The sequence below is a fragment of the Scyliorhinus torazame genome, chromosome 17 (genome assembly GCF_047496885.1).
Source record: "Scyliorhinus torazame isolate Kashiwa2021f chromosome 17, sScyTor2.1, whole genome shotgun sequence".
Taxonomy (NCBI): Eukaryota; Metazoa; Chordata; class Chondrichthyes; order Carcharhiniformes; family Scyliorhinidae; genus Scyliorhinus; species Scyliorhinus torazame.
The window spans coordinates 17,948,306-18,067,001 of NC_092723.1; the positions used below are offsets into that span (position 1 = coordinate 17,948,306).

Below are 118,696 nucleotides of genomic sequence, written 5' to 3' on the forward strand. Positions count from 1 at the left end.
GGCTGTTAGCGGAGTGTGCAGCTGCATGGCTGACTTGCCGGCTGCGGCAATGGTGTTCCCGTGCCCGTCCACCCCGACCCCCACAGCCCACCTCCTGGCCACTCCCCACTACTCCCCCCGGCCCTGGCAGAAGCCTCCCGGCCAGCGGCATGAGTGTTAGCAAACTATGGCGATGTTGTAAACTTTCCATAACCCCGCCCTCTCCCTCAGCAGCCACCACGCTGGTTTCATGATTTTTAAAAGCACAAGTGAATCGCGCTGCCGGGAACTCGGCCCAGCGGAGGCGGAGAATCGCGGAGAACCCTGGAGAATACCGGGTCGGGCCCGCTAATGATATGCAAACGCTGTCTACTGTACGTGTGTTGATGCCGTTTTTGAGGTGACGGAGAATCGAGATTTGGCGTCAAATCAGCACCTGCTGCGATTCTGGCGTCGGAAGCTATTCTCCGGCCAACTGCATTTCCCAATTTCGCCGTCGGCTAACGAGAATCCCGCATGGTATCTCTGACAATGCCGCATTCGCTCAGTACTACCATGGAGCGTCAGCCTAGATTATGCGCTTTTGAGAGCCACACTTTAGGAGGGAATTCGAGCCCTTAGAGAATGTACTGAAAGGATTTACTCAATTGGCACCAGGATGGAGAACGTAATTAAAAGCAACGGCAAGATTTGTGTTCTAATTTAATGATAATAATCTTTATTAGCGTCACAAATAGGCTTAGATTAATTAACACTGCAATGAAGTTACTGTGAAAATCTCCTAGTCGTCACATTCTGGTGCCTATTCGGGTACACAGAGGGAGAATTCACCCAACAAGCATGTCTTTCGGGACCTTCCTCAGAGCAGGGAAGGTTAAGAGGGCCTTTAATAGAGGTTTACAAAATTCTGAAGAGTTTTGTTCAGAGCAAATAAGGAAAATCCTGGAGCTGGTGGGTCAGTAACCAGAGGACACGGATTTAGATCATCAGCCAAAGAAACAGAGGGGAGATGAAGAGAATTACATCTTTGCATGACTGGTCATTCTGATCTGGAACGCATGGTGGAAGTGAATTCAATAGTAACTTTCAAAACAGAATTGAATAGATACTTGAAAAGGAGAGAGAAAAGCACAGGGTCATGGCGAAAGAGCATGGGAAATAGGACTTTCAAAAAGCCAGAACAGGAGTAATGGACCGAATGGCCTCTTCCGATGCTCTATGTTTTTGTGATTTGATGAGCAGCCTGCCTCGAACCAGCCTGCCAGAGACACCGAGAGGAATTCTAACGGCAGACGGGGAGGGGAGCTTTATGTTAATTAGGGATGCAGAGTCTTTGGCACCACCCCCTCCTTCCCAGCCCTTCAACCTCCCCTTCCTAGCCCAGTTCAGGTTAGGGAAATCCCCCCTAGCTGGCTTGAGCTAGGAGCGCAAGGAGAGGAATTGGCTCTCAGTAGCAACAGTTCTCCTCCCCCTTCCTGATGCCCAACCCCCTGATTGTGCAGGCACTTAAGCGTCTTTGTTCAGGAGTCAGCCCAGAGGTGACAAGCGGCCCAGGTTTACCTGTCACGCACGCCACATAGCAATAGGTGCGTTCGCCCTACCTGTGCGGGGATAAGGCTTTTAAGTGGTCATTAATTGCATGGACAAGAGTCACCTGTCTGTGTGGCGAGAACAATCAGAATGATGCAAAAGCAATCCAGCTCAGGCCTGAGGAAAAGGGCATTTGTAATACAAACATAAACTGGCCGATTTGTTTTCTAGTTCTGAGAATGAGTTATGCCCAAAACATTAGGCCCTGCGCTCAGTTTTGATGATAGTTCCAGCTTGACATTCATCCTAAAGCCCAGAAATGGGCACAATGTCCCAAGCTGAGATCAAATCAGTGATTCAAAAACTTTCAGCATAACTTCCTTGTTTTTGTGTTGTGTCGAGGATGTGAAGGCATTAGAGTGGGTGAAGGAAGATTCACGGGAATGATTCTGGGCTGAAGACCTTCATTGACATGGATAGATTGGAGAAGTTGGGATTGTTTTCCTTGATGGGACTTGATGCTGTTGTGAATACTTCTGAGATGTGAAAACTCAAATCACACAGCTCTGTCAATCTGGGTGTGAATGAGTGTGGGTTTATGCACTTGTAAATAAGCAGCCTGGCTGTATGTGTGTATATGTGTGTGAACGTTTGGGTGTGAATGTTTGTGCATTTTTTATATTTATGTCTCATGTTGTATCTGTCTTTTTAAAATTTTTATTCCTTTTTCAGAGTTACCAAGCCAATGCACAATGTGGACGGAGCGAGCCCCTCATCCATCTCCTTGCTTGCCCCGATAACCAATTAAACTTCAAACTGAAACCAATTCATGGTCCCCACAAAAATGACCAGCTGACAAGAACAAGCGTTTACACCCCATCTCGTGCTTGATCCTACGCTTGATCTTAGCCAAAAGCCCAAGAAGCGACGTGTGTCTGTCTCTGTGTGTCTGCCTCTGTGTGTCTGTCTCTGTGTGTCTGTCTCTGTGTGTCTGGGTCTGTATCTCTGGGTCTGTATCTCTGGGTCTGTCTCTCCGCCAAAACCAACGCTGGTGCTTCTTTATCAACACATATATGGGGGCCAACATTGTCGACAAATTCAGGAGGAAACACCTTTAATAATTCATCATTCCTATGAAGGACTTCAGCTCAGATGGGTTTCTGGGGGCCGCGCCTCCTTTATTGCTCTAACCTTGTCTTCCATGGGGTGCAACCATGTGCACCGACCCGGTAACCCAAGAAAGCCACTTCATTGGCCTGAAAAATACATTTCTCCTTCTTGAGGCGAACCTCAGCCTCTTGAAATCTTCTTAGCATCTCTTCCAAGTTAGCTCGGTGATCGGATTCCGTCAATCCCGTTATCAATACATCATTCAGGTGGACCATTAAATATGGCAGCTCTTGTAACAAACTTTGCAACGTTCTCTTTAGTATGGCACAAGCCAAAAGGCAGGCGCGTATACAGAAACAAACCCTTGAGTGTGTTAATTGTAACATAACTTCAGGTAGCATCGTTCAACTCACGCTGCTGATAAGCATGGCTCATGTCTAACTTCGTATAAAATTGACCTCCAGCCAGCTTTGCATGCAAATCTTCTCTCTTTGGAATGGGGTACTTGTCTAGCTTGGCACACTGGTAAACTGTCAATTTGTAGTCCCTGAAGATGTGGACAGTCTTGTCTGGTTTTATCACAGGGGCAGTGGAGGCTGCCCATCCTGCAAACTGGACTGGCCGGTTAGTTCTTCTAACATTTTCAATTCTGTCTCCTCCTTTTCTAACAAGGCATAGGGCAGATTGTGGGGCTGCCTTTGGGTCTACGTGGACCCGCAGGCTCTTAGTTTTCCCTAGCTCATCGTGAAATAATAATAATCTTTATTATTGGCACAAGTAGGCTTACATTAACACTTCAATGAAGCTACTGTGAAAATCCCCTAGTCGCCACATTCCGGCGCCTGTTCGGGTGCACAGAGGGAGAATTCAGAATGTCCAATTCATTTAACAGCACGTCTTTCATGACCTGCGAGGGACGGCCGGACCTGCGAGGGGCGGCCGGGCCTGCGAGGGATGGCCGGACCTGCGAGGGACGGCCGGACCTGCGAGGGACGGCCGGACCTGCGAGGGACGGCCGGACCTGCGAGGGACGGCCGGACGTGCGAGGGGCGGCCGGACCTGCGAGGGGCGGCCGGACCTGCGAGGGGCGGCCGGACCTGCGAGGGGCGGCCGGGCCTGCGAGGGGCGGCCGGGCTTGCGAGGGACGGCCGGGCCTGCGAGGGACAGCCGGGCCTGCGAGGGACAGCCGGGCCTGCGAGGGACAGCCGGGCCTGCGAGGGACAGCCGGGTCTGCGAGGGACAGCCGGGCCTGCGAGGGACAGCCGGGCCTGCGAGGGACAGCCGGGCCTGCGAGGGACAGCCGGGTCTGCGAGGGACAGCCGGGCCTGCGAGGGACAGCCGGGCCTGCGAGGGACAGCCGGACCTGCGAGGGACAGCCGGGTCTGCGAGGGACAGCCGGGCCTGTGAGGGACAGCCGGACCTGCGAGGGACAGCCTTCTCGAGGCTCAGGAGCTGTTCAGGCAGCACGCTGAGTTTGAAAAAAGTTCAAGACTGACTTCACAGGGAAGTGGTAAGCTGATTGGTTTGTGAGTAACTGACATTAGGGACCATCGTTAAATAATTGAAACTTAAATAATGGAACATGATAACAGTTAGGGAATGAAGGAATAACAAAAAAATATATCTGAGAGCAGAACCAGGTGGCTAAAAAGACTATAAGAAAGCAGATTGCAAGTTTATATCTCCTAAGGGAAGCAAGACAGCTGATTGGGTGAGTACAGCTATACATTCTATTATATATTCTACAATAACAAGGAACAGAGAAGGAGGGCTCGAGTTAATATTAGTTAATATTAGGTAATATTATTTTATATTGAAGGATTAATTTAACTTAAAGGAGTAAGACATAGCAGGAGGGCTCTGTTGTCTGCTCTTCTTGCTCCACGTGGGAGACCAGGAACGTTCCCAGTTTCCAGGACAAGAACGTGCATGGGATGTGTCTCCAGCTGCAGGTCCTGGAAGCCTGGGTTTCGGAGCTAGAATGGCAATCGGGGGCACTGTGGGGCATCCACGAGGCGGAGAGTATCATAGAGAGCATGTATGGAAAGGTGGTCACACCGCAGTTTCAGACCCACAGACAGGAAGGACATGGGTGACCACCAGATGGAGCAAGAGGCCTAGGCAGGTAGTGTCGTAATCTCCTGTGGCTACTCCCCTGAAAAACAGATATACCGTTTTGGATACTGTTGGGCGGGGGTGGGGGGGGGCGCTCTCAGGGGAAAGCAGCAGCAGCCATGTCTGTGGCAACACAGTTGTCATTGCTGGACAGCAGGGGAGCAAAAGGACTGAGCAAGCTTTGGTGGTGGGCTTTCAACAGCGAGGAGAGCTGACAGGTATTTCTGTGGCAATGAGCACGACTCCAGAATGATATATTGCTTCCCTAATTGCCCCCTTTTTGTTACTAGGTTCTATCCATGTGAGCTGAGCAGCTACAGGGCATTCTGAAAGGGAAGGGTAATCAGCCAGAGGTGATGACTGAGGTAGAAAGGGGGATGAGGTCCTGCAACGTGAATTTAGAGAGTTAGGCAGGAGGTCATAAAACAGGACCTCTCATGTTGCGGATTCAGGATTACTTCCTCTGCCAAGGGTGAGTGAGTATCGAAATAGTAGGGTGGGTCAGATACACATGTGGTTATAGGGATGGTGTGGAAGGGGGAGGGGCTTTAGATACTTGGATCATTGGGATCGCTTCTGGGGCAGATGGGACCTATAGAAGTGGGATGGGTTGCACTGAATTGGAGAGGAGGTTTGTTCATGCTACTCGGCAGGGATTAAACTAATTTGGAAGGTTGGTGGGATCCAAAGTAACAGTACAGTGGCTGAGATAATGGAGTCAACTATACAGGATAAGCCAGGAACGTCCAGTGGGCAGGACGAACAGGGGTATGTTAAGGCACATGGGACGAGCTGCATTTATTTCAATGCAAGGAGTCTGATGGATAAGACTGATGAACTCAGATTGTTGATCAGCACGTGGAATTATGACATTATTGCAATCACAGAAACTTGGTTGAAAGAAGGGCAGGACTGGCAGCTGAACGTCCGAGGGCATAGAGGTTTCAGGCTTGATAGAGGGGGAGGAAAAAGAGGAGGAGGAATTGCATTATTGATTGAGGAGAACATCACAGCAATATTCAGGGATGATATCATAGAATTCATAGAATTTACAGTGCAGAAGGAGGCCATTTGGCCCATCGAGTCTGCACCGGCTCTTTGAAAGAGCGCCCTACCCAAGACCTCCACCCTATCCCCATAACCCAGTAATCCCACCCAACACTAAGGGCAATTTTGGACACTAAGGGCAATTTAGCATGGCCAGTCCACCTAACCTGCACATCTTTGGATTGTGGGAGTAAACCGGAGCACCCGGAGGAAACCCACGCACAAACGGGGAGAATGTGCAGACTCCGCACAGACAGTGACCCAAGCCGGGAATCGAACCTGGGACCCTGGAGCTGTGAAGCAATTGTGCTAACCACCATGCTACCGTGCTGCCCTTTCCCCAAATGAAAGTCACATGGATAGAACCTCGTAACAAAAAGGGGGCAATCACATTGCTCGGGGTATGTTATAGTCCTCAAACAGTCAGCAAGAGATAGAAGGACAGGTATTTAGGCAAATTTTTGAGAATTGTAAGAAAAATCAGATAATGACAATAGGGAATTTCACTTTCCCAAATATTAACTGGGATAGGGTGAAAGGTTTAGAGGTGGCGGAATTCTTAAAAAACATCCAGGAGAGCTTTTTATGCCAATACATAGAAAGTCCAACAAGGGAGGGGCAGAGTTGAATCTAGTTTCAGGGAATTAAGCCAGGCAAGTGGTTGAAGTTCCAATGGGAGAGCATTTTGGAAACAGCGACCATAACTCAGTAGAATTTAAGGTAGTTATGGAAAGGGACAAAGATAGACTGGAAAATAAAGTTCTGAATTGGGGGAGGGCCAATTTTAATAGAATAAGACAGGATCAGTCCAAAGTTAACTGGGAGTAGCTACCTGTAGGAAAATCTACATCAGTGTAGTGGGATTCATTCATGAAATAGGCAGAGTATAGTGTCAACATGTTCCCGGGATAGCTCAGGGTGGGAGAAATTAGTCCAGAGAACCCTGATGTCAAGGGATTTCCAGAGTCGGATAAGAAAAAAAAGGGAGGCTTATGGCAGACGCAGAGTGCTCAAAGTAGCGGAAGTCCCAGAGGAGTATAGAAAATGCAGGGGGTTACTTAAGAAAGAAATTAGGAGAGCAAAGAGAGAACATGAAAAATCATTGGCGGGTAAAATAAAGGAAAATCCAAAAGTGTTTAATAAGTATATTAAGGGTAGGAGGATGGCCAGGGTAAGGGTACGGCCCATTAAGGGCCAACGTGGTAATTTGTGTGTGGAACCAGAAGACATAGATGAGATTTTAAGTGGGTACTTTGCATCTGTGTTCACTCTGGAGAAGGGTATAGAAATCAGGGAGGTACATTGTGATTTACCTGAATGACGTACAATTGAGAGGGAGGAGGTATTCATAGTGTTAACAGCCAGGTGAGACATATCCCAGGTTGCTGTGGGAGGCATGGGAGGAGATTGCAGAGGCTCTGACAATGATTTTCAAATCTTCTCTGGCCGCAGCAAAGGTGCCAGAGGACAACTAATGTGGTGCCATTATTCAAGAAGGGAAGTAGGGACAAACCAGGAAATTACAGGCCAGTGAATCTAATTCAGTGGTAGGGAAACTGCTGGAAACAAATCTGAGGGGCAGACTTAATCCCCACTTGGAGAGGCCAGGATTAATCAGCATGCTTTTGTCAAAGGGAGATCATGGGCGTCATTCTCCGCCGGCGGGAGTCTCCGTTTTGCCGGCGCCCGGGGGTTTCCCGACAGCGTGGGGCTGCCCCACAATGGGAAACCCCATTGACCGGCCGGTGTTATGGAGACTCCCGCTGGCCGGTCGGGGCAGAAATGTGGCGGGGCGGGTAGGAGAATTTCGCCCCAAGTCTTACAAATTTGATTGCATTTTTTTGAGGTGGCGACGAGGTGTGTAGATGAGGGTAGTGCAGTTGATGTAGTCTACATGGACCTTAGTAAGGCTTTTGACAAGGTCCCACATGGGAGGCTAATGAGGAAGTTACGAGCCCATGGGATCTAGGGCAACTTTGCAAACTGGATGCAAAACTGGCTTAGTAGTAGGAGGCAGAGGGTGAGGGTTGAAGGTTATTTTTGTGACTGGAGACCTGTGCCTAGTGGTGTACGGCAGTGCTTGATGCTGGGTGCCTTGTTGTTTGTAATATACATTAATGATCTGGACATGAATGTAGGAGGCATGGTAAGTAAGTTCGCAGATGGCACAAAAATGGGTGGTGTGGTAAATAGTGAGGTTTCAAGGCTTTAGATTTCAGGATGATATGGATAGGCTGGTTAGATGGGCAGAAGACTTGCAAATGGATTTTAACCATGGAAAGTGTGAGGTAATGCATTTTGGGAGGACGAACAAGGAAAAGGAATTAACAATGAATGGTCGGAGCCGAGGAAGCACAAAGGATCATAGGGGCATTGGTGTGTATGTTCACCGATCTCCGAAGACAACAAGCAGATGGAGAAGGTCATTCAGGAGGCTTATAGGATTCTTGCCTTTATTAATCGAGGCGTTTAGTATAAGAGAAGGGAGGTTACCTTGTAGCTGTGTGCAGTTCTAGTCACCACACCATCGGAAGGAAGTGATTGCACTGGAGAGGGTGCAGAGGAGATTCACCAGGATGTTGCCTGGGCTGGAGCGTGCCAGCTAAGAGGGGAGGCTGGTTAGGCCGCGATGGTTTCCCTTGGAGCTGAAAAGGCTGCGAGGGGACCTGACTGAGGTGTATAAAATTATGAGGGACATGGATAGGGTAGATAGGAATGGCCTTTACCCTTTCTGGAGGGTCAATAACCCAGGGTTGTAGATATCAGGTAAGAGGTAGGATATTTGGAGGGGATGTGAGGAAAATCTTTTCGCCCAGAGGGTAGTGGGAATCTGGAACTCACTGCCTGAAAGGGTGGCAGAGGCGGGAACACTCACGACTTTTAAGAAGTATTTAGACGAGCACTTGAAATGCCCTAGCATAGAAGGTTAGGGGACAAGTACTGTGAAATGGGATTGGAATAGTTTTGTGCTTGATGCCCAGCACGGATGTCATGGGCCAAAGTGTCTCTGTCCATGATGCAAAAACTCTCGGACTCTATGACTTCTTTATTAATTCTAGCAGGTCGCCCTCTTTTATTTTATACATTTCTGGACAATTTAATTGCATTTCTTTGAGCCAGTCGCAGCCCAGTAGGCTCGGTCCTCAGCCTAATACAACTACTACTGGGAGTTGGGCAGATTGCTACCGATATCTCACTGGTACAGTGGTAGTACCCATGACCTATATGGCCTCTCCCGTATAGGTCACCAATTTTACTGATATATTCCTTAAATCCAAAGGCTGAACACCCTCTCGCACATATAGATATACTGGGCGGTATTCTTCCCCCTCCCCCCCCCCCACGCCGGGTGTGAGAATCGCCGGGGCGCTGCGCGAGTCGCGCCACGCAACCCCGACACCCGCACGCGATTCTCCCACCCCCCCCCCCCCCAAAACCGGCACCGCGAGAATCGCGCCGGGCCACTCGGAGAATCGCCGCAAACGGCGAGCGCCGATTCTCCGGCCCGGATGGGCCGAGCGGCCGGCGACAAAAATGACAGTCCCGCCGGTGCCGTTCACCCCTGGTCGCTGCCGGCGGGAACTGTGCGGGAACGCTGGGGGCGTGGCCTGTGGAGGGGGGTGGGGGGCTCCTTCACCGGGGGGGGGGCCTCCGATGGGGTCTTGCCTGCGATCGTGGACCACCGATCGGTGGCCCGGCCTCTCCCCCCCCCCCCCCCCCCGGCCTACCTCCTTCCGCGGCCCCGGCCCCAGAACCCCGGCGCCATGTTGGTGAGGGGCCGACGCGCATAAGAAGTTCCCCGCGCATGCGCAGGATGGCGCGGCCCAACTGCGCATGCGTGGGTTGGCGCGGCGTCCATTTGGTGCCGCGTAAGGAGGCTGGAGCGGCGTGAACCGCTCTAGCGCCGTGCTGGCCCCCACAGGTTGTGCCCGGGCCCTGTTCGTGCTGTCATGAAACACGACGGCGTTCATGACGGCGCTAGCACTTAGTCCCGGGAGCGGAGAATCCCGCCCACTGTAAGGGTCCTTCCTGTTTATTCCCTTATTTCCCCTTACTTTTATTTTTGCCATTACATTTTTTGTTCTTTGTATGATTGATGCATCTTTAAGGCAAGCCGACTGTGACTTTAATTCAAGCAAAATAATCCAGAAGCAGAGGAGATCACCGTGCTAGTCTGTGCTGGTTTAAACTGGAGTTGTCGACTGGCCTGTGGAGAAAGATGGCTGGTGGACAACTCAATGAATTGGCCCAAATGGCAGCGCTCTGTCGGGTAACAGGTGGTGATTGGATCTTATCCCACTGAAATGGTTCTCAGAGATCTGAAGGTTTCAGTTTGGGTTCTGGCAGCATGGAGGAAAAAGGTCCAGCTAATTCTCTCTAGAATGTTCCAGCTCTCTCCAGAAAAATCCAACTAACTGTATCCAGAAAGCTGCTGTGGGGGTGTGTGTGTCTCTCTCTCTCCAAAAAGCCTGTGGTGTTGGATTCCTGGAACGACAGGGGCCTGAAGACAAACCACGAACTGAAAGCAAGGTTTGATGAGAAAGACTCTGCCTCTCCAGAAAAGTTGTGAGTATGATATTTTTAGTTTACAGGAAAGACCAGTACAGGCTGCAAAACTAATACTTTAATAAGCAAGCTTACCGTGAAGAAAACATGCTAAGGTCCATCATCTGAAGTAAAGACTCTTTTCCCTTTCACTTATTTTTTTATACCCCTTTTCACCCCTCTGTGTTGGTCTGTCTTGTGAGTGTGTAGAGGGTAGGGAACAAGTTAAAAGGGGAATTAGGTATTGATTAATAGTTAACCAACTGTGCGTGTTTCCTTCTAGTTCTTGATATAAATAAACACTAATTGCATTTACATTTACAAACCTGGTGACTGTAATTATTGGACAGCCAAGAGCCAAAGACTTTGGCTATTTTTATAAAAATTATTGGTTAATTCACTGTGTTGTGACTCTGGGATGAGTGGGGCTGGAATTGACCACGTACGTGCCCAGGGTGTTGTATCAATGTGTGTTCCTCTATTACAGTAATGGATGCTCCCGTATCAGCTTCCATAGATAGATAGATAGAACTTACAGTGCAGAAGGAGGCCATTCGGCCCATCGAGTCTGCACCAGCTCTTGGAAAGAGCACCCTACCCAAGGTCAACACTTCCACCCTATCCCCATAACCCAGTAAACCCCACCCAACACTAAGGGCAATTTTGGACACTAAGGGCAATTTACCATGGCCAATCCACCTAACCTGCACATCTTTGGACTGTGGGAGGAAACCGGAGCACCCGGAGGAAACCCACGCAGACACGGGGAGGATGTGCAGACTCCGCACAGACAGAGACCCAAGCTGGAATCGAACCTGGGACCCTGGCGCTATGAAGCAATTGTGCTTTCCACAATGCTACCGTGCTGCCCTTCCATCTCTATAGGTTTACCATTATCCAAAAACATCACTGTGATGGGGCTACTTTGTCCACTTTCACGTTACTCAGTGAATGAACACTCAAGTCATTTGCAGAGAAATCTTCTACACTGTGCACTTGCGATGTGCTACTGCCGTTAGCAGCAAGCAGATATGGCTCGTTCTTACACACCTGCGTCAAGTGCCCCTTCCTGTGGCATGAATAGCATTGTGTGTTTGTGTGAATCTGTATACCTGTCAATGTATCTGTATGGCTGTCTGCATGTGTGTGTATCTGTGAGTCTGTGTGTTTCTGTGTGTGCGTATCTGTGTGCATCTGTGTGTGCATGTCTGTCCATGTGTGTGTCCACATTTCTGCATGTATCTGTTTGTCTGTGTGTCTGCATGTGTGTGTCTCTGTGTATGTGTGTGTGTGTATGTCTGTGTGTACCTATGAATCTGCTATGTGTGTGTATGTGTCGATATGTTTATTATGTTTGTGAATGTGCATGCCTGTGTGTGTCTGTGTATGTGTCTGTATGTCTATGTGTGTACCTATGAATCTGCTGTGTGTGTGTGTGTGTGTGCATGTCGGTATGTTTGTTATGTGTGTGAATGTCCATGTCTGTGTGTGTATGTGTGCATCTTTGTGTACATCTGTGTCTGTGTATGTGTTTATACATGCGTGTGTGTCTTTGTTTGCTTGTTTACGTGTGTGTACCCTCTTTTGGAGTTTAATAATATGCACATTCTCATTTAGCAGATGGAAGTTATCTGAAGCCTACGCCTCATCCCTTCTCAAGCTGTCATCTCAATCTTTCATGCTTCAGTTATCATAAAGTGAGTTTGTTCACCTGATTAATGTGAAATTCAGGTGTCACCCTCAGCTCCAAGGCGTGTTGCAATGTTTGGACGTATTTCAACATCCTCCCTAACGATGGTGCAATATTTTAATCCATTAACCTTGGACCACATCAACAATCATCGCATCAAGATCTTGAGTTCTGTTCAGTATAACTTGCTTCAGAAATATTAATAAAAATTGGAAGGAAATCACTCAGGAAGCTGGCACACAGTGTTGAATATACTCACTCTCAGCGTTTTGTAATGAACCAAACTTCTTAACAGAAGGCGTCTATGCATAGATAAGAAATCCTCTGGGAAATGTTCTCTCTGCTTTAATTTGTATTTAATGCTTTCATACCCAAAGGTACACACTGAGTGACAACCACAGTCAGAATTCCCCTTGTGTCAGATTACAGAAAAATTACAATTCCACCATTCAATTAAATCATGGCTTTAAATTGAATTTTAAGTCATCTCGACCTCAACTCTGTTTACCTTCGATAACCCTGATTGAAAACTTCAATTAAGCTCCTGTATTGTGGGGGAGATTTTCAGATTTCCACGACTATTTATGTGAAAAATGTTTCCTGATTTGTTTCAGGAACAGCCGAACTTTAGTTCTAAAGATTATACTCTCTTAGACCATAAGACCATAAGACATAGGAGCGGAAGTAAGGCTATTCGGCCCATCGAGTCCACTCCACCATTCAATCATGGCTGATTTCAACTCCATTTACCCCCTCTCTCTCCATAGCCCTTAATTCCTCGAGAAATCAAGAATTTATCAACTTCGGTCTTAAAGACACTCAACGTCCCGGCCTCCACCGCCCTCTGTGGCAATGAATTCCACAGACCCACCACTCTCTGGCTGAAGAAATGTCTCCTTATCTCTAAAGTGACTCCCTTTTATTCTAAGGCTGTGCCCCCGGGTCCTAGTCTCCCCTGCTAATGGAAACAACTTCCCTACGTCCACCCTATCTAAGCCATTCATTATCTTGTAAGTTTCTATTAGATCTCCCCTCAACCTCCTAAACTCCAATGAATATAATCCCAGGATCCTCAGACGTTCATTGTATGTTAGGCCTACCATTCCTGGGATCATCCGTGTGAATCTCCGCTGGACCCGCTCCAGCGCCAGTATGTCCTTCCTGAGGTGTGGGGCCCAAAATTGCTCACAGTATTCTAAATGGGGCCTAACTAATGCTTTATAAAGCTTCAGAAGTACATCCCTGCTTTTATATTCCAAACCTCTTGAGATAAATGACAACATTGCATTTGCTTTCTTAATTACGGACTCAACCTGCAAGTTTACCTTTAGAGAATCCTGGACTAGGACTCCCAAGTCCCTTTGCACTTCAGCATTATGAATTTTGTCACCGTTCTTGTTGTGTTTGGTCCTTTATACCTTACGAAGGAATCCACCAAACACTTTGACTTGCGCAAACCAGAATCTTTTATTGAGTCTCGTGTGGTAAGGTAGCAATCTGATACAGAGCACGTTATCATGCAGTCTGCTTATTGCTACTCTGGAACCTGTACCTGGCACCGACCAGTCACTTGTATGTCTTATTGCCCTCTCAATCTTCTTCTGAAGATGGCTGGATGTGTCTCCCCTTACATGGGAGTCACTGGTCACATGACCTCGGTCTAGAGACCGCATGGTGTGGCTGCACCGCCAGCTGCTGGTTGGAGGTCTCACACCATCCATCTATGATATAGCCCATAGGCATATCAACACCGTTCTCAAAGCTCCATTGAAGGAAATGGTTTCTCCGTATATACCCTAATGAATCCTTTTAATATTGAAATACCTCAAACAGATCATCCCTCAATCTCCCACACCCAAACAAGCACAGGCCAGGTTTGTGAAACCAGTCTTTATAATTTAACCCTCTAAGCCACAATGTGGAAAAGTGCCCGGATATGGCCTGTCTGCAAAAAAAGGCAGGACACAAATCCAACCCAGCCAATTACCGGCCCATTGTTCCACTCTTGGTCATCAGGGAAACTGATCAGGGAAGACATCGTTGACAGTGATATCAAACGGCACTTACACAGCAATAACCTGCTCACTGACATTCGGTGTGGGTTCTGCCAGGGTCACTCTGACTTCATTGCATCCTTGGTGCAAACACAAACAAAGGAGCTGAGCAGAAGAGCTGAGGGAGAGTGACTCAGAATCACGACACTCCCTTCATAACTGCACTCTGGGTGTAGCTACGTCACGTGGACCACAGCTGTTGAAGAATGCAGGTGACCACCACCTTTTCAAAAGCAATTGCGATGGACAATACATTTTGACCTCGCTAGTGAGGCCCATATGCCGTGAAAGACTAAAGTTTAAATAAATTAGTCTTGAATTACAGAAAACTCACATTGAGTAAATTTGATCAGTAAATAGATAGCGGTAGTGTGGGGGTATTGTTGCTAGCATTGGACTAATAATCCAATCACCCAGGGTCGTATTCTGAGGACCTGGGTTCAAATCCCACCATGCCAGATGGTGAAACTTAGAATAATCTGGAACTAAAGATCCAATGATGACCACAAAACAATTGTCAATTGCCATAAATACCCATCTGGTCATTAATTGTTTTTCCCAATTAAGGGGCAATTTAGCGTGGCCAATCCACCTACCCTGCCCATCTTTGGTTTGTGGGGGTGAGACCCACGCAGACACAGGATCTGGATCATTAATGTCCTTACTGTCACCCTTACCTGTCCGACCTACATGTGATTCCGGACCCACAGCAATGATTCTTTAAAAGGGCTATTAGGGATGGGAAATAAATGCTGGCCCATAGCCCATGAATGAATAAGAAAAAACTACCATCCAATGTACCTGTGAGACATGGACCACCTACTCCAGACATATGAAGCAGTTGGATAGCTTCCACTTGAGATGCACTGGGATCATCATGCTCAGATGGAATGTACATAAGACTATAAAGGCTGATGATAAAACCGCTAAGGTGGTCATGCATGCGCAACTTAACCTTGGACACTGCCTACAAGGTAGGCCAAGATTAATGTTCGAGATCTCGTTGCAGCAAAACCTAGGGAGAGAAAAGAAGCACCTGTGGAACAATCTCAAGTTTCACTTCATCCTCTCGAATGCAAATAATACCGGCAGCTAAAGACAAAAGGCAAACTGAAGGAAACTGGGCAGTGCCAACAAAATCAAACAACTCATCCTGGTCTGCATTGCGAAAAGCGATCCAGCTCTGCGATCACAACAGATCCAGTCGACACACACAAAAAACAGCCATTATCAGCAACGAAGAAAACACTGATAACAACACTCCCCACCCTACCTTCTCTTTCCATTGGCTAGAGGTTTAACTGGTAACCAACCTGCTGCTGTGTTATTTTAACCCAATCAGAAAATTCGTCAGAGAATTTTGGGGCAATGCGAGGGAGTCTGCTGAGCTGGGAAGGTGGCCCCGGACATAGTCACCTTTCTGCTGCCAAGCACGGGAACAGTGCTCAGAGGTAAGGGCCGGAAGTGTGGTATTGTTTACCAGGAACTGTTCCAGGAGCTAGAGCTACCTGAAAGTCACATCACCCTTGCACTCACTCAGCAGCTTTTCTCAGGCTGGAGTTATGTAATCCTGCAATTAGGCCCCCAAAACTTTTTCCACCACCCTTCAACCTTGCAATTTCCTCCTCACCCATCCATCACCCCACCTTGACACATCTCCCAGAGCCAAGAATCAAACTATCTTCACCGAGGTGATCAGCAATGCAGCTTTGATCCATAATCTCCATTTTGTGTGCCACAATGTGGATAGAAATTCACTCCACGGAGAAGGGATGTTTCAACTTAATTTGGTACCTTCCACATTGTTGTAACCTGCCTGCTTACCATTGGCTGGGGACTAATGACAATCCCATAATCCTGTGGGAGTATGAGCTTCCCCAATGAGGGGGGGCGGAGAAACCATTAGTAAGCTCCAAGTATAAATAAAGCTGGCCAGTTTCGAACCAGCAGGAGGGAGTGTGCAGCAAGGGAAGTTGCTGCTGCTGTTATATATATATGTTATTGTAAATAAATGTTATTACTTTGTATCCTTAAAACTCGTGCTGGATTCTTCGTGGCCCTCACAAAACACATGCTACACAGTCACAAAGTACAAAGACCAATGCAGCACAGGAACAGGCCCTACTGCCCTCCAAGCCTATACCAGTCATGATACCAACCTTGGCCAAAACCCTCAACACTTGGGCAGCACGGTAGCACACATGGATAGCACTGTGGCTTCACAGCGCCAGGGTCCCAGGTTCGATTCCCCGCTGGGTCACCGTCTGTGCGGAGTCTGCATGTTCTCCTCATGTCTGCGTGGGTTTCCTCCGGGTGCTCCGGTTTCCTCCCACAGTCCAAAGACGTGCAGATTAGGTGGATTGGCCATGATAAATTGCCCTTAGTGACCAAAAAGGTTAGGAGGGGTTATTAGGTTATGGGGATAGGGTGGAAGTGAGGGCTTAAGTGGGTCGGTGCAGACTCGATGGGCCGAAAGGCCTCCTTCTGCACTGTATGTTCTCTGTACTTCCTTGTGCTGGATCCCTCTATACTCATCCTAGCCATGTGTTTGTCGAGATGCCTTTTGAATGCTGTTAATGTATCTGCTTCCACAACCTCCCCTGGCAACGCGTTCCAGGCACTCACCACCCTCTGCGTAAAAAACCTGCCTGGCACATCTCCTCTAAACTTTGCCCCACGGACCTTAAACCTTTGTCTTCTGGTGACTGACCCCTCCACCCTGGGAAAGAGTGCCTGCCCATCCACTCTGTCCATGCCTCTCATAACCTTGTAGCTCTCTATCAGGTCACCCCTCAACCTCCGTCGTCTTAATGAAAACAGTCCGAGTCTGTTCAGCCTCTCCGCATAGTTAACACTCTCCAGACCAGGCAACATCCTGGTAAACCTCCTCTGCACCCTCTCCAAAGCCTCCACATCCTTCTGGTAGTGTGGCGACCAGAATTGTGCACAATATTCCAAGTGCGGCCTTACCAAGATTCTATACAACTGTAGCATGACTTGCCAGTTTTTATACTCGATGCCCCATCCAATGAAGGCCAGCATTCCGTAAGCTTTCTTGACTACCTTGTCCACTTGTGTTGCCACTTTCAAAGATATGTGGACCTGCGCGCCCAGGTCTCTCTGACTTTCTATATTCCTAAGAGTTTTGCCACTTACGGTATATTTCCCCTCTATGTTAGTCCTACCAAAATGCAGTACCTCTCATTTGTCTGGATTTAACTCAATTTTCCATTTCTCTGCCCAAGTCACCAACCTATCTATGTCCTGCTGTATCCTCTGACAATCCTCAACACTATCTGCCACTCCACCAACTTTGGGTGTCATCCGCGAACTTACTAATCAGACCGGCTACATTTTCCTCCAAATCGTTTATGTACACCACAAACAACAGAGACCCAAGCACCGATCCCTGTGGAACACCACTCGTCACAACCTTCCATTCAGAAAAACACCCTTCTACTGCTACCCTTTGCCTTCTGTGCCCGAGCCAGCTCTATAACTATCTTACCACCTCACCTCTGATCCCGTGTGACTTCACCTTTTCCACCAGTCTGCCATGAGGCACCTTGTCAAAGGCTTTACTGAAGTTCATGTAAACAACATCCACCACCCTCCCCTCAGCAATCATCTTTGTCACCTCCTCAAAAACCGTGGTAGTGAGGCACGACCTCCCTTTCATAAAACCATGCTGTCTATCGCTAATGAGTCCATTTGTTTCCAAATGGGTATAAATCGTGTGCCTGAGAATTCGCTCCAATAATTTACCTACCACCAACTTGAGGCTCACCGGCCTATAGTTTCCTGGATTATCCCTGCTACCTTTCTTAAACAGCAGTACCACATTAGCTATTCTCCAGTTCTCTGGGATCTCACCTGTCGCCAATGAGGATACAAAGACATCAGTCAAGGCCCCAGCAATTTCCTCCCTTGCTTCCCGCAGTATTCTGGGGTAAATCCCATCCGGCCCAGGAGACTCATCAACCATAATGTCTTTTAAAAGACCCAATAAATACCGCCTCCTTTTCGATGTCATCATGACCTAGGCTGTCCACGCACCCTACCCAAGAATCACCTTCCACAAAGTCTATAAAAAAAGATTATAAAAAAGTCCTTTTCTTTGGTGAACACTGGATGCAAAGTACTCATTTAGTACCTCGCCCATTTCCTCTGGCTCAACGCATAGATTCCCCCCACTGTCCTTAAGTGGTCCAATCCTTTCCCTGGCCACCCTCATGGTGAGCAAGTCAGCCAGTTCAAACTTGCACCATGCCTTTCAGCATGTCTTCTTCGCCTCATGGTAAGTGGGTAAATATACTTGCAATGGTCTGTTACTGAGCCATTCAGACTAAGTTTTTAAAAATAAATTTAGAGTATCTAATTCATTTTTTCCAATTAAGGGGCAATTTAGTGTGGCCAATCCACTAAATTGGATTTCGTGGATTGCACATCTTTGGGTTGTGGGGACGAAACTCATGGGGAGAATGTGCAAACTCCACACGCATAGTCACCCAGAACCGGGATCAAACCTGGGACTCGGCGCCATGAGGCAGCAATGCTAACCACTGCGCCAACATGCTGTCCTTCATTCAGACTAAGTTGATGCTGCTATTTATCCCTGACCGGTATCTATCAATAGTGTCCTAGCCGACCTCTGATCTGTAAAGGATTGACAGATGGGAGAAGCGAATGTATGACATAGATGATGATTTAACACTGACACTAGAGGGGTTGGGATCAAGTCTAAAGACTACGTGCTGATTCAACTGCCTGTTAAGAAGTGGTATTAATAAACATGTGTTAAACAGCTACCAGAGTATGTCTACAGTCTGTCAAAGGATCAAGTGCCACACCTACAGTCGACAGCAGAACCCATTCTCAGAACACCAGTCTACATCAACATCTTCAGGCAATTAAGCTAATCTAAAATATTCTGCTTGCATTCTAACCCACATCAATCATCCCTCTGTTCACTGCTCTGCTTTGGCTCCTGATCTGGTAATGGCTCGATTTTAACATTTTCATCCTTGTGTTCTGAATGCCCCTCCCGTGCTGTGCAACCTCCCCATAGTCTACAATCTATCAAGGCCGAAGATAAAAGCAAATTACTGCGGATGCTCGAATCTGAAACTAAAACATAAATTCTGGACTATCTCAGCAGGTCTGACAGCATCTATGGAGAGAAAAGGGAGTTAACATTTCGAGTCCAGTTCCTCCCGAAACCCCTTAACTCAGTGTTTTTCAAAGTCGGGGGCTCGACCCGCGGGTGGGTCGGGGGCGGGTGTCGGGAGGGTCGTGGAGCCGTGGTCCGCGGCGCTCCCGAACGTGCAAATCCCCGCGCTGCAGGCGGCTTTTCATAACGCCGGCTGCAAGCGGCCGCGAACATGAAAAATAAATTCGGCTGCACTGTGCATGCGCGCACAATGATCGGGCACGCATGCACAGTGCGGCCACTATTTTTTTAAACGGTTGCAGCTTTTTGTTTTACAAGTTCTGTAGTGGTTTTTATTCATTTATTTTATTCATTTAATTTTTATTTTTTTCATTTATTTTATTCATTTTATTTTTTTTACAAGTTTGGGGTTTTTTAATTAATTTTTTTCATTTATTTTACTCATTTTATTTATTTATTTTTTTACAAGTTCGGGGGTGGGGGGGGGGGGTTATTTGATAAAATTTTACAAGAAAAAAATGCAGAACTTTGGACAGATGGAGACTCCATACTTTCCGACACCAGAAGGCTTCACCTTCATCCAACAGGTTCCATTGGAGGAGCGTGTACGAGGGCCAAAGGGACCCAAAACCATTTCCTCCATTTTTGTCAGCAGCAAACAAGGTAAGAGAAAATGGTGGGTTGTGCAGGTCGCCCGGCGTGGGTCGTGAAGGTCGGCCGGGTTGGGTCCCGAAGGTCGGCCGGGTTGGGTCCCGAAGGTTGGCTGGTTGGTAAAAATGGGTCTCCGGAAAAAAAGCTTGAAGAACACTGTCTTAATTGATCACAACTTGACAAATGGCAATTGCACGAGAATAGATAGAGAAATTTCAACCAGACTTTATAGAAATAGCCCAAAGAGAAGGCAAGAACATTTATAGATATTGGATGAGGACTCAGCACTGAGGCCCTGCTGGTTGAATTAATTGCCCAGGTACAGATATTAAGTGAGCTTAGCCGGGCAGCACGGTGGCTCTGTGGTTAGCTCTACTGCCTCACAGCGCCAGGGACCCGAGTTCAATTCCGGCCTCCGTGACTGTCTGTGTGGAGTTTGCACTTTCTCCCCGTGTCTGCGTGGGTTTCCTCCGGGTGCTCCAGTTTCCTCCCACAGTCCAAAGATGTGCAGGTTAGATGCGATTGCGGGGATAGGGTGGGGGAGTGTGCCAAGATAGGGTGCTCTTTCATAGGGTCGGTGCAGACTCGATGGGCTGAATGGCCTCGATCAGCACTGCGGGAATTCTATGGTTTTAACTTGGGCTGAAAGGCACTTTGGGACGTCTTGGGGCCATGGGTGCCGCTAAATAAAAGCATCTGTCACTTCTTACCTTGTACATGGATCAAAACACCAACAACAACTTGAATTTATAGATTGCCATTTCTAGAAATATCTAAGGCACTCTGCCACTTAAAATCTTTTTTTAAATTTTATTTTTATAAATTTAGTGTACCCAATTAATTTTTTCCAATTAAGGGGCAATTTAGCATGGCCAATCCACCTACCCTGCACATCTTTGGGTTGTGGGGGCGAAACCCACGCAAACACGGGGAGAATGTGCAAACTCCACACGGACAGTGACCCAGAGCCGGGATCGAACCTGGGATCTCGGCGCCGTGAGGCAGCAGTGCTAACACTGCGCCACCGTGCTACCCCTGCAACTTAAAATTTGACACTGAGTCACGTAAGGACTTATTTATTGGAGCTGATGTCTGACAGCTCAGTCAAATAGGTAGAATTTGAAAAGTGTCTTAAAAGACGAAAGGGAGTGAAAGAGAGGCCAAAGAGGTTTTCGGGAGGGAGTCACAGATTTTAAGCCCTTGGCAGCTGAAGGCATGGCTGCCAATGGCAGCGTGATAAGTTGCAGAAATAGAAAGGGATGAAGCTATGTAGGTATTGGAAAATAAAGATGAGGGCCAGAATTTCCCAGTATTCCCTCCCCCCGTGGCGGGATTTCCCAATGCGGAGACGGATCGCTATTGACCGCCAGTGGAATCTTCTAGTCGTGCCAAAGTCAATGGCAATTTGCTTGGCTCACACCTCCCACCACTGGGGGACCCATGGCGGGCGCCAACTGCGGCGAGACCAGAAGATCCCACCACACAAGGAGGGCTGGAAAATGCCAGCCGATCATTTTGTAAATTGAGATATTGCTGGACCGGGAGACGGTGATGGTTATCGAGCGGGCAATGGGCAAGGTGGGTGGGTGGACTGGATTCTGTCTGTTAGGAGGCGAAGAGCAGAATTTGGGGTGAGCTGAAGTTTGCAGAGAGTGCGATGTGAGGAGTCAGCGAGGATAAAACTGTAATCGTTAACTCTAGAGGAAACAAAGGCATGGATAAGTCAACATCTTCGGAAGATAGGAGAAAGGATGATTAAAAGAAAAAAAAACAGGAAGCAGATCTAGAGTCGGCACACCGTCTTTTTTTAATATGAATTTAGAGTACGCAATTCTTCATTTTGAAATCGAGGGGAAATTTAGCGTGGCCAATCCATCTACCCTGGACATCTTTGGGTTTTGGGGGTGAGACCCACGTTTACACAGGAAGAATGTGCAAAATTCCCACAGACAGAGGGGCAGCATGGTAGCATAGTGGTTAGCACTGTTGCTTCACAGCGCCAGGGACCCAGGTTTGATTCCCGGCTTGGGTCACTGACTGTGCGGAGTCTACATGCTCTCCCCGTGACTGCGTGGGTTTCCTCCGGGCGCTCCGGTTTCCTCCCACAATTTCCCGAAAAACGTGCTGTTAGGTGAATTGGATATTCTGAATTCTCCCTCAGTGTACCTGAACAGGCGCCGGAATGTGGCGACAAGGGGATTTTCACAGTAACTTCATTGCAGTGTCAATGTCAGCCAATCTGTGACACTAATAAAGATTATATAGACTCGGGGCCGGGATCGAACCCGGATCCTCAGCGCCGTCAGCAGTGCTAACAACTGCACCGCCCAGATGGCACACAGTCTTTGACCTCTTAACCAATGTTCATATACTGACAGTGAGATTGGGAATCACGTGCTTCCCTTACTGAATTCTGCTTTCCCCAAGGTGTTCGAGCGATTGGCAGACATTCTAGGAACGAAGCAAAAAAGTTAGTTACTTGGTTCATCTACTATAAATAATGGCAGGTTCTCGGCATTGGCTCTGCGAGCCAGTTTATTGTTTATTCACAACGTTACAAGGAACCTGTCATTCCTCAGGACGACACTCCTGCGACATTGTTACAGAAATTACTTTTGCAATCCATTGAAAACGGGAATAAAGAATTAGAATTTTTCACCTTCAGTTGTAACTGAATGGAGTATGTTCGAGTTCACAGCGGATGTGTGACTATGGCTGATGTCAAGTTTATGGACCTGATCCTGGTCCAACTTCAATAAAGATTACCAATTCTAAACTCGGCACTGAAATAAAATAAACTTGGCCCAGTGCCAATGTAAAGGCCTCCCTCATTGTCTGTGTCTAATTTTTAATTCAGGAGCAACAACAACAGCGATGTGCATTGATATAGCTACAAATTAACATCGTTAAAATGCCCCAAGATGCTCCACAAGAGCATAACAAGACCAGGATTGACTTAGATCTACAGAAGGAAAGATTTGGTCAGGTGACCAAAAGTTTGGTCAGGGAGGCAGTTTTTAACGAGCGTCTTCAAGGAGGAGAGAGAGGTTAAAACAAGTTGAATGAGGGGATTCAAGAGCTTTTGAGGCATTGGCAGCTGAAAGCAAGGACAGGCCCCATTGTCAGGACAATTGAAATCCATTGAAAACGGGAATAAAGAATTAGAATTTTTCACCTTCAGTTCTAACTGAATGGATTGAAATTGACAATGTGCAATTGACCAGAATTGGAAGAGTGTAGATATATGACTATAAGACACCAAACACAGAGGAGCAAAAGTAGGCCATTCGGCCCATCTGTCTGCTCTGCCATTCAATGAGATCATGACAGATCTGATATGAGAATCCTCAACTCCACTTTCCTGCCTTAAACCCTTGATGCCTTTACTGATTAAGATCTATCTCTTCTTGAACATACTTAATGACGCAGCCTCTTTGCATTGAAGAATTCCACAGATTCACTACTCTCTGAGAGAAGAGAATCCTCCACACCTCTGCGATTATGCCCTCTGGTCCTTGACGCTCCCACGAGGGGAGAACAACTACTCTGCAAGGCCCCCTGAGAATCCGATATGTCTCAATAAGGTCGCCTCTCATTCTTCTGAATGCCAATGAGCACAGGCCCAACCTACTCAACCTCTCCTCACAAGAAAACACCTCCACACACCCAAATCAACCTAGTGAACTTACTTTGGACTGCCTCCAATGCCAGTCTATCTTTCCTCAGATAAGTGGTGTTCAGAGGGGTGCAAGACCAGAGGAGTTTACAGAGATAGGGAGGGGCTGAGGCCATGCAGGAATTGCAAACCGAGGATGAAGATTTTAAAATCAAGTTGATCACTTGACCACAAGCCAATGTGGGCCAGTGAACATAGAGATCTATTTAACTGTCTTCACAAAGCTATCAAAGTAATAAGAAAATCACATAGAGCAGATCTGTCAGCTTGCATCGGGCTGAATGGCCTGCTTTTGTTCCCACATCTTATGGTCGTCTTATATCTATGATCGTCCAATTCTGGTGGCAGGGCAGGAGACAACAACAACTTGTGTTTCTCTAGCACCTTTAATGTGGTAAAATAGGCTCTGGCGGAGTGTTATTAGGCAGCATTTAACACTGAGTCACATAAGGAGTTAAGAGGACTGGTTAAAGAGGTCGGTTTTAAGGAACTCTTTAAAGTTGGAGATTTGGGCAGTGGGGAGGGAGGAAGTAGGGAGGTTTTGGCTCGGAATTCAAGAATTTGGGGCCCAGGTAACCAAAGGTCCAGCCACCAATGGTGGAATGGTATACAGAGAGTGCAAGGGGCCAGAACTGGAGAAGTACACACTCCTTTGAGGGGTGCCAGGCTGGAGGGATTTACATTGTTAGGCAGGAGGCTTTGAGAGAGGTAGGTGAAGGAGGGAGGAACGGGGGCGCTTTAGGGCAGCATGATCTGTTCCACTGCTGGTAATTCCACGTAGGAATTCTTCACAAGCTGCATGGATAGTCTCAAATTGCTTATGGACTCCATCCCAAAATACAGTGAACAGGAATCTCCATCTTTGGAACAGAGCCATGCACCTAATATTTTGAACATGTAGCATATTTGAGGAAGCTATCTTTGTATGGGTAAATCAGGAGAAGGGAGTGTTCCAGTGCTGAAAAATGATCACCTGTCCAGCAATCCGAGATAAGCAAATACACAATGGCTGAATTCCAGCTGATAATCAGGTGGAAGAAGAGAGTGGCTTGAGGATCATTGAAGCAAGCCTGGATCCAATCTTCCTTAGTCGACAGTAATATGTAGGTGCTCAGATTTTCCAAATACTTAAATCTCAAATATATTTGTTAGTATAGTAGAACTCTTACATCCAGGTGTCCAGGGCAGTACTATAACACAAGTGGATAGCACTGTGGCTTCACAGCGCCAGGGTCCCAGGTTCGAGTCCTCACGGGGTCACTGTCTGTGCGGAGTCTGCACATTCTCCCCGTGTCTGCGTGGGTTTCCTCCGGGAGCTCCGGTTTCCTCCCACAGTCCAAAGATGTGCAGGTTAGGTGGATTGGCCATACAAAATTGCCCTTAGTGTCCAAAAAGGTTGGGAGGGGTTATTGGGTTACGGGGATAGGGGGGAAATGAGGACTTAAGTGGGTCGGTGCAGACTTGGTGGGCCGAATGGCCTCCTTCTGCACTGTATGTTCTATGTCTGTTTTGTTAAATCATCCTATCATAAATTGGAGTACCCACCTTTACAATGGAAACTTGCCACATTGCGAGTTGGACTGGAGGAGATTTGCAAATATAAACCTGGGACCCACAAATACCAGATAAAGCTGGATGTTACGCTCCCTCACAGATTGGTGCACCTGCTCCCTGCCAGCCCACTCCTCCTTTGAATAAATCAAATAACCAATTCAACTAAATCAAATAAACTGAGGGACAAATTAAAGGGGAAGTCCCTTAAAGGGATACTGCCTCACACAAAAAAGAAATCACAAGGGAAACTTAAAATGAGATTAAGAGGGTCAATAAGGTGGGACAGCATGGTGGCACAGTGGTTAGCACTGGGACTACGGCTCTGAGGACCTGAATGCCGGCCCTGGGTCACTGTCCGTGTGGAGTTTGTACGTTCTCCCAGTGTCTGCGTGGGTTTCACCCCCCCACAACCCAAAAACATGTGCAGGTTAGGTGGATTGGCCACACTAAATTGCCCCTTAATTGGGAAAAAAATAATTGGGTAATCTAAATTTTAAAAATAGAGGGTCAATAAGGCAGCCCAGTCCCCGAGGTGCCCGCTGGGCATGGAAGGCCTCGACGGTACAGGTAGACACTGCATGCTCCCTCTCTGGGGACACCCAGCTATGAATGCAGCTGCAGAAGAGGGGTAGACAGTCAGGTCGGATGACCTCCTCGGTCACCCGCTGCCTGGACCTGTTTATGGCAAGTTTGGCCTGGCCCCCGGAGCAGGTTCACAAGGAGGTCCTCCTCCTTCCCTGCCCTTCTCCACACAGGGTGCCCATAGATCAGGAGCGTTGTACTGAAGTGTAAACAAAAACTGCAGCAAAAGTGTTTTTAAGAGCCTGAAAAATGAGTCCACCCCTGGCCCCAATGCGATTAAGCAGGGGAATGGAGTGCCCATCAGTGGTTGGCCCACCCTTGAGCCTACTGAGGCTCTTAAATGCCCAATTATTGGCTACTTACACATCACATGCTGCCATGGTGATTATAATGTTCACGGCAGGGTGGTGGGTGAGGCACAAGTCAGCCAGAAAACCCAGCAGCTTTAGTGATGTCGGACAAAGTGGTGGGGAATTTCCTTTGTCGGCCCCTGGGCTCAGTGAAGGCCAACCCACAAACCCTTCTCCCCCCCCCCCCCCCCCCCCTCCGGCAATGTCATCATCCCAACCTTCTCCCAATAGCTTCTCAAACTCAACTCCCCCCCCCCCCCCGACCTCACTGGGGCCTGCCAACGTGCCCCCAGTGAGACTCCAGGCACATCTGTCAGTCTAGGCTGCTTGGCACAGCGGACAGCCTGCAGTTCCAGCAGTGCCCACTGCTCCTGGTGGCGCTGCTGGGGCAACAGAACTGCTATGCACCTGGCTGGCCTGCAGCCCTCTAAGGTGGGACTTCGGCACACAAGAGAAGGTAGACGCTCCGCCTCCAACCACATAATGCTGCTCTCCCAGGATCCTAGCGGGTTCCTCACCCCCCACCCCCACACCCTCACTTTTAGCTGGCGTGCAGGGATTATATTGCCCAGTTAAATCCAGCCCATAGTTACTAATACATCCAGCAGAGAAATAAGGAGAAATATCTTTCCATAGAGAGTGGTTAGAATATGAATCTGCTGAGGTGGTTGGGTTTGGTCAAGGGTGAAGCGTTCCAAGTTGGAGGTCACCCCTGGGCTGTAGGGGGTGGGGGGTGAGGGGGTTTTTGTCTGTGAGGTCTTCACGCCATCTTCAGTTAAAATGGAGCAACAGTGGCTGCTACCTATCTGACCTTCAAACACTCTTGGTTATATGCTGAAGGTCACTTTAACTCCCTTTGACTGTGAGCAGCCTCTAGCTTCACAGCTGAAGGTTATTGCTGGTAAGGAATTGGCCTTGTTAGTTGTGAGAGCACTTCATAGCTGCACGTTGTGTTTGCTGTTTTCTCCTGCTGGTGGCTGCAGATGCCTGCAGGCTCTGTTTCCTTCCTTTTCTGTAGCCGGAAAGAAGGACAATTTTTACTGAGATTTATTAGTCCTGAAACACCGGGTCCAGGGGGATGTATGAGTCCAGAAGGCAATCCGGTTTGAAGCAAGAAAATGCTTCGGGACCTGGTGTGTGACATTTTTCCTGATGGGCCACCTGATGACACCGTTGAAGAAATGCTTTTGCAGATTGCTGATGCTTTTGTTGCTGGTGTGGTGAGTGATGCAGGTAACTGGCACGTCACCGCGGGTTAAACATGCTGGAAATCAAGGATGTTCAACTGCACCTTGAGCGCCAGTGGAATATGCGGATGCCAGGATTTGGTTCCCGTGAGGTTGGGCCGTGTGGGAGGGGCCTGCAGAGCTGCGGCTCCTGGATGGAGAATGACACTGATACGTGGAACAAGTCACACATTGATGGACAGATCATTTCTGTGACAAAGTACAGGTTGTGATAACACATCCTGACGCTTATCCTCCTTTTCTGTTGATGAACCTGTGAGGGGTGATACCATTTTGTTTTTGTGAAAGTGAGCTGATATAGCTTTGTATTGGTACCAATATGGAATGGTGAATTTTCCTTGTTGTTCAATGGTTAGCGTGATATATGGAATGCTACGTAGCTGAGGCTGCAAATGCCTGGAGGCTGCTGTTGCTGTCTCCTTATTTTTCGGTAGCCTGGTGTAAGTAAAGGGAGGATGTGAGATGACCGGCTGCCAGACCTGGAGAAGGGGAAGGGGAGCTCTTTCTCTCTTCTGGTGTGCTGCGCGCCGCTGTGATTTCTCCCGCTGAGGAGTCCACTGCTGGGAACTGCAGGAGAGGGAGAGAAGGCGGCAGATTGATCCAAATGAGCAACTTGATGAAGGTGTCGAGGAAATGCTTTTGCAGAGTGCTGGTGATTTTATTGTAAGTGCGGTGAGTGCTGCGTGGCGACTAGCACGTCGCCACGAGTCAAACACGCCAGATGTTGAGGCTGTTTTCCTGCAGTTTGATGGCCAATGGAACATATGGATACTGAGCTTTGGTTCTGATTAACTTAGGCTGTATAAGAAGGACTGTACAACGGAGGATCATGGATGGAGACTGATACGTAAAATGAACAAACAGCAAGTATCCTCCATTTTGTTGAGGGCCTGTGAGCGGTGATACAGTGTATTTGGTTTTCTTTGTACAAGTGAACTGTTGTACCGATATTCTGTAGCTGAACGATACTTGTGTGTGTGTGGGGGGTACTGTGCCTTTTCCTTATTGCTTAATGGTTGGTGTGATATATGGACTGTGAAGTTTTTGGTTTCCATCTTTTTGTGTACAGGTGCTGTTCACCGATTAATAAACAAAATATTCTCAAGTGGATTCTCGTGGGTACACGTGCCATGTCTCAAGCGGTGATTATTGCATCGTACGTCGATCAACATTGGAAGCCTGCACAGTTTGCCAGCCTCCCGAAGTGTTAGCACCATAGAGGCAGCAGCCAGCAATCAAACACTCCAGAGCTAGGTTTCAGCACTGGGGGCTGTCCTCATGACCAACGGGTGAGTGTGTGGATCACGAGAGGGCACCTGAGCGTGGTCTCCCTAATGTTCCCGGCAGGGGTCTAGGGGCTCCTGATGTGGCCGGGGGTGAGTGTGCAGAGTGAAGTTCTCCAGCACAACTAGCTCGCTGGATGGCACTCTGAGAGAAGGCGGGACACGTAAGGTGGGGGAGGCTTTGGGGATTTGAGGGTCCCGGGGTAGAAGCCCTAACTGATTGTCGGTCTCTTTCCTTGTCCAAATCCTTGCAGATACCAAAATGGAAGGTGGTGTCGGTCCCACGGAGGATGCCCACTTGGTGCTGGTGGAAGCCCAGGCGAGCAGACGCTGGAGAAGGCAGCAGCGACGACACAGGCTAGAGGCAGCACCCCATGGGCAGGGACCGTCGCACACCCTGAAGACCCGGCCACCCATCAGCCTGAGGGGGAACCCAGAGTGGGATGCCAGCGATGGCCCAAGGTGTAGAGGCATTGGAATGACTTTTGAGTAGATGACAGACATGTGCCGCAGGAGACTCCGTCTCAGCAACGTCTCAGTCCCTGTTCCATGTCCTCGCAGATTTGGCACCTGGTGGAGGAGGCGGATATCCATTCCTGGTGACCGGGTCAAGGTTACCGTAGCCCTGAATTTCGATGCAGTCGGTTCATTCCGGGCTCAAACGGGGACTGTGCGGAATTTCTCAAGCTCCAGTCCACAAGTACATTCTGTGAGGTTATGGATGCCTGGTATGCTCGGGCAGCCGACTATATCAGATTGGAACAGGACCAAGCTCACCAAGATGCCCCGGGCTGCAGGGTTCTCCTCCATTGCCGGGATGCCCCATGTCCAGGGGGTAATTGATGACATGCATGTCACCTTGCGCGCACTGGGGCATCAGGGAGTGCCCTTTATTAACACTCCCTGAATGTTCAACTCATGTGTGATGTGTTATGTACTCTGGGATAACACAGGCTGCAACTGGATGCAGCTTTAACCAAAAGATACTCCAGACCTTGACGTTAGTTCAATCTGATTTATTGAACCAGTAGCACAGTTAGCACAGTTCTCTATGAGTTCGACTCTCTGCTAACCTAAGTGTGATTACTCTGTCTGACTGAACCAGACTAGCTCTTAGCCACGTGCTGGAGGTGTGATACTGTACATGCACCCTGACTCACTCTGTAGATGTTCATCAGTGGAAAGAGGCGGAGTGTGAGTGCCTCGTGCCTTTTATAGTGAGATACCACCCCTGAGTGGCTGCTGTTCTCTGTGCTCATTAGCTGCCTGTCTGTGTATCATTATCTGCATGTCTGCATATCATGACAGTGTGCAACCACCACCTCTGGATCATGCACATGTGTGCACGCTTCCTAGGAAGCATAGGCGTGTTGCAGCGGGTCTCCGTGTTGTTCTGTGGTCTCTGGAATGGCATCATCAGCCACAACCGGAACGGATAATCCCTGTCACCCAGGAGCCAAGCCCCCAGCCAGGGGTGCGCCTCAAATAGGCCAGGAATCGTCGAGAATGCTCAAATGAAGGCGCCGTGCACACTGATCGGGTATCGGACACAGACGTGTATGATGCACATCTGATGGTTACATATCACCTGCATGTTCATTGAGTACAACCCCTTTTGGTTTGTGTAGAGCGGCCTGTCACCTGCAGGTGCTCCTAGACAGATCATGCATCCTGTCGATTACCCCCTGGACCCAGGGCATGTGGGCGATGGCAGCGAATCCTGCTGCCGGGCAGCCTGGTGGACTCGGTCCACATTGAAGTGGATGTATTGCGCCGAATGGGCATATAGTGCCTCCGTGATGGCACAGATGCACCTGTGCACCGACGTGTGTGAGATCCCCCGGGCTGCTGTGTCTAGGAGGAAGGTCACCGTTGCTGGTTTATTCCAATTTCCATTGTCTGCAGGGGGTGAGAGGCCGACATGTTTGCAGAGCGCGTACCCCCCATGCCCAACCAGGTCCAATGGGCTACACAGTGGCCTCGGTTGGCAGTGCAGACTCTGCGCCCGGATGTCCCCCTACCCCCTGCTCTCTGCACCCCTTGCCCCGTTGGTGCCCGGCACCCTGGGGGCCTCTGGCCTTCCCTGCTAACAGGAGTTCCGTCGGCTGGCCCTGCCGTTGCCAGCGGTACACTCCGCATCCCCCCTTCTGCACCCCCTGTAAGGACTACAGTGGGCGTTGCCCTTGGGTGGTACACGTGATGTCCCGCCGGTGGGTGTCGGCCGGTTTTGGGGATCGGTTATGGCGGAGGGTGGGGTGTGGGGCTGGTGGGGCGGAGCCTGGGGGCTGGGGTGCAGGGGTGGGGGCACCCATTCACCCAGTGTCACTCTGTAGAACCAGAGGCTAAGGTGGGTGGTCAATAGGGTGCACAGCAAGGTGGCTGCCTTGCGGGCCGCGGCAATCACGGTCCATGCCTGGACACCCCAATCTCATAGGGTGTCACCTTGGCCCAATAGCCCTTCGCCCCTCCCCCCTTCCCCACACCACCAGCCCTGGCAGGCACCACCCCCCGCACCCCAGAAAGCCTGTCCAGTGTCAGGACTGGTAGCCCACGGTCGCACCATGTCCTACCTCTCTCTCCCTCCCTCATCAGCCACGGTGTCAGTGTCACAATTTATAAAAGCGCAAGTGGACGATTTTGGCATCAAAACTGATTCTCCGCCCAATCGGGTTTCCCGATTCCGGCATCAGCTGACAGAGAACCGCGCCCGATATTGTCACTTAAGCTTCATTGCCAAGCAACTTCAGTAGGGGCTTAAGGAAAACCGATTTTTTTTAAACATCAAAAATATTATCTGGGGTTTCAAATTTAGAAAAGGTTATGAAAAGAGAGAAAAAAAATCAGATTAACATCTATTTAAAATTCTTGGCAAGAATGTGTAGCTTTCCACAAAATATTTAGCATTGGGGAGATGCCTGTAAAATCTGGTACTACCAGGTGTAATCATAGAATGATATCAGATTTTAAGGACTAAATTGGAAGGACAGGTTGCACAGACTGGGTTTGTATATCATAAAGGACGGCGCGGTGGTGCAGTGGTTAGCACTGCTGCCTCACGGCGCCAAGGACCCAGGTTCAATCCTGGCTCTGGGTCACTGTCCGTGTGGAGTTTGCACATTCTCCCCGTGTTTGCGTGGGTTTCGCCCCCACACCTGCCCCCACAACACAAAGGTGTGCAGGGCAGGTGGATTTAACACGATAAATTGGTGGTGGGTGGCCTGAATGAGCTGCCAGAGGCAGTAGTAGAGACGGGTACAAGTTTGTCTTTTAAAAAGCACTTAGACAGTTATATGGGTAAGATGGGTACAGAGTGGTATGAGCCAAATGCGGGCAATTGGGACCAGCTTAGTGGTAAGAACTGGGCGGCATGGACAAGTTGGGCCGAAGGGCCTGTTTCCTTGCTGTAAACCTCTATGACTTCATGACTCTATCTTGAGATGAGGGCGGCACGGTAGCGCAGTGGTTAGCACTGCTGCCTCACGGCACCGAGGTCCCGGGTTCGATCCCGGCACATTCTCCCCGTGTCACGTGGGTCTCACCCCCACAACCCAAAGATGTGCAGGGTAGGAGAATTGGTCACGCCAAATTGCCCCTTAATTGGGAAAAAAACAATTGGGTACTCTAAATTTTAAAAAAAAATCTTGAGATGTATTGTCAGGGTTGATGTGGAGAGGACGCTTCCTCTTGTGGGAGAATCTAGAACTATGGGTCACTTTTAAGACAAGGATGAGAATTTATTTTTCTCAGCACATCATGGAGCCTCTCGAACTCTCTTCCTCAAAAGGCAGTGGAAGCAGAGCCTTTGAATAGTTTTACGGCAGAGCTGGAGAGATTTTTGATTAACAAGGGGGTGAAAGGTTATTGGGGTTAGGCAGGAATATGGAGTTGAAGTTACAATCAGATCAGACATGATCTTATTGAATGGTGGAGCAGGCTCGAGGGGCCGAGTGGCCTACTCCAGCTCCTAATTTGCACGTCTGTATGATTTGCATACATCCACTCTTCAAAAGTACTTCATTCGGCTCGAAGGTTTTCTTGAGGTTGTGAAAGAGGTTAGGACAGTGTTCTTCAAAGTCGGGGGCGCGACCAACGGGTGGGTGTCGGGAGGGCCGCGGAGCCGTTGTCCGCGGTGCTCCCGATCGCGCAAATCCCCGCGCAGTATCCAGCTTTTCATAACGCCGGCTGCAAGCGGCCGTGAACATGTTAAAAAAAAAAAATGTGGCCGCATTGCACATGCGCGCCGATAATCGGGCACGCATGCGCAGTGCGGCCGCTATTTTTTTTAAACGGTTGTAGCTTTTTGTTTTACAAGTTCTGTAGTGGTTTTCATTCATTTATTTTATTCATTTAATTTTTTTTTCCATTTATATTATTCATTTTATTTTTTTTACAAGTTCAGGGGGGTTTTATTCATTTTTTTCATTTATTTTATTCATTTTATTTATTTTTACAAGTTCGGAGGGGGGGGGGGTTTATTTTGATAAAATTTTACAGGAAAAAAATACAGAACTTTGGACAGGTGGAGACTCCATACTTTCTGACATCGGAAGGCTTCATCTTCATCCAACAGGTTCCATTGGAGGAGCGTGGACGAGGGCCAAAGGGACCCAAACCCATTTCCTCCAATTTTGTCAGCAGCAAACAAGGTAAGAGAAAATGGTGGGTTGTGCAGGTCGCCCGGCGTGGGTCGCGAAGGTTGGCCGGCGTGGGTCGCGAAGGTCGGCCGGCGTGGATCGCGAAGGTCGGCCGAGTTGGGTCCCGAAGGTTGGCCGGTTGGTAAAAATGGGTCCCCCGAAAAAAAGTTTGAAAAACACTGGGTTAGGATGGTCTTTTCTAACTGCCCTTACTTCACGGCCAGCAATGAATTACTGATTCAATTCTTCCCATTTTGTTTTGATAGATACTTAAGAGGTCACACAGGTTCAACTTTTAACTATCAACTACCCGTACGTACAGATGTGCTAATCTCTTTCCGGAATGATGCCCAAATGGAAAACTATCTAGCAAACTTTCTTATTGTTTCGGTAGGCAAATCACATGGTCATTGAGTCACGCAGTCCAGGAAAGTTCTCATGATTAATCTCTAATCCAGGCACAAATTTGCCTGTGCGGGGCCCAAACAAACACAGGAAATGAGCTACAATGCACATTACCTGCCTAAAAAGTAACACTCCTGCCAAATATTCTCCAGAAATGTCATACAGCAGCCTTAACACCTCAGAACATTCCAAAGTCCTCTACAGCCACTTAAGCACCTTTTGAAGTGTCGGCGCTATTACAGTGTAGGAAAATGAGACCGCCAATTTGCATGCAGAGCGTTCCCTCAAACAGCATTGGGATAAATGGCAAAGTATTGATCACTTAGAACAGGGCTGTTGAAGCCTTTTGCTATAACTCGATGTCAGCCATCAGTTCCAACTACATCACCTGACACCAGTGGTGGTAATAGCTCCCACCTAAGCACTCTGTGCATGCAGGAGAATTACTACAATTGCCAAAGCAATTGCATCCATACCTTGATCAGGTTCTTCCTGTATACAGCATAGCATTGTTTGAATTTTTTTCCCTATTTCCTGCTTGTTTTTGCAGTGTGTATTTACACCAAGCCTGAGATACAATGAACGAATTCTATTCTTCCGCACTGTTCCCATTGGAGAGGAAACAGGAAGTGCAGCAAAACAGCGAGGTGGCAGAATGATATTGTATTTACTATTTAATCAGGGGCAGAGTCAACACGGCATCCCAATGGTGATTATGACACTGTGTCTTCTAAATAGGTTTGAACATCAGGTGAGAATAAAATCGTTCTCGGCAGTGATGCCCTCCACAGTTGGATGTCCGACTTGTGCTCACAAAGTGAATCACAAATTGGTCCAGTCCATCGGGTCTGCATTAGTCTCAATCCCACTACCCCACCCATTCCACAATACTCCTTTTCAAGCATATTTCCACACTCAGTGTTGAATGATGGTTTGTGATCAAGGATTCCATCTGGCACATGGGCCGCTTCAGTGAGCCATTGGAGGCCGTCTATTTTCTTGTTGAAGCAGGCCCCAGTATGAAATTATCCGTCTCCGGGACCAGGGAATATAGGAGACTCTTGGGGGGGTTGAAGGAACCCAATTGTTACACATCAAAATGATAATTGATGTTGTTTGTGTTGTTAGCATACTATTTACAAAAAAACCTGGAGTTAAGTCCAGATGGGGGAGGATGGTATCTCAGGAAGGATGTGCTGGCCTTGGAAAGGGTCCAGAGGAGGTTCACAACAATGATCCCTGGAAAGAACAGCTTGTCGTATGAGGAACGGTTCAGGACTCTGGGCCTTTCCTCTTTGTAGTTTTGAAGGATGAGGGGGGATCTTATTGAAATTTACAAGATACTGCGAGGCCTGGATTGAGTGGACGTGGAGAGGATGTTTCCACTTGTAGGAAAAACTAGAACCAGAGGACACAATCTCAGACTAAAGGGACGATCCTTTAAAACAGAGATGAGGAGGAATTTCTTCAGCCAGAGGGTGGTGAATCTGTGGAACTCTTTACCGCAGAAGGCTGGGGAGGCCAATTCACTGAGTGTCTTTAAGACCGAGACAGATAGGTTCTTGACTAATAAGGGGATCAGGGGTTACGGGGAGAAGGCAGGAGAATGGGTATGAGAAAATATCAGCCATGATTGAATGGAGGAGCAGACTCGATGGGCCGAGTGGCCTAATTCTGCTCCTATATCTTATGGTCTTGTTAACTAATGTACAGCATCTGTAACATTCTATACTCCTCCACCGACAGGGATTTTAGGTTGGGGAGGGGGGGGGATTGTAGAATTGGAGGGACAGGACTCCCTCCTGCCCGCCCGATCACACAGTGATTTTACGTTGGGGTGGGCAAGGCCTCGGACAGGAAGCCCAATTATTGGCCACTTAAGGGCCATTTTCTACCCAGTCTCAATTTGTAGGGCAACAGACACATGGGAACACCACCACCTGCAAGCTTCCCTCCAAACCGCACATCATCCTGACTTGGAACCATAATCGTCGTTCCTTCACTGACGCTCCATGAAAATGCTGGAACACCTTTCGTCACAGCACTGCGGGTGTACCTAAACCTTGCAATGGTTCAAGAAGGGGCTCACCACCACTTTCACAAGGGCAATTAAGGAGGGCAATAAATTCTGGCCTAACCTGCGACGATGATGCCTGGATTTCCTGAATGAATGTAAAGACCATAATACCTGCGATTAGAAGTAGACCATTCGGCCCATCGAGTCTGCTCCGCCATTCAATGAGATCCTGACTGATCTGATATGATAATCCTCATTTCCACTTTCCCACCTTGTCCCCCTAACCCTGGATTCCATTACTGATTAAAAATCTATCTCAACCTTGAACATACTTAACGAACCCGCCTCCATGGTAAAGAATTCCACAGCTTCACTCAGCTCTGAGAGAAGAAATCCCTCCTCATCTCTGTCTCAAATGGGCGACCCCTTGCTCTGAGATTCTGCCCTCTGGTCCTAGATACTCCAACAAGGGGGAACAACCTCTCAGCATCGCAGGAACACCACTGTGGACAATAACGAGGTAACCTGTTCCGATTATGATGGTTGAGGGGGTGTATGTCGATCAGCATCCCCTTCTCGTCTTCAAACCACCCGTACCAGCCTCCCCGAACAGGCGCCGGAATGTGGCGACTAGGGGCTTTTCACAGTAACTTCATTTGAAGCCTACTTGTGACAACAAGCGATTTTCATTTCATTTCATTCATGGGATGTTTTAGGTGCGTTTGAGAGGAGAGAAGGGGACTGGGTGCCTGGTCTTATTGGACAGTGCAGCACTCCTTCAGTAGGATTATCAACCCTATTCTAGTGTTCAAATCACTGGAGTGGGATCTGGGTCCACAACCTTGTAACTCAGAACAGCACCGACTGCCCTTGAATGACCTTCATTATCAGTTGCTCCCCCCACCCACCCCCTTGACTCCACTCTCAATCTGGAGCCCCGAGGGATAAAAAAAAAGACCGCATTAAACCGTAGCGAGCTCGCAACATGGGGAAACATTAACTATTACAACTGCGTTTAACTGAACTCGCTCACAGTTTAATAACATTTTTGCGACACAACTTGACTGTGAAACCCCCGGTTGGCTAACTCCCTCCCTCTCCACCCCCACAGTGGGTGAACTATTAAAAATGTAGCATTTGCTGGCGGGGGGGTCAGATTACTTCTGGGTGCAAAGTTGAACAAATAGTTAATACCTGCCAGGGGGCAGAGTATATAAAGTAGAGGGCTGCTGTTCTCGGAACCTGCTTCTGTTTGGAGAGGTGGAGTCTGGCGTTTCTCAGCAAATCCAGTGCAGGGCAACCCGAGACAGCTGAACTTGTCCCAGACTCAGTCCGTGCCCAAAGCGGCCGTTCCGCAGTATTGACCTGTCCACTTGACTTGGGCAGAGCTGAGTTTAGGAGTTGACTTGGGTGGAAGTGTGATTTACCTGCCCTCTCTCTTTCTCTCTCTCCTTCTCTCCCTCTCTCCGCCTCGGGCTCCGAGATGTGGGACGATCGCCGCTGGGGACTCTTCAAACGCAACCTGCAACCCACCCTGACCCTGTGGAGCGCTTTCTGCTCCTTCGGGCTGTGCGTGGCTTTCCTGGGTCCCACCCTGCTCGACCTCCGCTGCCAGACGCACTCCAGCCTGCGGCAGATCACCTGGGTCTTCTTCGCGCAGAACTTCTGCGTCCTGCTGGGGACCATCATTGGCGGAGCCTTCAAGAAAACGTGAGAATGAACCGATTTCGCTTTGCCCGGTCACTTTACTCCTCCATCCCTCTCCCCTCCCCAGTGTTAATATCTCTCTCCCTGCATTCTCTCGCCTGCCTGTGCAACTGGCTTTTTGCCAATTTCACCGTATTAGTTTGCGAATAGTGTATTAGTTTACAAACATTTACAAGACTTTCCAAAACCAGCAGGAATGAAAGTTGTCCTTTATTTTGTATGGGATTCGGAGCTCCTTGCTTTTTTGCGAATGCACAGCATTCCTGGGCTGGGGACTCAATAAATCAGATACTGTTTGCAGATTTTTACTTTGCTCACACTTGGCAAATTGCACCCCTTCCTCCCCAAGTCTGTGAGAATAATGGGACCTGGGTTCCCAAAACCTCTGGAGGGATCTCCCAGGGGGAACGAGGCCAGTTGTAAAAAAAGGTGACACCAAACCCCAGGAGGAGGTGTTAGGACAACTGGACAGAGGTTTGCTCCATAAGAGCAAAGTCCTGGGAGACAGGGAGAGTGGAGAGGGTTGAAGGAGGGACTTGGAGCCATCGGCAGTTGACAGCACTGCTGCCAGAGGTGGAGCCGGTCAAACCTGGGGTGCTTTACAATTGGAGGACTGCAGAGATAACTGTGAAGGTTGTAAGACAAGGAGGAGATTCCACAGATAGGGAGGAGGGGCACCCCGACAGGTGAGAGGTGGCTAAATCTGTGTTAAAACTCGGTTACTGGACAGTCACCCCAGTTAGTAATATTGGTGGGAGGGGCACAAACATCTACAGAACTGAGAATTGTGCCTCTGGTGCCAATTTTAATTTTCAGTGACGGATTTTGACAGTGGCTGGTTTGTTTGTACTTGGGCAGGCACAGTACAGTCCAATTGCAGCTTCATTCATTTCATTGTCTGGAATTCCTCTTCGCTTTTCAATTTAAAATTATAGTTAACTCTACTCAGCAAGAGAGGGCAGAACATTTTAATCTGTAGGACTATGTGTGAAAAGCTGAATAGGTCAAGAACCTAAACCGTTTTCACCTTCATCTCCTTTTGCCAAGAAAATATAATCTTTCAACCTGAGTTTGCTGGTTTATTTCATTGGAGTGACTGTGCTTTTAACATGGGCTGCAAACGAGTGAGAGAACATTCTGGAAACAGTGCAGATGTCATTGGCACGTTCAGGTGTTGAGAGAACAGACGTTTGTATAAAGTTGACAGGCTCTTTTATCACAGAAAGAAACTAATCAGCCTGTCTCGGCTCTTTGAAGAATTATCCAAATCGCCCAACGCCTTTGCTCCAGAGTCCTGCAAATGAAGTATTTGTGAAACACAATGACTGTCGTATTGTAGAAAATGCAGCAGCCAAACTGCACACAAAAAGATCCCATGAACAGCAATGCTATAATGACCAGATACTCTGATTTGTCGTGACGCTGACTGAGGATTAGATATTGGCCATGGTACTCCGCTGCTGTTCCTCGAAATAGTGCAGTTGGTTATTTTATCAGCCTCTGAGAGTACAAATGAGGATTTGGTTCAATGTCTCATTCAAAGGACAGTAAGAAGTCTTACAACACCAGGTTAAAGTCCAACAGGTTTGTTTCAAACACTAGCTTTCGGAGCACTGCTCCTTCCTCAGGTGGACAACAAAGGACAACATCTCTGACAACGCAGCATGTCCTCAGTATCTCACTGGAGTAGAATAATAATAATCTTTATTGTCACAAGTAGGCTTACATTAACACTGCAATGCAATTAGTGTGATAAAGCTCCGTGTCGCCACATTCCGGCACCAGAGGGAGAATTCAGAATGTCCAAATTATCTCACAGCATGTCTTTCGGGACACTGTCCCACCCGTGCGATATGAAATCACCTGGAGGTAACCCATGCAGACACGGGGAGAAAGTGCAGACTCCACAAACCTATCAACCTAGGTTTTGTGCTCGGAATCCATACAGCGCAAAAGGAGGCCTTTTGGTCCATTGAGTCTGCACTGATCCTCTGAAAGTTCACCCTTGCCCCACTCCCCCACCCTATCCCCATAACCCCACCTGACCTGCACATCGTGCGACACTAAGGGGAAATTTTAGCATGGTCAATCCATCTAACCTATGGCGGCAAGTTAGCACAGTGGTTAGCACTGTTGCTTCACAGCGCCAGGGTCCCAGGTTCAATTCCCGCTTGGGTCACTGTTTGTGTGGAGTCTGCAGAGGTGGATTGGCCAAGCTAAATTGCCTTTCGTGCCCAAAAAAGGTTAGGTGGGGGTTACTGGGTTACGGGGATGGGGCGGAGGGGTGGGCTTAGGTAGGGTACCCTTTCCAAGGGCCGGTGCAGACTCGATGGGCCAAATGGCCTCCTTCTGCACTGTAAATTCTATGATTCTATGATCATTGGACAATGGGAGGAAACCGGAGCGTCCAGTGAAAACCCAGTCAGACCCGGGAGAAAATGCAAATTCCGCACAATGGCTGGAATTGAACCTAATCCCTGGTGCTAAGATGCAGTAGTGCTAACCACTGTGCCACCCGTGCGATATGAAATCACAATCTTCTGACTCAGAACTAAGAAGTGCGACCCACCGAGACACTCTACATATTTAGCATTGTTTAATGTGAAGACAAAGTTTCTGTTATCCATCCATAATTTAACCTTTACTTTTTTTAAATGCAGTAACAGGACGTGAGCATTTATTGCCCACCCTTAATTGCTCCTCAGAAGCTGACGGTGAGCTTCCTTCTTGACAACTTGTGGGTTGCATGACCTTTTCAGAGTCAGTCACGTTGTTGTGGGTCTGGAGTCTTACATTGGTCAGACCGGGTAAACTCAGGAAAGTTTCACTAAAGGACATTAGGGAATCGGATGAGTTTTTATGATAGTTACGTGAGGGGGCCTGTCAGTCTCCCAATTAAAGGCCTCCCCTGATTAAATTGGAGGCGGGAATGGGGTCATTGGAGAAATTCTATTGCTCACGGCGAGATGTAAATCAATGAGACAATTCATACCAATTATCTCTGAGCCCCCTTGAATTTAATGGTGGTTAAAGGATTTAATACGAGTGGAGTTGGGGTGGCACGGTGACGCAGTGGTTACCCCTGTTGCCTCACGGCTCCGAGGACCTGGGTTCAATCCCGACCCCGGGTCACCATCCGTGTCGAGTTTGCAGATTCTCCCTGTGTCTGTGTGGGTCTCAGCCCCACAGCCCAAAGATGTGCAGGGTAGGTGGATCGGCCACGCTAAATTGCCCCTTAATTGGAAAAAAATTAATTGGGCTCTTTAACTTTTAAAAATAAATAAAAAATATGAGTGGCCGAGCTACCTCATGAGGCCTGCAGACCTCTCCGGCTTGCCTTCGGCCTTTTGGGGTAGGGGGAGGGGAGCCTTTTGCAAAGGCTCACAGCGCCTGATTCAGAATCCCGGCTCTTGAACCCTGCCTCCTCTCTTTGAGGACCTCTCCTCCACGACCCCCATCCTCACTCATCTGCGGCCTAGGGTTCCGCGTTGATCCTGGGCCTCTAGTGAGTGCACTGCTGGCAATGGAAAGCTGTGGTCTCTGACTGTTTGGCAGCTCCTGTTGGATGGGATTTCTGCCTGGGGTCCGTAATCTTTGGGAAGGCCCAATGGCTGCCAATGAAGCCACCCAGACAGGGGCTCCCCACCAGTTCTCTAACCAGTCCACAAGACCCCCATGGGGCCCATTAAATACGCCCACACTCACTACTACTGAAACTAGCCTTTATTCTAGATGTGTTTGACTGACTGAATTTAAATTTCCCAGCTGCTGTGGCGGGACTTGAACTCACATCTCCAGATCATTAGTCCATGCTCTGGATTAGCATGACAAGAACACAAGACCAAACCAAGCACTAGATTTAATTTCTAGTTATCTAGAATTAATAAGTAGGGAAGTTAAGCCAAATATTTATTGAACCTTGCGAGCACTGCAAGTGATCCAAATCACTGCATCGTATAAAGAATGTAGAGGTACTGGAGAGAGTTCAGAAAAGATTTGCAAGGATGAAATGCTTGGGTTTGCGAATCAGGAAAGGATTGACAGGCTGGGGCTTCTTTTCTCTCGAAAGATAGAAGGCCAGGAGCCACCTCGTAGAGGTCTTGAGAATTCTGAAAGGTTTTGACAGAGTTGGTTACAGAGGCAATGCTTCCTCTTGTGGGGAAAAGGCGTAACCGGAGACCATCAACGTGAGATAGTCACCGAGAAATCCAATCAGGAATACAGAAGGAACATGTTTACCCAAAGCGTAATAGAATTTCATAGAATTTACAGTGCAGAAGGAGGCCATTCGGCCCATCGAGTCTGCAGCAGCTCTTGGAAAGAGCACCCTACCCAAGGTCAACACCTCCACCCTATCCCCATGACCCAGTAACCCCACCCAACACTAAAGGCAATTTTGGACACTAAGGGCAATTTAGCATGGCCAATCCACCTAACCTGCACATCTTTGGGCTGTGGGAGGAAACCGGAGCACCCGGAGGAAACCCACGCACACACGGGGAGAAAGTGCAGACTCCGCACAGACAGTGACCCAAGCCAGGAATCGAACCTGGGACCCTGGAGCTGTGAAGCAATTGTGCTATCCACAATGCTACCGTGCTGCCCCTTAATGAAAATATGGAACTCGCAGAGAGTGAGGGAAGTGAATAGTAAGCATGGTTAAGCTTATGTAGGAGAAGGGAATTGAGGGTCCCAAGGATAGATTAAATTGAGGAAAGATGGGAGGAGACTGGAATGGGCTGCTTGGGCCAAAAGGCCTGTTCCTATGTCCTATATCGTACAGAATAACCATTATGTTACCGTTCCCTTTACTAACCTACAACCCCTTGTCGGATGTAATTTATCATGTCCAATTCCATTGCAATGTTAGGTTATTCCAAACAATCATCGATAAGCCCACGCTTCTCCCATCTTCTGCTAAAATTGTTGATTCAACCTCTATTTTCAAGATGGAGATGTTGCCTTCATTTCCTGAGAATTTTCTTGCACTGAGAATGGTGACGGCTTGGGCATGTTGGGTGGGTTCAATAATCTGACAAGGTGAGAAATCAGTTGAAAGAAACCAAAACATTTAGTTACATTTAAAATTTTAAAATTACATTGTAGTTACATTGTATACCTTGTGTTGCCCTATTATGTATTTTCTTTTCTTCCTTTTCTTCCCATGCACTTAATGATCTGTTGAGCTGCTCGCAGAAAAATACTTTTCGCTGTACCTCGGTTCACGTGACAATAAACAAATCCAATCCAATCCACCATTTGACGATCAGTTTTAAACCCGGACTTGGCTGATGTACTTTCAAAACAGAGGGAGAGGGAAACTTATTCAAATGGGTTTTGGGACAATATTTGGACTGATCACTGAGGGAGCCTCATGATGTGCCTGCAGTGCTGTGGCCGAGCTTTTGGGCAATTAATTATTTCTCTCTTGAAACGCCGGCAGATTCTGGAATCATGAGATTTGCTTAGAAAATGTCACAATGTAATTGGAAGCCTATAGGAAAAAATAGAACTTCAAAGATTTTACACGGACAAAGGTGTAACCAGGAATGTTTCTGGAATCATAGACAATTGAAAAATTTGGGGATAAAAAGGCGCAATGACTTCTAGGTGTGGTATGGGATGGTAAAAACCATTAAAGAGACTAACTTTTACTTTGCAGAGTTGAATTGTATCTATTACCCCAGGCGAATAGGGACTGGAGGAGACTGTATTAACTCATGGGCCCACTCCATCATTTAGTTAGATCAGGCATTTTCAAAGTGTGGGTCGCAGGCGGGTGTCGGGATGGTCGCAGAGCCGTCCATCACGGCGCTCCCGATCGCGTGAATTCACGCGCAACAGCCGCAGCAGTCGGCTTTTAAGAATGCCGGTTGCGAGCGGCTTTGAAAATGACGGCAGCGACCATATAAAAAAATGTGGGCGTACCGCACATGCGTGCCCGCTCATTGGTGCACATGCGCGGAACCCAGTGAGGAGCACTGCCTCGTCCTGACGCCTGCGCGCTGATGCAGGAGAAGATTTTTTTAAAAATTCAAGGTAATCTTCCTGCCTGAGGCGAGGCAGAGAGCTGGTCACGTGTCCCGAAAGCTGCGTCACGTGCCTTGGGCGCGATTGTGATTCCTCCATTTTGTCAGCAGCAAACAAGTAAAATTTTAAATGTATCGTCTTGTTATAAGGGAGAGAGGGCCAGAGACACAAACAGGCCAGGATCTCACAACTAAACCTGCTGGAGAGAGTAGCCCAGGAGAATCCACAACAGGACAAAGCAGTGCTGGTGTGAGCTCCAGGGCCTCTGATCAACAGCCCATTAAGAAGAAACTGAAATTAGGCACAAAGCAGTATAATGATAATTTTTCACGGTATGGATTTATTAATTGTGCCAATGTTGGGCAGCAACAGTGGGTTAGCCCTGTTGCCTCACGGCGCCGAGGTCCCAGGTTCGAATCCCGGCCCTGGGTCACTACCCGTGTGGAGTTTGCACATTCTCCCCGTGTTTGCGTGGGTTTCTCCCCCACAACCCAAAGATGTGCAGGCTGGGTGGATTGGCCACGCTGAATTGCTCCTTAATTGGAAAAAATGAATTGGGTACTCTAAATTTAAAAACAAAATTGTGCCGATGTCGGCCGGCGTGGATCGCGAATGTCGTCCGGAATAGAATCATAGAATTTACAGTGCAGAAGGAGGCCATTCGGCCCAACGAGTCTGCACCGGCCCTTGGAAAGAGCACCCTACCCAAGCCCACACCCCCACCCTATCCCCATAACCCAGTAACCCCACCCAACCGTAAGGGAAATTTTGGACACTAAGAGCAATTTAGCATGGCCAATCCACCTAACCTGCACATCTTTGGACTGTGGGAGGAAACCGGAGCACCCGGAAGAAACCCACACTCACACGGGGAGAACGTGCAGAGTCTGCACAGACAGTGACCCAAGCCAGGAATCGAACCTGGGACCCTGGAGCTGTGAAGCAATTGAATTAACCACTATGCTACCGTGCTGGGTCGTGAAGGTTGGCCAGCGTGGGTCGCGAAGGTTGACAAAAATGGGTCCCTGGAAAAAAAGTTTGAAAAATACTGAGTTAGATCATGGTTGATCTGTATCTCAATTTCATGTGCCCACCTTTGCTCTCCATTCCTTGCTACCCTCCCCAACCAAACTTTATCAGCCTGTCTTGAAGGCTCTTCTTTTTGTGGGGGAAGAGAGTTCCAGATTTCCATGACTCGTTGCTCTACTGTTGTTTGCCGTGCTTTCAGCTCCCTGTGGCCTAGTCACTGCTCCCACTCCAAACCTCTCTGCTTCGCAATTCCATTCTTTCATCCTTTAAAAAGTTCCTTAAAATCTACTTTGATCAAGGGTTTGGTCACTTGTCCTAATATCTTCTTATGTAGCTCGGCGTCCAATTTTGTATGATAATGCTCTGGCAAAAACCTTTAGGATGATTTATTGCATTAGAGGCACAAGATTATTGCTAACTTTTAGAAATTTGCTCAGGAAGTTGGGTTGTATTCAAATGTTGTCTTTTGCAGAATGGTGACGTTTATCACATGCATCTTTTGACTCCTGGTTACAACTGCAGTATTAAGAAGGCTTGGCTAGTGATCCCAGGAACAGGATTGCACATTTAATTGACATGTAGAATGATGCTTTAAGGGGTGGCGCAGCAGCACAGTGGTTAGCACTGTTGTTTCACAGCTCCTGGGTCCCAAGTTCGATTCCCGGCTTGGGTCACTGTCTGTCTGTGCGGAGTCTGCGTGGGTTTCCTCCGGATGCTCCGGTTTCCTCCCACAGTCCGAAGATGTGTAGGTTAGGTGGATTGGCTACGCTAAATTGCCCTTAGTGTCTAAAAAACCAAGGTTAGGTGGGGTTACTGGTTTACAGGGGTAGGTTGGAGGTGTGGGCTTGGATTGGGCTGCTCTTTACAGGGGCCGGTGTAGACTTGATAGGTAGAATGGCCTCCTTCTGCACTGTAAATTCTATGATGGTTCTGTGAAGCTCTATTATCCAGGGTTCACATATTTGCCCTGTAACCTTTGGGAGCATAAAGTGCTCATTTTAGAAATCCACTTGTGATGAAACCATTAATATTCAGTCCACGTCCTCAGTTTAAGTTTACAATCAAACCTGTTTTATTTAACATCAAGGCGGACACATATCTTGGCCCTAAGGCCAGATCATAAACGTACTGATTTTCTTTTTCCATCCCGGACATGGAAACCTGCAATGCCTTTGTTTTCAGCGAATTCACACTATTGCACGGAAACAATTATTTGTAAAGTTAAGTCACAAAACCAGTAAAGGAACTCAGTGATGTGTTAAGTCACATTTTAACTCGACTCAGTGAATCCTATGCCGCTGCTCGCTGTGTGGATCGCTGCGGGAGGGACGGACAATTTCACCCACCATTGAAAGGTCCTTGACCTAGGGTGGGAACTTCCTGCCCCGGGGTGGACAGCACTGGAATGTCCCATTCACGGAATGGAAGTGGTATGGAATGGTAATTTCCCCCTCTGTGTACTCGAACAGGCGCCGGAATGTGGCAACGAGGGGATTTTCACTTCATTGCAGTGTTAAATGTAAGCCTACTTGTGACACTAAAGATTATTAATTAATGGCACAGAAGAAGGCCATTCAGCCCATTGTCTCTGTGCTGCCTTAGTAAACGGCAAGGTGTTCACCACTTTCAGTTTGCACTTAAATAGACAGTTTAGGACTGGAAGTATAATTGTGACCCTGGAAACTGGAGCAGACATGATTCTGGAGCGACTGTGACCCTGGAGTATTTCTAAAATCCATGGCTTAGTTGGCAGCACCCTTGCCTCTGAACTACAATGTTCTGGGTGCAAGACCCACTCCAGCATTTCAGTCCAAAGGTCAGGCCGGACAGTCCAGTGGGAGTGCTGCACTGCAGGAGGTGCTGTCTTTCAGGTGAGATATCGAATATCGACTCACCTGTCTTCTCAGGTGGATGTTAACTATTTTGAAAACGAGTAGGGAAGTTAACCCCTGGTGTCCTGGCCAATATTTACACTCTCAATTAACATCATATAAAAACAAATGATCTTGTCAAGATCATATTGCTGTTTACGGGAGATTGCAGCGTTTCCTACGTTACAACAGCGATTACACATCACGGAGAACTTCATTGGCTGGGACGTCTGAAAAGTGCGACGTAAATGTAAACCTTTCTTTTCTGATGATACTTGTGCCAAAGGAACACTTTTTAATTGTGTGCGGAGCCGCAGTAGGGGATCTAGGACGAGGCTAAGGACGTTTTCAAAGGTGGAAGGAAGTCAAGAAGAGGAAGGTCGAGGAGGGCGTTGGAAGCGGGCAGGGCTGAGGCGACTGAGTGTTTCTCAGTGGTGGAGCAATAAGCGAGGGACGGATGCGGGAAGACTGATGGGCGTGGGAGGGATGGATACGCTGGGGGAAAGTGCAGAGGTAAAGAGGGGGGATTTCAGCATCAGGATGAAAAACTTTAATTCAAGGCAGTGCCAGTCAGGAGAGGTGATGGACGAATGGGATTTGTTGTGGGTTTGAATGGGGGCACCAGAGGTTTGGATGAGTTCCAGTTTACAGAGGGTAAGATGGGCAATTGACCAGGAAAGTATTGGAATAGACAAGTGTGCAGAATGGCTGAGCATTTGTCCAGCTAAAAGGCTGAGGTAGGCTTGGATGAAATATCACTGCTTTCACTGTTCCATCCTCTGTGTGAGCTGTACAGGAGACATAGGCCAAGAGCCACACAAATACTTCACTTTTGAAAGAGCTGTCCATTTTTGAAACCACGCCCTGCTCTTCGCCCAAGGCCGTATCAGTTTCACCTTTTCAAGAATTCATCCAATTCCGTTTTGGAAGTCCCATTGCAGAGATTGTGTATATAATCCAGGTTAACATCCCAGTGCAGTACTGGGGGCATGTTGCACTCTTGAAGGTGTCACCTTTCGAATGAGATGTTCAACTGAGACACAGATTGGGATTCTCCGTCGGTGGGATCCTCCGCTTCGCCAGCAGCGCACTTAGGCGCGTGGATTTCCCGATGGCTTGAGGGTGCCCACAATGGGAAACCCTGGGTGGGAGTCTCCAGTTGCCGATACCGTAATCGCGTCGGCGATCGGCTGGAGAATACCCAAATCCGACCAAATCCGGGGGGGGGGCGCGCTTTCACGATGCTCCGCCCCCTCCAAAGCGGCGAACCCGAAGAGTACGCCACGTGCCGTACCGACAGCCTCAGGACGTTACCTGAGGCCCTCCCTCCGATGCTCCGCCCCCGACCGGCCGAGTTCCCGACAGCGTCAGTTGCGTGTGCTATCATCCGTCGGGAACCCGGCGTGGCAGCTGCGGACTCAGTCCAGCGCCGGCTCAGTCAGGGGCTGAGGGCGCTGTTGGGGGTGGTCCGGGGGCTCACGAGCCGGCCAAATGGGGGGCACTATTTTGCAAGCCAGGCACGCGCGCAGCCGGCGCCATATTGCACGCCCCATGGCAGGACGCCGCCGTGCGCATGCGTGTCCACTAACCCGGCAATTCTCCGATCGGTATCGGCAGCTAACCTAGGTGCTCTACGCTGCTCGGCTGCTAGCTTCCAGCCAAACGGAGGATTGGTGGCTGTTTTGCGCGAATTTCCAGGCGTAAAACGCTGGCGTGAAGACATAGCCTCACAATCGGAGAATCCAGCCCGGCATTGGCCGGCTGCCGGGACGGATGATCCCGCTGCCGGCCTGGGATAGGCGCACCAGAAAGCGGGTACAGTGGGACAGAGAATCCCGCCCACTATCTGCCCTCTCAGGCAGACATAAACGATCCCAGAGCCATATTTTGAAGAAGAGTAATAGAATTCTGTCCGGTGTCCTGGTCAATACTTACCACAAAAACATATCGTTTGTGCCAGAACACTGGAAGCATAGGAATAGAAGGGGCCACTCTGCCCCTCAAATCTGTCACTATTCAATTACATCATGGTCAATCTATACTTTAACTCGACACATATCCATCTTCAACTCTCAGCTATTAGCCCTGTTGAACAAAATTCTATCAATCCCAGTTTTGAAATATTCAATTGACCTCCAGTCTCAACAGCTTTTTGAGACAAGAACATTCCAGATTTCCGACAAAGAGTTAGCTTTTCGGGAATGTATTTGTGTGAAGAAATGCGTCTTTATATCACCCCAAAATGACCTAACTATTTTAAAGGTTATGCTCCCTTGCCCTGAGTCTAGACTCCCACACCAGAAGAAGTAGCCTTGCATTATCTATTCGATTATTGAAAGTAAACATATCAATTCGATCACCCATTAACCTTTTCTACTTGAGGGAATACAAGCTTAGCCTGTATGACATCTATTAATATATTTTACCCTTTGAATCTGCACTGCACCCTCTCCAAGGCCAGTCTGTCTTTCCTCAGGTGTAGTGCCCAGAACTGAATGTAATCATCTAAATGGAGCCTGGAACTTTGAGAAGAACGCACTTAGACTGCAATATATTTTCAGATGGTAGCAAACTAGAAGCAGCTCAGAAACTGCACAACAAGTCACCCAAGATGTACAAAAGGGCAGAATAATGCAAGATCAAATTTTATGCTATTAAGTGTAAAGTGCCACATGTAGGACAGAAAAGTGGACAACATACCTGCGTGGCGTTGAGGTAGGTAAATTGAAAGAAAACTAGGAATGGTTGCTGGAATGGTAACTAACTTAGTGATCTGGAGAAACTGAGATGATTCTCCTTTGAATGGAGAAAGTGAAGAGGAGGTTTGATAGAGGTTGTCAAACGTATAAGAGTAGAGGAGCAGGAGTAGGCCATTCAGCCCCTCGAGCCTGTCCTACCATTCAATGAGATCATGACTGCTCTGTGGCCTGGCTCCATATACCAGCCTTTGGCCCTACCCCTTAATATCTTTCACTTAACAAGAATATATCTATCTCAGATCTAAAATTAACATCTGATCGAGCATCAATTGCCATTTGTGGGAGAGAGTTCCAAATCTCTACCACCCTATGCGAAGAAGTGCTTCCTAACATCTCTCCAGAATGGTCTGGCTCTAATTTTTAATTAGAGCCCCCTAGCTCCAACCAGCAGAAACAGGTTATCTTTATCGGCCCAGTCCTTTCCTGTTAATATCTTCAATACTTTGATTCGATCATCCCTTAACCTTCTAAATTCTGGAGAAAACAGGCCTAATTTGTATAATCTCTCCTCATAGTCCCTGTAGTTCAGGTATCATTTTTGTAAACTGATGTTGCACTCTCTCCCAGGCCAAAATACCCTTCCTCAGGTGTGGTGCCCAGATCTGCTTCCAGTGACTCCAAGTGGCGTTTACCCAGGATTTTGTAAAGCTGCGGCATAACTTCTGTGTCCTTGTGCTGCAGTCCTCTAGATATAACAGCCAGAATTCCGGGCGGTACGGCAGCACAGTGGTTAGCACTGCTGCCTCACGGTGCCGGTTTCAATTCTGGCCTCGGGTGACTGTGCGGAGTTTGCACTTTCTCCCCGTGTGTGCGTGGGTTTCCTCCGGGTGCTCCAGTTTCCTCCCACAGTCCAAAGATGTGTGTGTTAGGTGGAATGGCCATGCTAAATTGTCCTTAGTGTCCAGGAACATGCAATTTGGGGTAACAGAGACAGGGGGGGAGTGGGCATCGGAAGTTAGGTGGATTGGCCATGATAAATTGCCCTTAGTGACCAAAAAAGGTTAGAAGGGGTCAATGGGTTACGGGGATAGGGCTTAAGTGGGTCGGCGCAGGCTCGATGGGCCGAATGGCCTCCTTCTGCACTCTATGTTCTATGTTCTAAGAGTTCTCATTCGAAGGGTGCAGACCCGATGGGCCGAATGGCCTCCTGCTGCACTGCAGGGATTCTTTGATTCCATTCATCTTCTTGATTACTTTCTGCATTTTTTTGTGCCATTTTAAAGATCTGTGCACCTTTAGGTGGCTTTGAACATCCACTGAACTTAGTTTCATACCATTGAGAAAGTACCCTGATCTATAATTATTTGGTCTAAAATGGATAACCTCACGCTTGCTTCCTTTGAAATCCATCTGCCACAGCTTTGCCCATTCACCTAGTCTATCAATGTCCCTTGTGAAAAACCTTTGGTGGAGCAGATTGGGAGACAACTGTTTCTACTGACAGGAGTCAGTGAACTGAGAACACAGCTTTCAGATCCACAAAACAACCTGAGGGAGAGATGAAGATAATTTATTTTTGTGCAGTAAGTTGTCACGACCTGGAGTATACTGCCTGATCCAATAGCAACTTCCAAAAACGGAGTGGGATAATTGGATAATTCAGTCAAGGGGCCAGTAAAGACAGAATGGGCTGAATACCCTTCTTCCTGGATTCTGTGCATCCTGCTAAGCTCGACACTAAATGTATCCAATCAATATCGAATAGCAATCAAGAACAGAAATAGGATGTTGAACGACACTGCCAAAAGGAGTTAATTATATTATTAACGACATTATATTATAATTATATTGTAATTATATTATTAACGACATAGCCAGGAGGAGTTAATAATCAAACTTAATATTGCTCCAGTCAAATTGTATCTCAAATGGGCAACACAGTGGCATAGTGGTTAGCGCTGCTGCCTCATGGTGCCGATGACCCAGGTTCGCTCCCGGTCCCCGATCACTGTCCATGTCGGGTTTTCACACTCTCCCCGTGTGTGTGGGTCTCACGCCCACAACCCAAAGATGTGCAGGGTAGGTGGATTGGCCACGCTAAATTGCCCCTTAATTGGAAACATTTTTTAAAATTGCATCTCAATTATTACGTCTACTTTGAATCGCCAAGTAGCAAGAGCGACATTGAAATGCTCAAGATATTGCAGAGACGAGCCATAAACAGGCCATGGGCTAGTGTATGTTCCATGTTACAAGTGAAGAGTAGGATTTTCAATATTTATGGGAAATTATAAAGGATGTTTCTCTGGTGAGTGTGGGGATGAGTTAAGAGGTGCAGGCTTGATGTCTGAATGGCTTCCTTCAGCGTTCTAACCGTTCTATGATTCAATGATTCTTGCATATGAATGTTACACGGAACTCAAAGCCTCTGAACAGGTCACTTGGCCCAACCTGTCCATGCAGGCACTTATACGCCATACCTGCCTCCAGTCATTGAACTTCATCTCACCCCCTGTGCTTTTCTCTCGCACTTATTTGTTTAGCTTCTGCACTTATTTTGTTTGCTTTGATCAACCCGTCTGGCAACAATTTCCATACTCTCGCTCCTCTCTGGTTATAAAAGTTCCTCCTGAATTTTGTATTGGATTTATTAGTTGTTGTCTCATATTTATGACCACTCTATTTGATTGCTTACAAATGGAAACATCTATCTTGCACTGAATATATCCTAAGTGCAAATATGCTTTCTTCCTTTAAACACAAGAAGGCCGGATGAGAGCATGTTCGTCCAGCTATAGATTTTTCCTCGACATAGATTTCTGATCCAGGAGTACTGTGCCTACTGTTGTCTTGCATTTGATGCACATATTGTTAGGGTAAGAAAGTTGGGATAGTCAGGCCTTGATGCCAAACTGGTAGCAATAACTTCCAGGAAGCTTTCTGTGACAGATCGCTCTGCTATTGCCACACGTGGGTTAGGACTTGGTTTCTGTGTATCTCACCGAGGATAAACTCGGTCAATTTATACTGTTATCTTTTTGTGAACTTTGCTGCTCATCAAGGTGAGGGATGTCGGTGCTGGGGATAGAACTCTTTTTAATCTCAGTTACTTGTTGGGCAAAGGGATTGGAGGAGGCCATTTAGCCTCACTAAATTAATGGTTTCTTTGCGACCTAACTCCATATGCCTACCATTGTGCCATATTACTTAAAAGGTTTGGTGAATAAATACCATAGAATCATAGAATTTACAGTGCAGAAGGAGACCATTCAGCCCATTGAGTCTGCACCGGACCTTGGCAAGAGCACCCTACGTAAGCCCACGCCTCCACCCTATCCCCTGAACCAAGAAACTCCATCTAACCTTGTAGACACAAAGAGGCAATTTATCATGGCCAATCCACCTAACCCGCACATCTTTGGACTGTGGGAGGAAACCAGAGCACCCGGAGGAAACCCACGCAGACACGGGGACATAAGAACATAAGAACTAGGAACAGGAGTAGGCCATCTGGCCCCTCGAGCCTGCTCCACCATTTAATGAGATCATGGCTGATCTTTGTGGACTCAGCTCCACTCTCCGGCCCATACACCATATCCCCGAAGCCCTTTATTCTTTAGAAAGGTATCTATCTTTTTCTTAAAAACGTTTAAAGAAGGAGCCTCAACTGCTTCACTGGGCAAGGAATTCCAGAGATTCACAACCCTTTGGGTGAAGAAGTTCCTCCTACACTCCGTCCTAAATCTACTTCCACTTATTTTGAGGCTATGCCCCCTAGTTCTGCTTTCCCCGACCAGTGGAAACAACCTGCCCACATCTATCCTATCTATTCCCTTCATAATTTTATATGTTTCAATACGATCCCCCTGCATCCTTCTAAACTCCAATGAGTACAGTCCCAGTCTACTCAACGTCTCGTCATAATCTAATCCCCTCAACTCTGGGATCAACCTAGTGAATCTCCTCTGCACTCCCTCCAGTGCCAATATGTCTTTTCTCAGGTAAGGAGACCAAAACTGAACACAATACTCCAGATGCGGCCTCACCAACACCCTATACAATTGCAGCATAACCTCCCTAGTCTTGAACTCCATCCCTCTCGCAATGAAAGACAAAACTCGATTAGCCTTCTTAATCACCTGTTGCACCTGCACACCATCTTTTTGTGACTCGTGCACCAGCACACCCAGGTCCCTCTGCACAGCAGCATGTTTTAACATCTTACCGTTTAAATAATAATCCATTCTGCTGTTATTCCTACCAAAATGGATAGCCTCACACTTGGCAACATTGAATTCCATCTGCCAGACCCTAGCCCATTGACCTAACCTATCCAAATCCTTCTGCATACTTCCGGTATCCTCTGCACTTTTTGCTTTACCACTCATCTTAGTGTCGTCTGCAAACTTTGACACATTGCACTTGGTCCCCAACTCCAAATCGTCTATGTAAATTGTGAACAACTGCGGGCCCAACACTGATCCTTGAGGGACCCCACTAGTTACAGGTTGCCAACCAGAGAAACACCCATTTATCCCCACTCTCTGCTTTGTTAGTTAACCAATCCTCTACCCATGCTACCACTTTACCCTCAATGCCATGCATCTTTAGTTTATGCAGCAACCTTTTGTGTGGCACCTTGTCAAAAGCTTTCTGGAAATCCAGATATACCACATCCATTGGCTCCCCGTTATCTACTGCACTGGTAACGCCCTAAAAAAAATTCTACCAAATTAGTCAGACACGACCTACCCTTTGTGAACCCATGCTGTGTCTGCCCAATGGGACAATTTCCCTCCAGGTGCCCCGCTATTTCCTCCTTAATGATAGATTCCAGCATTTTCCCTACAACCGAAGTTAAGCTTACCGGCCTATAATTACCCGCTTTCTGCCGACCTCCTTTTTTAAACAGTGGTGTCACGTTTGCTACTTTCCAATCCTCTGGGACCACCCCAGAGTCTAGTGAATTTTGATAAATTATCACTAGTGCGTTTACAATTTCCCTAGCCATCTCTTTTAACACTCTGGGATGCATCCCATCAGGGCCAGGAGACTTGTCTACCTTTAGCCCCATTAGCTTGCCCAATACTGCCTCCTTAGTGATTACAATCATCTCAAGGTCCTCACCTATCATATCTTTATTTCCATCAGTCACTGGCATGTTATTTGTGTCCTCCACTGTGAAGACTGACCCAAAAAACCTGTTCAGCTCCTCAGCCATTTCCCCGTCTCCTATTATTAAATCTCCCTTCTCATCTTCCAAAGGACCAATATTTACCTTAGCCACTCTTTTTTGTCTTATATATTTGTAGAAGCTTTTACTATCTGCTTTTATGTTCTGAGCCAGTTTACTTTCATAGTCTACCTTACTCTTCTTTATAGCTTTTTTCGTAGCTTTCTGTTGTCCCCTAAAGACTTCCCAGTCCTCTAGTCTCCCACTAATTTTTGTCACTTTGTATGTTTTTTCCTTCAATTTGATACTCTCCCTCACCTCCTTAGATATCCACGGTCGATTTTTCCCCTTTCTACCGTCTTTCTTTTTTGTCGGTATGAACCTTTTCTGAACACTGTGAAAGATCGCTCGGAAGGTTCTCCACTGTTCCTCAACTGCTTCACCATGAAGTCTTTGCTCCCAGTCTACCTTAGCTAGTTCTTCTCTCATCCCATTGTAATCGCCTTTGTTTAAGCACAAAACACAAGTGTTTGATTTTACCTTGTCATCCTCCAACTGTATTTTAAATTACACCATATTGTGGTCGCTCCTTCCAAGAGGATCCCGAACTATAAGATCATTAATAAATCCTGCCTCATTACACAGGACCAGATCTAGGACCGCTTGTTCCCTTGTAGGTTCCATTACATACTGTTCCAGGAAATTATCCCGGGCACATTCTATAAACTCCTCCTCAAGGCTGCCTTTACCAACCTGGTTAAACCAATCGATATGCAGATTAAAATCTCCCATGATAACCGCTGTACCATTTCTACATGCATCCGTTATTTCTTTGCTCATTGCCTGCCCTACCATCCTGTCACTATTTGGTGGCCTATAGACTACTCCTATCAGTGACCTTTTCACCTTACTATTCCTGATTTCCACCCAAATTGATTCAACCTTGTCCTCCATAGCACCAATATCATCCCTTACTATTGCCCGGATGCCATCCTTAAACAACAAAGCTACACCACCGCCCTTACCGTCCATTCTATCCTTTTGTATAGTCTGAGACCCTTGGATATTTAACTCCCAGTCGTGACCATCTTTTAACCATATTTCAGTAATGGCCACTAAATCATAGTCATTCACGATGATTTGCGCCATCAACTCATTTACCTTATTTTGTATACTACGAGCATTCAGGTAAAGTACACTTATGCTGTTTTTTATGTCTTTGTTATGAATCCTAACACCTTGATCAGTAACTTTTCGCAATTTATTTTTCCTCTTACCCTTTTTCCTAATTTTCCTTGTCTTTGAACCCATATCTCTACATAATAACCTGTCACGTAACCTGCTGCCTTGATCTCCATTAACCATTATACTGTCCATAGCTTTACACTTCCCTTCCCCCAACTTGCTAGTTTAAAGTCCTTGTGACCAACCTATTTATCCTATTCGCTAGAACACTGGTCCCAGAATGGTTCAGGTGAAGACTGTCCCAACGGTACAGGTCCCTCCTGCCCCAGTACTGATGCCAATGCCCCATGAAATGGAATCCATCTTTCCCGCACCACTCCTTTAGCCACGTGTTAACTTCCCTAATTTTCTCAACCCTATGCCAATTGGCACGTGGCTCGGGTAGTAATCCAGAGATTATAACCCTGGAGGACCTGTTCTTTAATTTAGTCCCTAGCGTTTGATAATCCCCAAACAGGTCCTCTTTCCTAGTCTTACCTATGTTGTTTGTCCCAACGTGGACCACAACAACTGGATCCTCCCCCTCCGTCTCCAAAATCCTTTCAAGCCGATCAGAGATGTTCCTCACCCTGGCACCGGGCAGGCAACATACCATGCGGGACTCTCGATCTGGCTTACAAAGGATGCCATCAATCCCCCTAATTATAGAATCCCCTACAACTACCACTTGTCTTTTTGCTCCCCCCTCTTGAATGGCTTCCTGTACCACGGTGCAGTGGTCAGTCAACGCATCCTCCCTACAGCCCTGTTCCTCATCCACACAGGGGGCAAGTACCTCATACCTGTTGGACAAGGTCAAGGGCTGAGGCTCCTCAACTCCTAAACTCAGGATCCCCCTACCTGCCTCCCTTGCAGTCACACCACTCTGTCCCTGACCACTGTCCGAATTAACAGTACTTATTCTACTGGGTGTGACTGCCTTCTGAAACAAAGCGTCCAGGTAATTTTCCCCCTCCCTGATGTGCCGCAGTGTGTGCAGCTCGGTCTCCAGCTCATCAATTCTGAGCCGAAGTTCCTCGAGCAGCCAACACTTGCTGCAGATGTGGTCACTGACGGTCTCAATGGGATCCACCAGTTCCATCATCATACAGCAACAGCAAATTACCTGTCCAGCCATATTCAATTAGTTAATTAATTTAAATAATAATTTAAAAAAAAATTTCTTTATAGAACCTCAAGAATAAACCCGAACACCAACAAAAACACAGCCCTCTCTCGCCACTCACCCGAACTCAGTCACTCACCTAAACTCAGATGCACTCTGTTCCAATCAGCACTCCGTGTCTAAAGGCACTCCTGCCACACCTTTTGTGCACTCACCTCTCCCAGCACTGTCCCGGCTCTCTCTCCTCCCGCGCTTTTTAAATCTCCCGGCTCTCTCCTCCCGCGCTGTTTTCGCTGTCCCGGCTCTCTCTCCTCTCGCACTGTTTTCACTGTCCCGGCTCTCTCCCCCCGCGCTTTTAAAATCTCCCAGCTCTCTCCTCCCGCGCTGTTTTCGCTGTCCCGGCTCTCTCTCTTCCCGCGCTTTTTAAATCTCCCGGCTCTCTCCTCCCGCGCTGTTTTCGCTGTCCCGGCTCTCTCTCCTCTCGCACTGTTTTCACTGTCCCAGCTCTCTCCCCCCGCGCTTTTAAAATCTCCCGTCTCTCTCCTCCCGCGCTGTTTTCGCTGTCCCGGCTCTCTCTCCTCTCGCACTGTTTTCACTGTCCCAGCTCTCTCCCCCCGCGCTTTTAAAATCTCCCGGCTCTCTCCTCCCGCGCTGTTTTCGCTGTCCCGGCTCTCTCTCTTCCCGCGCTTTTTAAATCTCCCGGCTCTCTCCTCCCGCGCTGTTTTCGCTGTCCCGGCTCTCTCTCCTCTCGCACTGTTTTCACTGTCCCGGCTCTCTCCCCCCGCGCTTTTAAAATCTCCCGGCTCTCTCCTCCCGCGCTGTTTTCGCTGTCCCGGCTCTCTCTCTTCCCGCGCTTTTTAAATCTCCCGGCTCTCTCCTCCCGCACTGTTTTCGCTGTCCCGGCTCTCTCTCCTCTCGCACTGTTTTCGCTGAGAAACTGCGAACTCCACACAGACAGTCATCAAGGCCGGAATTGACCCTGAAGCTGTGAGGCAGCAGTGCTAACCACTGTGCCAAGTCCACCAATTCTAAATTAACAATTGGGGCGGGATTCTCCGCTAACCGTTGGGGCGGACCGTACCGGCGTGAAGGAGAGGCGTGAACCACTCTGCCGCGGGCTAGGCCGGCGCTGGAGGTGTTGGCGCCGTGCCAACCGGCGCCGAAGGACCTCCGCCGGCCGGCGCGAGCTGGCTCATGCGCAGGAGGGTTTCGTCTCCACGCCGGCCATGGTAGAGCTTTACAGCGGCCGGCGCAGAGGGAAAGAGTGCCCCCATGGCACAGGCCTGCCCGCAGATCGGTGGGCCCCGATTGCGGGCCAGGCTACCGTGGGGGTCCCCCCCGGGGCCAGATAACCCCCCCCCCCCCAAGGACTCCGCAGGCTGCCCACAGAGCCAGGTAAGGACCTTGTGTAATTTACGCCGGCGGGACTGGACGAAAACAGGCAGCCGTTCGGCCCATCGGGGAGCAGAAAATCGGCGGGGGGGGGGGGGCCTTTGGCAACGGCCCCGGACCAGCGCGGCGCGATTCCTGCACCCGCCCAAAAACTGCCGCCGGAGAATTCGGCAGCCGGCGTCAGGGTGGCGGGGCGGGTTTCACGTCGCCCCCCCCCCCCCCCCCCGGCGATTCTCCGGCCCGGCGGGGGGCCGGAGAATCCCGCCCATGATCTTTCGTTCATTACTGGTTGCTATAGAGAGTTCAAGACTTCTATCACCCATTGTGTGCAGAGATGTTTCCTAATTTCATTCCTGAATTATATCCCGTAGTCCCAGACTCTATTTGTTCCCCTTACTGTCTTGAAAAGTTTGATTAAATCTCCCCTTAGCCTTCTAATATATCCCAAATTTGTGTAATCTCTCTTGTAATTTAAATTAATTTGGTGTCAACGTCATACACTCCCCAAAAGTAAAATAATATCAAGACTTACATTTACCTTTCACGACCACACAACGCCCCAAAGAGCTTTACATTCAATGACTTCCTTTCGAAAATGCAGTCACTGTGATAACGGAGAAACTCATGGGATGGGGTTTTCTCGCCGTTCCCGCTACCGAGATCAGCTGGTCCCCTCGGCAGCGAGCCCACACCACGGGTTCCCTGGCGACGGCGGGTGCGGACCATGGGGAACCCCATTGAGAGTGGCGGGGCTGGAATATCCTGCTGCCAGATGATGACGGGCATCTCCGCTACTGCAAGTGGGAGGGGGCGATGGGGCGTGGGGGCGCGAACATCCCACTTATGGGATTGGGATCATGGTAAGGAGCCTCATCTCCTGCCCCAGAAATTTGCCCTGTGCCCAGCCTCAGCTAAAGGCTCCGTACTGTAATAGATATTATCTATTTCTTGCATCAGTCATCTCGCCAACTCTTGGAGCAAGATTACATCTTAGTCTGTGATTCTCCAGCCCCGTCATGGTGGAACCTGACACAGGCGATAGGGCAGGCCAGCCAAAAGTCCTTTGACATTCGGCAGAACTGGAATATCCCATCGGCGGGCAGGGCCGGAAAATCTCGGCCATAGTGCTGCATCAAACGCACTTTATTTTTGATTGTGGACTAAGTGCCGCTTTAGATGTGGCGACACTGGGATTCTTGCAGGCTGAGCTTGCTGAATTCAGTTTTCTTGTAGGATCGTTGGCTTTCCTGGGTAGGTGACGGGTGGCGCAATGTGAACGCTGATCCATGCCCGTCACTTGCCTCCCATCATGGAGTGTTGTCAAATAATGTTTGACGCTGAGCCACGTTAAGGCGATCTTAGAGCAGGTTTTGGTCAAAGGTTTTAAGTTGGACATTAAAGGTTTCAGAGTTTAGGGCCTATGCAGATGAAAGCAGCACTTCCAGCCGGGGGTCCGCGCACGTGCGCGGCGGCCTGCGTCAGCCCCGCGGCGGCCCCGCGCGACATGCCCGACCCACACCGTGGACCGGCCCCCAATAATATCGCGCGTCCGCCGATTGGTGGCCCCCGATCGCGACCCTGGCAGTCCCGGAGGCGCCCCCCGGCGAAGGATACCCCCCCCCCCCCCCCACCAGGGCGGCCGTGGACTGAGTCCGCAACCCCCACTCCAAGCTCCCGCCGGGTGGAACCATGAGTGAACCACGCCGGCGGGAACTCGGCCAGTTGCCGTCGGAGTATCGCCGCGGGGGGCCGGAGAATCGCGGGAGCGGCATCGGACCCGATCGCGCCGATTGCCAATATTTAAAAAAATTATTTTCAATATTTTTATATTTGGCAAAGAATGACAAGAAATGACAAAGAAAAGGAGCTTTTTTTTAAATGTCCTGAAGATTTTTCGCCAGGATTGTCCACAGCAGTGGAGATTGACCTTCAAATCCTGGAGACTCCAGCCCAATCTTCGAGAGGGTTGGCAACCCTACCCCTGCCCATCTTCTTAGACCTGAAGTGTTGATGTCATTCCAACCAGTTCAACACCCAGCACAGTTGGTGGGTGGAAGCTGGGTGCATTCTGGTTTGCATGCCTGGATTCTACAATTGCAGTTAGGCTGAGGAGTATCTTTATTTGTCATAGCAATACTCCACCCAAAGAAAGGCATTGACAACATGTTCTAGCTGCCCAGCTGTGCTCTGTAAGCAAAACTCGGAACATTATATTTAACCCGACCTGTCACCGTTTATTGCTGAGGTTTTTTCAACTGTAATTAACCATGGGTGGTGGAGCTGAAACATGTTGTTGATTGGGATTTTTGTTTATTGTCATGTGTGCCGAGGTACAGTGAAAAGTATTTTTCTGCGAGCAACTCAACAGATCATTAACTACATGGGAAGAAAATGAAATACATAATAGGGAATTTTAAAAGATTAGACGATTGTAAGATAAGTGAAAAGAGGATCTGTTAGGGAGAGCCCAGAGAGAGTCACCACGCTCCGACGCAATCTTTTGATGCAGGCACCTACATTAACTCTCTCCACGTCAGACACGATGAAAGTTAGAAGCAAAATCATCCCTACATTACCCCAACAAAAACTTGCATTTATATTGTGTTAAACATCCCAAATTGCTTCAGAAGAGTGCCTTCAAAAACAATGTTGACTATGAGTCACGCAAGGATATGTAATACTCAGACAGATAAGATGGGGTTTAAGGAAAGTTTTAAAGAAGGAGGGAAAAGTCGAGAAGTTGGGAGGTTTTTAAGGAAAAGCTGGTTCAAAACTGTCAGTAACACAGGCACCAGTATCACTGGAGTTCCATTTTAAGGTAGAAGTGGGTTGATGCACTATCAATTACGACGAGACGAGAGTAGAGAGTAATCGAGGCTTTATTAAGCAGAGATGTGTGGCCTCCTACAGCTGCTACCGAAATGGGAGCAGCTCGGTGTGCTCACACATTTATACTCCGCCTACAGGTGGAGTCAGCAGGCAGGGATCTACCCCCATACCTGTAGTACAGGAGCCTTACCGTATTACCTCTAATACAACTGTTGTACAAACAGTGGTGACTACCACATGGGTCAAATATCCTCTCAAGCTACACCAATCAATAAGATCATTGTTGATCTTCTGCTTTAACTTCCCTCCCCTGCCCTATCCTGTAAGCCTGATGTTGTGTCTCAAACATCCCACCAACAACATCCAATATAGGTTCCACATACAGAAGAACACTAATTATGGTGCCGGGGGTCAGTTAACTCAGTTGGCTGGTTGGCGATGCGGAGCGATGCCCACAGCGCAGATTCAATTCCCATACCAGCTGAGGTGATTCTCCAAGGCCCCGCTCTCTCGCTTGCCTCTTGCCTTGAGATGTGGTGATCCTCAGGTTAAATCACCACCAGTCAGCTCTCAAAGTGGACAGCAGCCTTTGGTCCACTAGGACTGTGGTGACAGCAATTAGGGTGCCAGTGTGTCAGTTCCAATTCCCTAACGAAGCTTGTGGCCTGTCAGTGACAATTTTGCTCAAATGGCTCCTGTTTTGTGGATAACTTTGTCCGGTGGATTCATGCTCACTGGAAACTCCATATATCACAGAGAAGTTAGAAAATAAAAAACAGATAATTTATCCCAAATTTGCTTGTCAGCATTCACCCTCCTTGCGCGCAAGTAGTTCGAAATGAACTACTTTCTGAATCCCTCCACCCCCCTTTTCCTTCACCAATCTAATCATCAATGTTAACGCAGTTTCTGCCCTCTGATGGTCAAATCCCGCCATGATCTCACCCCTGCTATTCTCTGTTAGCTCCTACAGCCCGACAACCTTCAGAGAACTCTCTGCTTCTCTATAACTGTGGCGTCTTGTGCATCGCCGACTTCCTTTCGTCCACCATTGGGGGCTTTGCCTGGGCCCAAAGCTCTGAAAATTTCCCTCTCCCTCCTCCATTATGATGTTCCTTCACACTTTCCACTTTGACCGTAAGCGTTTGGCCACCCGCCTTAGTGACTCCCTCTTTGGCTCTTAATTCATTTTTGTTTGACACCGTCCGAGGTCTCTTTGGATGTTTTTCCTATGGTAATGGTGCTTTATAAATGCAGGAGGTGGAAATCTCTGATCCCCCAGGCGTGTGTTCCCGGTGGCGCGCCATCCCCTGGCAGTGGGATTATCTCTTCCCGCCGCTTGTCAATGGGATTCCCCATTGAAGACACCCCACGCCACCGGAAAACCCAGGGGTGGTGTGGGCTGGCAGCGGGAAAAAGAATCCCAACAGCCGGAGAATTCCGGCCAGGGTGCTGTATTTAAGATCGACTCTCAGATCATGCAGCCTGTTAACTATTTGCACTCAATCTCTTATCTAACTGATCAGAATCCCACAGTGTGGCTCCTATTGCCAGCCAGCTGCATCCTGTAGCAAGTCGTTGTGCCTAGTTCCTCTCTTCTAAACAATACCAATGTCACATTGTGGCACAAAGTCCAGTTCTATACAAATACAAGACAAATTTAATCTGATTAGGGAACAGAATAGATGCAGATTCTGTTTGTTTGTCTCATTCATGGCCAGACTGATTCGCGTCTCCCCTTCCCACTCCAAACCCCCGCCATTCCTGCATAAAAACCCAACTAAATATAACATATCCTTCAATTGTCCTTCCAGTGATTTGTGTACAGTTCCCAGCTGATAATGGCTTGTTTTTGATTGTTGATTTTACTGCACATGACTTAACAAACAAAGCAATAATATGCTTTACATTGTATTACTGCTAACCAGTGCTACTATTAAAACTCGGAACGTACAAATATCACTTAAATCATGAATTCAGTTTTTTTTTAATACCTATCTGGGTAAATCACGTAGATTGAAGTCATTGTTTACTGTCGTGAGTCACTATTGTGGAATTTCAATACATGTTTTAACAATAGCAGGTTTTGAAACATTTCTGTACCTTGTGAATCCTTCCAACCCAATGATCCCTTGTGAACGTACAATTCAATACAGCTGCGCTTTTGTGAGAGATGGGAACAGTGGACGGACAGACAATAAAGAGTCAGAAGATTGTGCATTCACGTCTCACTCCAGAGAGTTGAGCACATACAGGAATCTCATTGTATGGCGCTCTGTGCCAGTATTGAGGGAGTGTTGCCACATCGGAGGTGCTGCCATTTGGGCGAGAGCACGGTAGCACAGTGGTTAGCACTGTCGCTTCACAGCACCAGGGTCCCAGGTTCAATTCCCGGCTTGGGTCACTGTCTGTGCGGAGTCTGCACATTCTCCCCGTGTCTGCGTGGGTTCCTCCCACAAGTCCTGAAAGACGTGCTGTTCGGTAATTTGGACATTCTGAATTCTCCCTCTGTGTACCCGAACAGGCGCCGGAATGTGGCGACTAGGGGCTTTCACAGTGACTTCATTGCAGTGTTAATGTAAGCCTACTTGTGACAATAAAGATTCGAAAAGAAATACTGATGTCCCCTCTGCCCCCTTAGGTGGACATAAAAGATTCCATGGCTCTAATTCGAAGAATTGCAGGGGATTCTCCTCAGGCGGCCAATATATATCTGCTAACAGTATTGCTGAAACAAAAGATGAACTGGTTATTTATCAGTTTGTGAGATTCTGCTGTGTGGACATTGCCTTTTTTGTTCATCTCATTTCAACATTGACCAAAATGCAATTTATTAGCTTCAAACAGACTTGCGATATTCCAAGGCCTTGAGGAAAAAAAATTTAGGTTTACATTTATCTGGCACTTTTCAAAATCACTGGGCACCTCAAGCTTGCAATCAAGTACTTTTGAAGTGTAGTCACCAATGCAATGTAGGGAGCTCGACAGCCATAGATAACCACAACAAACAGCAATGTGCTAATAACCAAATAACTTGTTTTTGTGATTTTAATTGATAGACAAATATTGACTGCAATATTTGAGGAAAGGGAGGTCTTGTGGCCCCGTGGGTAGCATCCCTGCCCCTGGGTCAGAATTTCCAGGTTCGAGTCCCGACCCAGGACTTGATGGACAAATTAATTTAAAAATTAAATTTAGAGTACCCAATTCATTTTTTCCCCAATTAAGGGGTAATTTAGCGTGGCCAATCCACCTACCCTGAACATCTTTGGACTGTGGGGCCGAGACCCACGCAGACACGCGGAGAATGTGCAAACTCCACACGGACAGTGACCCGGGGCCGGGATCCAACCCGGGCCCTCGTCACCGTGAAGCAGCAGTGCTATCCGTTGTACCACCGTGCCGCCCTGAAGGCACATTCATAACGCGGTCAAGTAGGTTGGGTATCAACCTGCAAAACCTTGCTGGTGGCAAGAGTGGGAGAGACACCTGGTCGGTTATGTTTGATGCGGAGTGACGTCCTTCAGGCTATCAGCCTCTGGTGCCAGACTAGCGACCTGTTCCAGGGAAAACCTCACTGTGGGAACAGGTGAAATTCTGCCTTGTGCAGGTGCAGGAAGAGCAACAAGGAGCCCAAGGAGAACTCCCTTTCTCATTACAACCACGAAAACAGGCAGAGCGGGTCATCTCCCCTCCTCAGTGCTGCACTGGGGTGTCATCCTTGAATTTGGTGCTCCACACCTGCAGTAGGACTTGAATCCAGAACCTTCTGGCTCAGAGGCTGAGAGCTACAACTGAGTCACAGGTGACTTTGGTGAAGTACAAGTTCCATCTTTTTGAAGCACGCTTGTGATCTGATTGTCCTATTTTGTCATTTTGCATGTCCCAATCGGCTGTCTGTCATTCCTCCAGAGATCACTGCTCACTGACATAATGCCAGGGGGTCAGGGGAAGCCGATGAAAATTCCCTCCTCACCCGCTGCCAGACCTGACCACCACACCCCCACCCGATCCCAATGCCCTGCCAGACCGCACCACCTTCCCTCACCCACCCTCCCCGCCACCCAACCATTCAGCCTCCCGCACACCCTACCCTATTGGCCCCACCCCCACCCAACTCCTCGCCGCCTCCCCCTCCCCCCACCAACCCCACAACACCCTGCCAAACCACACCACCTGACCCCATTGTCCCCACCCTCCCCTCTAGACCTCGCTGCCTCAATCCCACCGACCCCACCTTCTGCCAGACTACACCGCCTCCCCTCCCCCATCCTACTGCCTCCCATCCCCCCCACCTGACCCCGTCGACCTCGCCCTCCCCGCCAGACCTCACCATCTCGATCCCACCGACTTCAAAACCTTCAGAGTGAGAGAGGCAGATAGAGAACTCCGGAGCTCTGGACTGACCCAGCTGAAAGTACAGCCACCCGCCGCTGCGGGGGTTAAATTCGGAGATGCTCAAAAGGCCCGAATTGGAAGGTTGCAGACATTTTGGAGGGTTGTGGCGCATGGAGGAGGTTCGTGAGGAAGGGATGAGGCCACGGAGAGATGTTTTCAAATCGAGGTGTTGCCGAGCGGGAGCCGAAAGGACATTGTTGCCCCATCCCTTTCCTAACTTGCTGTGGCCAGCGTAATTATATTAGAATCGACAATAGTGAGCCCAACCTCTTTGTCAGCTTTACCTGTCTGTGCCTCAGATTTCCCAAACCATCATCCTGGGATACTAATCTCAAACCCTGAATTAAACAGGTATTTGGATGATAGAACCTGCTAGAGGCCCTAAAGGAGGTGGATGCTTTGAACAGAGACGGTTAAGGAGAGATTTGATCGGGGTGCTCAAAATTATGAGGTGTTTGTTGGAGCAGATAGGGAGAAACTGTTTCAACGGTCAGGGGTGCGGGTAATCGCGAGGCACAGACTTCAGGCAGTTGCCAAAAGAACCAGAGGGGAGATGAAGAAAATTGCTTTCTGCCCCCGGTTGTTATGATTGGGTCAATTGAAGACTCCAGACTGATAGATTTCCATTAGGCCAGGACGTTAAGGGTCAGGGACCCATGATCGCGATGATGTAATTGAACAGCGGAACAGGCTTGAGGGTTTTAATGGTCTATTCCTTTTGCTATCTACATGTAGGAAGAAATCTGTAATGCTCCTTGCGTCCTTTAATATTCAGGTATCAATTGAAATGCCCATATGGAATATGCATGACAAAAACCTCTCAGACGGTCTTCTTGACGAGTATCTTGTGGGGCTCCAATCTTTTTGTGTAGTCAATCAAAGGTGTATCTGAACATTTCTGGCTGAACCGCAGTTGTTCAGTCAAAGGAGTGCAAGAGTAGACCATTCGGCCCATTGAGTCTGCTCCATCATTCATTGAGATCATGGCTGATCTTTACCTAACCCCACACCCCTGACATTGGCCAACCAAAATCTATCTCTGTTTTACTACGAACATCCTCTGCATGAGCAGGTGGTTACCTAATTTCACTCTGGAAAAGTCTGGCTCTAAAACTTTGACTACGCCCTTTAATTCTAGCTTCTCTAACTAGTGGAGTGATCCAAATCTACCGTTTAATCTCACAGAATCACAATATTGGTAGGGCGCAAGAAGCCATTTGGCCCATCAGGTCTGCACTGACTCTTGTAGACTTCAATTGAATCGCCGCTTAACTTTCCAAACTCTAGGGAATACAACCTGGTTTGCTTCATCTCCCCTCATAGCTTAATCCTTGGGGTCCACGTGTCATTCAAGTAAATCTATGTTGCATTCATTCCAAGATTTCTCAGATGCAGGGGTGGATTCTCCGCTCCCCGATGCCGAAATCGCGTTCAGTGAGGGGGCGGGGAATACCTGATGATGCCAATATCGGGGGCGGTGCCGCTTTCGCGATGCTCCACCCCCTGAGAAGCGACGTACTCTAGGAGGACGCCACGCCACGTATCCACGGCCTCTGGCCATTGCCTGATGCCTGCCCCACGATGCTCCGTCCCCGACCAGCCGAGTTCTCGATGGCGTGGGACGCGTGTGGTCTCACCCGTCATGAACTTAGCGTGGCGGCTGCAGACTCAGTCCGGCGCTGCCACAGTCGGGGGAGGGCCGATCCGCGGGCACCGGGGGGGGGGGCTTCATTTGGGGCTGGAGCAACTGTGGGCGGGCGGTCCGGGCGGGCGAGCGGCCGAAAGGGGGTACACTATTTTTGCGGTCTTGAGTCCGCGGGCTGAGTCCGCCATGAAGCACGGCGCGGCCGCCGCCACGCGCATGCGTGGCCACGGACCCGGAAATGCTCAGGGCTGCGAGCTCTACACTGCCTCCCTGCTAGCCCCCAGCAAAACGGTGAATCGCTGGCCGTTTTGCGCCAGTTCCCCTGGCGTAAAACACCACAGTTTTCACGCCGGCGTGGGAACTTAGTCTCTCAAACGGAGAATCCAGCCCACAGTGTTTAGAACTGCTCATTCTAGTCCTGTGCTGAGGCATAGAACCAATGGTGAACTTTGACTCGTGGTTCTCCTAACACATTCTGAATGCCTTCCTATAATTTCAGCAGAGCCCAGTTATAGGCACTGCCTCTCAGGAAGGATTGACCTTAGAGGGAATGCCACGCAGATTCACCAGAGTACAAAGTCATCTAGACTCGAAACGTTAACTCCCTTCTCTCTCCCCAGATGCTGTCAGACCTGCTGAGATTGTTCGTTAATTTCTGTTTTTGTTTCAGATTCTAGCATCCGCAGTAATTTGCTTTTAGCAACAGAATGATACCTGGGCGAGGGCGGCACGGTGGTGCAGTGCTGCCTCACGGCGCTGAGGGCCCAGGTTCGATTCCGGCTCTGGGTCACTGTCCGTGTGCGAGTTTGCACATTCTCCCCGTGTTGCTATGGGTCTCACCCCCACAACCCAAAGATGTGCAGGGTAGGTGGACTGGCCACGCTAAATTGCCCCTTAATTGGAAACAAAAGAGAATTGGGTAGTCTAAGTTTATTTTTTAAAGTAGAATAATACCTGGGTTAAAAGGGTTACATTGTCAGAGCAGGATGCATAGACCTTGGTTTGGATTTCACACGATAAGAGAAGATTAATAGTTATCTAAATCAAGTGTAAAGGGCAATTAAGGATGGGCAATAATTGCTGGCAGCCACCATGCTGGTATCCCGACTGGCAAGACAATGTTAGATCCACGCCATCGGGACTTCGGCCGGTCAGGGGCAGGGAATGGCAGACGGACCTCCAGCAATGTCCGCAGGTCGGGGATATACGTGGCGCAATTACGCCGCTTTTCGGGGCCCGGAGAATCGGGGAACCGCCGGCAGTCCCAATTTCGTGCACCAAAATGGATTCTCCGCCCCGGGGCCGGCCGCTATTTCGGCGTCGGGGTGCAGAGAATCTAGCCCATGGTTCAGAAATGTTTTTAAACATTCATTTACGGGATGTGCCCACCACTTCCCTCTCATGTATGTCTGCATATCATGTCCATAACAGCCCAAGAGCCATACCCCATTATTTGAAAACCCATCCCTTCCCCATTATATTTCAATAATGATCTCATTTTGTTTACTAGGTTCTCTTGCTCTCTGGGTGCTCTGTTGGTCTCCACTCTACTGATATCAGCTGTGTTTTCCATCATTCCCTTCTGCAACAATGTGATCATCCTTGCCTTCGTCCTGGCTGTGGCTGGGCTGGCCATGGGCTGCATTGATACCATCGCTAACCTGCAACTAGTTCGCATCTACCAAAAGGACTCGCCCGTCTTCCTGCAGGTCAGTACACACTAGCCGGGTAGTGTCAGTCTTCAGGTGGTTCTAATTCCATATCCTCATTCTTCTGTCAGGCCACAAGAATCAGAATGGACAAAATACAAACAGGAGTTAGCTACAACCCTCAAGCCTAATCCATCGTTCAATAGATTCATGGACAATCCTCTAAGTCAAGCCCACTTTCCAACCCAATTCTACATCCCGTGATTCCCTGAGTAGCAGCTTTCAGTCTTGATTGTACTCAGCGAATCAGCAGCCACAGCTCTCTGGGATCGAGAATTCCAAAGACGCACAGCCCTCTGGGTGAAGAGACTTGTCGGCCGGAATTCTCCGGCTGTTGGGATTTTCTGTTCCCGCCGGCAGCGCGCTCCCGGCCCGCGGGTTTCCCAGCAGCGTGGGTAGGCTTCAATAGGCAATCCCATTGACAAGCGGCGGGAAGATAGAATCCCACCGCCAGTGTACGGCACCCCGCTGAGTAACACGCGGCTGGGAACCGAGGAATCCAGCCCCACGTCAAATGTCTCCATAAATAATGAACAACTTGATGTCTGCGATGGCTATTTTGAGCACAGCTGGATCACACAGCGAACAAGCAGTTAATCGGTCTTTAGTGCTGTTGATGGAGAGAGGGATATCGGCCAACAGACCTTAGAAAACCTGTGAACAATTGTTTTTGTTTGACCTTAATTACTCAGAACCGCACTGAGGTGTGTTTGACTTTCCAGATTGGGACCCTCTGACCTAAAGGCGAGAGTATTTATGTTTAGGGTCATGCCTGGCACAGTGCCAGCATTGGTGGTGGGAGGAGAGAAGAAAGTTGCTCAGTTGGCACAACAGCAAATATGGAAAAATATAGAAAGTAACGCCATGCGACAAAGAATAATACAGCACAGGAACAGGCCCTTCGGCCCTCCAAGCCTGTACCGGTCATGATACCAACCTTTGCCAAAGTGTTGAGTGAATTTTCCTGTCCTTGCTACATACAGCTCAATGTCCAGCAGAGCTGGATACCCCGTGTGTATATATAAGGGCTGTCACCATCGGAAAATGTTGCAGAAGGCAATATGGGCCAATGATGAACCATTGTATTTTTTTTATAAAACCCACCTGCTTCAACCATCAATGTTTGCCATCGAAGACCACGGTCCTTCAGGAATAGCTGAGCAATTCTGCTCCCTCCACGATGATGTCATATGACTCTAAGAATATTCCCGGTCATTGGAATAAGGGGCCGCCTATCCAACTCAATTACACTCTGCTCACGTATCTGAAACCCTCGTAAAGCATACAACAACTCTCATTCATAGGGGTTTCTCAGAAACATGCGACAGGGAGTGTTATCAATCAAAATTTGGCGCCGACACATATAAGGAGGTGTTATTACAGGTAAAACCTGGTCAAAGAGATAGTTTTTAAGGAACATGTTCAAGGCAGAGAGGGAGGAAGTTCCAGAGCTTAGAGCCGAGGTGACTGAAGGCACAGATAGCAAAGGTGGGACCATTAGAATCAGGGTGGGCAAGCGGTCAGTGTTGACAAAGTGCAGAGACCTCGGAGGGTTGTAGGGTTGGAGGTGATTACAGAGATAAAGACCGTGGGAGGAGGGGGCGGGGATTTTCCATGCCCTCCTGCGGTGTGTTTCTCAGAGGCTCCCCATTCACCGGCAACGGGATCTCCAGGTCTTGCTGCGGTCAGTGGAATTTCCCATTGAATCCGCATCCCACCGCTAGTAAACCCAGGGTGAGGGTTCGCCATCGGTGACACCAGAAGATCCCGTTGCCGAAATCCCGAAAAACCCCCACCCCGGCCAGCATGGATGCAGAAGGATTGGAACTCGAGAACGGGAATTGTCAATTTGAAGCGTTGCTGGGGGGGGGGGGGGTGGCTGAGTTGGCTCATGGGGCGGCAGGGAAACAGAAATTGAGGAGAATTAGGATACGGACAGTAAAGTTTCAGGTAAGCTGAGGGTTACGGAGGTGGGAGGTCGCACAGGTTGCGAGCAGGTGCTCATCAATCATTAAATCTGACCCCTTCCGACCTTGTGAAAGTCTTGACTTCTCAAACTAAACAATAAACACCGTCACGGTCCCTAAGCTCTGTGGAATGAGAGCTAAATCCCTCAGTGCTTTGTGCTTGGAGGAAAGAATGGCAATAAATTAGTTTGTTTACGAACCTAGGTCATTCTGGCTGGAGCTGGAGCAAGGTGTGTTTGATAGTCATTGCAGGCTTGAGACAACTTCAGAAACTAACCTAAACCTGCCTCTGTTACTTATCAAATCCTTTAGGGCTGACATTTTATTTTGAAGTAAAAATAGTGATTTGAATAGGCCATTTCGTCTGTGGTGAGTAATGTCATAGAACATACAGTGCAGAAGAAGGCCATTCGGCCCATCGAGTCTGCACCGACCCACTTAAGCCCTCACTTCCACCCTATCTCCCTAACCCAATAATCCCTCCTAACGGTTTTGGACACTAAGGGCAATTTAGCATGGCCAATCCACCTAACCAGCACATCTTTGGACTGTGGGAGGAAACCGGAGCACCCGGAGGAAACCCACGCAGACACGGGGAGGACGTGCAGACTCCGGGACACAGACAGTGACCCAGCAGGGAATTGAACCTGGTACCCTGGCGCTGTGAAGCCACAGTGCTACCCACTATGCTACTGTGCTGCCCTGAATGGATCTGAATTTTTCTTAACCCCCCCCTTCAGTCAAGGACTCAGTAGGTGATTAAAGCCACAACAATAAACACGCAGACCTGAGCTTGGGTTGTATTATTTAATATATTTCTATGAATATCATATATATATTTAGTTCTTCCTCCATCCTTTTGTAATTTGCCTGATTTCATTAAAAAAAGAACTCAATTCAAATGTCATGATATATTGAATAAAAAGAATTTGCCCAACCTGTCTATTCTATTTTGATTATAGTCTGTAAATTATTTAAGACTGCACCTTCAAGTAAGTTTCGAAGTATCAAACAATGGCATCCAACTCTCCAGTCAGATGTGTCTTATTTTTGAGAAAGTTAACCCTCGACTGAAGTGAAAACAAGCTGAGCTACAGGTCACTGATAGGTCGATTTGCATGGGTAGTCCGTCTCAATTTGCTTGAGTTTCTGAATGTTACAAAATGACTGACAGAGAAACATAGAGTTACTTCTGTGCCAAGGCACAACTGGGATGTGTTACTTGAAGCCTTGAGATGACCCCATGGTATAAAGGTGTGCTCCTTCTTAATTCATTGATAGATAAGAACACGCGGCTTGGTTTGATGGCCTCCTTTTCTCTTTGCTAACAGGTCCTCCATTTCTGTGTTGGCTTCGGTGCATTTCTGAGCCCCATGATAGCAGATCCCTTCCTTTCCGAAACGAACTGTATTCAGAACAACCTGACTGTGAATGGGACTTTCTCGGACTTGACGCACATTCGAAAATCCATGTTCCCCCACCGCGTTGTGAACGAGACGCAGTTCGTGTTGCCGACTGACGGGCTTGTCATCTCACAAGTGTCCTACGCCTTTTGGATTATGGCCCTAATTAACGTGAGTAAAATACCCCAAACAGGTGCAGGTGAACTGTACCGAGCATGCAATGATGACGGGCTGGAAAAGACCAAGCTTGCCCATACACCATGATGGCATCTCACCACCGCCCCAACCCTCACTGAGCACTCCCGTAGGTTGGCACGGTGGCACAGTGGTTAGCACTGCTGCGTCACAGCGCCAAGGACCTGGGTTCACATCTGGCCTTGGGTCCCTGTCTGTGTGGAGTTTACACGTTCTCCCTGCATCTGCATGGGTTTCCTCCGGGTGCTCCGGTTTCATTCCACAGTCCAAGGATGTGCAGGTTAGGTGGATTGGCCACGCTAAATTGCCCCTTAGTGTCCAATGATGTGCAGTTTAGGTGGGGTTACAGGGTTGTGGGGGGGGGTGGGCCAGGGTAGGGTGCTATTTCAGTGCAGACTCGATGAACCGAATAACTCCTTCACTGGAGGAATTCTATGGTTCACCTCCAGTCTGACCCGCCATCATGGGAGTGGCCTAAAACCAGAAAAAAAAATCACAGGGCTTGTTAGGAGGACACCTTGGGCGGGATTCTCCGACCCCCCCCGCAGTGTCGGAAATTCCCCTGGGGGAGGCGCGAATCCCACCCCGTCGCCCTGACGCCGGCTGTCGGATTCTCCGGCGCCGTTTTTCGGGCGGGGGCGGGATTCCTGCCACGCCAGTCGGGGGTCGTTGGCAGCGGTTCCCCCCCCGGCGATTCACCGGGACCCGATGGGCCGAGTGGCCGTCCATCTTTGGCCAGTCTCGCCGGCGTGAATTACTCACCTCACGCACGGCGGGACCTGGCAGGGGAGTATGCGTGGGCGATCCTCTGGGGGGCGGGGGCGTCGTCAGGGTATCCGACCCCAGGGGGGCCCCCACGGTGGTCTGGCCCGCGATCGGGGCCCACCGATCTGTGGGCAGGCTTGTTCCGTGGGGGCACTTCTTCCAGCCGCGCCGGGTCCATGGCCGGCGTGGAGATGAGAAGTTAGGGTTCCGCATATGCGCGAGATCACGCCGGCCGTTCCACGCATGCGCAAACGCGCACCGTCCCTTCGGCACCGGCTGGAGCGGCGCCAACCCCTCCGGCGTCCACCTTGCCCCCTAGAAAGGTGAGAATTCCTCACCTGGGGGGGCCTTTGACGCCGGAGTCGTTGCCGCCGGTTTTCCCGCCGGCGTGGGAACCTAGTCCCCAGAAGGGAGAATCCCAGCCCTTATCTGGAATTTCTTCTCCAGTCCCCTCAGGTGATTGAAACCAGTCAACGGGAGCGTGGGAATCAATTATAATCTATGAAGACACTTTTCATCCACGTGACACTTCATAAAGGCAGGAATCATGGCAGTCACCCAGTGTACAAGCTACCACAAATACCAAACAATCAAGTTACCTGACAATCTGAACCTGACCCAAGAAACGTATGATCATACAATCTGACATCACGGGCGAGATTCTCTGGCCTCCCCATGGCGTGTTTCTCAATGGCCCACAATTAGCTGGCAGCGGGATCTACTGGTCCAGCTGCTGTCAATGGGATTTCCCATTGAATCCACCCCGCGTCACCAGGAAACCTGCGGGACCGGATGATCCCGTCCCACAAGAGGAAGCCGTTCGGCCCCTGTTGAGTGTGCTGTCTCTTTGATTAGCTCCACTGCTTTTGCAATAGCCCTGCAAATGACTTTCTTTTCAAGTCTATCTCCAATTCCCCTTTGAAAGTTACTGCAATACTGTGATTACATTTCAGATATATTCCATTAGAACGGGTGAGGTTGTGAAAGCCACTGAATCAGTGCAGTTCTTCAATTTCTCTCCTCCTCTCTCAGGCCGTACCAGCCTCCCCGATCAGGCGCCGGAATGTGGCGACTAGGGGCTTTTCACAGTAACTTCATTTGAAGCCGACTTGTGACAATAAGCGATTTTCATTTCATTTCATTTCAGGCATGATGCTCAAAGTCATAACAACTTTCCCTGCTAAATGTTAAAAAAAGCGCCTTTCCCTCATCTTCCCTGTTATCTGGCCAATTATCTTAAACCCGTGTCCTCTGCCAGTGGAAATACTTTCCCCATCGACATGGTGTTGCTATTGATTCCAAATTGCAGAACATCCAACTTTTTGACTAATTAAATACTTTAATCCTGCCAGTAAGCACCAGCAAAAATAATTGCTTGAAGCTAGGAATTGCTCCAAACGTTATTGTTCAACAAAAAATGGTGGACTGTTTTGGAATTGAATTAAGTTTGCTTCTTTCAATGTTAAATGCCCTCCGTCTGCCGCCTAAGAACTGTTTGCGGAATTCCATGCAACACCTAACGCAGACCCTTTACCTTCCTTGCACTCGGACCTGAATCTCGACTGGGAATCATTCTGGCGCAGAAGGAATTCATTCAGCCATTGAATCCGTGCCATTTCTTTGTAGGGTAATTGTGTCAGTATCTATTACTCTACCGTCAGTATCTATTACTCTACCATCAGTATCTATTACTCTACCATCGTAACTCTGCAAGTTTAGTTCCCCTCAATTGCTCATCAAATTTCCTTCTGAAATCGTTTGTCGTCTCCGCTTCCACCACCCTCGTGTACGACGGGTTCCACCTCATTACCATTTGCTGTATAAAAAGGGAATAAATTTAATGGTGCGATTTAATGAAATGAAACAGAGCCCGTGTTGAATGCGTTTAGCCAGGTGTTTCCCGGCACCAGCAGTGCCGAAAACCACCCTGCCATCGGACAGGACCCTGTTTCATTTCTGGGTCTCGGCGAGGAAAGCCCCTCCGAGGACACACTTAGTCACCAATGCCCCAGGACCCCTCAATGCCCCAGCTCACCTATGAGGGGGTCATCATGCCCCCACACCCTACATTAGAAGGGCAGGGCATCCCCGGGCCCGATGCACAGTGTGGGCAAGATACCATCCAGGCACCATCAGGGTGGATACTGAGTGGCAGTGCCAGGATGCCCAGGTGGCATGGGGGGGCAGGGTACCACCCTGCCCAGAGCCCAACCACCCAGGGGTCCCCGACCGCCTGGGAAATTCCCCCAAGTGCCGGTACGCCTGGTCCCGTTTGTGGAGACCAGTGCCGTCTGGGGGCTCCTCGGTGAGGGGATTCGATCCCGGACGCTGGGTAGATCAGGCGATTGCATATCTAAGTGTGTCTTACTTCAATATGCAGATATGGGCCCCACATATTGTGGGTGGGTTCCTGATCACGACGTCATGCGAGATCCAGTCATATCTTGGGAGAGGCTTCTCACGGGGTTTACCGACCGCATCACGTCCTGAGCCGGGCGCGGCCATTAGATTTTGTGCAACATTTCAGATCAATTACCTGATCGCTGCCCCATAGTGCGGTGGAGTCTGAACCATTGAATAGTTTCAAAATGGAGATAGATATATTTCTGATAAGAGAGGTTAAGGGATATGGGCAACAGGTAGGGAGGTGGATTTGAGACCAGGAGGAGATCAGCCATGAGCAGATTGAATGGCGGAGCAAGCTCGAAGGGCTGAATTGCCAACTTCTGCTCCTAATTCCATGTTCCTATGTTTTGTTGGAGCCAAGGGAAGAAGCTGGGAAGGAAAGGTTGGAGGGGGTCGAGAGAAACACGTCTGCTCCTTCTGGCCCACAAGCTGTGCTGTTAGTACACCTGCGTTCGCCTCAAAATTGACCTAAACTCTTTGGCTGCTATGGTTCTGGGAAACCTATTCATTGTGAGGCTCCAAGCCTCACTGAAATATTTAAATTGGCAACTCACTTTCTGGGAGAGGTTTGGCTGCTCACTCCCACCCTGCCTCCATTCAGCCTGGGAGTTGACGGGCTGGAGGCTGGTTTGGTTCAGATTCGATCATCTCCGAATGCCAGATCCTTCATGAGGATTGATGAGCGGACGCGCATATTGCGTGTTTAAAGGACACATTGTGCCCCCCACCGCCCTCGACGAGTTACACGATGAAATATTCTACATTGTGGGTACACACCGGAATGTAAAATGTTCAGGCCGCTTGTGAGAGTAATCATCCTGACCCCTGAGGTATCTCGTCCGTCTGGCCAATTCCATTGGTGTCTCGACCCTCAAAATGCTTTTCAGTGGCAGTCAGAGGATCAGGAGGTGCAACAATTATTCAAATAAAGCCTGCTTTATGGAGTCATACTGCGGAGAAGGAGACCATTTGGCCCATCGTGGCTATGTTGGTCCTTTGATAGAGCTATCCAGTTAAAGGGTCTTTGTCTAAGGTCTGCTCAGGGGAACTGATTCACATTTACCATTACTCCAGCACAGGCGGATGCTGGAACATGTGACTGTATGGGTCAAGGCTTGTTCAGAACAGGAATTCTGGTCTGCATAGCTCAGTAGAGACAATGGGCGGGATTCTCCGAAATGGAGGCAGAGTGTTTGCGCCGTCGTGAACGCCGTCGAGGTTCACAACGGCACGAAACGGCCCCTATCCCGACCGATTCAGGGCCCGATAATGGGCTAGGAGCGGCGCCGCATCATTTACGCGCGCCAGGCCTTGGCGCCGCGTAAAGGCGGCGCCGCATACATGACGCGGCCGGCGCCGCATAACTGGCGTCACCCACGCATGCGCGGGTTGGCCGGCGCGAACCCGCGCATGCGTGGTTGCCGTCCTCTCCGAGTCCGCCTCGCAAGAAGATGTCTGGCGGATCTTGCGGGGCTGCGGAAGAAAGGAGGTCCTCCTTCAGAGAGGACGGCCCAACGATCGGTGGGCACCGATCGCGGGGCAGACCCCATTTGAGGCCCCACCCCCGGTGCAGGATCCCCCCTCGCCCCCCCGCAGGCCGCCCCCCAGCGTTCCCGCGCTGTTCCCGCCTGCAGCGACCAGGTGTGGACGCCGCCGGGGGGAACCCGCCGTTTTGGGTAGGCCGCTCGGCCCATCCGGGCCTGAGAATAGCAGGGGTGACGGAGAATCGCCAATTTGGGTGTCTCGGGCGATTTCCGGCCTGCGCAGCGCGGAACTCGACGGGGCCGTTCTCGCCACTTGGGTGAATCGCGGGAGGGCGTCGGACCGGCGTCGCGGGAAAATTTGGCGACCCAGGCGATTCTCCCAACCGGCGCGGGAGCGGAGAATCGCGCCCAATGTGCGTAACCTCCAGTCTACTGGGGGTGTTAATCATTCCTTTCTTTGTGCTTTAACCCATATTTGTTCTCTACAGCTGCCAGTGCCCATCGCTGTACTTTTCCTGATGTGTAAACAGGGTTTCGGAGGCTGCTGCGGGAAGAAAAATGTGCCACTCTTACCAGCTGAGGAACTGCCCCCTGACTTGCAGATGGACAGGTTATCGCCAGGGCAGGAGAAGACACTGCGTGCTAAAGGTGGGTCAAGTTGTGTGAAGAGGGGGAAATAATGTCAACAGAGGGTAAGATGTATGTGTGCAGTATATCAGTCTTCTCACACGTGCATGTGGGTGTATTATCTCTGGGTTTCACTCTCAGCCACGTCAGAAGGACATGACTCATTTCACAGACTTGAGCATCTGATCGATCGAGGCTGACACTCCCACTGTGGAACTGAGGGTGTACTGCATTGTCGGAGGTGTTTGGATGGGATGGTAAACCAAGGATCCCATCTTCCCTCCTCGGTCCCCCTAGCGCTATTTTGAAGAAGAACGGGAGTGTTTTTCCCTCACGTCCTAGCCAATCTCTCAACCAACATCTCAGTAACAGATTACCTGATCATTGTCTCATTGCTATGTGTGAAGCTTGCTGTGTGCAAATGGGCTGTGTCCTAAATCCTGCGAAAGACACATTTCAGAAGCATTTTATTGAACTGTAAAGCACTTTGGACAACTTGATCTTGTGAAAGGTATCTTTTAGTTCTGTGAGATTAAGAGAGAGAGAGAGCTAGGTTAATTACCCATAGAGAGGAGGAAACAGCAATAAGGAAGATATTGACTATGTACATTAGTGTAGTACAGTGACCGAGAATCATAAAATCATAGAATAGTTTTGTCACTGAATGAGATTGTCTGGCTGTCCAACCCATACCAGCTCTCTGTAAAAAACAATTTAGCTTGTCCCACACCCTACCGCTTTCCCCGAAGCCTGGAAAATGCTATCCTTTTAAGGGTTTATCCAATTCCATTCAGAAAGCCATGATTGAATCTGCCTCCACCACACCCTCAGGTCGTGCATTCGCCGATCCTAACCACTCGCTGGGCAAACAAAAATAGCCTTTCCTCTTGTGCCGCTTGGTTCTTCTGCAGCCCCCCCCCCCCACACCCCCGGCCCCCCCGGATTCAGTCGAAACGAGAATGGGCGAGAGAGAGAGAATACAGGGATGCAGGGTCAGTATCATCTGCTCGAATGCAGTCAGAATCTGCCCCCTCTCAGTCACGCCCGGGCTCTTTCGCACCCAGCAATCGGATTGCGAGTATAACGTTGACGGCTTGACAGCACTTCTGTGGAACACCATGTACAACTGGTAGCTAAAAATGAGAATTTAAATACTATTTACATTCGGAGTATCAATCCGTGCCAGCAAAAGTTGTAAACCAGTTATCTTTTTACACACTAATTACACCTGTTAAATGAATGGGCTGAAATTCAAGTTCCTATTAGGCAGTCATCGTCTTCAATTCTACACTTACTGGACTATTACCAGTCTAAATTACAACCCTCTCTCTTGTACTTTGTTAAATACAATTCAGCCCTATCATCGATGGTAATTATGCAAGGTACAAGTCGGCGAGGTTAACTGCCCCCAAGGCATTAAAACTTTAAAAAAATTTATAGTACCCAATTCATTTTTTTTTCTAACTAAGGGGCAATTTAGCACGGCCAATCCACCTACCCTACACATCTTTGGGTTGTGGGGGTGAAACCCACGCAGACACGGGGAGAATGTGCAAACTCCACACAGACAGTGACCCAGGGCCGGGATCGAACCCGGGTCCTCGGCGCATTAAAACTCTGTTTAACCGCTTCCTTCCCTCTCACCCACTCTGATTTCTTTCGGCAAGCGCCGAGAGTTGCTGCACTGTGCGTTCATGAGATTGGGGCCCCGTGACCTGGCTCGTCGGCCGTGGCTCACCTGCCTTTGGGTCAAGGTTGAGGATGCGTGGCCCCCTCCAGAGACCTGAGCACAGAGTCTGGGCTGACCACGGTGCAGTGCTGAGGCAGTGCTACAGTGCCATCTTTCAGATGAGATGTTAAACTGCGACCCTGTCCCGCCCTCGCAGTTGGGCATAAAAGCCCCTGTGGCACCAGGAAAAATTACCAGGTGTCCAGGCAATATTTATCCCTCAACCAATATCACTAAACCAGCTTATTTGATCAATATCACTGGCCCAAAATCTCAAAGAGCCAAGGCAGCCTGCCTCAGCACTCCCCCGCCTCCTCGGCCACCTCTGAAATTCCTCTAGAGGCGACAGGGCCGGATCGATCATGCCCCACCTCGCCACAGTGAAAACTGCGCGTAATGGGGCCCTTTATATCGAGCTGGGTTTGCCAAGTTGGGGAATTTCCCCACTCGTGCTACCCACCTCAGACGCAAAAACCCAGCCCTAATTGTTGTCAGCAGCTATTCAGCTACATGGCACTGCGGGGCCAAACTCTGCCCGTCTCTCATTCTGCTCGTCAGCAAGAAGCATTAAGGTAGTGACGAGGAGCTGGAATCCTTGCTAAATATTTCCTCACCACCTTCTTGACTCAAGTAGGAAGTACAGTAAGAAGTCTTACAACACCAGGTTAAAGTCCAACAGATTTGTTTCGAGTCACTAGCTTTCGGAGCACTGCTCCTTCCTCAGGTGAATGAAGAGGTAGGTTCCAGAAACATATATATAGACAAAGTCAAAAATGCAAGACAATGCTTTGAACCTACCTCTTCATTCACCTGAGGAAGGAGCAGCGCTCCGAAAGCTAGTGATTCGAAACAAACCTGTTGGACTTTAACCTGGTGTTGTAAGACTTCTTGCTGTGCTCACCCCAGTCCAATGCTGGCATCTCCACATCAAGTAGGAAGTAGACAGATGTTTCTGCTCTTGCATCTGGGGCTGTTAATATTCCTGGGCGCAACAGATTCAGAAAAATACACGGTGAAGAAGGTCATGACCCTGGTGAACATTTCCTAATTTTCCATTCGTTAATTTTAAATGGAGAAAGGGGAAAAAAGCTTGCATTTATATACCACCATAACCTGAGGGCATCCCAAGATGCTCTACAGCCAATGAAGTGCTTTCTAAGTGCCACGTGAATGGCAGTGACATCACTGCGACTGCACGTGCAATTGTGGTGGCAGCAAATGCTGCCCGTGGAAAAAGACAACGGTTTATTTCCACACAGCAAGTTCCCACAAACTGCAACAAGATAACTGAGCAAGTGATCTCTTCTCTCAAGTGGTCGAGATAAATGTTGACCAGGTGAGGGTGAAAAGTGGGACAGGATGTCTTACTGACATAATTCTAATGTTTATTAGTGTCACAAGTAGGCTTACATTAAGACTGCAATGAAGTTACTGTGAAAAGCCCCTCGTCGCCACACTCCGGCGCCTGTTCGGGTACACGGAGGGAGAATTCAAAATGTCCAATTCACCTGACGAGCACGTCTTTCGGGACTTGTGGGCGGAAACCGGAGCACCCGGAGGAAACCCACACAGACACGGGGAGAACGTGCAGACTCCGCACAGACAGTGACCCAAGCCGGGAATCGAACCCGGGACCCTGGTGCTGTGAAGCAACAGTGCTAACGGCTGTGCTACCGTGCCGCCCTCACATTTGTTCCTCCTCTCCCAGTTTTCCTTCATTCGTTGTGCTGAGGTAATGCAATAAATCCAGATAGGAGAGCAGAAAAATCCGACCCCAGTTATAGTGCCTGTATTTGTTATTGTTGCTAACGGTTGACCGAGGGCACTGGATCCACACGGGTCACGTTAACCCCTGACAAATGTACCTATCCAGAGAAACATCAAACAACTATAAACTTTTCTCAAGAATTATTGGAAGCAAAGTCTTTTTGCACTGCACATTCCATGGAGGGAGGAGGCTTTGCACCTTTCATCTGTATTAAAATGGTTCTTCACATTTCTGTCGCACCTTTCACAACCTCAGGGCATCCCAAAGAGCTTTACAGCCAATGAGGTACTTTTTGAAGTGTAGTCCCTGTTGTAATGTGAGAGATTTGGCAGTCAATTTGCTCACAGCAAAAAGCAGTGTGACAATGACCAGATAGCCTGTTGGTTGAGGGATAAATATTGGCCAGGGCACCAAGGAGAACTCCTCTCTCCCTCTTCAAAATCGAGCTGTGGGATCTTTGTTCTCTAGCTCACGGGGCAGATAGGGCCTCAGTTTAACCAACCAAAAGGCAGCAAAGGCAGTAGTGTAGAAATTCCTCTGTAACGCCATGCTGGGTTGGGACTCGAACCATGATCTACAGGCACAGAGGTGGCAGTGCTACTAACTCGGGCATGGCTGACACTTGCGTGTTGAGCCTCTTCATCTCTGCACCAGCTTCGGTCTCCCACGAGCTCTTTTCGCTCCAATCCTTGCATTGCAGCTCGCGAGAACTGGCGAGTTTGGATCTGGTTGGGGAACACACTCTGATGCATCAAGAAAGGTGAAGGAGGTGGATAATCTTGAAACTTGTTTGCAAAACACTGCAGGTGTGTTGTGTAAATAGCTGGAAGCAGTGTGCGATGTTTAAATAGCAGCAGTGTTACCTGTGGTTTAGGACACAGGGTTTGCACTGTCAAGATTTCCCCCAACATTTAACAGCTGACCTTGTTCGGACTGGAGGGTCTTTATTGTAAGAGGGGGTAGAGTATAAAAGTAGTGAAGTCTTGCTCCAACTATATAGGGCATTGGTGAGACCATACCTACTGTGTGTGCAGTTTTGATCTCCCTATTTAAGGAGGGATTTACATGCATTGGGCACAGTTCAGAGAAGGTTCACTGGTTTGATTCCTGGGGCGAAGGAGTTGTCCAATGGGGAAAGATTGAGCCTGTACTCACTGGAGTTTAGAAGAATGAGGAGCGATCTTGATGGAACATAAGATTCTGAGGCGTCTTGACAAGGTGGATGCTGAAAGGATGTTTCCTTCTTGAACTTGGGGCGCGGTTTCAAAATTAGGAGTCACACATTTGAGGTAGGGATGAGGAAGAATTTCTTCTTTCAGAAGATTGTGAATCTTTGAAATTCTTTATCAGAGCTATATGCCAGTTGAATATATTCAAGGTTAAGATGGACAGATTCAGGCAGCACGATGGCGCAGTGGGTTAGCCCTGCTGCCTCACGGCGACGAGGTCCCAGGTTCGATCCCGGCTCTGGGTCACTGTCCGTGTGGTGTTTGCGTGGGTTTCTCCCCCACAACCCAAAGATGTTCAGGGTAGGTGAATTGGCCACGCTAAATTGCCCCTTAATTGGAAAAAATTAATTGGGTAATCGAAATTTATTTTAAAAAAGATGGACAGATTCTTAAATATTTAAGGAGTTGAGAGTTACGGGAGTAAGGCAGGAAAGTAGATTTGCGGTCAAGGTGAGAATTGCCATGATCTTATTGAATGGTACACTTGCCCTCATTTCTTATTCATGTAGGCATCAGAAGGTACAGCGAAAGACCGATATAAATTTCCTCTGATTATTTTCCCTTCCTCCCTATGCTGAGCAACACTCAGTCACATGTGGATAATAAGGACTTCCCAGAAGGAAAAAAACTGTAAAACGGGCAAATAAGAAAGCTGGGGCGAGATTCTCCGACCCCCGGCCGGGTCGGAGAATCGCTGGGGGCTGGCATGAATCCCGCCCCCGCCGGTTGCCGAAGTCTCTGGCACCGGATATTCGGCGGGGGCGGGATTCGCGCTGCGCCGGTTGGCGGGCCCCCCCGCGCGATTCTCCGGCCCGGATGGGCCGAAGTCCCGCCGCTAAAATGCCTGTCCCGGCGGCGTAGATTAAACCACCTACCTTACCGGCGGGACAAGGTGGTGCGGGCAGTCTCTGGGGTCCTGAGGGGGATGCGGGGCGATCTGGCCCCGGGGGGGTGCCCCCACGGTGGCCTGGCCCGCGATCGGGGCCCACCGATCCGCGGGCGGGCCTGTGCCGTGGGTGCACTCTTTCCCTTCCGCCTCCGCCACGGACTCTACCATGGCGGAGGCAGAAGAGACTCCCTCCAATGCGCATGCGCGGGAATGCCGTCAGCGGCCGCTAACGCTCCCGCGCATGCGCCACCCGGAGATGTCATTTCCGCGCCAGCTGGCGGGGCGCCAAAGGCCTTTTCCGCCAGCTGGCGGGGCGGAAATTCGTCCGGCGCCGACCTAGCCCCTTAAGGTTGGGGCTCGGCCCCCAAAGATGCGGAGCATTCCGCACCTTTGGGGCGGCGCGATGCCCGACTGATTTGCGCCGTTTTGGGCGCCAGTCGGCGGACATCACGCCGTTTCCAAAGAATTTCGCCCCTGGTCTGAATTGGTCTTGTAAGCTTTAAAATGGAACTCCATTAAAATGGGGAATACTGCTCCGAACTGTTTTTTTCCTTGGGAGATTCAGCAGTCCAGCCAAAAGCCCATTGACCTTTGGCGGGTCTGGACGATCCTGGCATTTGGCAGGGCTGGAAAATCCCACCCAATATCTCCCTGCGTAAAAAGATGTTTCCGCATGATATCTCCTGTTATTTTACCAGTCACCTCAAGTCGGTGTCAGCTGTAGCTCAATTGATACACCTCTCAGTCAGAAGATCATAGATTCAGGTCCAAGGCACGAGCACAGCCACTTAGGCTGACAATGCAGACTGAGGGAGTGTGACACTGCATGAAGTGCCACCTTGTCGATGTGACATAATATATATAATTGCTTATTGTCACAAGTAGGCTTCATTGAAGTTACTGTGAAAAGCCCCCTAGTCGCCACATTTCGGCACCTGTTTGGGGAGGCCGGTACGGGAACTGAACCGGCGTTGCTGACGTTGTTCTGCATTACAAGCCAGCTATTTAGCCCACTGTGCTAAACCATCCCCTAAACCAGACATTAAACTGAGGCTCTGCCCTCTCAGGTGCACGTAGTGGATCAGAGTCAGGTCGTTCAGGAGAGACGTGAGGAAACATTCCATGCAAAGGGTAGTAGAAGTATGGATCTTTCTTCTCTCACAATAAGCAATAGATGCTAACTCAATTAAATCTGAGGTTAATAGACCTTTGCTTGCTAAGGGACATGGAACCCGGGCAAGTGGATGGAGTTGAGATACAGATCAGCCCATGATCTAAAAGCAGCGCTGGGGTGTTCTCCCCGGTGTTCTGACCAATCAAAAATGGATTACCTGGTCATTACCACATTGCTGTCTGCGGGATCTTGCTCTGTTTCCTACATAATAACAGCGACTACGCTTTAGAAAGTAATTCATTTGCTGTAAAGCACTCTGTGGCTCCCAATGGTCACGAACGTTGCTGAATAAATTCTTTCTTCCCTCTGGTTACTGGTATTTTGCCACTGGAAGTAGCTTCCTTTACTTGTTCTATCAAAACCCTCACAGGTTTTGGGGGCGACACAGTGATTAACACTGCTGCCTCACAGCTCCAGTGACCAGGGTTCAATTCCTGCCTCAGGTGACTGTGTGGAGTTTGCACTTTCTCCCTGTGTCTGCATGGGTTTCCTCCGGGCGCTCTGGTTTCCTCCCACTGTCCAAAGATGTGCAGGTTAGGTGGATTGGCCATGTTAAATTGCCCCTGGGTGTCCAAAAGGTTCGGAGGGGTTACGGGGTTAGGGTGGAGGCATGGGTTTAGGTAGGGTGCTCTTTCCAAGGGCCGGTGCAAACTCGATGGGCTGAATAGTCTCCTTCTGCACTGTAAATTTTATGATTCTTTTGAATACCTCGATTAAATCTCTTAATCGTCCCTGCTCTGAGAAGGGCAACCCCCAGCTTCATACTCTATAACAGTGCAGAGGTCATTCTGGTCATGTATGAAGGGCCATTGACTAATGGGCCATTGTAGGATGCAGTTTATTGTGTTTAGTGCCAACAGGGGTGACCAGCTGGATATGTATCGACCAGTAACTTATAGAACCCGCAATGGGTGTTGCCAATCTCATCGGGCAAGTAAAGATGCATTTTCCCAGCTACGGACAACCTCTTCGAGCACCCACGGCAACATTACCCGTTTCATTAAGAAAATAAACTGATCTAAATGCATCACTGTGCTGCGACATAATGCATATTTTCAGAATGCGTTCTTGGCTCAGTTGGCAGCTTCCTGACCTCTGGGCCAGAAGGTTGTGCATTGTGGACCAATCCAGTGTCTTGCACAAGTTCCAGCCTGACATTTCCAGGACGGAGCAAATGCACTGACTTCTTTGAGCCGAAACATTTAAATTGAAGCTGATATGGAAATGAAAGCTTCGCTGGCACGTCTTGCAGAGAACAAGCATACTGATTTGGCCAACATTCCTCCCTCAACCAGCAGCATGGAAATACAAATCTGGCCGTGCATCAGACATTGCAGTTTGTGGAGTCTTGCTGTGTGTGAATCGGCTTCTTGAGTTTACAACAGTGATGACACATTGAATTTAATGGGAAGAACATTACAATGTCCGGGTGTGAAAGATCGTAGCTCAAGGCAATTTTGTTCTTTCCTTATGACTACATGTTTGCTGACATAGCCAAGGTTGTTAGCATAGATACACAACTACTTGCATTTATATATAGCACCTATTACATAGTTCGGCATCTCAAGGAGTTTCACAGGAGGGTGAAATGTGATACAAAGTTATGTAAGGAGATATTAGGACCAAAAGCTTTGTTCAACGAGGTAATCCCATGGCCCGACTATAGTTTTCTACCTTCAGAAAGAGAAGGTGGAGTATATTGAAGAAGCGAGAGAGAGAGAGGGATTACATGGACAGGATGGAAGTTCGATGGCACCTATTTACAGTCAACAAGATGCGATAGCAACTGGAATGACGATGTGTTAGTGTCTGCGATTAACAAATATTTTGCAACAAATAACATGCCAGGCCACAGGCCACAGTTTAGATCTTTCTCTTGCATTTTCCAGCCCATAGAGAGCGGCGACATGACCGCCAGGCCAGGTGGGAGAACATTCACAGGGCTTTGGGATGTAACATGTGGACGTGAGGTCAGTGGGATTGCTACTTCCAAGGGCAGGGCAGGGTGGAAAGGATGGGCTGAATGGCCAGCTCCTGCGCTTTGTCATTCTTTAATTGTACGAACGGAAAATTAGATCCTGAATCCGCTTGTGATGTGGCTTTGAAACAGTGTCAAACTGTTTGGAACCGGTTTATTGTGAAATCTGAACTGCAAGCAGCTCAAGGCACAGCTGGAGATACACCCACTTCTTCAAATATCAAACACAGTTTAGCAAAGTTCATGTTTTCATAGTGAGATCACGGTTCGTTGATCGTTACACCATGATACTCTGAAATCTCTGTACTATCCAGAATTGTTTGTCATAAAGATGCTTGTATCAGCACTGTATCCAGGAAAAAGAAAGACTTGCATTTATATAGCACCTTTAACCACCTTAGGACATCCCAAAGAGCCTCAGAGGCAATGAAGTATTTTTAAAGTGTAGGCACTGTTATAGTGTAAGAAACACAGCAGCCAACTTGTGTACACAAGCCCCCCACACACAAACAGCAATGTGATAATGTCCAGGTCAGCATGGCTGCCTCACAGCGCCAGGGACCAGGATTCAATTCCACCCTTGGGTGACTGGCCATGTAGAGTTCACACGTTCTCCCCACGTCTGCGTGGGTTTCCTCCGGCTTCCTCCCACAAGTGCGGGTTAGATGGATTGGCCTTGCTAAATTGCCCGTTAGTGTCCAAATGGTTAGGTGGGATTATGGGGATAGGGCAGAGGCTCAGGTAAGGTGCTCTTTCAGAGGGGCGGCGCAGACTCTGTACTGTAGGATTTCTATAATTCTACAATCTCATTTAGGAAGTCTGATTTAAGTGTTGATAAATATTGGTCAGGGCACCAGAGAAAACTCCCCTGCTCTTCCACGAAATAGGGCCTTGAAATCTTTAAAATCTACCTGAGCAGGCAGATGGGGCCTTGCTTTAATGTCCCATCCAAAAGGCAGCTCCCCCAACAGTGCAGCACTCTCTTGGTGGGTGTTGGCGTTGAATTTGTTCTGAGGTTTCTGGAGTGGATTCAGCCCACAACCTCCAGAAATAGATTAAACCAAAGTTGGCACCACTTCTTCGAAGCATAGGTATTCACATGAGATTGTTACTCTCGTCCTTCTCAGCGGTAGAGCTGGCAGAAGACAGAGGTTCCAGATGCTGTGATTCTCATGTTGTTAAATGTTTTGATTGGGGCCCAACACATCCCTGTCAAGGTGAATTCTAATTAGCCCAAGGACATAATCTACACAGGCGCATGAAACTTGAAAAAAGCCTGCCTTTAAACTGGATCTGTCATGATCTCAGAATATCCTCAAATGTTTTACATCCAATGTACTGCTTATGAAGTGTAACCCCTGTCGTAGTGCAAGTGGCTGCCAATTTTCACATAGCAAGCTCCCAAAAACAGCAATGCAATTATGACCAAACAAACACTTTCAGAGGCAGGGACACATATTGACCAGGGCACCAGTAATACCTCTTCTGTACATTTCCTTTCAAGTCCTGTTGGATCTTTTACGCCCTCTTGAGACAGCAGACAAGGCTTTGGTTAAACATCTAATCTGAAAAGGTGACACCTCTGCCTGTGCAGCGCTCCCTCAGTACCACACTGAGGTGTTAGACGAGGTCTTTGTGCTCACATCTCTGGATTGGGATTTGAACCCAGAACCTGCCGGCTCAGAAACAGGAGTGCAACCGACTGAGCCAAGTCTGGTACCATGGGCAGAATGGGATGGAGCCCACCAGAGCGGATGGGGCTGGGAGAATCAGGTGGGCATATACACACTGGGATCGGGACAGCTCCCCAGTTATGTTGGGGGTGGGAAGGGTCCATTGTAGGAGTCCAAGCTGCTGGCAACAAGGTGTTAGTTAGGTTCATTAATGAGTCAGTCAAGGACGATTATCCCTGAAGCCACCAGAACCTAGTGGTAGCTCAGTGACTTGTTTGGCTCTCCAGTGCATCTTGAATATTGCCCAGCAAACCTCATTAGGTTTGCCTGGGGCCTCCTGAGTGGAGTGGTAGGTGCCAGGCGTTCAGTGCCCCATCGAGGGATATGAGGTCAGAAAGAGGAGTGGTGTTGAAAGCCAACCTCCTACCCTTGCCTCCAAACACCACCCCGCTCTCCCCTCCCCTCTGGTGACCCATCCTCCCTGTGACCTCCATCGCGCCTCACTCACCCGCGTCCAGGAGTCCAGCAGCGATCCTCGGACTGGGCCTCGGAGCAATACGGAAAACAGCCACCGTTCCGGTGGAACCACCAGCAATAGAGAGCTGCAGATCCCGGATTGGCATTCTCAGGTCATTGTCCCATTGCAGTTTGTGGGAACTTGCTGTGTACAGACTGGCTATCACATTTCCTGCATTACAACAGCCACTGCACTTCAACAATACTTGTTGTAAAGCGCCGAGGTGGGGATAGGTGCTACATAAATACAGGCCTTACTTTAACAATCAAGCTTCGAGGTAGCAAATTCATGGAAGATAGCCTCAGCAGCAGATTCGCGGAGGCGGAAGACAGGCCGCGTTACACAGCTGAAAGTGGGCAGTCTGTGTGATGGAACAAGTATCTGGTCAGAAGGTCATCTTGGAGTCAAAGGTCAGCTCTAGAGCATTGGAGAGTCATTGACTTGGTATGCTCATAGAACCAGAGAACGAAGGATGGGATGAGTATAAGAACCAGCATAGAGCTGTCAGGCCGAATGGCCTGTTCCTATGTTGTTATATTCTATGTAATCCCAGGTAACTGCTCCCTTCAATAAACGTTTTTTCTCCCCAATTCACAGAGCCTGATGGTATCATTGATTGCCTCAAGGGATTACATCTTCAGGAAGCTCCTTGTACTTTCTTTGTTGTCCACATTATAGGAGCTGTCGTGCTTTTTATGACGGATGGAATTTTGGTAAGCAGACTCTCTCCTAGTTTGAAGCAGAAAGTGAACCCACACACGCCAAAATGAATTGTCACGTGATTGGATTCCTTTGTTAAAAATGAGAGGGCAGATTGCTCTGTTACTGGAGGGAGGTGTGGGGAGGGGGGTTGGTCGCAGGGGTGTTGTGGGCGGGGCGGTGCAGGGGGTGCTGCGAGGGAGTTGGCATGGTGAAGGGTGCACAACACACTAGGCAAGGAGGATTATTACACATGCGGTGATGCTTGTCTTATTTTCCCTTGGGCTCTGCTCGCTGGAAGTTCCTCCTGGTCCAATGCAAAATGGTCAAACTCTGCCCTCGGATCTTGCATTCTGTCACATTTCAGTTTCCAAGATCATTCAAAATCTCCCTGCCAACCCTCCACCCCCCCTAACACCCCAACTGTCTTAAGACCCATATTCCAATGTCATTAGAATAAAGGCGGGACAAAGAGATAGGGGATCTGTCCAGGAAGTGCGATTCAAGATAAAACTAGAAGTTTGGGTCACCTCGTCCTCAGATTTTTACTGTAACCATTTTTTATGTGCGTCTGTCAATTGTTTCTTTTTAAACATTATATCAGATGAAGGCGTGAAATTGAACCTGTTGCTAGCAAGCATTGTGCATGGTAGGGTTTGTTCTATATTAGCTGCATATGTACCAACTATCTGGCATCGATGTAGACTCTTGGGACTTGATATTCATGGTGGGGAGGGGAGAGAGTTGGGAATGGAGACGGGTGCAGGATCTCGTCTGATTTCCCAGCCAGATTGAGAGTCTGCCAGCCACAAACAGGGGGAGATCTGTGCTGAAAATCTGCAGCCAGAGAGTGGACTGCAGGAACAGGGGTATTATGGAAATCAGGGGATTGAGCTCGGGGCCTGGAGGCTGTGAGAAAGAGATTGTGTGGGCGATGTCAGAGATTAGCACATAGGTCAGTGCAATTGCAAGAGAGGAGTCCAATTACAGGGGGCGGCTTGCTCAGAGGAGGGTGTTTCAGCTTGCAAGGAGGATGGGCGAAGATTTAAAACTTTCTCCAGAATATTTTGAGGGTCTAACCTTTGTCTTCATAATGGAGGTCAATGTGAATTCCGCCCCCCCCCCCCCCCCCCCCCCCCCGCCCCCCACCTCACCAAAACCTATCCCACTATTGGTGCTGTGTAGGCCATAGAGTTGAATCTTGTTACCTCTGGAGTTTCTGCTCTGTGTCCAAGTTAATTTAATTGCTTCAGATTCATGGTGGTGGCCTGGAGCAGCACAAAGAGTGGGCGTTGGGAGGGGCTGGGTATGGCAGAGGAATGGGAGTAGAGCCTCCAGGATGGATTGGGGCTGGAGGGGAGAAAGGGGAGGACACAGTTTACATAGAACAATACAGCGCAGTACAGGCCCGTCGGCCCACGATGTTGCACCGAAACAAAAGCCATCTAACCTACACTATGCCATTATCATCCATATGCTTATCCAATAAACTTTTAAATGCCCTCAATGTTGGCGAGTTCACTACTGTTGCAGGTAGGGCATTCCACGGCCTCACCACTCTTTGCGTAAAGAACCTACCCCTGACCTCTGTCCTATATCTATTACCCCTCAGTTTAAAGCTATGTCCCCTCGTGCTAGCCATTTCCATCCGCGGGAGAAGGCTCTCACTGTCCACCCTATCTAACCCCCTGATCATTTTGTATGCCTCTATTAAGTCTCCTCTTAACCTTCTTCTCTCTAACGAAAACAACCTCAAGTCCATCAGCCTTTCCTCATAAGATTTTCCCTCCATTCCAGGCATCATCCTGGTAAATCTCCTCTGCACCCGCTCTAAAGCTTCCACGTCCTTCCTATAATGCGGTGACCAGAACTGTACGCAATACTCCAAATGCGGCCGTACCAGAGTTTTGTAGGGGTGAGATGGATAGCAGATGGGGAGGGGGTGAGATGGACGGGAGATGGGGAGGGGGTGAGATGGACTGGAGATGGGGAGGGAGTGAGATGGACGGGAAATTTGGGGGGGTGAGATGGACTGGAGATTGGGGGGGGTGAGATGGACTGGAGATGGGGAGGGGGTGACACGGACTGGAGATGGGGAGGGGGTGACACAGACTGGAGATGGAGAGGGGGTGACATGGACTGGAGATGGGGAGGGAGTGAGATGGACGGGAGATTGGGGGGGTGAGATGGACTGGAGATTGGGGGGGGTCGAGATGGACGAGATGGGGAGGGGGTGACACGGACTGGAGATGGGGAGGGGGTGGCACAGACTGGAGATGGAGAGGGGGTGACATGGACTGGAGATGGGGAGGGAGTGAGATGGACGGGAGATTGGGGGGGTGAGATGGACTGGAGATTGGGGGGGGTCGAGATGGACGAGATGGGGAGGGGGTGAGATGGACTGGAGATGGGGAGGGAGTGAGATGGACTGGAGATGGGGAGGGGGTGAGATGGACGGGAGATTGGGGGGTGAGATGGACTAGAGATTGGGGGGATGAGATGGACGCGAGATTGGGGGGGGGGTGAGATGGACAGGACAGCGGCGGGGTGAGATGGACTGGAGATGGGGAGGGGGTGAGATAAGAAGGAGTAGGGGTGAGATACACTGGAGAAGTAGAGGTCAAATGCCTTCACCGAATAGCAATGGGAAAGGGTGAGATTACCAAATCATTAGTCCTGTCTTTCTTAGTTGTTCGTATTGTAAAGAAATAATAATCTGATATATTAAAATAAAAGTGTAAAGTTTTGTGATACCCCGTGTTTGATCTCTGACAGGGAGAGTATTCTGGATTTGTATATACCTATGCTGTGGAAAAATCTTTGTACATTGAGCCTAGGGTAGCTGGCTACCTCAGCAGTCTTTTCTGGGCTTCCATCACTCTGGGGAGACTGGCATCTATACCACTGTCTGGAAAGTTAAAACCGGCGACCATGGTGTTCATAAACCTGGTGAGTATTTTAATCACTCCTTGTTTCAGATGGACTTCCATCTTCCTCTTTCAGCATGAAGCCTGTTCCTGGTTCGAACATTGAGGTCCAGGTACAAGTAGTTACCTCAGGAGGGAGGATCAGGAAAGTACGTTTACTGCAGGGTCGACACTCACCTGATTGTCTAACAGACCAAGAATTTAACCTGGGCATTCTGGTTGATAAGAAATTAAATGAAAATCACTTATTGTCACAAGTAGGCTTCAAATGAATTTATTGTGAAAAGCCCCTAGTCGCCACATTCCGGCGCCTGTTTGGGGAGGCTGATACGGGAATTGAACCGTGCTGCTGGCCTGCCTTGGTCTGCTTTAAAAGCCAGCTCTTTAGCCCTGTGCTAAACCAGCCCCAGTGTAGTCTTCTGTAGCTGTGGTTGAGGGTGCTTGTGTCTGAGTCGCAGCCTCTCCTCAGACTAAAGTACAATAATCAAGGCTGTCGCTCCAATGCAACGCTGAGGAGGTGCTGCACTGTCAGAGGTGCTGTTTTTTGATTGAGACTTTAAACTCAGGTTTCCCTCATAGAATCCCTGCAGTGCAGAAGGAGGCAATTCGGCCCATCGAGTCTGCACCGACCATTTGGAAAACCACCCTACACAGACCCAATCCCCGCCCTAACCTTGTAAGCCCACCTAACCGTTGGACATTAAGGGGCAATTTAGCATGGTCGTACAACCTAACCTGCACATTTTGGACTGTGGGAGGAAACCGGAGCACCCGGAGGAAACCCACGCAGACACAGGGAGAATGTGCAAACTCGACACATACAGTCACCCGAGGTCGGAATCGAACCCTGGTCCCTTGCACTGTGAGGCAGCAGTGCTAACCACTGTGCCACCGTGCCCCTGCCCTCTCAGATGAACACTATTTGAAGGTGAACGTATGTCATCTGTACATCTCAGCATTTGAGAAGACCAAACCCCCTCAGCCTTCCCATTTTCCTTCCTGTCCCACTCTTGTTAGTATTTTTTGCAGGAAATTGGTTTATATATCATTTTAAAAAGTTGTTTCGGTGGGAGTCTGTCTGTTCTGACGTTTTTCCTTCCTGTGATTTTCTGTCCTGCAGGGTGGAATCATTGGCACCTTTGTCCTGATGTTGTGTTTCCCAGTCAGTATTGTTTGTCTCTATGTGGGAACAGGACTTTTGGGTTTTTTCCTGAGCAGTACCTTTCCCAGTATGTTGGCTTATACCGAGGATATCCTGAATTACCAAGGTTTGTTGTACATTCTCTTAATTCCCGTCACTCTGATATGAGATTCTTCTGTAAACCAAACAGGTTAATTATGCATAGAGTAGACAGCAGAGAAACAGGCCATCGTGTTGGCATTAATACTCTGTCTCATCTCAGCCTTTCAGCATATCTTTCTATTCCTTTTCTCTCATCTTCTCATTTAGTTTCCTTTTTACAAAGCATCTGAGCTATTTCCTTCAACCATTCTCCGTGATAGTGCTCCATATTCTAACCCATCTCCAAGTAAAGGCATTTCTCCTTATTTCCCTGTTGTTTTTTATTTGTAACCATCTTGTATTTATAGCCCCTAGTTTTGGGTTTAACCTGTCCAACGCTTCCATGATTTGAAAGATCTCCTCAATAAAGAAAAAAATCACAACTTGTATCCCAACGGTAGCACAGTGGTTAGCACAGTTGTTTCATAGCTCCAGGGTCGTAGGTTCGATTCCTGGCTTGGGTCACTGTCTGCGCGGAGTCTGCACGTTCTCCCCGTGTCTCCGTGGGTTTCCTCCGGGTGCTCCGGTTTCCTCCCACAGTCCAAAGATGTGCAGGTGAGGTGGATTGGCCATGATAAATTACCCTTGGTGTTCAAAAAAAAAGATTAGCTGGGGTTAATGGGTTACGGGGTTATGGGGATAGGGTGGAAGTGTGGGGTTAAGTAGGGTGCTCTTTCCAAGGGTGCAGACTCGATGGGCCGAATGGGCTCCTTCTGCACTGTAAATTCTATGATTTCTATCTTTTCCGAAAGCTGTAATATCTCAGGCCTGGGGAACCTATTTTCCTGGTGTTTCTATTTCATTTAAAAACCCTGGAGACCAGAATTGTGCACGGGACTGTAAATGCAACCTGACCAAGGTCCGATGCACGTTTAGCATTGCCTCACTACTTTTGAATTCTATGCACCTACGTAGCAACTTTGACCAGTCACTCAACGCCAGCCTTGCTAGGTAAGATGATCTAAATTGAGGCCATTTGGCCCATCGAGCCTGTTCCGCCATTCAAAGAGGTCATAGCTGATCTGTGACCTGACTCCACTGGCCTGCCTTCGTGCCATACTCCCTAGTGCCTTTAGTTGACAAAAATCTGTCAATCTTAGTTTTAAAATTAACAATGGACCTCCCATCAATTGTTGCTTGCAGAAGTGAGTTCCAAACTTTTATCACCCTTTGTGCATAGAAATGTTTCCTAATTCCACCCGGGAACAGACCTGGCTATAATCTTTAAATTATGCCCTTTAGTCTTACACTTCTGAACCAGTGGAAATAATTCCTCTCTCTCTACCCTTTTGACACGGTGGCACAGTGGTTAGCACTGCTGCCTCACAGTGCCAGGGACCCGGGTTCAATTCTGGCCTTGGGTGACGGCGTGGGTTTCCTCCGGGTGCTCCGGTTTCCTCCCACATTCCAAAGATGTGCAGGTTGGGTGGATTGGCCGTGCTAAATTGCCCTTAGTGTTCAAAGGCTGGGTGGGGTTACGGGGGTAGGATGGGGGAGTGGACTTAGGTAGGGTGCTCTTTCAGAAGGTCGATGCAGACTCGATCTGCCCTGCAGGCATTCTATGATTCTATTCTTTGTCCTTTTGATATCTCAAAAATATTAAATTACAATTTAACTGCCTAAATCTCAAGGATAATTTGTGTAAGCTCTCCTTGTAACTTAAACCTTTGAGTCTGGGTATCATTCCGTTAAATCCATACTACACTCCCTCTCAGGCCAATATATAAGTACTCTAGGCCTTTGGATGCCAGAAGCTTGACTTCTACTCTTTGTATTCTAGTCCTAGTTCTGCCAAGTCAAGAAGCTCCTTATCCCCAAGGTGCCAATTAATATCCTGGCAGAGATGAAAAACAAAATTGAAACCCAAGGTCTTGGGGAGGGATGAGGGAGACACATCTGATGCTTTTTGGTGTTTGGAAGCAGTCCAGGATACTGCATTGTCCTTGCCTTGCATTGTTTGAAACCCACCTCACACCACACGTGGGGCGGGTGTCTCCACTGCCGCGCCGGTTGGGAGAATCGCCTGGGTCGCCGAATTTTCCTGCGACGCCGGTCCGACGCCCTCCTGCGATTCTCCCAAGTGGCGAGAACGGCCCCGCCGAGTTCCCCGCGGCGCAGGCCGGAGAATCGCCCGAGACACCCAAAATGGTGATTCTCCGGCACCCCAGCTATTCTCAGGCCCGGATGGGCCGAGCGGCCAGGCCAAAATGGCGGGTTCCCCCCCGGCACCGTCCACACCTGGTCGCTGCCGGCGGGAACAGCGCGGGAATGCTGGGGGGGGGGTGGCCTGCGGGGGGGGGGGGGAAAGGGGGAACCCCTGCACCGGGGGGGGGGGGGCCTCAAATGGGGTCTGGCCCGCGATCGGTGCCCACCGATCGTCGGGCCGTCCTCTCTGAAGGAGGACCTCCTTTCTTCTGCAGCCCCGCAAGATCCGTCTGACATCTTCTTGCGGGGCGGACTCGGAGAGGACAGCAACCACGCATGAGCAGGTTGGCGCCAGTTATGCGGCGCCGGCTGCGTCATGTATGTGGCGCCGCCTTTACTTGGCGACAAGGCCTGGCGCGTGTAAATGACGCGGCCCCGCTCCTAGCACATTATCGGGCCCTGAATCAGTCGGGATAGGGGCCGTTTCGCGCCGTCGTGAACCTCGACGCCATTCACGATGGCATGGGCACTTTGGTGCGGGAGTGGAGAATCCCGCCCATTATACTTTCAATGGAATGTTGTTTGGAACCTTGGATGTACTTTACTTAGTTTTTTTTCCCTATCATCTCTTAGGGTGTGCGACAACGGTACTGGTGACAGGGGCAGGCGTCGGCGAATTTGCCCTCCAGATGCTTGTTGGATCAGTGAGTATATCCTTCCAAAATGTTTGTTTTTAAAAGAAAATAGAATCACGTCTGACAAACCTAACAGCCTTTCCTGAATGCAACCTAAAGAAATACAACAGATCGATTTACAAAAGGCATTTAATAAGGTGCCATTTTGCAGGCTTATGACATCCAGTGCTGAAATCAGAGTAATTTTTAATGGGTGTATTTCCAAATAGGGAATGGGGCGGGATTTTCCGCTTGCCCACGCCGATTTTGTAATCGGCGATCGGGCGGAGAATTCCTTTTTACGACCGAATCGGGGGCGGCGCCTGTTTTCGGGAACCCGGCCTGCCGGCTACGGACTGTGTCCAGTCAGGGGCGGGAGCCGTGCCGCTGGCTGGTGGGTCTTTGGTTAAGGCTGGTGGGGGGTGGCCGTGGGTGGCGAGTAGGGGTCCGGGGGGGGGGGGGGGGCACTACCTGGCAGGTTGGGGCCGCGCAGACCGGCACCATGTTGTACGGTGCGACCGACCGCTGCCAGTCGTCGGCGTGCACATGCGCGGCCACGGACCCGCCAATTCTCTAGCCGTTTATCTCATGAAGGCCGTGCATTTTACGTGGCGCAGCTGCTAGACGCTCACCGGTCAGAGGGTCGGTGTTGGGGCTTCGCTGATTTTTTTCATCGTAGAACTAGACGCTACCTCCGGACATAGCCTCACTATCGGAGAATCCAGCCCATGGTGTTCCGAAGGATAGAGTTTCCAAACCATCCCCACATCATCATGGAGGAAACACAGGAGAAAATTCACAGGAGCATGAAAAAAGATCAGAGATGGGGGCGGGGGGGGCAATAAAAACTATTTAACCATCCATCAGTCAACAATTACCCCAATAGATAATCAAGAGTCCAGTTGGCAAAGCACCATATAGATAAACAGGTTGGACTATGAATAGCAGGAGTTTAGGGCCATGACAGCTGGATAAAACATGCTGAAACCTGCTGGAATATGTCCAACCAGAGTTGGCATCACTACCTAGGGATTGTTGTTGGGGGCCACAGCTCTTAATATTTCCACTGGCTACAAGGGATCCAATATCAGAATTTGCAGATGATACAAAAAGTGGGAGTGTGGTTAATGCTGAAGTCAACTATTTCAAGAAGGGTGAAGTACAGTCAGCAGATTGAGCAAACAGAAGGATACAATATAATATGTCAAGCTGAGAAATGGGAGCTGGTAAACCTCTGGGGGTCGAGCAGGGGGGAGGAAATAACCATGAAATATGACATTTAAGGCGGGTCAAGCAGAGATGGGGATTCAATTATCTTTAAAATGGGAGGGCCAGTTAATAAAACTGGAAAAAAACATAGAAGCCAAAGTGTTATTAATTGGGGCGTTGAGTTAGAATAGAAAGCGTAGGAAATGTTAAACCTACACTGATCATTGTTAAGGTAGTGGGTGCAGGATTCTCACTAGAACGGAGAAGGGAAGAGAGAGATTGGACAAAGGTGCTCAAAATGTTGAGGGGCTTTGATAAGTTCGGAAATACCTGTCACCATTCACTCCCCTGCCCTTTCCCCATTGGCACTTTTTAAAAAATATATTTTTTTCCAAAACTTATCCAATTTCCTTTTGAAAGTTACACCTTCACCAGCCTTCCAGGTCGTGCATTCCATCTTGTGTGTTTGAGTCTTAGGAGTAGGAATTGAATCTAAAACCTTCTGACTAAGAGGTCAGTGTGTTATAACTGAACTACGCTTATAGCGTTCCAAATCATCACCCGTCACGGTGTAGAAAAATAAATCTCCTCACCGCTCCCTTTAGTTCCTTTGCCAGTTATCTTAGATCCATCTCCTCGGGTTATTGACTCCGCTGCCAGTGGACACCCTATCAATCACAACCCCTTATCATTTTGAACACCTCTCTTGAGCCTCCCCTTAAACTTCCCTGAAGAGAACAGTTCCAGCTTCTCCCTGCATTATACTTTTAAGATAATCGCCAAAAGAAAAAGGGCGAGATTAGGAGAAATGCATTTTATGGCAAAGGTTATTAGAACATGAACAGGGCAACCACACTCAAGATTGGAAGCAGAACGCATGATGGCTTGAAAAGCAGGAATGGATAGCTATTTGAAGAAAAAACGTTTGAAAGGAGATGGAGAATAGAGTTGAGAGGTGGGGCTAGCTGGCCAGTTCTTTTAGACGGAGAAATGGTCGGAAAGGTCTCCTTTTGTGCTGTCAAGGTTCCACTGAGTAATTTTCAACTAGCCAACAGAGAGCGAGAGAGAACTGGTGCAGGGCATTCGATGACCTGTTTTACAAACCGCCATGAAGTCCTTCGGGTGACCAATCCACTATTGCCAGTTCACTACTGCGTCCCATTGGGGTGGAAAATGTCACTTCCCTGCCCGATTCGGAGCAGGGTCCAGGGGGCCAAGTGGCCTACCCCTGCTCCTGATTTGTATGATTCCGTTGACCATCATTCCTTTAACTTTTTGACTAATTCATCTCATGGCTACTTTCAGGTTATTCAATCTCCTGAAACCGATATCTTTCTGGTGTGTGGCCTAACGTTTGGCTGTCTTGCGCTTCTGTTCTACTTGGTTCTTCTACTGGTGCACAGATTACACAATCATCACAGAATGGCAGGTAAGCAATCATAACTGGGTCAGTAAGGGTAGAGTCCTCTGAGAAGGAGAAATTGGTCAGCCCTAAGGGGTTTATTGTACCGATATCAATCTAGCACTGGGACAGTCTGAACTCCCTGCAAATTTCTGGGGCCTTTTTCCAGGCACCCTTGATGCGATATAGGATAAAGGAGCAGAATTTTGGATGAACTCTAGTAACGGAAGTTGTCATCAGTCCTCCCAAAACAGCACCCTTACCATAAACCACTCCAACCCGCAGCCCTCAACCACCCACCCACCCCCAGAATGTTCCTGAGGTCCTCTGCAAGCAACGCAGTGGCAGAAAATTGATGAAAATCCTCTTGGGAAAAGGATGGTGGTGAGTTTTGAAAATTCAACTATCCTTCATGTGATGAAATGCTTCCTCGTGGAAATCTTACTGGGACTCATAGAATTTACAGTGCAGAAGGAGGCCATTCAGCCAATCGAGTCTGCACTGGCCCTTGGAAAGAGCACGCTACCAAAACCCATACCTCCACCCTATCCCCATAACCCCAACTATCCCACTAAGGGCATTTTAGCACAGCCAATCCACCTAACATGCACATCTACCCCCTAGGGGCTGGTTTAGCACAGGGCTAAATCGCTGGCTTTGAAAGCAGGCCAGCAGCGCGGTTCAGTTCCGGTACCAGCCTCCCCGAACAGGCGCCGGAATGTGGCGACTAGGGGCTTTTCACAGCAACTTCATTTGAAGCCTACTTGTGACAATAAGCGATTTTCAATTCATTTCATTTCATCTTTGGACTGTGGGAAGAAACCGGACCACCCGGAGGAAACCCACGCAGACACGGGGAGAACGTGCAGACACCGCACAGACAGTGGTCCAAGCCGGGAATCAAACCTGGGTCCCTGGAGCTGTGACGCAACTGTGCTAACCACTGTGCTACCGTGCTGCCCCCTGTGAGCAGGACTTTGAGCACTGTGCCTGTGCTTTACATTTTTACTCTGTTGGTGCCTATGCCTTGTTTTGTCATCGTCGACCGGGACAGATAGAGACACCACTGATCTTCCAATTGTCTCTGTTTTCTCAGACCCTTCAAAAACAGGCACGATAGAGGAGTCAAAGTTTTCGTACCAGAGCTGAGATTTAGCAAGCGACCAGCCACGATAATGAGCACTACTTCTGAATGGATCTAATGCAATATTGGAACAGACTGATTTTCTGTACTGGCTTTTACAATGGACATTACTGCGGAAAATCCACACGCAGCTGCCCTACCCTGTTGGAGAAGTGGCAAGGTCGCTTTTGTCTAAGATTCTGGTTAAACTGATGTGCCTGACTGATTTGTTTGGCTGCAATAATCTTCCTAAGAGAATGGACATTGAAGGTGTAATGTACCAGAGATCATCTTAATAATCGGCATCATGTGGAACCTGCTTCATGTTTTTTTTAAACACATTTGATTCTATCAGGTAAATGATTCTTTTTGCTTAACTCTTGTTTTTGTTTTTTTTTAAATTGCCAAATGTGAATAACGTGAGAATTTGGAACATTTTGTTCCAATTTCAGTTACGGTAAAAATGAAGCTCCCAAAAGGGGGATGCCAGTGTATAAACTCTTTTTTGCCTGAAATTCCTCTTTCTGCTACTTTACAGAAGATAGTTGAAAGTAAAAGAGTCCACAGACCTCTGTTAAAGCTTCACTTATATTATTGATCTTTTGGTGGAAGACACGAGCAAGACAGCAGTAATCTCTCTTTTCCTGAAAATCATGGGGGCAGGACTTGAGATGTTGTCTAAAATACCTTGGAGCTTCCGACCTAACAGTATTGTAGGAGCTCCTTCTGCCACACAGGCTGCAGTGCTCTTAAGATGAAGGCCCACCTCCAGTTCCTTCCGAAGAGCATCTCGGGATGTGCAATAAATGCCAGCCTCGGCAGCAGCACCCTGCGGATGAATTAACCCAGGCTATGGCTGCAGCTTCCCACTCCTGAAGAACATTAATAATCTGGTTGAGTTTTTACAGCAATTTTTGTGGCCTTTCCACTCCTGCCGATGTCAACCCAACCTTTACCAGGTTTACCTAGTTCAATTTCTTGGCATGGAAGAATTTAAACCAGCAACCTCTGGGCCATCACAGCACAGAGAGAGGGATTTCGGGCAAATCTATTAACTATTTGCGTGTAGGTTTTTTTTTTCATTCTCGCACTGGGGAATGAAGGGGGGGGGGTGGGAAGAGTCTTGTACTTGTACACATAAGGAAGTGCCGTCACTGCTGTTTTGTGGGGAATGCAGCAACTATTTGACGTACAACATGAAATGACTTTATTAATTTATTTTTACTGGGATTGGTTGAGGGAGGAATATTAGCAAAGGTAGTGAGAGAACATGCAAAATAGGAGGAGAAGCCATTTATCCGTTTGAGCTTGCTTCATCATTCAGTAAGACCATGGCTTATTTTCCCCCTTTTTTAAGGGGCAACGAAAGAACTTTGGTAAGGGTCCCCCAGCCCCTTAACAGGGGAGCTCATATTCTGCAAGCTCCACGGAATAGTGGATTGTCCATATCCATTCAGAGCCAAGAGGGTTATAACACTTCCTCAACTTCATTTCTTGCCCTATTCCCCTGATCTACTCAGTATCCAAAAATCTATTGTGCTCACACTTGGATATTCTTAGTGACTGAGCATCTGACACAGAGACTTTCACGATTCACAGTTCTTTGAGTGTAGAGATTTCGCCTCATCTCAGTCCCACATGACCCACCTCTTATTCTGAGAACTCTTTTCCTCTTCAACAAACGGTGCCAAAGAATCCTTTATTCCTGCCCACTTCCCGAAGAAAGGTACCTCTGGCATGTTGGCAACGTCCCTGTACTGTATTGGAGTGGCCGTCCAGGTGAGGTGCTCAAAGTCCTGCCTTGAGCTTGAAAGAGAAGGGAGGGTGTTAAACATTAAGCCCTGACAGCCGACCCGTCATCACCTAGTGGGCTAAGAATGGAGGGTCCGATGACATTCAGGGCAGAGACTCTGGAGAATCCTGGGCCATGTGGGAGCGGGTGGGAGGTGGAGGATGGCTTGCATCGCATCTCTTCCCCCCCCCCTCCCCTCCTCCACCCCCAGAAAGGAAATCGCTCTGTGAAAAGTGCCGATGCCTGGGCTAAATTGGCTAATAGTGGGACTTCTGCCTCCCACTGGGGAGGAATTACCACCCTCTGGAACCGCTGGCCAATCAGATTGGTGGGCAGCTCCAGCAACCCCAGCAGTCCCAAGAGCTCAGTAGCAGGAGCTGTTGAGACTGCGCCCGGTCTCCAGAAGGCCCAATGAGACCAAGCGTGAGGCAAGTTGGAAATATTGTGTAGGGAGAGTTTGGCCAGCTTCCGGGGGGGGAGGGGGGGAGGGGGGGGGGGGGAGGAGGGTGGTGGTGGCAGGGGGTGACTGGAGGGAGTTCATTTTGATGAGCAAGCAGGTAGGTAGGAAAAGGGGGCACTATTTTAGGGGGACTGCCACCTATGCACAAAAGGCAACCCCCGCCCCCCCCCCCCCCGAAGACAATACCCTGTACTTTTCTCTCTTTTCATAGATTATCATAGAATTTACAGTGCAGAAGGAGGCCATTCGGCCCATCGAGTCAGCAAAACAAAAACAACAAAAAAAATTGCTTATTGTCACAAGTAGGCTTCAATGAAGTTACTGTGAAATGCCCCTAGTCGCCACATTCCGGCGCCTGTTCGGGAAGGCTGGTACGGGAATTGAACCATGTTGCTGGCATGCCTTGGTCGTCTTTAAAAGCCAGCGATTTAGCCCAGTGTGCTAAACCAGCCCCACGGCTGCACTGACTCTTAGAAAGAGCACCCTACCCAAGGTCAACACTTCCACCCTATCCCCATAACTCAGTAACCCCACCAACACTAAAGGCAATTTTGGACACTAAGGGCAATTTTTCAGGGCCAATCCACCAACCTACACATCTTTGGACTGTGGGAGGAAACCGGAGCACCCGGAGGAAAGTCACGCACACACGTGGAGGATGTGCAGACTCCGCACAGACAGTGACCCAAGCCGGAATCGAACCTGGGACCCTGGAGCTGTGAAGCAATTGTGCTATCCTCAATGCTACCATGCTGCCCACTAAAGTTTATAAAGCTTCTCTCTGAAGGTTGAGAGTTTTTTTGGTATCCTCTTTCTCGGAGAGTGGTGGAGACAGGGTCACTGAATATTTTTAAGGCAGAGGCAGATAGATTTGTGACTGACAAGGGGGTCATGGGTTATCGGGGCCAAGTGGAATGTGGAGTTGAGGGCACAATCGGATCAGCTGTGAGGTTGTTGAATGGGGTAAATGAAATGAAAATTGCTTATTGTCACAAGTAGGCTTTAAATGAAGTTACTGTGAAAAGTCCCTAGTCGCCACATTCCGGCACCTGTTCGGGGAGGCTGTTACGGGAATTGAACCATGCTGCTAGCCTGCCTTGGTCTGCTTTCAAAGCCAGTGATTTAGCCCTGTGCTAAACAGCCCCTAATGACCCCTGATTCACAGATTTGCATGTTTAAGAGATGCACAATGACGCTCATTTAGAGAGTTGTCAAGGGATATTGTTAGTTGATCAATGTAGCAATGTCTATTTGTGTCCTAACTCCAGTTGACAGTTCTAGCTCAGTGGATAGCACTCCTGTTTCTGAGCCAGAGATTTGTGGGCTTTGGTCCCATCCCAGGGTACAAATTCAGGGCTGACACTCCAATGCAATACCGAGGGGGTGCTGCACTGTCTGAAGTGCTGCCTTTCAGAAGAGATATCAAGATGAGACTCGGCCCATTTTGTGCCAAGGCACTGTTTCGAAGAAGAGCGGGGGAGGGAAGGTTTCCTGGGCCAACGTTTATCCCGAAATTCCACATTTCCCAATAAACCCCAGATTAGCTGGTCATGATCACATTGCTTGTGAGATCTTGCAGCATGTGGATTGGCTGCCTCATTACAATAGTGACTACACTTTAAAAGCACTTAATTGGCTGTGAAGCACTTTGGGATGTCTTGATCTGAAAGGCACGACATAAATGAAAATCTTTCTTCCTAATGACTGGGTTCCACAATTAATTTATTAGCCACCAATCTGCCTCATTCGGCACAATAAGCTAACTGGAAGAGTCGCAGCCTGGTTAGAATGATTTACTGATGCAGATGGGCTGTCACGGAGTAACCTATACTCTCTCTGATAGTTGCTTGAGGAAACGCTCCTACATGATTCATTGGCAGTCACCTCATTATACATCCAGTAATGTGCGATTACCACCAGAGAAAATATACCTTCCAGGATACTCGGATAATGTAACCTTTTTTTTTATTCTTTAACCTGTGCAGTGTTGCAAAAAGTTGTGATTTGACTTTATTTTGCCTTGTAGACTGAAGAGGAGATGCTTTATGTGTTTTTGTTATTTAAAAATGTCCTTTTATGAGAATTTGATTGAATGTATTTCGAAGGTCGGACTTTAATTAGCTGATTAATCAGTGCACCTGGACTCAGACTGTGTCTGTGTTCTGACAACTAAAGAAATGTTAGATAATATATTAAAGATACAGTGAAATTCCATTCAGTTTTATCTCTTTTGTATAAATTTATATCTTCAACTTTTAAAAAATAAATTTAGAGTACCCAATTCATTTTTTCCAATTAAGGGGCAATTTTAGTGCGTTCAATCGACCTACCTTGCATATCTTTGGGTTGTGGGGGCGAAACCAATACAAACACGGGGAGAATGTGCAAACTCCACAGGGACAGTGACCCAGAGCCGGGATCGAACCTGGGACCTTGGCGCCGTGAGACTGCAGTGCTACCACTGCGCCACCATGCTGCCCTTATAGCTTCAACTTTTAATCACAAGATCAGTTTAGATGATGAACACATTTTGGACTATTACATCTCATTCCTTCATGATGTCAACTCTCCAATCCAAAACCTTGCATCCCAAACCTTCCAAGACAACTTTTCCAACACTCCGGTGCCTGTTCGGGTACACAGAGGGAGAATTCAGAATGTCCAAATTACCTAACAGCATGTTTTTTTAGACTTGTGGGAGGAAACCGGAGCACCCGGAGGAAACCCACGCAGACACGGGGAGAGCATGCAGACTTCACACAGACAGTGACCCAAGCCAGGAATCAAACCTGGGACCCTGGCGCTGTGAAGCAACAGTGCTAGCCACTGTGCTACCGTGCCACCCAAGTTTCAAAAAAAGTCTGGTTGTGGGCTCGATAGACCATGGGACTGGCTTGGGGGCCAGCGCGCTGGAGAGTGTGAACCTCGGGCAGTAGGGAGTTGCACGGGGCCCTGAGAGCAAGACATCGGCAGTGTGGACCCTGGAGGCTATGTATTAGAACCTGTTAAATTGTGTTCTGTACCTGTTACTTAACTGCCTTTGCCTTTCAGCTTTACCTTTAACTTCTGGAAGCCGCCAGTGTAATTCGAGCCACCACACTGGTTTACTCTCAAACTATTTCCCAAGAGGAGGACTGGGGTCATTAGCTTGGGAACAGCATTAGGGCAGCACGGTAGCACAGTTGCTTCACAGCTCCAGGGTCACAGGTTTGATTCCCGGCTTGGGTCACTGTCTGTGTGGTGTCTGCACCTTCCCCGTGACTCCGTGGGTTTCCTCCGGGTGCTCCGGTTTCCTCCCACAGTCCAAAGATGTGCAGGCTAGTTGGATTGGCCATGATAAATTGCCCTTAGTGTCCAAAAAAGGTTAGCTGCGGTTACTGTGTTATGGGGATACGGTGGAGGTGTGGGCTTAAGTAGGGTGCTCTTTCCAAGAGCCGATGCAGACTCAATGGGCTGAATGGCCTCCTTCTGTACTGTAAATTCTATGATATCTATGAAATCCTTCCATTCCAAACCACCAATTCCATCCCCCTTCATCACAGCATTCCATTCGAACCATCCCTTTCCTATCCTTCCATACCAAGTTCTCATTATACTGTCCATTTGTATTTTCCTGATCACCCTGATCAGTCTCTGTGTATTGGAACGCTTCCTGATGCATTTCCTGAAGTTGGCCACTACAATCCTGAACCTGCGGCCATTGTTCTGGAATGAAGTGAAAGTTGTGTCCTGGGCTTACATTGGCAATTCCATTAAGGAGCTCATACATCCTCTGGGATGTCTTCAAATAAGGGATAACCATATACTGGGCACGATTCTCCCGAAAGGCACCAAAGTCCCATAGCGAGCACGTTTAGCCGCGTGTTTCCCAGAGCTCGCAGTGCCAAGAAACACATGACTATTCAACACGACCCGTGTTGTATAAGGGGCCTGAACGGGTAACGCACGGCCAAGGCCGCACATAGCCCGTTTGGTACACTGGGGACAGCCACTCACCGGAACTCCCCATTGTAGCAAGAGACCATTTTTAAATGGCGTCCCAATCGCTGAGGCCATCGAAGCGATTCCTGTCCTCCCCCCAGCCTGAACACACTATGGGAGGGTTTGTGGCCCACCCATACCCCCAACATACACCCAGGGCACCCCCAGCCCAGTCACACATGCAGAAAAAAGCCAGCAGTGCTGGGCTGGCACCACCAGGGTGCCCAGATGGCACAAGTAGTGCTAGAGCACCAGCCTGCCCAAAGGACATTTAGCTAAGGGCCTCCGATCCCCTAGGAGTTCCCCACAAGTGCCACTCCATCTGGTCCCCATTTGTGGGTACCTGAGGCTTTGGGATTCAACCCCTTTGCCTTAGAGACCTCGGACCAGTGCTGAACAGCACTCGCTCAAGGTCTCTGAGGCAAAGGGGTTGAATCCCAAAGCCTCAGGTACCTCAGGAATCTGCACATTAGAGTGAGGCTAGCTGTCTCGCTCTAATATGTAGATTTGTCAAAAAAGTGATCTCACCCACAATGCACGAGATTTACATCGCAATGTCTCGCCAGATCGCATTGGATCTCATGAGGCGTTGCTAGTCAGGTAGATCCCGGGAGCTGGGTCTCCCAGCTTTTATCGGGCATGCTGCGCCGCGACCAGCTGCTTTTCCGGCAGAACCTTCATATGTGTGTGTGTGTTCATGTCTATACAATTAGTGATTCCATTTCCAGTGGTTAATATGTGGACGCAAGGCTTATAAAGTCTCTGGAAAAATTCCTGTCTCCCAGAGTTACTTCATCGTTCCATAGCCATGTCGGCAGCTGGGACGTCAGCAGGTTAATTGGATACACAGCAGCACACATAGGCCAGAATTCTCCGGCCGTTGGGATTCCCGTTTCCTGCTGGCATCGCACCCCTGCCCACAAGATTCCCGGCGATGTGGAAACCCCATTAACAAGAGTGTGGAGAGTCCCGCCATCAGCGAATGCCGCCAGCGAATGAACGGGGCCGGGGAAGCAAAGAATTCCGTCCATAGTTCAGGATCTGCTTGTACGGTTTGGTGCAGCGGAATTTCCTCCTTCCAGAATATCTAGTCGGCAACCTCACATTTCCCATTCTTACTCTCAGGTGAAGCTCCAGTTAAAGCCAAACTTTGGGATCCACCACTAGGCTGAGGGTTTTCATCATAGAATTTACAGTGCCGAAGGAGGCCATTCGGCCCATCGAGCCTGCACCGGCTCTTGGAAAGCGCACCCTACCCAAGGTCCACACCAACCCCATAATCCAGTAACCCCACCCAACATTAAGGGCAATTTTGGAAACTTAAGGGCAATTCAGCATGGCCAATCCACCTAACCTGCACATCTTTGAACTGTGGGAGGAAACCTCTGAGTATTGGGAAGTCTGGAGGCTTCAGTCCCAGCTCCAAACTCTTGTTATCATAGACATCATAGAATTTACAGTGCAGAAGGAGGCCATTTGGCCCATCGAGTCTGCACCAGCTATTGGAAAGAGTACCCTACTTAAGCCCACACCTCCACCCTGTCCCCATAACACAGTAACCCCAGCTAACCTTTTTTGGACACTAAGGGCAATTTATCATGGCCAATCCAACTAGCCTGCACATCTTTGAACGGTGGGAGGAAACCGGAGCACCCGGAGGAAACCCACGCACACACGGGGAGGATGTGCAGACTCTGCACAGACAGTGACCCAAGCCTGAATCGAACCTGGGACCCTGGAGCTGTGAAGCAATTGTGCTATCCACAATGCTACCGTGCTGCCCCCTTTGCACCTTCCCACCCTATCCACGCTCCTTACCCTTCTCAACCTGTCTGCAGCTTTCGTACAGTTGATCACAACATCCTCCTCCTACACCTCTCCATCATGGAACTGCACTTGGCTGGTTCCATGCTTAGGTATCTCATCCTAGCCCGCCTCCTTTTCCTGCTCCTGTACCGTTATCTCGAGTGTCCCCCAAGGATCAAATCCTTGGCTCCCGCCTAGTTCTATCTACATGCTGCCCCCTAGCAACACCATCCAGAAGCACAGAGTTACTTTCCATTTGTACATCCTACCTCATTACCACCTCTCTCACCTCCTGGACTGTTGCTAAAAGATCAGATAGCTCCTCTGACATCGGGCACTGGGTGGGAAGAAATCTCTTACAATTGAATATTGGGAAGTCTGGAGGCTTCAGTCCCAGCTCCAAACTCTTGTTATCATAGATATCATAGAATTTACAGTGCAGAAGGAGGCCATTCGGCCCATCGAGTCTGCATCGGCTCTTGGAAAGAGCACCCTACTTAAGCCCACACCTCCACCCTGTCCCCATAACACAGTAACCCCAGCTAACCTTTTTGGACACTAAGGGCAATTTATCATGGCCAATCCAACTAGCCTGCACATCTTTGGGCTGTGGGAGGAAACCGGAGCAGCCGGAGGAAACCCACGGAGACACGGGGAGAAGGTGCAGACTCCACACAGACAGTGACCCAAGCCGGGAATCGAACCTGGGACGCTGGAGCTGTGAAGCAACTGTGCTACCGTGCTGCCCTAATGCTGTTCCCAAGCTAATGACCCCATTCCTCCTCTTGGGAAATAGTTTGAGAGTAAACCAGTGTGGTGGCTCGAGTTACACTGGCGGCTTCCAGAAGTTAAAGGTAAAGCTGAAAGGCAAAGGCAGTTAAGTAACAGATACGAACACAATTTAACAGGTTCTAATACATAGCCTCCAGGGTCCACACTGCCGATGTCTTGCTCTCAGGGCCCCGTGCAACTCCCTACTGCCCGAGGTTCACACTCTCCAGCGCGCTGGCCCCCAAGCCAGTCCCATGGTCTATCGAGCCCACTACCAGACTTTTTTTGAAACTTGGGTGGCACGGTAGCACAGTGGTTAGCACTGTTGCTTCACAGCGCCAGGGTCCCAGGTTTGATTCCCGGCTTGGGTCACTGTCTGTGCGGAGTCTGCACGCTCTCCCCGTGTCTGCTTGGGTTCCCTCCGGGTGTTCCGGTTTCCTCCCACAAGTCCCGAAAGACATGCTGTTAGGTAATTTGGACATTCTGAATTCTCCCTCTGTGTACCCGAACAGGCGCCGGAGTGTGGCGACTAGGGGCTTTTCACGGTAACTTAATTGCAGCGCTAATGTAAGCCAACTTGTGACAATAAATATTATTATTATTTGGCCTGAGATGAGTTTTCAACCTCACATCCACACCCTCTGTGCCATTGCTCTATCCTGCCCCCCCCCAGCTCATCTGCTGTTGATATTCTCATTCATGTCTGTGTCAGCTCTGGCCCTGTTTATTTCAATGCACTATTGGCTGATCGCCCATATTCTATCCTCCGTGAACTCAAGGTCATTCAGAACTTTGCCTGACTTGCGCAAAGTTCCATTCATCTATCGCACCTGTGCTTAATTCCCAATTAAAATTCTCGGGCGAGATTCTCCGACCTCCCGCCGGGTCGGAGAATCGGCGGGGACTGGCGTGAATCCTGCCCCCGCCGGTTGCCGAATTCTCCGGCACCGGAGATTCGTCGAGGGCGGGAATTGCACCGCGCCGGTTGGCGGGCTCCCCCCCCTGCGATTCTCCGGCCCAGATGGGCCGAAGTCCCGCTACTAGGATGCCTGTCCTGCCGCCCCGGGGGGTGCCCCCATGGTGGCCTGGCCCGCGATCGGGGCCCACCGATCCCTGGGCGGGCCTGTGCCGTGGGGGCACTCTTTTCCCTCCACCTTCGCTACGGTCTCCACCATGGCGGAGGCGGAAGAGACTCCCTCCACAGTGCATGTGCAGGGATGCCGTGAGCGGCCGCTAACGCTCCCGCGCATGCGCCACCCAGAGATGTCATTTCCAAAGGCTGTTTCCGCCAGCTGGCGGGGCGGAAATCAGTCCGGCGCGGGCCTAACCCCTCAAGGTTGGGGCTCGGCCCCCAAAGATGCGGAGGATTCTGCACCTTTGGGGCGGCGCGATGCCCTACTGATTTGCGCCGTTTTTGGCGCCGGTCGGCGGACATCGCACCGATACTGGAGAATTTCGCCCCTGATTCTTGTTTTCAAACCAATCTATGTCCTCGCTCCTCCCTATCTTTGCGGCCATCCAAAATTCTTGGGCGGGATTCTCCGTCCCGCCAGCCGGCCATTGGGGCTTCCCATTGTGGGCAACCTCACTCCGTCGGGAAATCCCCGGGCATGGGTGCGCTGCCGGCGCAACGGAGAATCCCGCCAGCGGAGTATCCAATCCCTCATGTCTATGTCTTAACTTGCAACAAGTCCCTTTCACCCAGTACCCCGCGTGCTCACTGGCCTGAACTGGCTCCCAGTCAAGCAACGTATTGATTTTAAAATTCTCATCCTTGTTGTCAAATTCCCCCAAGGCCTCACCCCTGCCCATCTCTGTAATCTCCTCCCTTCCAATACCCCTTGGAGATATCTGCGCTCATCCAATTCTGGCTTTTGGTGCATCGTGAATTTAATCGCTCCATCATTGTTGGCTACAATTCAAGTTACCTGGCCCCTACTTTCTGGAATTCCCTCTCCCTAAACATCTCTGCCTCCCTAAAATAAATGCAGATGCTGGAAACCTGAAATAAAAACAGGAAGTGTTGGAAAAACTCAGTGAGTCTGGCGGTATCTGCGGAGGTAGGTCCCGCTGGCGGATTGCTTTCATCGCCGAAAAACATGGGGCGTGCTGGTGGGGAAACCCCACCCTAATGTTTTTATCTTTAAGGTAACCTACCTCTTTGACCAAGCTTTTGGCCGTTTGCTCCAAAATCGCCTTGTGTGGCTCAATGTTTAATTTTGCTGCATAACCCTCCTGTGAAGAACCTAAGGACGTTTTATTACATTAAACACGCTGCATAAATTGAAGTTGTCGTCACTATTGTTGCCGGCAATTATGTTGTCATTTAGTTCGCATGTGAGCATTCCGTTCCTCGGTCCCTCTTGTGTATGTGCAGTGTTTTGCAGTTGCACACTGAGTGTAGGCTTTTGAAAATACATCTGTATTATATTTGCATACTCGAATCAACATACTGTGATCACCCAGTTTAGTTTGGTCAGTAATGAGGCAAAGTAATCCCTTACTGCAGTTCCCACACTCTTTCCCAGTTATACCAGCCTCTGCGGTCAGTTGGGAGACATGTCTGACATTGGGGCTGAGGTTACTTGCTACCATTCCCCTGCACAATTAAAACACTGCGCTAACGATGAATTGCCCGCACTGTGGCTGGTGGTGGATAATCTTTCTGCCCAGCTCCCTGAGAGGCTGCAGCTATTACAAACAGTTAACCTTCCTAAGGTGGCACCAGATGGCCCCACAAGGCCCTATATTTGAGGGGGGAAAAAATACTTAAGAGGTCAGAAAAGGACACACTTGTGTTTTAGATTAGTGGGTAGGACAGTGCAATGTTTATGTTGGCGGACCTGTCAGTCCTGCAGAACTAGATTAATTATTCCAGAGGATGCCGGTTCAAATCCCATTACAGCAGATTGATCTCAGTTTTTAAAACAAAAAATATTTTATCAGTAAAAAATAAAGTGACCTTGAAGAAGCCATAGCAGGGTGTCCTCACGGGGTATGTGGAGTAGTGTCCATGTGTGTGTGTGTGTGTGTGGTGGGGGGGGGGGGGGGGGGGGCAGCGTGACATTGCCCATGGGTGGGGGGGGGGGGCGACCCACAAGCTCACTTGCATATTTAATTGGAGGAACTTTCTACTCATCCAGTGTTTTCCGGCCATTGGGATTTTCTTTTCCTGCCGGCAGCGCGTCCCCACCCGTGGGTTTCCCAGCGGCGTGGAGTGGCCTCAATGGGAATCCCCATTGACAAGCGGTGGGAAGATAGAATCCCACCGCCAGCGAATGGCACGCTGCCGAGAAACATGCACCTGGGGGACCGGAGAATCCAGCCCCAGATCCCTATAGAAATAAAAACATTGAGCCTTCAGTTTACATATATATATATATATATACTTTAATTCAAATATTCGACAAAAATAGCCACTTTCTTTGATTGTCTACACATTTTGCCAAACCAAATAGTATCAGTTTCCCTTAAGGCTGGGCTCAAATTCTTTTCAGAAAATATATATATTTTATATATATATATTTATTTAATTGAAATTTTATAATTTCTACAAATCCAACATATTCACCATAAAGAATTGATATCATCATTTCATGATTTTCAAAAGTGAGAACAAGAAGGGGAGAATAATCAATTCACGTAAATAGAACAAGAATTACAGTCAGTTTCGAGACAGGAACTACCACCTAATGCAGCTGGATGAGGAAGCTTGTTGTTGAGCAGTCCGGCCTCCTGAGTGGACATGTTCACACTACTTAATTTGACCACAATCATACCTCGTGTGAAAAATATTATTGGGTCAAAACCCATTTCATGTGTCACGGGTGCTGAGACCTGAGAAATATCTCAATGTTCCGTGAATTCCACGCCTGGCCATAGAAGATAAAGAGTTCAGTTCAATGGAGGAAGTAAGGTTGAATTGATAGATTGTGATCCAAGGGTCACCAATTCTGCAGGAGATCGAGTGATACTGTCAGATATGTCCTTAGTTGTAGCTAATACGCTAAGCGAGGGTTGTACAAGTGTGAATCAAACATGCACCCAAGGCCAACTCTATGGCCAGGACTATTCATGAACTTGAAAAACCTAACTGCACCCACTGAGGATCACACTTGGGATCTCCTTGTTCAAAAAGCTTCAGTACTGTCTTAAACTAAATGGTTATATCGATTCCCTTCACCCACTTTCTGTATAGCTCCTTAAGGGTCTCAAACACTGGGTGGGTCATCAGAATACGGCCAGCAAAGTGGCTATGATTTCCCATCTGACCAATCAATGGGCTACATATTCATTGTTTTCCAATAAGCCTTCATTCCAGACCCCGGGCGAAAAAAGTTCCATCCCAGTCTTACCTTTTGGACTTTAGCTGAATTTAACTTTCTGCCACTTTTCTACCAGAAATATGGGTCAGCTGGCAGCATCTCTGTATCCTCAATCAATCTGCTTTAAGACCAAAACCAAATGACTGAAAAAGAAAATCAGTTATATCATTTTCTTTTTGTCAAATGACATCTTTTTTTCTAATGATCCTGCAAAGTATTCCTGAATACCATTAGAAGTATTTTGTTGGTTATAAGTTCAAAGAAATCAAGAAATTGAGTTTAAAAAGAAATGATGGCACTGATCCTTGGGTTGCGTCTCTGAGGCGTAGACAGGGTGGACTCAGTGAGCCTTCAGGGAGGGAGTTGAGGTGGGTTCTCTCTGCTTTGGAAGAGCCTGAAGCTGGAATCCCAAGAGTTGCAAATAGAATCTTTGAGCAACTGTGCCAGTTATTTGGGGCTGGATTCTCCGCCGGCGGGATGCTCAGTTTTGCCGGCAGCCCGGGGGTTTCCCGACGACGTGGGGCTGCCCCACAAGGGGAGACCCCATTGACCAGCCGGCGAAATGGAGCATCCCGCCGGCGTGCTGAACATGGGACGAGATTCTCCGACCCCCCGCCGGGTTGGAGAATCGCCGGGGGCTGGCGTGAATCCCGCCCCCGCCGGGTGCCGAATTCTCCGGCACCGGATATTCGGCGGGGGCGGGAATCGCGCCGTGCCGGTTGGCGGCCCTCCCCCCCCGCTATTCTCCGGCCCGGATGGGCCGAAGTCCCGCTGCTAGAATGCCTGTCCCACCGGCGTGGATTAAACCACCTCTCTTACTGGCGGGACAAGGTGGCGCGGGCAGGCTCCGGGGCCCTGGGGGGTTGGGGCGCGGGGCGATCTGGCCCCGGGGTGTGCCCCGACGGTAGCCTGGCCCGCGATCGGGGCCCACCGATCCGCGGGCGGGCCTGTGCTGTGGGGGCACTCTTTTCCTTCCACCTTCGCCACGGTCTCCACCATGGCGGAGGCGGAAGAGACTCCCTCCACAGCGCATGCGCGGGGATGCCGTGAGCGGACGCTAACGCTCCCGCGCATGCGCCGCCCGGAGATGTCATTTACGCGCCAGCTGGCGGGGCACCAAAGGCCTTTTCCGCCAGCTGGCGGGGCGGAAATCAGTCCAGCGCGGGCCTAGCCCCTCAAGGTTAGGGCTCGGCCCCCCCAAGATGCGGAGGATTCCGCACCTTTGGGGCGGCGCGATGCCGGACTGATGAGCGCCGTTTTTGGCGCCGGTCGCGCCGATACTAGAGAATTTCGCCATAGAAATCTGGCACGGTGGGACGGAGAATCCAGCCCTTGAACGTTACTGCTGTGCTCCAAAGGCACAGGACATTTGGGGCAGGTCATCATCTCCACCATCTCACCCTTACTGAACACTGGTATGTAAAACAAATAAAGCAGAGGATGTAGGTAGGAATGTACAAGAGGAGTTCACTCTCTTACAGGCCACCATATTTCCAGATGCATTTAAGACACTTACCCCCATTCTGACTTGAGATTCTCAAAATGCCCCTATTTCAAACACACTAACTGGCCCATATTCATGAGGATACACAACACAGGAGCTACAACATTGACTTGTAAACAACACCATGGCTGTATGCTATCATAGGGGACCTGGATTTGGACAGCTTCAGAGGAGTGTCAGCTCTGCTCAGTGGGCAGAACACTCCTCCCCGAGTCAGAAGGTTGTAGGTACACATCAGAGGCGTGAGGATGTAATCCAGATTGATGCGCCTAATGCAGTACTGAGGGAGCGCTGCATTATCGGGAGTGCTGCCTTTCAAATGAGGTGTTAAATAAAGACCCTGTCAGGTGGATGGAAAAGATTTATTGGCACTGTTTCAAAGAAAAACCATAGAGCAGTGATATTCTCCCAAATGTCTTGGCCAACAGATATCCCACAAAACATCAACTAAAACAGATTATTTGGTCATTGGGGCATTATTGTTTGTAGGACCTTAATGTGCGATGATTTCTACATTAGAACAGTGAATATACTTCAAATCTACTTCACTGGCTGAGAGATATCCTGAGCTTGTGAATTTAACTGCAAGTATCAGATTTGGCTTAGTTGATAGCACCCTTACCTCTGAACTACAAGGCTCAGTGTTCAAGTCCCACTTCAGGGTTTTGATTGCATAGAAATCCAGGCTGGGGCTTCACTGCAGGTCTGGGGAAATGCTACACTGTCTGAGGTGCCATCTATCAGATGAGATGTTAAACCGAGGTCCCATCTTCCTGTTCAGGTGGATGTCAAAGATCCCGGGATACTATTTTGAAGAGCAAGGGAATTCTTCCCAGTGCCCAGGCCAATATTTATCACAAAAACAGATTACCTGGTCATTACCACATTGCTAACCGCATTCATAATTGTCGGTGGAACACGGATGTTAGTCGGTGATATTGACACAACTGAAGTAGCAGTTCTTTTACTGTTGAGAAAGTTTGCTGCTTGTGGGTTACCGCATTCGGTTGGAGACACTCAATGCACAAAGGTGACATTGGTAAGGAGTCACTGGTTGTGTGCTGACAGTTGTGACAAGTGAGGTTTTACTGTTGTTTATGGGCCAGCTCCATCACGCACACCAGCCCAGTCTCTCTTATTAAAAATGAGCGAAAAGATTGCAATTGCCTCATATTTCCTATAGGTCTAGAACTACTGGTGCAGGCTAAGTCAAGGTGACGCAACTTCAGAATCAGAGCCAGGGCATTCAGGAGTGGAGTTAGGAAATATTTCTTCGCACAAAGGGTAGGAAAAGTCATGAAATCTCTCCCACTAAATGTAGTGGATGCTAGCTCAATTAATAATTTTGAATCGGAGATTGATTAATGTTTGCAAGATGAGAGTATTTGGGGATATGGAGTCAGGGTGGGGAAATGGAGGTAGGATTGGGGAGATGGTGGTGTCGTGGTACTGGTACTGGACTAGTAATCCAGAGACCCGGAATAAAACTTTGGTGACACGGGTTCAAATCCCACCATTGCAGCTGATAGAATTTAAACTCAATCTGGAATTAAAAGATTGTAACCATGAAACCATTGCTGATCACTGTAAAAACCCATCTGGTGGACGAATGCCCTTTAGGGAAATAAACCTGCCGGCCTTACCTGGTCTGGCCTATGGGTGACTCCAGACCTACCGCAATGTGGTTGACTCTTTATTGCCCTCTGAAATGGCCTAGCAAGTCACTCAGTTCAAGGGCAATTAGAGATGGGCAACAAGTGTTGGCCCATCCCAAGAAAGAATAAAATATAAAAATACAGATCAGCCATGATGTCATTAAATGGCAGAATAGGGTCAAAAGGTTGAATAGCCTCCTCTTGTCCCTATGTTCAGTTGGACCAACCCTTCAGTGAGGTAAAATAACGCAGAGCTTAATTTACTTAAGTTAATGTTTGTGATAACAGCACAGAACCTGCTACAAGTGCATTAAGCATTTGTACAAGAACAGTACCGATCTTAATTTGTACCTCAGTGTGATAAGAAGTGTTAGATAGACAGGCAGAGGAACAAGCCAGCTGACCGACCTACAGGCGCAGCATGAGACCCAAACTGATTCAACAACAAATTGCATTTATCGAGCACCTTAGCATAAAGGTATGTTAAGTACCTTTAGCATAATAAAGGTGCTTCACAGGTGTGAGATCAGACAAAAATTGAAAGGAACCAAATGAGAAGATATCGTGGGCATGGGTCTAAAGCTTGATCAAAGAGGTAGATTTTAACCAGTGTCTTAAAGGTAAAGAGAGGGCGAAGGTGGAGGGGTTTAAGGAGGGAATTGCCAATGGCACTTACTTTTTAGAGGGACGGGGGGGCGCTCCCAGAGTCGAAATAATAACATTCGCAAAGCTACAAGGCCGAAGATGAAAAGAAGTGAGTTGGAAAAGTAACTGAGTGGGAAGAGAGACAGCAACAGAAGAAAATAAATAGATGCACAGAATGAAACCGTGTTTTTTCTGATGTGCTTTTCATTAGTTCTGTGGCGGTGACTAAGCATCTTGCAGGGCTAGACTTGATTTAATGCGAGCGGGGTTAAGAGATCGATGAGGATTCACATTCCTCCCACACTGAAACTATTTTCATTTCGGAGAATGAGTCAGTCCTTGGCACTTTCACCATACTCCAACTCAATGCCACCAGAATAAGAACTCGGTGACACTAACGCCTCCTTCCACTGACAGATTTCGATATTCATTCACAGCATGTGGGCGTTGTGCGCGTGAGGTTGGCATTTATTGCCCATCACTGATGCACCTGAGTGGCCTGTCAGTTTGCATCAAACGGCAATTAAGAGTCGGCCACTTCAGCATGGGACTGGAGTCACGTACAGGCCCAGAGCAGGTTCCGTTCCAAAAAGGACACCAGGGAACCCACTAGACTTTTAAAATCAATCCACCCGTTTTCAGTCACTTTTATGATGCCAGGGCCGAGACTCTCTGGTCTTCCAGCCATGTGTTTCTCGGTGGCGGGATTTTCTCTTCCTGCCACTTGTCAATGGAATTTCCCATTGAAACCACCCTACACCGCCTGGAAACCCACGGGCGGGGGTGCGCTGCCAGCGGGAATGGCGGATCCCGATAACCGTAGAATTCCAGCCCAGGGACGGGATTCTCCCATTTGGCGGCAGAGTGTCCACGCCGTCGGAAACGCCGTCGTGCGGGCCGCTGGGAGTACCGATTCTGGCCCCTACAGGGGGCCAGCACAGCGGTGGAGCGGCTCACACCGCTCCAGCCTCCCTTCCGGCACGAACTGTGCGCCGCACCAACCTGCACATGCGCAGTGGCGCCGGCACCAACCCGCGCATGTGTGGTGGCCTCCCTCAACGTGCCGGCTCCGGCGCAACATGGCGCGGGAGGTCAGGGGCCGGCGCGTACAAAAATAGATCCAGGGAGCGAGAGGCCGGCTCGCCGATCAGTGGGCCCCGATCGCAGGCCAGGCCCCATTGGAGGCCCCCTCCCAGGGGTTGGAGCCCCCCCTCCCCTCCCCCACAGGCCGCCCCCTGACCCTGCGCACAGAGTTCCCGCCGGCTGCGACCAGGCGTGGCAGCGCCAGCGGGACTCTGCCTTTTCAGAGCGGCCGCTCGGCCCGGAGAATTGGTGGCCCCCAACCGGCGCTGCGCCAAACCCGCCGGCGCCAATTCTCCGCTCTGCGGAGAATCGTGTGCCGGCGTTGGGGCGGGGTTGCGGGGATTCTCCGGCCCGGCGGGGGGGGGGGCTGGGAGAATCCTGCCCCAGATCTTTCATTCTCTCCTTTGTTAATTGAATTCAAATTCCCAAATCCACGGCAGGATTAATATTAATTGTTTACTTGCTGTATTAGCCCAGGTCTCTAGATTGTTAGTTTAGTAATGTAACCACCACACCGCAGTGCCCAACCCATCAGGTCAGCTATGGGGCACAGGAGTTTGGGTTGGGGTGCCCGGAAGGCTGCAATTACTCACTTTCCTAAGGCCCCATAGAGCAGCAGACCAACAGAGGTTTACAAGAATGGGGGAAGGAAGGGCGAGGTTAAACTAGTAGCAGTGGTTAGGAAACACTAAACTTGGATTTTTTTAATGCTTTCTGGATTATGAATAAGAGTGAAATCAATGAGTTCCACCACCTTGGAATGAAAGAATTACGAATGAGTGAGATGACCTTTCATTTCACTGAGGATTTCAGTTTAGTCGAATTCACCCCTGCCTCAGCTCATCTGTAACAGGAACTCTCATACCTTAAGTTACTCAAGACACGAACCGACCTGCCGCCTTTCACACTCCATGACTCCGGGACTGGGAGATCCTGCT

At 48.9% G+C, this 118,696-nt stretch overlaps 1 protein-coding gene across 1 annotated transcript; it reads left to right on the plus strand.

Moving 5' to 3' along the window:
• Positions 1-36,888: 36,888 nt before the first annotated feature.
• Positions 36,889-104,202, plus strand: mfsd4aa (major facilitator superfamily domain containing 4Aa). The gene is made up of 10 exons (XM_072480139.1): positions 36,889-37,349; positions 68,273-68,471; positions 71,770-72,012; positions 77,180-77,339; positions 88,873-88,988; positions 91,750-91,923; positions 93,022-93,169; positions 95,962-96,032; positions 98,517-98,640; positions 99,710-104,202. Exons 1-10 carry the CDS (start codon positions 37,123-37,125, stop codon positions 99,760-99,762), a joined length of 1,515 nt encoding a protein of 504 aa, XP_072336240.1. The 5' UTR covers positions 36,889-37,122; the 3' UTR covers positions 99,763-104,202.
• Positions 104,203-118,696: the final 14,494 nt, after the last annotated feature.

Bases quoted from the DNA above. Each gene is read 5' to 3' on its own strand.
- mfsd4aa (XM_072480139.1), top strand. From the start codon at position 37,123: ATGTGGGACGATCGCCGCTGGGGACTCTTCAAACGCAACCTGCAACCC. The intron at 91,924-93,021 runs GTGAGTATTTTA...TCTGTCCTGCAG, and splicing joins CCATGGTGTTCATAAACCTG to GGTGGAATCATTGGCACCTT. The intron at 96,033-98,516 runs GTGAGTATATCC...GGCTACTTTCAG, and splicing joins TCCAGATGCTTGTTGGATCA to GTTATTCAATCTCCTGAAAC.